This window comes from Artibeus jamaicensis, unplaced genomic scaffold (genome assembly GCF_021234435.1).
Source record: "Artibeus jamaicensis isolate MK-2021 breed Jamaican fruit bat unplaced genomic scaffold, CSHL_Jam_final contig_536, whole genome shotgun sequence".
Classification (NCBI taxonomy): domain Eukaryota; kingdom Metazoa; phylum Chordata; class Mammalia; order Chiroptera; family Phyllostomidae; genus Artibeus; species Artibeus jamaicensis.
In genome coordinates this window covers 924,416-1,068,594 of record NW_026521878.1, presented here as the reverse complement: position 1 = coordinate 1,068,594, position 144,179 = coordinate 924,416, and the positions used below count along the sequence as shown (strand labels likewise).

The 144,179-nt window shown below is 36.4% G+C and overlaps 2 pseudogenes; one reads left to right on the top strand and one right to left on the bottom strand.

Moving 5' to 3' along the window:
- Positions 1-75,943: 75,943 nt before the first annotated feature.
- Positions 75,944-76,467, top strand: LOC128628108 (60S ribosomal protein L18-like; annotated as a pseudogene).
- Positions 76,468-79,679: 3,212 nt separating this feature from the next.
- LOC119058999 (pumilio homolog 3-like) lies at positions 79,680-114,478 on the bottom strand (annotated as a pseudogene).
- Positions 114,479-144,179: the final 29,701 nt, after the last annotated feature.

Sequence of the window (144,179 nt, the reverse complement as noted above, 5' to 3'; positions counted from 1 at the left end):
ATGTTTAGGCCAAATGTGCACAGAACTTAAAATTCAATAATGTATCAGAATTTCTTGAGGATATTGACAAATAGTCAAATGTAGTAGTCAATATTCAAGTACAGTTCTAAAATTGGAAACAATGAAGAAATTCAGAAGAATATTAACATATATAAAATCATTGTCTAGAATCTGAAATATAACATAGCAATCATTGTCTAAATTAAATGTGGGTAATTTATCAAAATCACTTTAATGAAAAAGAAAAATTAACGTGAGAATATTAAAACATCTTCAAACACTGTATAGTGATGTTATGTCTAAGAAGGAAAATCACACTGAGTGGTGTAGATCAACTCTTAGCATGAACAACAACCAAACCCTTGCCACAGTTTCTAGTACTAAGTAACTATATGTGGTTGACTGCAGTATGAGAGATGGAGGAGTTATTAGGCACACCTAAGTTACTAACGGCCGCACCAAGGACAGCAAGATGACCATTGTCACTCATAGCCATTCACAGTGTCCAGTGATGCTTGTTACCCCCTCCAAGGGGGGAGTCCCACTGCATGGAGGATTGGCAAACAGTATAACAATGCCTACCACCAAGAGGAAGAGCAGCCCCAAGATATCAACTCCCTGCATGCTTCACAGGTTCACAGGTTCTGTAAAAGACACAAGTCACATAGGTACCGGATGGAACAACACTTTAGTCAAAAAACAGACAGAGCAAGATCAACTATTAGAGTGAACATCTCATGGGCAGAGAATTCCACCTCGCAGGCAATTCAGGAAGGTGGTCTCAATGAACCCATCTTGTGCTTCAGGCAAAGGACCACATCCACTCCCACCAGGGACAGCTCCACCAGTGAAGTTAGCCAGATGTCACATAACACACAGTTAGGCAGAACAAAATACACATCAGTTTTGGAAGGAGGAAAGGTATTCCCAAAGAAATATGCCCTTCAAAGACCATGAGAGCTCTTTATCTCCAAATAAGGAAATGTTCCGGATCCCAAGGCACACTCTGATGTAACTGTGTAAGGTAGCCAAGCTGTGCACGACTGTCTTATCCATATGCAGTCTCACACTCCTTTGTTTCTCTTTTTTAGTTTTTTTTGTATGTGTTACAGAATTATAGTATTATACTGTGAGCTCATTTCCAATAACTCAGGTGGTCATTGGGAGAACAAATAAAACACTGGCTACAAGAAACCTTGAAATTTTCAAAGCAGGTAGTAGTATTTAAATATAAGGTGTTCTTATGTGAGTCTAAATTTTAAGTTTGGCAATTTCTTGCTAATAGCATAAAATGTGTACAAAGTATGGTAGCAGAATTGAAACTACTCATCATTCACTAAAAGGTTTGTTTTCCTGATTCTTATACCACTAAAGACTTCTACCCCAATAGCTGCTTATGTGATGAAATAGCTGAAATGATGATTTCATTGATCATAAGCAGAGTCATTCTGAAATATGGGAAGATTTCCATGTGAAAACACAGAAATTAAAAAATATATATATTTAATATATATTTTTCTTCCCTGTATATTTTCTCTAAAAGTAGAAAATTGGCAAGGTAACTCACAGACTACAAAATAAAAACAAATGTTCTCCAAAGTTTGCCCAGCTCTATGTCTGATTTCAGTACATATACTTTAGACCTTTATTTTACTCTGAATCAGAGACATTACTTAATGATAATGCAACCCATAATAAACATTATTTACCAACTATAAAGTTTTTCTATGTTCCTCACCCCACTTATATTATCTCATCAACTTCTTACTTGAATCCCTCAAGGCTAGTATTACCACCTCTATCATACCAATAAAGAAAACCTTGGCTTTAAAAAAGTTAAGTGGTTTTTTTGAGTCACACCACAAATAAATGGTAGATTCTAAGACATCTTATAAGTCTCACTTCTATGTTCAAGTTCTTTCCAAAATAGTGCTGACTCAGAGGAACTGAATAAATAAAGTAGATTTGAGTACTCATAGCTATCTCTCCAAATACTGCTACATCATACCCTGACCAAAATTTCCTACTGGAAACAATATAAATGAAAAGTAAATTAGCATGTTTATTTGAGAGAAGCCAAAATCAGGCCCAAAACTCTGGTAAAAATAATATATACAAAGCAAATAAATAACTAGCATCAGTACTAGACTGAAGAGAAAACAAACAACAAATCTAGATGAGTAAAGAATTCTATTTGACAAGGAAATAGTATTTTAAAATGAAATAAAAACTTGCTTTTTGCAATCAGTGCAATCTGTAAAATGTGAAGATATTTACCAGTAAGTCAGTGCATGAATAACTGGCCAATAGCACTACTTAGAATGACAATAAAGGGGGCCACTTGCAACTTGTATTTTGAGATTCTGTAAAATACATTGGAAGAGGGAATTTCCAGTTACAAACAACTCTGTGTTTCTTTTTTAACTTTAATTTTTAGTTTTTTTTTGTTTGTTTGTTTTTAAAGAGAGAGAGGAAGGGAAAGAGAGGAGGAAATTTCTAATTGTTTCACTTACTTATTCATTCTTTGGTCAATTCTGGTATGTGTCCTGACTGGGGAATAGAATCTGCATCACTAGTGCAACAGGATGATGCTCCAACTAACTGAGCCACTCGGCTAGGGAAATGCTGTCTGACTTGTAAGGGTTCATTGCAATTCATGTTGAGGGAATACAGTCCAAATTCTCCTACCTGACCAAGTTGGAGTTATAGTCACTATAACTCAGTCACTCCAGGAAGAAAAAGAATATATAAGTATATAATTTTTCTTGTTTACGTGGTATGATGTCTTCCTAGTAAATGAGATGGCATTTTAACATAAATTACCTCTATATGACTTGTTACCAAGGCAAGCCACAGGAGTTCAGTTTTATACATTGAAGGATAAAATAGAGTGACAAAAAGAATAAACACTAATTTTGGCAGAAAAATACAGGTTTACCCACTAGGAAAAATAAGTATTACTTATATCTTGAAAAATTAAAACAAAATGATTATTTCTCAGAACAAACTCAAAATGAAACAAAATTTTATAATCTGGAGACTTGGGTTCATCTGCTGAAACCACCTCAAAAAGCTCTGTAACCTTGGACAGGACAAATAATCTCTCCAATTCTTATAGTCTTTAGTCTAACAGTGATACCTCAGTGGGCTTTTTCTTCTGACTTTTCTTTGCATTTCTTAGACTGAATAATTTCAATTAATCTATCATCAATTGTTTTGGGGGGTATATAATTTTATTGCATTTTTATTACCATTTATCCCCCTTATACTCTCTTCCACTTACATCTGTCATCAATTTTTTTGTTTTTCTGCCAGTTCACATCTGCTATTGTACCTTTCTAATGAAATATTCAATTCAATCAAGTCATATATTACAAATACAAAACTTCTATTATTTCGATTTTTTTACTTCTATGTCTTTATTAATATTCTCTATCTCAGAAAACATTTATTTTTTACTTCTTGTTTTTAGGCATGGTTTTCCTTTGAACACATTAATAATACCTGATTTCAACTATTTTTCTATAAGATCAACACCTTGGCTTCCTCAGAGACAGTTTCTATTGAATTTTTTTCTTTATAATGTCCATAGATTTTGGGGTTTTGTGTGTCTCATAATATTGATTAAAAATTAGATATTTAAAATGATATAATGTGGCAACTCTAGACATCAAATTCCCTTCTTTACCAGGTTTATTACTGTTGATACTATTATTTGTTTATTTAGCGACAATCCTGAATTAATTATTTAGAGTCCATATTCTGCCATATGTGGACACTAAAGCCTGTTTTTTCAGTTTGCTGTGGTCAGCTAACAACTAAACAAGGAATTTCTTAAAGGTGTTGAGTCATTGTTTCCCAGCCTTTGTTTAGGAAGTGTGTGTGTACATTCAATACTGTTAACAGTTTACAATTCTGCTTAACCCTCACTTCCTCTTGCGCAGACTTCAAGGTCTCCACAGATAAGAGAAAGAGGCCTTATCAAATCTTCCCCAAACATTTTCACAGCTCTTCTCATGTGTATGAGCTTTTTAGATTCCTAGGTACAGGTTGTAGCATTTCAAAATCCTCTATAAGCATCTCATTCCCATCTTCTCCTTTTATATTTTTTGATCTGCCCCTTGTTTGACACACTGTTCTTGCTACCACAGACAACTATGATGTTAAATTACTGTCACTGTTTTATTTTTGCTGTTATTATTGTTGTTGCTGCTATTGATATTTGAAAAATGCACCAGAGAAATGGCAGTTAATACTGAACCAGCTCCAAGTCAGATTACACAGAGATGAAGGCCATGAGTGGGAGTTTCATGGAGTTTACACACAGGTTAAGTGATGATCATTCTCTGGTATGCAGCTTTGGATGAGCTGTATTTATTGACACACAGTACATTTTCTTTAGTAAAAACTACTCAGAAAGTTACTTTTGGCAAAAAGGCAGACCTCTGAAAAAGCAATTTTTTAAAAATCCTTACCTGAGGATATTTTTTTAGAGAAAGAGGAAGAGGAGATGGGCAGGGGCAGGGGGAGAAAGAGAAAGAGAGAGAATCTGTTGCCTCCCAGATGGATAGAACCCCCAGTCTAGGCATGAGCCCCGACCGGGAACCAAATCAACAGCCTTTTAGTGTATGGAACAACACTGCAAACAGCTGAGCCACTTGGCCAGGGCCTAAAAAAAAAGTAAGTTTTGATAAATACTTGTTAGTATGCTTCCAAGAGTGTTTCCCTTTTCCTGGTGACATACAAACATATGAAGCAGAGGACATGCTGTTGAGTGCCGTCCGGAAGCTGAGGCATTGAGGTATTTACGCATCTTAATTTTTATTATTAGGTGACAGAAAAATGCGTTAAGGACTAGAATCACCATTAACAAAGAAATAGTAATGGCTCATGTTAGACATAAAAGGGGAGATATTTCATTCTTTATGAAGATGCAAAGTTTCCACTATATTGATTCAGACATGATCATAGAGTGTTCCTCTATCTTGTTAAATCATAATCGCGCAATGGCGTTTTCTATGTGTTGTTGAAATGACGTTAATTTACGTTTATTTGCAGACACATTGGCTTAGTGAACAACCTCTAGATGAAAAATGACAAAACTGTTTTCCTTGTCATAAGCTGGGAAAATAGTCTTTCTGATTGCACTGGATGCACACTTCTCAATGTTTCCCTTCTTTCTTCTCCACTGTTGAGAGTTTCTGCAATGATTTCCTCAAAGAAGTTAGTAATACTATTTTCTCTTTTAGTTTTCAGGGTCCTCTCTCAGGCTGGCCAAAATAGTCTTTGATACTATGTTTATTATAAGTCTTGCCATTTCTGTTTCTTTATTTTAATTAGAGAACTAGAAACAAGAAAAAAATCTTTTTAATTTTTCTTTCACTCTTTTCCCCACCAAATTGCTCCCCACTGTTTATTCCTTAAATTTTAAAGAAAGAATATTAAGTTTTTTCATCATGTTAAATAAGTAGAACTGCTAAAACAAAGAGGCTGTATTACTTTGATTGATAGCAAAGATATATAACTTTCCACTGTAAGACTTTGAATTTCATGGGGTAGAATGGAGAAAAAATTAACATTCAACCTCTAAACTTCTTTGGACTGAAAGTTTACCTTATGATCTTAATTTCAACAAAATGGAAATGTGTATAACATACCACTTCAGAGAAAATGAGGTTTAGTTATACAAAATCAGTAATAATTTAATCAATAACTCTTAGGAGAACAAATTTCCTTGAAAAATGTCTCCTTATACATGGAAAAATATTCTTCTATATTAGATTGATTTAATGTTGGGAGAGGGTAAGGAAGCTGTAATTATAGTGTTAATTTTCTTAAAGGTAAGGCCAGCTTTGTGTCCAGCTTAGTGGGTAAGAGCACATTTCTCTTACAAAAAAACTTACAAAAAATAGGATAGGGGATTCATAAGTTATACTTAGTGCCTGCTCTGTTTTTTAGTGGTGTGCAATGAGGTATTAATGCCCTGTAGTGTCGAGGAAATCTCCAATTATTTCACTCTTAAAAAGTGTAAATGATTCAGCATTTTTAGTTGTAGTCTATCATTTAATGAGCACATCTATGGGCAGACACAAAACTATGCACTTGACATATGTTATCTTATTCACTCACTGTTACATACTGGAGCAAGCTCTGAAATCCTATATCCCTGATGAACATAGATGCTAAAATCCTCAACAAAATATTAGCAAATCTAATACAGAAATACATTAAAAAGGTCATACAACATGATCAAGTGGGATTTATTCTAGAGATGCCAGGTTGGTACAGCATTCACAAATTATTAACTGTGATCCACCACATAAACAAAATGAAGGATTAAAAACCACATGGCCATATCAATAGATGCAGAAAAAGCATTTGATGAAATTTAGCATACAATTATAGTAAAAACTGTCAGCAAAGTGAAAATAGAGGGAACATACCTAAGTATAGTAAAGGCCATAAATAACAAACCCACTGCCAGCATCAAACTCAATAGATAAAAACTATTAGGGTTTCCCTTTAGATCCAGACCAAGATAGAGATATACACTTTCACCTCTCTTATTCCACATAATGCTGGAAGTCCTAGCCATAGCAATGAGACAATAACTAACTAACTAACTAACTAACTAAATAAATAAATAAATAAATAAATAAATAAATAAATAAATAAATAAAAGATATCCCAATTGTAAAAGAAGAAGGAAACTGTTTATTTGCAGATGACACAATACTGTAAGGGAGAACCCAAAAGATTACACAAAGAAAATACTTGAACTGATAAATTAGTTAAATAAAAAGCAGGACACACAACTAATATATAGAAATTAGGTACATTTTTATATGTCAATAATGAAATATCAAAAATGGATGTTAAGAAAAAAATCCTGTTCATAATTACTATAAAAAGAATAAAATACCTGATAATGGGGAAAAAGGATGAAGGGTTTACAGGGACAATTATAAAGAACACATGGACAATAACAAGGATGGGGGCGAAAACAGGGGAGGGAAGCGGGGAGGGTTGGGGTGGGGGAAGGGGTGGGAAAAAAGGCAGAAAACTGTACTTGAACAACAATAAAAAAAGTAAACTCAAAAAAATTATTCCAACCAAGTATGTAAAAGACCTGTATTCAGGAAATAATTGACACTGAAGAAGGAAATTGAAGAAGATACAAATAGGTAGAAACACATCCCCTGTTCATGCATAGGAAGAATTAATATAATCGAAATGTTCACTTTAGCCACTGTTAAAAACAGTATGAAATTTCCTCAGAAAACTAAAACTGCAAATGCCTTTTGATCCAGTGATCCCACTGTTGGGATTATATACTAAGAATCTTGAAACACCAATTCAAAAGAACCTTTGCACCCCAATGTCCATAAAAACATAATTTACAATAGCTAGGTGCTAGAAACAGCCTAAGTGCTCATGAGTAAATGAGTGGATCAAAAAAACTATAGTACTTTTACAAAATGGAGTACTATGCAGCAGAAAGAAAAAAGGAACACCTATACTTCATTATAGCATGGGTGGAACTGGAGAGTATTATGCTAAGTGAAATAAGCCAGGTTGTGAAAGACTTACCATATGATCTTACCTATAAGTGGAATCTAATCAACAAAACAAGTGAGAAAAATAGAACCAGAGACATGGAAATAAATAACAAACTGACAGTAACTGGAGGGGGGGGGGAAACAGATTACGGGGGAAAAATTGGAAGGGTCAAGTCAAGGAATTGGTATAAAGGAACAATGGACAAGGCCAAAGGGGCATGGGGAAAGATTGAATGTGGATGAGGGGTGTGCAGGGCAGGGGAGAGTAATAGGAAAATAATGGAGACAACTGTAACTGAAAAATAAATAAATAAATAAGTGAATAAATAAATGAATAAAATGTCCATGCTATCCAAAACGATCTATAGATTCAACACAATTCCTAACAAGATACTAATGACAGAACTATAGTAAATACTGCAAAAATTTATATGGAACTACACATGGCCCTCTATAGCAACAGCATTCCTATGAAAGAACAAAGTTGGAGGAAGCACCATACCTAATATCAAACAATGCTACAAGGCCATAATAATCAAAACAACCTGCCATGAAAACAGACACATAGATCAAGGGAACAGAACAGAGAGCCCAGAAATAAACCCACACCTTCATAGTTAATTAATATTCAACAGAGGAAGCAAACACATACAATGAGCTAATGGTAGTTTATTCAATAAATAGTGTTGAGAAATTGGACAGACGTGCAGAGAAATGAAACTAGAACACCTTCTTACTTCCTACACAAGGATAAATTCAAAATAAACTTAAATGTAAGACCCAAACCATAAAAATCCTAGAATAAACATAAGCAGTAAAATCTCAGACATTGCTTTTAGCAATACTTTATCAAATACATCTCCTCAGTCAAGGAAACATAAAGAATTAAAAAATGAGACTACGTCAAACTAATTTTTTTGCACAGCAAAGAAAACCATCAATAAAATAAAAGACAACCCACTGAATGGGAGAACACATTCACTGGTACATCTAATAATGGGTTTATATCCAAAATTTATAAAGAATTTATAAAACTCAACATTTAAAAAATCCAATTAAAAAAGTGGGCAAAAGAACTTAATAGTCACTTCTCCAAAGAGGATGTACAGATGGCAGAAGACATATGAAAGATGCTCAATAACACCAATCGCTAGAGAAATACAAATTAAAACCACAATGAGATACCACTTCATTCTGAAACTAATTAGAATGGCAATTATCAATGAATCAACAAGCAACAGTGCTGATAAGGATGTGAGGAAGAAAAATACTCTTGCACTGTTGGTGGAAATGCAGACTCAAGTAGCCACAGTGGAAAGCAGTATGGAGATTCCTCAAAAAATTAAAAATGGATCTACCTTTTGACCCAGCAATCCTACTTTTGGTAATATGTCTTAAGAAACCCAAAACACTGACTTGTAAGAACATAAGCACTCCTTTGTTCATCGCAGCATTATTTACAATTGCCAAGATGATGGAATCAACTGAACTGTCCATCAGTAGATGAATGAATAAAACAACTATGGGGCATTTACACAATGGAATACTACTGGGGTACAAAGAAAGAAAATTTTACCCTTCTTGACAACATGGATATACCTGAAGAACACTATGTGCTAGGTGAAATAAATCAGTCATAAATACACAAATAACATATGATTGCACTCGTGTGGAATCTAATGAATGAACTGAACTAACTAGCAACATAAAGACAGAGTCATGGATAGAGAGCAGGCTGACAGCCATAAGGGTGTTGGTTAAGGGGTGGAAGGATTGAGCAAAAAGGAAAATGGACTAATAGACATGAAAAACAGTGTGGTGATTGTAGGGGGAGTGTTATAATGGGGATAAATAGTAATAAAAAATAAAATAATAAAATAAAATAAATTAATCTATGGAAAGTTTGAGGCAGACTCCCGGTCAAGGTGGAGGCATAGGTAGACACACTGTGCTTCCTCCCACAAACAAAATTAGGGACAACAAAAATTTAGAAACAAAAAAACAACCAGAACTGACAGAAAATTGAACTGTATGGAAGTCTGATGACATTTTTCCAGACTTATAAAAGAGGTGGAGTCAGTGGCCAGCAGTCAGTCTCAGCTAGAAAAAGTGGTGGATGGTGGACCCAGGCACCCAGGCAGCGGTTGGAAGACCCCAGGCTCAGGGTGGCAACAGGCAGACCCAGTGAGGCACGCAAGGTAGCTGGCTGACTGTGGTCACACATTCAAGTGCAGATAAACCAGGCAGGTTTAAAAATGGTTAGTGACACAGACCGTGCAACCCAGGGCTGCAGTGATAGGAAATAAAGCCCAAAAGCACTGATTGAAAAAACTTCCAGGGGTTGAGGCACCAGGAGAGGTTCCCACCCTCACAGGAGAGTTTGTTGGAGAGACCCACAGGGTCCTAGAATGTACATAGGCCCACCCACCTGGTAACCAGCAACTAGAGGGCCCAATTTGCTTGTGGAAAGTGGCAGAAGGGACTGAAATTTAAGAGAAAGTGGAGCAAGCACCATTGTTCCCTCTCTGACCCCAATACCACATACAGCATTACAACCCAGCGAATTGGGTTGCCCTGCCCTGGTGAAAACCTAAAGCTCCACCCCTCACTACTTAACAGGCCCAACCAGACCAAAAAAAAATTTTTTTAATGGCTCAAATGGAAGAACAGATCAGCCCCAGAGTCAATACATCTAAGCAACAAAGAGATAGCCAACCTATCAGATGCACAGTTCAAAGAACTGGTGATCAGGATGCTCACAGAATTGGTTTTTTGGTCACAAATTGGATGAAAAAGTGAAGGCTACCCTAAGTGAAATGGAGCAAAATGCACAGGGAACCAATAGTAATGGAAACAAAACTGGGACTAAAATCAATGGAGTGGACCAGAAGGAAGAAAGAAACAACCTACCAGAAAAGAATGAAGAAACAAGAATTCAAAAAATGAGGAGAGCCTTAGGAACCTCCAGGACATCTTAAACCTTCCAACATCCAAATTATAGGGGTACCAGAGGGGAAGAGGAAGAGCAACAAGTGGAAAACTTATTTGAACAAATACTGAAGGCAAACTTCCCCAATCTGGCAAAAAAAATAGACTTCCAGGAAGTCCAGGAAACTCAGAGAGTCCCAAAGGAGATGGACCCAAGGAGCAACACACCAAGGCACATCATCATTACATTAGCCAAGGTTAAAATGAAGGATAGAATTCTAGAAGCAGCAAGAGATAAAGGGACAGTCACCTATAAAGGAGTTCCTGTGAGACTATCAGCTGATTTCTCAAAGATGCCTTACAGGGAAGAGGAGGCCAGAAAGAAGTATTCCAAGTCATGAAAGGCAAGGACCTATATCCAAGATTGTTGTATTTAGCAAAGCTTTAATTTAGAATGGAAGGGTAGATAAAGTGCTTCTCAGATAAGGTCAGGTTGAAAGAGTTCATCATCACCAAGCCCTTATTATATGAAATGTTTAAGTGACTTATCTAAGAAAAAGGAGATAAAAATATGAATAGTAAAAAGACAGCAAACTCACAGATATTAACCACACCTAAAACAAAAACAAATGAAGCAAACAACTAGAACAGAAACGGAACCACAGAAATGGAGATCACATGGAGGGTTAGCAACAGGGGAATGGGATGAAAAAAGAGGGGGAAAAGGTACAGAGAATAAGTAGCATAAACAGTAGATAGAAAATAGTCAGGGGGAGGGCAAGGGTAGTGTGGGAAATGTAGAAGCTAAAGAACTTATTACACGTGGACATGAACTAAAGGAGGAGAATGTGGGTGGGAGAAGGTGTGCAGGGTGGAGGGAAATGAAGGGGAGGAAATGGGACAACTATAATAGCATAATTGATAATATATATTTTTTTTTAAAAAGAAAGTTTGAGGTAGATATTCCAAACTTTTGATCTGGCAAATAAGAAAGCTATGGTTTTTTTTTTTTTGCTTTTTTAAAAATTTTTTATTTAATTATTTTTCAAGTACATTTTTTTGTCTTTTCTCCCATCCCAGCCCCCCACCCCGTCTCCCCACCTCCCTCCCATTCCCCCCCCCCAGTTCTCATCCCTGTGTCTTTCATACTTGTTCCTCAAAATCCCTCCCCATTTTTCCCCTTAAATTCCCTTCCCTCTCCCCTCTGGTCACTGCCTACTTGTTCTCTATTTCAGTGCCTTTGTTTTTATTCTGCTTGCTTGTTTGTTTTGTTGTTTAGCTTCCTGTTAAAGGTGAGATCATATGGTATTTGTCCTTCAATGCCTGGCCTATTTCACTCAGCATAATGCTTTCCAGTTCCATCCATGTTGTTGCAAAGGGTAGTAGCTCCTTCTTTCTCTCTGCTGCATAGAATTCCATTGTGTATATGTACCACAATTTTTGGATCCATTCATTTACTGATGGGCACCTAGGTTGCTTCCAACTCTTGGCTATTGTAAATTATGCTGCTATGAACATTGTGGTGCATAGGTTCTTTGAAATTGATGTTTTAGGATTCTTAGGATATAATCCGAGCAGTGGAATTGCTGGGTCAAAAGGCAGGTCGATTTTTATTTTTCTGAGAAAATTCCATACTGTTTTCCATAATGGTTGTACCAGTCTACAATCCCACCAACAGTGAACTAAGGTCCCCTTTTCCCCACAACCTCTCCAACATTTGTTGTTTGTTGCTTTGTTTATTGTAGCCATCCTGACTGGTGTAAAGTGGTATCTCATTGTGGTTTTAATTTGCATCTCTCTGATAGCTAATGATATTGAGCATCTCTTCATGTGTCTCTGGATATTCTGTATGTCCTCTTTGGAGAAGTGTCTGTTCAAGTCCTTTTCCCATTTTTTAATTGGGTTAGATGTCTTCCTAGAGAAAGCTATGTTTTAAATTGAGGTCTCAATACAAATTCCTTATAAATATTCTGGCAATTTCCATGAAGGCTATGTTATCCTTCTTCAATTATAGAAAGGACAAATAGTTCACATGGGCTATAGAAACAAAATGAGAGGTTCAGCCAATCTGGCTGACCTACCATCCAGGTTGTTTCTAGCTGGGGCTTGGAACACCAAGGATTCAAACTAGCCTATGGTCAAATGACCCAGAAATAGTCATGCAGGTCAAATTAGGTAAAAAAAATTTTGCTGATTGAAGGGGTAAAACAGGGCTCAGAAGTTGTACGTAAGGATGTAAGCCTCAAAGACAATGATGCAGTATAGCAACAGGTAAAAGCAGGAACAGAGAGAATCCAAGATTAAGTTCCACAGACTTCTCTGCAGAACAGTTATTTGGTCTCATTGTGTTGTGATGACATGGAAAAGTACAAAATTTTGCCCTGGCTTGTGTAGCTCAGTGGATCGAGCATGGGCCTATGAACCAAAAAGTCGCTGGTTCAATTTCCAGTCAGGGCACATGCCTGGGTTGCAGGCCAGGTCCCCAGTAGGGGGCATGTGAGAGGCAACCACACATGGATGTTTCTCTCCTGATGTTTCTTTCCATCTCTTTCTTCTTCCTTTCCCCTGTAAATAAATAAATAAATATATAGATAGATAGATGATAGGTAGATAGATAAATAGATAGATAAGATCTTTAAAAAAAGAAAGAACAAAATTTGGAAGAATACAATCTATAACTAAATGAACACTAAGAAAAATTGTATTCCAGATCAAATTGTTTGAATGAGCTTAGGTTATTATGCATTTCAATTTCTAATTCAAAATTAGCTTGCTTTTTGGAAAAGCTAGAGAGAAGAAATTTATAGATTCCTTTTGCAAAGGGGTCAGTAATTTTTGGACTAAGAAAATCTCTCTCCTTGCATCTAAATAATTTAAGACATTCTGATTTATTACTTTACTTAAATGACTGATCCACTTTGATGTAAGCATAAGGCTTATACCTGTGAATATTAAAATTTACTGAAACTTTTTAATAATGATAAATATTAAAACATGTAAAGCTTTAAAGCAGCCATCGTGGTAAGTCCAAATTTATATTCTCAGAAGGAAGCAGTGTATGATCTGAAGGATTTGTAAAGTTGGGAAGACTTGAAATGACAAGAACAGACATTTGGAAACTCACTTGATGCATACTAAATCATCAACTGTTTGAAAGTTAGCAACTTGTCTTTTCCAAATGCCCAGGTTAACATCCCATCATGTTCACATTAAGAAGAAAGGGAGGTGGTGTGACAATGAAGTGAAATGCACAAGGAGCAAAATTGATTCAGAAAAACACAATATTGAGATTATTCTGACCAGCAGAAAGTTCTGAAAATTATTTTACACATTACTTTCTTTCTCTTTTTTATTTTTATTTTTTATTGTTGTTCAAGTACAGCTGTCTCTATTTTCCCTCCAACACTCTTCCTTGACCCACCCACTGCCACCTGACACCCTCAATCTTAACCCCCTTTGGCTTTGTCCATGGGTCTTTTATACATGTTTTTAGTTATTTTTATACTAGTTTTTAGTTATTTTTTGTATCCAAGTGGTGTTAATAATTGAAATGAATATTTTTACTTAATAAACATTTATTTAATAAAAATGATTACTTGCTATGTTGTAGAATAGTCAAAAACAGTCCATATGAGATGATGTGTCTGGAGTAGAAAGAAAGGGAGAATATAAAATAAATAAAAATGGCTTTCCTATGTTGTCTGGAGAAAGTATACTCATCCAGCATGTGAATGACTTAAGAGCTCATGACTTGGTGCCTCCAGACCTCTTTAGTTCACCAATGTAACTGAAATTCTAAGCATTCATAGAGTAATACACTCAGAATTGGATATGTTTGATGACTTTAAAAGTCCATTATTCCACTTACTTCATCTTATTAATAAGAAAAAGACCTAGAAAAATTAAATAAATTTCATAGATCATATAGCTAATCTGTAGTACAATTTAGCTATCAATTAAATATTACCAACTCCTATTATTATATTCTGTAAGTATGTAGCAACAACAAAGTAGTTATTTGCTAATACAAGATGGGTTATACTCACTTTTTCTAAGCCTGGCTAATATTACTAATACTATTAGCTCCTGCTTGGCATTATTTCTTTTCTTACAATTAAATTTGATTTTGCCCTGGCTGGTGTAGCTCAGTGGATTGAGCTCGGGCTGTGAACCGGTCACTGGTTCAATTCCCAGTCAGGGCACACGCTTGGGTTGCAGGCCAGGTCCGCAGTGAGGGCCATGTGAAAGGCAACCGCACACTGATGTTTCTCTCCCTCCCTTTTCCTCTCTCTAAATAAATAAATAAAATATTTAAAATTTTTGATTTAACTTTGTGCTACCTATAACTCAAGATGTAACTGAAGTTCATGCTGGTTTACTAAATGTTCTACTAGGCATTCCCAGTTCTCCTGAACACTCTCTTTGGTGATGTCTTTCATTTGCTTTTGGCCAAGTATTGCCAGATAACATTACTTGAACTTCCAATTTTTCCAATTTTGGAAAAAAAGTCATTTCCCAGTTTTGTCTACTAGCCCTTATTTATTAAGCTCTGGCTTCAAAATAAAATTATAAAATACAAGCAGTTTAAGTCTAGGTTTATTAGTTCTTTATGGTCAAACACTAAACATGAAGAAATAAAGATCTAGAAATATGAAATTACTCTTTAATGTTGAGATTGGATTGAAAAGGAGAAAAAGTAGATGTAGAGAAAACCAAGTTGAAGATTTATCTATTTGCCAGTACATTTTAAATCAACAGATGATAAATCTGACAAATCAATACAAATTCTGAACTGATTAAAATTAAATGCAAATTGAACAAACTATGAGGAACACAAACAAAACTGTACTTTTGCTAGGGATGTCTTGCTAAGTACAAATGCACAACAATGCAACACGAAAAAAATTTCTAGATATGATCACCTTGTTAAAAACTTGACAAAATGCTTTAAATATTTTCACAAGCAACCTAAATGGGATCAATTTTTGACATATTTAAAGTGCAGAAATATCAGTATCCCTGGTCCACAGAAAACCTTATAAAACAATAAAATTAAACATCTGAGAGAAAAATAGTCAAAAATATAAATAATAAAGCCATTTAATAAAAATGGTATGTAAAAACATTTAGTCTCACATGTATTCAAAATGTATACCATATGCCAATATCTCACTGATTTAAATAAATTATCACTAATTGTGCAGCAAAATCTATTTAAAAAACCCTCCAAAATGTTTATATATTTTCATCCAGTAATTCTGTATTTATGAATTTTTCCTAAGGAAATAATCAGAGATGTGAATAAAGATTTTAAGACAGTGGTATTCATATTCATATTCTTAATCATTTATAAAAATATGAAAATAACTAAAAATGTATTGGTACATATCCACTAAATAAATGTTCATGAATGAAATTTTATGTATCATAATTTTGTTCTTGAGGAAAATACTTAATGATTTAGAAAACAGAGTGATAGAAAACTATACTTGAACAATGATTAAATAAAAAGAAATAAATAAAAAAGAATATATAGGATGACATAAGTGAAAAATACATACATAAAAATTTATAGAGAATATTATTTCAACTGTGTATATATGTATATACTGCAAGTGACTATATATTATACGTCTGTATACTTCTTCATGTTTCTTGAACCCACAGTCAGCATTATTTTAATTATGTGCAGTAATGATCATAAATTACATAAATTCTATTGTTAAAAATATTTATATTTTAACAAAGTTAAGCATTTATGTTACTTAAAACCCAAATGAATTTTGTAGATTAAGAGTATATTTTAAAAAATGGATGGTTTTGAAAGATAAATTCTTTTATTCTCCTTGAATTCCCAGTTTTAGATTCCATAAAGAACACTTCAATTTTTTTTCATGTAGGCAATAAAACACTTTATTTTGCTACAACTTTCTCTGGCTACATTTTACATTTCTCGATGGCTTGAATTTGAACTCATATTTACCATATGCTCATCACTTATTTATTTGCTAACTACTTCTTGAGTTATTTTGGTCAGTGGTTATTAACTCCATATGTTGTTGAGTTTTTTGAGGTGGTTACTAAGAGAACAGTTCTTTATTAAATATTAAGAGCAGTTTACTAGTTAACCACAAACACTCATTTTTCTCCCTAACCCACTCACTTACCCTCCACCCAGAGTAGGGATGATAAGTCGACAGACATACAAGACTGAGTCTCTGGATATTTTCAAGTGGTTAAATATGTGGAAATGATCCTTTAAAATACTATAATAGAACCTCACCTCTGAAAGGCAATTATCTATTAGATAAAATATAAAGGCTTCAAATTAAATATTTTCCTTACATATCATTTAGTAGCTATATAACTTTAAGTAACTTAATTAAACTTTCTAAGTCTCAATTGCCTCATCCATGAAGTATGGATAATATGGGCTGTTATGAAGGTTAAGTCGCATACAAGCTATAAAGCATCTAACATGGGTATCAGCTACATCACACCTCCATCATTTTAAATTCTTCAACCAGTCATACTTGTATACTTATAGAGACCAAATGGTCAGAACTGATGTGACTAACTGAAAATTTAATTTTAGGAATATTTGAGAACTTGATATTTAGATGAATTATGGATACCACTTTAAAAAAAAGAGGGAGGGGAGGAAGATTCTGGGGGGGGGGGGGGGGGGATAGTACTTGATACATTTATAGAAATTCCCAGTTGGTTGTAAAATTTTTATTATTTGTTTTTATGGACAAAAAAGTGAGCAATAAAAATGTGTGCTGATGGAAGACAATAGATAAACAGTTCTCTTAAGCAACTTTCACAAAATGTTGTCATATTCTGAAAGGGAAAAACTTACTTTCCTCTTGTCTCAGTGAATATGTCATATAAGTTTAGCTTAGCATTGGCATATTTTCTTATCTCTCCATGCCATTTTTCATCATGTGAACTCTGGTACAATATTGAGTCATCCTTTACATCACAAAGTACAAAATAGACCATATAAAATGCAGACAACCAAGAGAAAGCAGACCCAAAGTTTTTTATAGTGAGATTCATCTTTTTTACAGATTTCTGGAGAGCATGTTGTAAATTTTTTTTCAGTAACTAGCCGCTGGAGTCATATTTCCAAGTAGCATTTACTGAGAAAAAGAAAGTGCATTGCTGTGAGAATATACATGAATGATAACTATTCTGTTATTTCCACACAATAAAGTGTTTGCACTAGGAGGGCAATCAAATTGCTACTACATGAGGGGGTAACAGCTAGAAAGAGCATTACAACATCAGGCAGAATATCAGGGATGCCCTAATGTGTTTTCAGTGGAGGAAGTATGATAAGATCATACAAGAAGATAGCTAATTTGCCATGGCAATGGAAACTGTCAGTGGATGAGGAAATGAGAAGAAGGAGAATGATTTTAGGGTCAAATGAAGAAAGACTGTGGTGCATTCCAATATGATATGTTCACAGCAAAGAAACTTTATCCCTCTCAAGTTTCCGATGTAAGAGCTACATTTCAGAGACACACACAAACAAGAAAAATCTAGCTCGAATAAAATGTTAACTTTTCAAAACAGTGCCACAATGCATCTTACCATAGAGGAAGTTGCGAGACATTTCACATTTCAAAACATAGGTAGTTCACAGATTTACAGTAGGAGTAGTCTGTGGACTCAATAATCTATAAAGCAATCAGAGTATTCGGCTGCAGTCAGAACCACATTGATGAGGCCATTTGATGCAGTATTTATAATTCTCATTGGTACATTATCTGGCATATCTCCTGCCTACATAAACAGTAATATAAATTTACTATATAACTTGCTTTGCCTTTTTCCTATACTGCTTTACTGCCTAGCAAATATTAATTATTCTTGAAGACGTAATCCATGTGTTATCTCCTGCATGAAGACTTCCTTTGACACCTGGAAGATGAATTAATCACCTCCCATGCTTGCTTCTGTAACACCCACTGACTCAAGTCTCTGTCTCTTTCTCCCACAACACTGTAATTCTATAAGGACCAAGTGACCATATCCCTCCATATCAGTCCAGTGCTTTTGTTCTCTTTTACAAACACTGTGCTATGAATTAAAAGCTATTTGGTGTGCTGGTTGGTGTGTCTCCATGGACCAAGTGCTGGCCTGAGTACCAAAGGGTCACTGGTTCAATCTCCTGTTAGGGCACATGCCTGGGTTGTGGGCCAGGTCCCCGGTTGGAGGCGTATGAGAGACGGCTATACATTCATGTTTCTCTCTTTCTTTCTCCCTCCCTCCTCCTCTCTTTAAAAATAAAATAAATACAATATTTTTAAAAGCAATTTGGTAACTAAAATTATGTTTCAAATGGGTTATGAAATTAAACCCATTTGATTAACTGAGTAGAATTTAAAAAATCTGAGTCAGATAGACAGAGTTTCTCCAAGATGTACCCATGTCCTCGGCATCACCGTGACTTTCATTCTTTTTTTCTGGACAACCAGGGAGGGAGTTCTAACTCCTGATCTTGTGCAATTCCAAGACAGCCTGGGAAGCAAAGATAGAAAGGAGCAAAAGCTAGTGAAAGAGAAACCAGCCAAGTAGAAGGGAGGAGGATGATGAGAGTAAGCAAAAACACTTCAGGGAGAAATAAATCCAAAAAAGACTTTGATATTAGTTTAAGTAAATTTAAATAAAACACAGTTAGATCCTATTGAAATGTAGGAAACAAGCAAATTGAAATAAATAATTGTTTGTTTGTTTTATTTTTAAATAGAATGACACACAGTGTATTAGCTCTCATTGTTCTTTCAGGAAAAGACTTCAAAATGTTGTACGAACATAATGAATAATGGTTTACATCTTTTCTTCTTATTTCAAAGAACCAGGGTTTGTGGGCAGTCTATAAGATTTGGAGTCAAATGAGAATTTGATTTCTAGTTCTAGTAGCAAAATGACTTTAGGAAACTTATCTACCTTCTCAACTTAACTTAAAAAAATCTTCAACTTGAGAAGTTAATAGAATCTGTCTCCGGGAACTGTGTGAAAATCCAATGAGTTGTTATGGGAAAGCCTAGCACGGCGCTGCCATGTGCCTCAACATTTTCTGCCTTTATTGCTCCCTCTCTTCTGTTTTCTTCACTTCATCTGTTGAAATGTACATTTGTTTATTATTTACTTTACTAGTTTGATATCTGAATGTGGTCCAGAAAAATAAATAATAAAGTTTGTTGTCTGCTTAAGTTGATAGGCTAGATCTTAAAGTTTTCACAAATAAACTTATTTGTGTTACATAATAACAAATTTTTTGGTGGCTCATGAAGTGAAGTTGGACTGAGAGAGATTTCAGTAAATACGTCATGATTGATTTATTAATATGTATTGGTTTAAATGAAACTTTAAGCATATGAGGCATTTAGAATAAGTGATTATAGTTACTCTAGAACTCCTATGTTGTTGACTCTTTTTTAATTTATTTTATTTTAATTGTTCAAGTACAGTTTTCTGTCTTTTACTCCCCTCCCAGCCCACCCTCAGTGCTCCCCACCTCCCTCCCATTTCCACCCCGCCTTAGTTTTTGTCCATGTGTCCTTTATACTTGTTCCTGTAAACCCTTCTTCCCCCTTTCCTCTGAAATTCCCTCAAGCAAGCCCTTAGTAGCCACTTTGTTATGCCCATATGTCCTTCACACATTTTACTTGGAAGCCTCAAGTTTAGAGGAAGACTTTTAAAATTTTTCAGGACTAAACATATAATCTCAAGAGTGCCATTTCCAAGTTATCTACAAAAGCATTAGAACTCTTTCATTCTCCCATATTTGAAATACTGGTATCATCTTTATCTCTTTCCTCTCTTTTTCGCAGTTCTAATTCAATTTCACCTTTAAACCACTTTCTCTAATTCACCGTTTCTTTTCCAGTCAATAACAATTATTAGCTTCAGTCCTTAGAACTCTTTTTAAAAATATATTTAAAATAATTTCTTCATTCACATCACATGCCAAATATCTGACCATTTATTATATCTCAGATGCTCTTCTGGCTGTTGAGGAAACAACAAAGAATAAGGTAGACATGAGTCCTGCAGCCATGGAATTACACTAGAATGTAAAATTATGGTGGGAAAAGAAGGACATGAGATAATGACATGCTGATACATATAACAAAATAGGATAGAGACTATTGGAGGACAGAGAGAAGGTGGAGCTGTTGTATAGACAGAACAGGGAAAATATTTGAGCGGAGTTTTAAGCTGAGAGCTGAAGAGAATGGGCCAGGAGGAAATCACTAGGCTTAGTGAGATTGGAATTCAGTGCTTTATCCTTCTGGCTCTCTCTAACTGACGTAACCTCAGGCTGGCTGGATATCCCTGCTGCCCTTTATCTCTTTGTAGCTAATGGTGACAATTGTGCTGCTGCTAGTACCTCCAGATTCTTGGACTCTCTTGTGTGTTGCCCACTCCTCACCCACACTTTGGTAATTAGTCACTTTGTAAATACAATCTCCTCAGATTATTCTAATTTGAGTGTGCCATCTGTTTCCTGCTGGCTTCCTGGCTGCTACAGTAATTTGTACTAAAATGGTCTTAGGAAAGAGATCTTCAGTACCGGATTCTCGAATTGTGTCAGTCATAGTTGAGTAATACGGGATAATAATCTTGCTGGGTGAGAAAGGATGTGATGGGACATACGTGGGAAACAGGTAATCTGTGGTATATACTGGTGTTGTGATTACTGAAATTATTGCTGGTGGTGGCATGGATGAAATGCAGATGGAGAGTAGAGAACATAGCTGCAAACCCACATATGTATGAGCAAATGATTTATGAAAAAGATTGCACTGGAGAGCATGGAAAACATAATATTTTTAAATGATCATATGCTCACTCAATGCCCATAAGACAAAAAAATTAATATTGACTCCTAACTATATCATATACTAAAATTAATTCCAAGTATAGCATAAATCTAAATATTGAAAATAAAGCAATGAAATTTCTATAAGATAATTTATGATATATCTGTAAAACTTTGAGTTAGGAAACTATTTCTTCAAAAAGAAAAAATAATCAAGTATATGAAAAGATTCATAAATAGGACTACATTGAGATAAAAAGTGCTGCTCACTCATGGACACTATTAAGAGAGTGTAAATGTTAAGTATAGGGGTAAAATATTTGCAACATATGATTTTTTTGCCTAATAAATTAAAGACTCCCGTAAATCAGTAAGAAAATAAAATCAGAAAACCAAATAAAAGTAAGAAGCACAAACAGTCATCTCTAATTGACCAATAAACATATGATAAGAAACTATATCTTATTAATAACAGGTAAATGAAAATTAAAACCACAACAATATTCATTACTTACACATGAGAAAGGACTAAAATAACTAAAAAATATCGCTACATGCAAAAACAACCAATAGAAAAAGGAGAATTCCAAATTTGGGAAAGAATATAAGAATTAGAATCCTCATATACTGTTGGTAACAATGTAAATTGTTACAAACACCTAGTAGTATCTACTAAAGCTGGGTATATTTATGTTTTTTAAAAATTTAGCATCTGAAGTCTTAATCATGTACCCAACACAAATTTATTCATTTGTAAAATAAAGGACATACACGAGAATGTCTGTAGTGGTTTTATTTGGGATATCCCTGTTACATGTTGCATTGTGTCCCCCAAAAAGATATGTTGAAGTCCTAACTCAAAATCCTTCAGAATCACTTCTTTTGGAAATAGGATTGTTCAATATGTAGTTAAGATGAGTTAATTATGGAGTACAGTGGGTCCTTAACTCAATATGGCTGGTGTCTTTATAAGAAGAGACCACTGGGAGAAAATGGCATGTGACAATGGAAGCAGGAGTTAGAGTGATATATTTAACAAGCCAAAGAATATCAAGGATTGCTGGAAAAAAATCAGAAGATAAAAGGCAAGTAGGGTTTCTCCTCCACAGGTTTCAGAGGGAACATGGCCCTGCCAGCACCTTGGTTTCGGACTTCTTGACTCCAGAGTTGTGAGCAATAACTTACTCGTGTTTCAAGCCATTCAGTTTTTGATTCTTTGTAACAAAAGTCCTAGAAATCTAATAGAAGGCCTGAAGTAGAAACAATCCAAAATTTTTCATCAATACATAAGTGAATCATGTCAGATTATATAAAATGGAATACTACCCAACAACAGAACTGAAGTACTGCTACATGCAAAAACAACTATAACTTTGAGAGAAAGAAACCAAGAATGCATATATTATATGACTTCATTTATTTAAAATTAAAAAACAAACAGAATACATCTGTGATGTTAAATGTCAGGATAGTAATTATATTAGGAGATGAAAGAGTGTATAACAATTAAGAAAGGGCACAGAGTGATTTTTGATGTTTGTTTCTTAATCTGTGTGATGATTATATGCATGTGTTTTCTTTGAGATAATTCATTGTATATTTTATGCAATTGATTGTATTATAATTCAGTAATAGGTTGTTAAGCAAACTAAATAGTATATATGAAATGCCATTCACTAAAAATAGATAAAGCTTGACAAAAAGAGGAATGGATATAATTATCCAATTCTTGAGATTTTTTTCCCTTTTATTGTTCCAACTGATATTAAGCAAGTCACACTACTGAAGTAACTGAGAATAGTAACTTTGGGTCAGAAATAAAGTCTTTATTGGCTTCTTCATACCCAGATACTACAACAAACAATTCCTGCTCCTTGGTCTAAATGAAGTAATTGCTCCTCCACTCAGAGGTTATAGTTCTTTTGAAGTGTGGCTTAATATTCTGGGCTTTCCTCACCAAAGAAAAGCAGAGGTTACAACAGTTTGAATTTGAACTGTTGAAATTATTCACAAATTTGGTAAAGGTTATCTCTCAATAAAATAGCTTATAGACACAACTTAAAGAGCCTTGAAAGAGTAAAGAGGTTCTCTCAAAGATTGTGAATATGGGAGTGTTGAGCATGTGTGGCGGATCAGTTATTAAGTTATGGTTAAGAGAACAGAGTCCAGAGACAGTTTCTCTTGTGTGCAGATTCTTATTTCACCGCTCAGTATCTGTGTGGATTTAGGTAAACCACTTAATCTTTGACAGTATCTTAATATAAAAAATTTTCCTAAAAAATTATGACATGGGTAAAATTTTATCCCTATTTTACAAAGGGCAAACTGATCCTAAGGTAGCTTAAGTAAGGCTAATTAGTTCACATAGTAAACTGTGTTGACACAGTCGACATAGTAGAGATTTCATTTCAGAGCAATTTGAATATGACATGTGACCTTTCCAAATTGTTATGCTGAGTGCAATTCATATATTATCTCCTATGATACGATTCCCCTTGACAGTCCAAATTCTGTCATAGAGCCTGTCATGCTATTTTGTTATTTATCTGCGACTATTCATAGCAGATACCACAGACAGATATCAGTATCCCTCTGTGAACTCCAATAAACCAGAAGATCCTTCAGGGTAAAGATGTTTTATAGCTACAGCCCCAGTGTGCAACACTGTGCCTACACAGAATTATTTAAAAATAGATTTAAAAAATTGAGTGCTGGCTGATGTGGCTCAGTGGATCAAGCACCACCTGCAAATCAAAGGGTCACAGGTTTGATACCCAGTCAGGGAAAATGCCTGGGTTGTGGGCCAAGTCCCCATTAGGGAGTGCTAGAGAGGCAACCACACATTGATGTTTTCCTCCTCTTCTCCCTCCCTTCCCCTCTCTAAAAATAAAATAGGTCAAATTTTTAAAAAATAGATTAAAAATTGAGTATGCCTGGATGAATTATCAGATGTTTGAAAATCAAAATACAGTCTATGAATCTGAAACATGCAAAACTCTAGTCATTATGCTATATTTCTAGGAGGTATAGGGCCTAGTTCCTGAAAAAAATTTGGTTGTATGATTCTTTCTGTTTAAATCGATGACTCATTGGCAGAAATTATTGGCCAAAATTATCACAAATTTCTAAAAAGCCCCAGAAACAAAATAATCTATGGGATACAATATGATATACCACACATTTTTAAAATCTTTAAAATATGGTAAAAAGATGAAATGTATGCTTTCATGGGGTTGTGAAAAGAATTAAGGTTTCTGCCCTGGCTGGTATAGTTCAGTGGATTGAGCGCTGGCCTGAAAACCAGAAGATCGCAGTTTGATTCCCAGTCAGGGCACATGCCTAGGTTGCAGGCCAGTTCCCAGCTGGGGATTCACAAGAGGCAACCATACATTGGTATTTCTCTCCCTCTTTTCTTCCCTATTGCTCTAAAGATAAATAAATAAAACCTTAAAAAAATAATTAAGGCTTTTAATCTAGTCTGTTTATGAAGTAATTGAAGATACCTTTTTGATGTCAGTTGTGCTGAAATTATAAAGTATTTCAAATATGAGAAGAAGTGTTTGTATATATATTCAAAAGAAAATGAAGAGGCTGATTTTGGAATGCCATACAGTTCTGCATTTTTAATGATTTATAATTAATGCATTCATTTTCTTTTAAAATCTGTAATTCAGTTTCTTTATAACAAACTCCAATGTCCAGAATGATAAAAACAACTTTGATGATGTATTCCACCTTTTGGCTCTCATGACTACATTGCAGAACATCTCTCCAATTTTTCTGTAATGGAACATTTATCTCCATCAATAATGCAGTAGTCACTAAAACCATCCTAAAAGTTGAAAGACTTCAGTAACTCTAGTTTAATATGAACTTGTTCTCATTTAGAATTATATTGGATGAATCATTTAAATAGTTTCAGCCAGGCCCTGTACCAGACTTGTAGACTCAACAAAGGTATAATGACAATTACTGGTCCAAACACTTCTCAATCCACCCTCCCCTTGAATCAGTTTTAAATTATTTTTAACCAATCAGTTACTCAAATGAATTATAAATTTTATAAACTTAGTTCAGCAAATTATTAAGAAAATTGATTATCATTTACCATAGAATAATATATAATAATGTAGAATTACATTTATATTCAGAAAAATACTCCAGTTTTATTAGTGGTAGATACTCTGCTCCACATTAATAGTTGCAAATCCAGAGGTAAAACCAAGAAATCAAAGGTTTTTACTTAATTATATGATTTCTACTGAAATTTTCTATTGTTTCTCACAATGTTTTATTGTTACTAAAGTTTGGATACAAATGAAGATTGGGATCAAGCCAACTTAATTGATTTATATAAAGTATTTTGAAAATATCTAGGTATTTTAAGGGCTTCATTGACTGTGTGGGTTTATGTTTAGAATCAACAATAATGCTGCAAACTGTTATATAGTAATTTAAAAGGTTAAAAGAAAAACAAAAATCATCTCTACTTAAGTGTTTACTTAGTTGCTCAAACTTCTAAGATGATATTTATTAATCACTAAAAATAATTTTGAGAAAAATAAATTAAATCAGAAGATTTTTAATGTCACCTTAGTTATTACCATAAAAGCTAGAAAATCCCAAACAGTCCCTTTGAGGATAGAAGTATATATGTTCAAATCAAATATGCTGTTAATATTTAATAGGTAATAACAAAAAGACATAGCCAGCAAGAAATTTATAATTTTCAGTTTAATTAAGCAAAAGTTACTAGAGTCACTGCTGTAATTAAGAAATCCAGATGGCTCCAGATTTTAGGCATAAAATGTAATGTACTCTCACCTTGAGAAGTGTCATCTTGGGTAAGTTTTCTTTTTTCAAATCATCACAGATGTTGTCTAGTACAGAAAAACACCTGTGGAACACAACCAGTGACTTATGAAAATTCAATTTCTGTTAGAATATTCTATCAAGTCCCAGGCCACAATTTTAAATCCCAGGGGAATAATAGTTTCTGATCACCCAAGCATCTCAGGTTATTAACCCATGTTTAAAAATGCATTTCAACATTACAGAGTCTTGTCCCCTGACAGTTGTAACGATATTTCTACAAAAATAATGATCCATTTTCTTCTCACAGTGTTTTATAATATAAAACATATCTTATCATATTTTCCAGGATTTATGCTAGATACTACAACAATTTTTTGAATTGTGTAATGTCACAAAATGAAACCTGTAGACCCTAAATTGTGCTAATGTTCATAACTTATGTACCAAGTTATAAAACACTAGGAGGCCATAGTAATCAAAACAGCATGGTACTTACATAAAAACAGACACATAGATCAATGGAACAGAATAGAGGGCCCAGAAATAAACCCACACCTTTACAGTCAATTAATACTCCACAAAGGAATAAAGCACATACAATGAACTAAAGGTAGTTTATTCAATAAATTGTGTTAGAAAGACTGGACAGATAGATGCAAAAAAAAAACAAAGTGTACACTACACATAAGAATAAATGCAAACTGTATCAAAGACTTAAATGTTAGACATGAAACCATAAAAATCCTAGAAGACAACATCAGCAGCAAATTTTTAGACGTTGCTCATAGCAATTTTTTACTGGATATATCTCCCCAGGCAAGAGAAATAGGAAAACAAAAACAAGTGGGACTACAGCTAACTAAAAAGTTTTTTCACAGCAAAGAAAGTTATCAACACAATAGAAAGACAACTCACATTAGAGCAGTGTCTGTTCAGGTCCTTTGCCCAATTTTTAATTGGACCATTTGTCTTCCTAATGTGGAGTCACAAGAATGACATATTTTGGAGATCAAACCCTTGTCTGATGTATCATTGGCAAATATATTTTCCCATACAGTTGGTTACTTTTTCATTTTGCTGTTTTCTTCAGCCATACAGAAGCTTTTTAATTTGATGTAGTCTTATTTGTTTATTCTTTCCTTTATATCCATTGTTCTAGGGGACATATCAGTAAGAATATTGCTGCATGAAGTATCTGAGATTTTCTTGCCTATGTTATACTTTAGGACTTTTATGAGATACCATTTCACACTGCTCAGAAAGGCCACCATAAACAAATCAATAAGCAATGAGTCCTAGAAAAGGGAACCCTAGTATTCTGTTGGTGGGAATACAGACTTGTGCAGCCACTGTGGAAAACAGTATGAAATTTCTTCAGAAAACTAAAAATGGAACTGCCATTTGACCCAGCAATTCGAGTGCTGGGATTATACTCTAAGAACCCTGAAACACCAATGCAAAAGAACCTATGCACCACAATATTCATAGCAGCACAGTTTATAATAGCCATGTGCTGGAAATAGCCTAAGTGCCCAACCTAAGTGCCCATCAGTAAATGAGTGGATCAAAAACTGTGGTACATTTACACAATGGAATACTGCACAGCAGAAAGAAAGAAAGAACTCCTACCCTTCAAAACAGCTTGGGTGGGTATGGAGAGTATTATGCTAAGTAAAATAAGCCAGGCATTGAAAGACAAATACCCATAAGTGGAACCTAATCAACAAAATAAATGAGTAAAATAGAACCAAAGCCATGGAAATAAAAAACAAAAACAAACTGACAGTGATTAGAGCAGAAGGAGGAGGGGAATAATGGGAGTAAGAAGGAAACAGGGTCAAGTCAAGGAACTTGTATGGAGGACCCATGGACAAAGACAATGGAGGGTTGGGGGAGAGGATTGAGTATGGAAGATGGGGGGTTGGGTAAGGCAGGGTAGAGTAATGGCAGAAAAAATAGAGACAATTGTAATTGAACAACAATAACAAAATTTTAAGAAATGACAACCCACAGAATGGGAGAACATATTTGCTGATACATCTGGTAAAGCGTTAATATCCAAAATTTATAAAGTACTTACAACTCAACGCTAAAAAATTCCTATTACAAAAATGGTCAAAGGACCTGAATAGACACTTCTCCAAAGAGGGCACATACAGATGGCCATAGACATGTGAAAAGATGTTCAATATCACTAATCATCAGAGAAATGCAAATTAAAACCACCATGAGAAGTCATCTCACAGTTGTTAGAATGGCTATCATCAATAAATCAACAAACAAGTGCTGGTGAGGATGTGAAAAGGGAACCCTTTTGCCATGTCAGTGAAAATGCAGATTCATTCATCCACTGTGGAAAGCAGTATGAAAATATCTTAAAAATTTTTAAATGAATCTGCTTTTTGACCCACTGATCCCACTTCTGGGAATATATCTAAAGTAACCTAAAACACTAATTCAAAAGAATATAAGCACCTTATATTCATTGTAATATTATTTATAATAGCCAAGATATGGAAGCAGCCCAAGTGTCCATCAATATATGAGTAGATATAACAAGTATGGGACATTTACACAATGGAATTCTACTCAGGTATAGAAAAGAAGAAAAATGTTTTTCTTTGCAAGAGTATGGCTGCACCTAGAGAACATTATGTTAAGTGAAATAAGGCAGTCAGAGAAAGACAAATATCACATGCTTTCACTGGTATGTGGAATCTAATGGAAAAACTGAACTAAGAGGGGAAATGGGACAGTCTTAAATTGAGAGTAGGGTGACAGCTAGTGGAAGGATTGAAGTAAGAGGGTACAGGGATTGAGCAAAAAGGAAAAAGGATTCATGGCTATAGACAACAATATGAGAATTGCTATGGGGGAGGGAGATGTTAGGGGTTTAAGTGGGAAAAATACAATAAACATTAAATTAAAACACACGCACTAAGAGGAACCCTAACAAAATCACTTGTAGCTTTCCAGCTGATGGATTTATTGTTGCTGTAGTTGTTTTGATAGTTTTGTTTTGTCTTTGATGTAACCGTCAGTGATAATTATCAGGGTGCTAAAACTGTTCCCACTTTTTCACAAATACAACAGTTTTTCCAGAAATGAAACTCTGCCTTTGCTGTGTACTTCATCTCATTTTGAACTTCTGAATCTCTTGGCTTTGCCTACCCTTTTACCACCACCACATTTATCCTTAAACATGATGACAGAGCTCAGTTTTCCTGGTTTTCTGCCAACTGCTCCCAAGGACAGTTTGTACTTCTCCAGTGTTTCTGTCTGTAGGCTGCACCAGCTTCAGCTTCAGAGATCCCACCCCTGCAATGGTCTGTTAGCTTACTCCTTCTTGGTGGATGGTCAGGAAGGGGTCAGATCTTAGAAGGTGTCCTGATACACTTTTCCTGATCTTGAGTAGTTTTCAGTATGTTTTCCATCACAAAATATGAATTGAATTAATTATCTTTTGATACATATTTTTACATATTCAAATTATTATATAACTTTTTTGAAAAATTTCTTCTGAATGATATGTTTTATAGATTTAAAGCAATTGAATTTTTAAGATAAAAGTCACTAAAAAGACTAAATAGGCCAAGTTACATACTTACATGAATTGAGGAGAAATAAAAATATAAACCAAAAACAATCATCTGCTGATAATGGGAACCATCCTGTAGAAAGTAAATTTTAACAGAATAGCATGAAGAATAGAGCAATCAATTTAAGGTTTCAAGTTGTAGTCCTTCTTCTGCAAGGACATTAGTGATCAAATTAATTTATTATCTCTGAGAATTACTTTTTCTTATGTATAAAGTAAGGAACTGAAGTACAGTTGACCCTTGAACAATGCAGGGATAAAGACATCAACATTTAACACAGTAAAATGTCAGCATAGACTTTGACTCCCCCGAAAACTCAGTTACTAATAGCATACTGTTGCCTTACTGATAACTTAAACAGACAGTTAACATATATCTTGAATGTTACAGGTATTATACACAGTATTATTATAATAAACTAAGCTGGAAAAATATTAGGAAAATCATAAGAAAAAGAAAATAGCCCTGACCAGTGTGGCTCAGTTGGTTGGATATCATCCCACAAAGTAAAAGTCGCCAGTTTGATTCCTGGTCAACATTTTATAGATGAGCAATTGAACTTATTTGAGATTAAATGATTTTCTTATTATTCATATAATTTGTAATGAGAAAACCAGGATTAAAACCCTGCCAGGCTGACGCCAGAACTTTGCTGTCCAATAACTTTTATTGCTGCCATAGATAAAGCTTTGAGAACATTATGTACTCTTAATCTATATCAATCTCATATCATATACTTTGCCAACTAATTGAAATAAGACTGAAATCCACAACTAGGTTAAAGGATGTAGTTGCTAGGAACAGAATTAATCTCAGGAATGCTTACCTCTTGAGGACATGATGAGGGTGCTTTGTGCCCACTGTTTGCATTGCAAAGTGGCAAGCATTCAATAATTCACCACAGTCATAAATAAGCTCATGAAATATGTAGCAATGTTGATATATTTTCATGGGTTTTAAAAAACAAAAAAGCATACACTAATTTTCAAGATATCTTTTTCTGGCCCATGTTAGAATTTAATTTGTGTCTATGTAACATGTTGACTTCAATAAGACTATCTCCATATTATTTATTTCAATGAGCAAACAAACCATGCACTATTACAATTAGTGATTTTTTAAAGATAAATACATTTAATTATAATGATAGCACCCATCAGTAGATGAGTGGATAAAAAAGATATGGTACATTTACACATGGAATACCATGTGTCTATAAAAAAAAGGAGCTCTTAACCTTTGTGACAGCATGGATGGAACTAGAGATTATTGTGCTAAGTGAAATAAGGTGGATGAAGAACGAAACATATCATATGATCTCATGCATATGTGGAACCTAATGAATAACATTAACTGACAAACAAAATAAAACTAGAGGCATGAAGTTATGGAACAGACTGACAGATCTCAGATAGTAGGGGCATGGCAGGTACTGGAACAGATTAGCCAAAGAACATATATGCATATATGCACAGCCAATGGACACAGACAACAATGCGGTAAAGGCTGGGGGTTGGGGCCTAGGTGGGGAGGGGGAAAAGGGGGACATCTATAATAGTGTCAACATAAAAATACATAAAAATAAAATAATTATGATAACATTTTATGTAAGTCAATATACTAAAGACAAAATAATTTATATCATTTTATCTTTGCAAATCTATTATGAGGAAAACAAAATTATTAATCCTTGTTATCATTAGGGGTAAGAGCTTATAGAAATTTGAGAGTTGTACTCTCTGAGAGAGTACAACTTATCAGTGTCAGCCTATGAGTAGTCTAATCAAGACTTTCACTTGCTCTCTTAATTAGTGCTGTACTATTTCTGCCCATTATGCCAACTCTTGCAGCTTAGAACAATACACGGAAAGAACATTGGTAAAGATCTTATCTTAATGCCATTTTCTCAAGGGGTACCAAAGAGTGGCCTTCACATGTAAGTAATGTGCATGGCACCTCCTAGAATTTTTTCATAAAACAAGGTGAAATTGCATACACTTAAAAATTTTACCAGATATCTCATGTGTCTAAAAGTAGTATTCATTCAGTTAGTGCATTTGTAACTCATTAATAAATCAAATAATTTGTGTAAGAATCAGAATAAGTATCTCCAGTAACTATGAATTTATTATTACATGCAGTATTTGAGTTAGAGGCATTCTTATCTGATGGTTTTATTCCCATAAACATCCAGAAGAAAGAAATATAGCTAATGAGCAAATAAAAAATACCTTGTGGACACAGTTTGGTTAGAATTTTTTACATGTAGTCCTGGCTGGTGTGGTTCAGTGGAATGAGTGCCATCTTGCAAACCTAAGGGGTGCCAGTTTGATTCTCAGTCAGGGAACATGCCTATGTTTGGGCCAGGCCCCAGTAGAGGGCACAATAGAAGCAACCACTCATTGATGTTTCTCTCCCTTTCTTTCTCCCTCCATTCCCCTGTCTCTAAAAATAAATAAATAAAATCTTTTTAAAAATTAAGAAAAAAAAGAATTTTTCACATGTAATTGCAGACCACTTATATGCTTATAACTCTCCACCAGAAAAAAAAATCACAATAGGAAGGTGTAGACATTTACTACATTTGCTCCCTGAGAAACTGATCTAAGGCAGGAGCATATTTGATAGGAAGACCGTACTCAGGCCAACTCTGTGGGAGAGCCCCAGGAAAGGCAAGAGCCAAGACTGAAACAATTTACTGAGCCTTAAGCAAAAGATGCAGTGGTAGTTTTATGGATATTTATAGAAGGAAGACAAGGGTCCTTATAAAAAATCCTGTTCCTTCATCACAAATAAAGATCACACAATCCTGTGCCATATATTTTTTCCTCAAAATTGAGGTTCCAAGTGGGACTAGCCCACCTGAAAGCCGGGAGGCAGATAAGCATATTTTCAGTTCTTCCCTGTCTCATTTATTCTGTAATCACTTTCAGTCTCACCTGGACCTTTACATTGCCTGACAAAGCATCTGTTCTCAGGCCTATCCTCTTCTTTCTATCTCCTATGACATCTCCTTTTGTGAGTCTTTTTACTTTTTAATTCTCTAATATAATTGTCTTTGTTTTTATATTGAGTTTGCCAAAAAGTTTGGTTTTTTTCTGTAAGATGGCTCTAATAGTGCTTAGTTTTCTTTAACTTCATCCAAAATCTTTTTGTTGGATTGCATTGTAACTGCTGTCATATCGGTGTGCATTAAAAAAGACTTATCTAAATTGGTGAATTTTTGTGTAGCCATTTTAATATTGAAGATGGAAAAAATCTGCAACATTTTCAGTATTTTATGTTTATTTTAAGAAAGGTAAAATCACAACTGAAATACAAAAAAAGATTTGTGCAGTGTATAGAGAATGTGCTGTGACTGATTAAATGTGTCAAAAATGTTTTGTGAAATTTTATGCTGGAGAGGCCTCACTGGACGATGCTGCACAGTTGGGTGGACCAGTTGAAGTTGATAGTGATCAAATCGAGACATTAATTGAAAGCAATCAATGTTATACCACAAAGGAGATAGCCAACATACTCAAAATGGCCAAACCAATAGAGTTATTGGTGAAAATGAAAAATGTCTTTTATTTTACAGACAAAAAACATGTGGGCTTTTTGGCCAACCCAGACATTTTCACTAATGGTAGAGCTAGAAGGAGAGACACCATACCAAATCTTAGGACAAAAAGAAACTTCACTTTAGTACAGTGGACATTTTGATCTCAGTCACCAAAAATTAAAGCTACATTTGAAAAAGTCCATAAAAAACTCTGGGCTCAAGCTCATCAGATTTAATGGTGATTTGAAATAAAATATTTAAGAATTTATTCTAAAAAGTTATATGAAAACAACTAGCAGCTTATCTCATATGGAAAGAAAATAGATTTATGCTTCACTAGAGGGCAGATCTGAGGCCAACTTTGAAAGTCTGAAAGATTAGAAGGTGTCTGTCCAGGAAAGGTTGTCAGGGAGATTGGATGTACTCAGGCTCAGAGCTGAGTAACTCACTGAGCAGTTTGTGAAAGGATTTATGCTTTAAGAAGCCAGTTGTCTTGGATGATAACTTAAAATTATACCCTCTATCTGTATATTGGTGACTTTTAAATATATTTAATTAGTAAAGAACATATGCTTTTGGAAACTTGTTTTTACAAGTGCTTAAAAATGCATGCATCCATGTCTTTTGACTTATTAGATCTTCCTTGGATTTATACCATAATTTATATAATCACACAACAAATATTCGTGGAAGATATAAAGACAATACTCAGCAAGCATGAGTGAAGCGATACCTCTGCAGGCTTGTGACCAACAGAACAGGAGACCCTGACCCAAGACAGCAAACTTAATAGGAAGCATGGAGGGAGGTTCATGCTCCCAACGTGTGGCTGATAATGAAAAAAATAACCAGCCACTTAGAATAGGGAGAAGTATATGAGTACCAAGGACCCAGATCCTAATACTGTGAAGCCTTAGAAACATTTGAAAATATTATAAAGGCTGAAATTAACGCAAATTTGGCCATATCAGTTCAATATTTTGAAATAAGTCTAATATATCTATGGGTCTAGGCATGGTATAAAAATCCAGTACCCATAAAGTCACCAAAAGTCTAGAACAAAAATGAATAAATAATAAAGTTGTGACTTTTGATGACGAATGGAAGGTTTGTATTCCTCATAGCATGTTGGGTGTGGGGGTGTGGGGGTGTGGGGGTGTGAGGAGGCAAGCACTTTGTTGTGCCTGCCAGTGCTGATCATGACTTCTGGAAGTTTCTTATTTAAACATACCCTCAAATAAATCCCCCCTCTCCCACACTAAACCTTGGAAATTTTCTCTCTCTATGTGACAGCCAAAGCAAGTACTACAGTAAAAATCCATATGATGATTTTCAAACTGATAAGAAGAAAGGAACTTATTTCATCATATAGGTTTTTCTAAGCACTTGCAGTCTTTGAAGGGAAATTTTAGAAAAGCACCAAAAACTTATGTTGGCACCTCATTATCAAAATACTGAATTCTGCTTCCTTTTTCCTCAACACTCTCTTTTGTTGTCTCAGTCCATCAATTTATTCTTAGTCTTTGACAGCCAAACTTTAATTTAACTTGAATAGCCATAGAGGATAGGGTTTATTTTTTACTATACTAGCCTATTACTTACATACATGATGTTCTCTCAAAGAGCAGATGCCTTCCCTATATCTAGCAATTTGAACTTCAAGGAAAGTCTTTGTCTGGGACAGATCATTCACAAAAGGTCCCTTACCTTTCACATTTGCCAAAATGAAAGAAAGTGAGCTCAAACATCAAATATATAAGGTACATTTAAGTGGCTATCAAATCCTCCAAAAATGTATAACTATATGAAACATACACTTAAGAAGATGCAGATCAGTCTCAAAAAGAGAAAACCCATGTATGTATATCTAAATCAGCTCTCAAAATTTAACCCGCATGTTGCCTCCAGTATAAACACTAACACATATACACCTGTCCAGAAACACTATTTAAAAATGAAGGTAGATTAAATCCAAAAAGAAATACACACATTCACACACACTGACACCTTTATCTAAAGGTTAGCTTGCAACATAATTTCATTTTCAGGTGTATTCCCTCACGATTTTTCTAAGAACATTTTAGAACATCTTCACCAGATTTACTAATGTCATGTTAATAAACTGATGCAAGACTGTACTTATGTAAATTATGAAGTTGCTGAACCTAGAGTTAAAGTTTGGTACATTTCAAGGTTATGAAATCAATCATCCTGATATTAATAATTGCCACCTATATGCCCTTCACATTTGTGTTAGTTCATAGTCCTTCCACCTTGATGAGTCTTACAGGTGACTTTGTAAGCCTGGACATTTGTAGACTCTGTTAAACTATTTTTTCTATGTACTGGTTTCTAAGTTCAGGGTATTCTCTAAGGCAGTTATTTGTGGTTAAAAATCCCCAGATATGTAGATCATTGCAGTCGGGGAAAACTGAGGTTGGAGTGAGAAGAAAGAGGAGCTGCTCCTGAATAGGTTATAGATCCTTAAAATAAAGACAGTAGCAGCACAGCTTACCAAATAGGAGGCTGGAGACCAAGAATTTGAAGAGCAGAATCATAGAAAAGGGCTTGAGGTTCCAGACATCAACTCTACCTACTCAACTACTTAACAAGTATTGTTTGAGCACCCACAACTGATATGCTAGAGGCTTGAGGCTTGAGGCAAATTATCGTGTGTGTTCTGCCTCTGTCCTTGGAAAAATTCAAAAGGTAAAAATTAGTTTTCCCTGACAAGTTCTTTTGGAGAATTTAAGCTAATATTAATTAATGTGACATACAAAGTCAAGAAATATTTTCACCATTCTATATTAATCAAATCATAAATATAATTAACAACAAAAAAGACTACAACCCTGACTGGTGTGGTTCAGTAGATTGAGTGCCTGCCTATGAACCAAAGGGTCACAGTATGAATCCCAGTCAGGGCACATGCCTGGGTGGTGAGCCAGGTCCCCGATAGAAGGTGAATGAGAGGCAACCACATATTGATGTTTCTCTCCCTTTCTTTCTTCTCCCTTCCCCTTTCTAAAAATGAATAAATAAGATCTTTTTAAAAAGAATATAAGACTACAAATCACATAAAGAAAATTTTATACTATAAACATTTAAAAAATTATTAGTTTATCTGACCAAGAGGGAAAGAGTTCATATGATTACATATTTATTTGTATCAAGTACCATCTGGAATAATTTACCAGAGAGTTTCAATTAGCTGTATATCCTTCCATCTGCTTTTATTTTGAAGATTTTGTTCTACTTTATTCTAAAATCTATTTTATTCTAAAATCTCTACCAGCCTAGGCCCTTCCATTTCCTTTATATGAGTTTGAACTAAGGAACCATTTAGAAATTTAATATAAAACTTACTAAGTTGAGTACAACCCATTTTCATTTAAAAATAGAGAAAGATGTTGGTGACTAAAGAGCACACAACTTTTATCCCAGGTTCTCTGCCAGGAGCAATGTGTTGTAACAGGTTACACATTCACCAAAGACAGAAAAAGGTCTATGGTCATGGGCTCTCCTAGCCTTCCTGCCGTGATTTTTTTCCTGGTGCAGGGCCACATTGACAAATCAGAAAGCATTAAAGTTGAGAGAAAGTGACATTTTGGTGTGAAAGATGGAAGGCAAAGTAAGAACCAGCTGGCTGATTATGTGCTGAGGAAAGTCGACAAATGTGATATTGTTTAATTACTAAACTGCTGTCTCTGGCACCTTAATGGTTTTAAATATTTATTCTGATATTTGTTAGCTGCTTAACCTTAGGCATATCATTTAACTATATGCCCGAGTTTCCTAATCTGTGAAATGGGATTTATAAGGCCATCTTTGCCCTGGACAATGTGGCTCAGCTGGTTGCCATGTTGTCCTGTGACCAAAGGCTTACAGGTTGAATTCCAGTCTGAGCACATGGCTAGGCTGAGGCTTCTATTCCCTGTCTAGCTGTGCTAGATCCCTGGTCTGGGTGCATACAGTAGGCAACCGATTGATGTTTCTCTACATCGATGTTTCTCTCTCTCCCTTCCTCTGTCTCTAAAACAATAAAAAATTGTCCTCTTGTGAGGAAATAAATAAATAAATAAATAAATCTAATTTTATAGTTTTGATGTAAAGATTATATAATAAGTGCTTAAAAATTTGGTACATTGTTAGGTCTGTATTAATGCTATCAATTATTATTTTACCATATAAAGCTATTAAACATAAAAACATTTTCAAAGGTTCTGAGTATCATTTTACTGTGGCTCAGTAAAGTAACATATGCTCATAATAAAGGCCCTCAGTATCAAGAGAATATTAAACAATGGTTAGTATCCTTTATTTTATGTATTAGATGGATATATTGCCAATTATTTTTTAAAGACTTTATTTTTAGAGAGAGGGGAAGGGAAGCAGAGAGGTAGAGAAACATTGATGGGTGGTTACTCTCATGTGCCCCCAACTGGGGACCAGGTCTGCAACCTAGGCATGTGCCCTGACTGGGAATCAAACCTGTGACACTTTGGTTTGCAGGCCTACACTCAATCAATTGAGCTACACCAGCCCAGGCTTATTGACAATTATTTTAGAAACCATTTTAGACATAGTTTCTGAAAAGAAAAGTGCATGCCAGAAATATTAATTCATGAGATATAATGACTTCTTTAGCAAATAAAACCATAAAACAGAGTGTATTACCTAATGTTGCTATAATAAGCAGTGCTACACATGAAGATATAAATGAGAGAGAGATGGAACTATCATTACACTAAAATGAAAATTTACTGAGAATGTGCATATATTTGGACAGGATCTAACTGGGTAGCTTTAAGAAACAATGATCCTCAGTAAGGCTGAGGATACCTTGTGGACTCCATTCCTGAGGTTTTCAGCCATTTATTTGAAATCATTAAACATTTATTTGGCACCAGCTGTGAAGTAGCCTTGGTATGGGGTGCTAGCTCTATCAAGATAAATAACACATGTATTTTCTATTTAGGAACTGCCAAGCTGGTAGGGATGAAAGGCATAATAAATTATGATAGAGCATAATAATTACAAAAAAAGCAATTTATACCAAATACCTCTGTGACACACACACACACACACACACACACACACAAAGAGGGTAAATAATTCTTTTGAGGAAATAAGCAAACTTTGATAAAAAGATGTACTTGATTGAATAGTGTTTCCCCCAAATTCATGTCTATCTGGAACCTGTGAATATGGCCCTGTCGGAAAGTAGGGTCTCTGCAGATGTAAATTAAGATAATGTCATAATGGATTAGAGCAAGCTGTAAATATAGTCACTGGTTTTCATTAAAGTAAAAAACAAAGAGACCCAGTGGCACACATCCACAGGGAGAGAGGTATGCCACATGACACACACAGAGACTGGCATAGTGCTAGTCAAGGGACACAAGAAGCAACCAGAAACTGGGAGAAACAAGGAAGAATTCTCCACTAGAACCTCTAACAGGACTATGGACCTGCCAATGCCTTGTTTTGTACTTCTGGTGTCTGGAACTGTGAAATAAAATTTATCTTGTTTTAAGTAACCCAGTTTGTGTAATTTGTTAAAGACAGCCACAGGAAACTAATACATAAGGGCTTGACAGAGTAGAAAGAATCTGAGCTGTTTTCTGAAAACATTCTATGTAATTTTGTGTTTTGAATGATGTGAGAAAGGCCATTGCAGGAAAGGAAATAGGGCGTGCAAAGCAGGGAGGTTAAAGCAACAAGGCCTTTCTGAGGAACCGCACTGTCATGGCAGAGGGCAGAGTTCCAACATGTGGAAAGATAGTAAAGGTATTTGCTTCACACTCAGATCTTTACAATAAGCCAGGCTGCACTGAAATTTGCTTTAAGTTGCAGATAAAACACCAGTCTAGACAAAGATCTACCACCTGTATCAGGTAATTGTGCATAAGACTGTCTGTTCACCCGTATTAATCATATTGTTGTATTAAGTATGATTTTTGTTTTTGCTTTGCTTTTAACCAGAATTCCCCCTGGGTATCCAGCAACTCTGATTCCCAATCAGCTCTTGAATGACTTTAGAGCCTCCTTTCAAGATATTCTCCAGTTTACTGCCTTCCCAACTGGATTGTGAGCTATTACATCCATATTCACATGTATAATTAAAAGACTGGTATGTCACATATTCTAGTCCTACTTAGGGTCTAGAACTCCTGCCACCTAGGTCAAGTTCAGCCTAGAGGAGTATTAGGCAGGTAAAAAAGGGAGCTGTATGGGGTCAGGAAATATATGATGAGCTCTTATATTTTGAGACATCAAAACAATCATTATCATACAGGAACTGGTTTAAACAAAGCTAAATGACATTGAATTCTATAATCTAGCAGACCACACTCTTCAGAGAGAAATGAAATCCTCTAGGGGCTGCAGAAACAGAAGTTGTTAATGTCAGCACCATCTTCCCACTTTTAGTTCTCTTTATGTACCTTTTCCCTTCTTAGATAAGAAAAATAAACCTCGTGGGATCTTAAAAGTGGGAAAATGAATAATGGTGAGATTTTAGCATTTGGATTATGTAAATTATAGAGTCCTCTCAATTTATACTCTGGGAAAATTGGGAGGTTCTCTAGTTTGTAGCATGAGAAAAGACTCCATCCTGAGGACTTTTGTAACCCCTTGTGGGGGCAGGTTCTGAGCCATCACCCCAGAGGGGTCTTTCATGACGTGCAGTTGGCAAAGGTGTTCATGTAAGTCACTATGAGGAGTTCTGGTAAGCTCATTGCCTGCTAAGTTAATTTTATAGTTTCATGTTCAAAACAATCTGACTAAAATTTTCAGAAGAGGAATTGAACACCAAACAAGGCTTTAAAGTCTGCATTAAATGTTCTTCCTCAAAGCTTCTCCTGGGGTGTTTTTTGTTTGTTTGTTTTCACTTCTTTGAAAGCTTGATGAAATTTGGCAAACATATCCCTTCTTCTGGTATATATATTTTAAAAAGTAAAAATAAAAAATAGATAGAGGGTATTTGAAAGCACAAGCAATTAACAGAATTACTCTTTTCTCTCCAAGAAAAATAGTTTCTACTGTGAATGAAGCTATGGGCAGCCAGTAATTATCCTAGTACCAGCAAGAGCCAACAGATAATTGGCCTATTAACATTCAAAAAATGAAAAAAAGTTGAAGGATACCTTGTCAAATGTTCCACAGGCTTGCTTTTTGTTGTTGTTTATTTATTTGTTTGCTTTTTACTATTTGCATACTTGTTATCAATACATTTTATTTTAGAGGGATGACATTAAGAAGGAATGATTTATGAGAAAAATCATTTGATGGCCAATTACATCTGGCTTTTCAATCATCTAGTCTACCCACAGTATTTCTAATAATGATTAAGTTTCAAATTTTGCTCATAACAATTAGTTCACTATCATTACAGGTGAATGGAATATAATTAATTCTTTTCAAAAATAGTTATATCTGAGCCTGTGCTTTTTACTTCCTGTATTTGAAAATAACATTTCAGATGTCAATGGAAGGTCGAGGTGGAATAAAAAGCCAGAAAAAACATAACAAAGAATTCAAGTTAATCAGGAAAAAAAAATACTAAGTTCAAATATTGTGTTGCTTCTTTAGGTTAGAGGACCAGAGAGACAGACCTTCATGAGCCATCTTGCACCAACAGTGCTATACTCTCCCTCCATCTCTTCCATGCCTTCTTTGAAATGGTTGCCTGCTGCAGAAATTGGCTAGAGGTGCACTGGGGAATGGGGCACAGTAGAGATCAAATGTGGGAGAATGTAGAGAGGGAAAAAGACTACAGTAGAAAGAACTCAAATGGAGAGTGAGGACAGGCACATGTACAACTGTTTATACAATAGGATAACTGTTAAAAAGGTTATCCTGTTTTCAATCTGGTAAGGACACCAGAGGACATAAAATAATAATAAAAGCACTGGGGACACCTGGTGCCAAGGCCAACTCACTGTAGGAGATGAACTAACAACATCTAAGTGAATGACTATTTTTCTCTTGTTGTATCTCAAATGTTTTAACATTTAAACTGTCTAAATATCTGTGAGAAATAATTTTGATATTCTTAACACCTGAGAATAAGAAATATAAGAAAGAGCATGGGCTAAGAACAAATATAAAGACAGAAACTGAAAACCATAAAATAAATGAATGCAAATGATAAAGGCATATGAGAGGCCTTTTAATAAACTAAATATATTTTAAAAGCTTAGTGATGGGCAAAAACAAGTATGATTTAAAGATGTTGTAGCAATTGTGTAGTTTCGCTGAGCTAAATCAAATTTTAAACCAACCTATTAATTTAGGAAGCTGCAGGAGTCCTTTTTGCCCTGACTTTCACAGAAGTTCAACCTCTGGCCATTGTCTTTCCATCTAGCTGTAAAAATATCTATGAGCTTCTTTGTAGCCACCCTTGAGAGATACCCAGGAGCAGTTAGAGAATCTAGCTTTTCCTGGGAAGTAGAATGCATCCTTATGATTTCCCGACACAAGTGTTGTTCTTGCTCTCTCTCCACAAACCACCTTCTCAAACCTTTAGAAACTGCCTCTTTGGGTGGACATTTTTCCTACTTACCTCATTCCTTCCGGATCTTCTGTACTTAACATCTCATACAAACCTATCTAGTTTCTGTTGTAAACTCCAGTCTCCTTGTAAACATTTCTGTCCTGTTCCTGGACAAGTTAAGTCTTAGTACGATCTAGAAGAAAGAAAAAATATTTCCATTTCCTTTGGAAAGTTAGTGTAGCCTAGAAGGGAAAATAAATGTAAAATACAGAAATGAGAAAAATAAGAGATACAGAGGAAAACAGTTGTGTATTGGAAGGAAGAACTCTGGATACTGCTATTTTTTAATGAATTCTACTTTTTATTTTTAATATTACATTTTGAATCTAAAATGAAAACCAAATAACTGCATTCTTCCTTTCTCAATATTAACAAACATACAAAAACCAAAATATATTCTTCAGGAAAAAATATAACCTAGTTTTAGATTAGGAACAGATTTATTCAGATTAATTCATTTTTTATTTGCCTTAGGGGTGACTATATGGAGCCAAAAATCTTAGCAAAAAACAAAATATTAATTGTTCAGGAATTTTTATCTACATTATTAATTAAATCTTTTTAATTACTTATTTTAAGTAATATTAGTCAAATCTACTGATAGGAACCCCAAACCTGAGCTCATCATGCTAAAAGCTATCCAAACTTTTTGTAATTCTTTATTTTTTAATTGAATCTATATTGTATTTTTTCCATTGCTATTTTAACCCTTGTATCCCTCTGCCTCCCTAGCAATCACCACACTGTTGTGCATGTCCATGAGTCCTTTTCTCTTTGTGCTCATCCTTCCACTCCCCAACCTCCCCAGCTACTGCTGTCATCTGGCTCTCCATCTATGAGTTTGTCTCTGATTTGCTTGTTAGTTCTGGTTATTCATTAAATTCCACATTGGAGTGAAATCATGTGGTATTTGTCTTTTCTTGACTGGCTTATTTCACTTAGCATAATGTTCTCCAGTTCCATCCATACTGCTGCAAAAGGTAAAATTTTCTTCTTTTTTATGTCTGAGTAGAATTCCATTGTGTAAATATCCCATAGTTGTTTTATCCACTTATATATACTGATGGGCACTTGGGCTGCTTCCATATCTTGGTGATTGTAAATAATGCTGCAATGAACAGAGGGGTGCTTATGTTCTTGCTAATTATGTTTTGGGTTCCTTCAGATATATTCCCAGAAATAGGATTTCTGGGTCAAAAGGAATAAGCATTATTTTTAATTTTTTGAGGGATCTACATACTGCTTTCCATAGTAACTGAACCAATCTGCATTCCTACCAACATGGCAAAAGGATTACCCTTTTTCCTCAACCTCACCAGCACTTGTTCTTTGTACATTTATTGATGATAGTTGTGCTCACATTTGTGCAATGGTATCTCATTGTGGTTTTAATTAGCATTTTTCTAATGATCAGTGAACTGAGCATCTTTTCTTATGTCTATTTGCCATCTATATATCCTCTTTAGGGAAGTGTCTATTCAGGTTTTTTGCCCACTTTTCTTTAATTGGGCTTTTTTTGGTGTTTAGTTTTATAAGTACTTTAGAAATTTTGGATATTAATCAGGTATCTGACTTATTGGTGAATATGTTTCCCACTCTGTGGGTTGTCTTTTTTATTTTGTTGATGATTTCTTTTGCTGTACAAAAACTTTTTAATTTGATGTAGTCCCATTTGTTTTGCCTTTTTTCCTTTTGTTTCTTTTGCCTGAGGAGATATATCTGATAAAAAATTGCTACTAGCAATGTCCATAATTTTGCTTCTTATCTTTTCTTCTAGAATTTTTATAGTCTAATATTTAAGTCATTGATCCATTTAGAATTTATTCTTGTGTGTGGTGCAAGAAGATGGTCTAGTTTCATTTTTCTACACTCATCTGTCCAATTTTCCCAGTACCATTTATTGAATAAGCTACCTTTAGCCTATTGTATGTGCTTGCTTCCTCTGTAAAAAATTAATTGACTATATAGGTGTGTGTTTATTTCTGGTCTCTCTATTCTCTTCCATTGATTTATGTGTCTGTTTCTATGCTATCACCAGGCAATTTTGATCAGTATGACTTTGTAGTACGGTATGATATTAAATAGCATGATTCCTCCAACTTTATTCTTTCTCAGGATCACTGATGCTATGCAGGACCTTTTGTGGTTTCATATAAGTTTTTGAAATATTTGTTCCAGTTCTGTGAAATACATCGTTGAAATCATAAATCTTCATTTATGATGGCCATTCTGACTGGTATGAAGTGGTATTTCACTGTGGCTTTAATTTTTATCTCTCTGATGGCTAGTCATTCTAAACACCCTTTCATATGCCTTTGGGCCCTCTGCATATCCTCCTTGAAGAAGTGTTTGTTCATGTCTTTTGCCCATTTTTAATTGTTTTTTTGTCTTCCTGGAGTGGAGTCGTGTGAGTTTTTTTAATATATTTTGGAGATCAAACCCTTGTGCAAGGTATTATTGACAAATATATTCTCCCATGTGATTAGTTCATTTTTCATTTTCCTGATGTTTTCTTTAGCCATGTAGAAGCTTCTTATTTTGATAAGATCCTATTTGGTTTTTTTTCCTTTATGCCTCTTGCTCTAGGAGACATATCAGTGAAAATGTTGCAGTGTAGAATATCTGAGATCCCCTATCTATGTTTTTCTCTTGGGCTTTTATGATTTTGTGACTTATATTTAAGTATTTTATCAGTTTTTTTCTTGGGCTTTTATGGTTTTGTGACTTACATTATCTTGAGTTTATTTTTGTGTATGGTGTAAGTTGGTGGTTGAGTTTCATTTTTTCCCATGGAGCTGTACAGATCAACCAACATCATTTGTTGAAGAGGCTATTTTTCCTCCATTTTATACTCCTGTCCTCTTTTTTGAATATTAATTGACCATGGAGACATGAGTTCATTTTTAGGCTACCTATTCTGTTCCATTCATCTATACGTCCATTCTTTTGCCAGTACCAACTATTTTGTTTATAGTAGCCTTCTAATATAGTTTGTTGTCAGCTTTGTGACCCTTCCTACTTTGTTGTTCTTCCTCAAAATAGTTCTGATTAGTCAGGATCATTTACTGTCCCACATAGTGTTTTTAAATGTTTCTTCTATATCTGTGAAATATGTCACTGGTATTTAATAAGAATTGCACTGAATGTATAAATTATTTTGGGTATTATGGATATTTTGGTGATGTTAATTCATCCAATACATGTACATGGTATATGCTTCTATTTATTTCTGACTTCCTTAATTTTTTTCTTCAGTGTTGTGTAGTTTTCTGAGTACAGGCCTTTTTATCTCCTTGGGTAGGTTTATTTCTAGGTTCTTTCTTTTTCTTGATGCTATAGAAAATGAAATTTTTTTCTTAAGTTCTGTTTCTAATATTTCATTGTTGGTATACAAAAATGCTTTCAGTTACTGAATATTGATTTTGACATAAACAGTGTAATCATGTATGAACCCAACATAGGACTACCCAAAATATAAAAGAAAAGTCTTGGAGGACTTCAAGAAAGAGATAGAGAGCAGGATACTTATACAAGGAGATTTTAACACCCCTCTGTCAACAATGGATATAGCTTCCAAACATAATATCAGCAGGAATATTGTGGCATCAAACAATGCCCTAGATCAAATGGACTCAACTGATATATATACAGAACCAAAAGAAGAAAAATACACTCTTTTCAAATGCACATAGAACATTTTCAAAGATAGACCACATGATAGGACACAAAACAAGACTCAACAAATTTAAGAAAATTGAAATTATATCAAGCATTTTCTCAGACTATAAGGGCCTAAAACTAGAAATAAACCATAAGGAAAAAAACTCAAAAGCATTCAAATTCATGGAGATTAAGTAGCACATTATTAAAAAATAAATGGGTTCATAATAAGATCAAAGAAGAAATCAAAAAGTTTCCAGAAACAAATGAAAATGACCACAAAACTGTCCAAAACCTATGAGACACAATGAAGGTAGTCCTGACAGAGAAGTTCATAGCAATTCAGGCCTACCTTAAAAAGAGAGAAACATTTCAAAAAAAAAAAACAACCTAACCCCCCGCCCCATAAGAACAGGAGGAACAATAACAAACAAGTCCCAGGGTGAGCAGAAAGAAGGAAATAATCAAGATCAGACTGGAATTAAATGACATAGAGACTAAAAGAGCATTTCAAAGGATAAATAAATCTAGGAGCTGGTTATTTGAAAAGATAAACAAAATTGACAAGCCTTTAACTAGACTCATCAAGAAAAAAAAGGGGCACAAATAAACAAATTCAAAAATGAAAGAGGAGAGATTATAAGTGACACCACAGAAATTCAAAGGATTGTAAGAATTTACTAGGAATTACCATATGCCAAGAAATTTGAAAACCTGAGTAAAATAGACAAATTTCTAGAAAAACTATAATTTTCCAAAACTGAATGAAGAAGAAACAAAAAGCCTGAACATACCAATAACAGCTAGTGAAATTGAAACAGTAATCAGAAAACTCACAGCACATTAAAGCCCTGGACTAGATGGCTTCACAAGAGAATTATTCAAAACATTTAAGGATGAGCAAACCCCTGTATTTCTCAGACTATTCCAGAATGTCGAAGAAGAGAAAGACTACCAAATGCTTTTTATGAGGACAGCATCATCCTAATCCCACAATCAGATAAAGACATGATAAAGAAGGAAAACTTCAGGCCAATATCACTGATGAACATAGATGCTAAAATCCTCAACAAAATATTGGCAAATTGCATCCAACAATATATCCAAAAGATTATACACCATGACCAAGTGGGATTCATCCCAGGGATGCAAGGATGATTCAATATTCGCAAATCAGTAAATGTAATACATAAACAAAAGCAAAGACAAAAACCACATGATCATATCAATAGATGCGGGAAAAGCTTATGATAAGGTACAACACCCATTTATGATAAAAACACTCAGCAAAGTGAGAATAGAGGGAGCATTCCTTAATATAATGAAGGCCATATATGAGAAACCTGCAGCCAACATAATACCCAATGGGCAAAAAGTAAAAGCTTTCCCACTAAGATTAGGAACAAGACAAGGGTGTCCACTTTCACCACTTCTATTCAACATAGTATTGAAAGTTCTAGTCACAGTGATCAGACAAGAAAAAGAAATAAAAGGCATCCAAATTGGAAAGGAGAAAGTAGAACCATCATTGTTTGCAAATGACCTGATAGTGTACATAAAAATCCCTATAGACTCCACCAAAAACTACTGTACCTAATAAGTGACTTTGGCAAAACTATGAGATACAAAGTCAATATTCAGAAATGCAATTCTTTATTCCCTATGTCTCTACTAGTGGTGAAGCTAAAAAATGCAAATTACCTAAATGTGTTTGTTTTGGAAACAGCAGCCAAATTTTCATGGGATTGCAGAAGAGGGTATGAGCTGGATAATATATCATTCAACAGTTTTCTTAGGTTTCCAGGAATCCCAAAGGACAATAAGTGCTAGCAGGCAAAAATACCAAAACTCTACAACTGTTTTAGGGGATGGAATGTAGAAATAGTCTATTCCAGATATCCTTGGCTTTAATATAAGGCCAAGAAAAAAACATATCCCTTAATACACACTTCATGGAAGAATACTTATTTTTAGCAACTCTGGACAATATTCTATCAATATCCACAATGAATATTTTAGTTACTCAAGAAGTTCTAAACTAAATCATAATCTTTCTCAAATGCTCCTTTTTCATCTCTTTAAGTTCATTCTACCAAACCTAAATTCATGAGTAATGAGACAGGAGATCTAATAGTATTTTTCATGTCTTCATAGTAAAATCTGGGTATCTTTATTTCACAAATGATGTGTGTGTGTGTCTGTTTGTAGATATGACCATTGTGCTATTCACTGAGGGCCTGACATTTTATTTTTTTTAATAATGGCAGAATACAGTGTTCTTCTTAACAGATTACCCCTTCTACCTAGCTATCAAACTTTTATTTTACTTTTTATTAATCAAGACTACCACATAGATATAACTCTTCCAACATTTTTAAATGACTGTGTATGATAAATAATACAAGCTGAAGTTAAAATAATCATATTATTCTAAACAGTACACAATAATTGCTAGCAACTACTGTCCATATGTTGTCACTGAAATATCTATCACATACAAGTTAGATGTAGTATAATGCATATGCCAGGATAAAACCTTATGTTCACAGATTTTGAAAATATAATTTCTCACTTCAACAGAATAGAAACGAGACACCTATTTTCAGAGTGTAGATTATTCTGGAACACTGACAGGGTGACAGATATTGAAATAGGCCCCAATTTCAAAGTGACAGCCTAGGCTAAAGTGACACCTTAAAAGTCAGGACAAATCAGAGGGAGATACTGACAATTTCCCTACTTTTTTCCATTTTCATTATTTCTTTCAATATGTTTTGCATGGTATTGCCTTTCTGCACTATCCGCATGTTCTAAACCCAAAGTGTAATTAAATTATGCTTCAATTTTAAATTGCTTTTATTTCAGAAAGAAAATGACTCATTTTCTTTTTTTTTTTGCTTTCAGAGAAACAGATTGCTACAAATTAATCATATTAATGGCTAGCCATAATTGACCTCCTTTAATTTTCCAGATCAGTTTCACCATACTTGCATGAAATTTTTCTAATCTCAGAAAGTCTAGTGAAGTAGGCTCTGATTCCACATTTTATAAATGGGGAGCCTGTACTCACAGGTACTATGTGTTCTTGGCCATGGCCACACATCTGGGAAGTGATGGTGCCAGATGGTTATAGCAAATATAACCCAAATCTACCTGAAAGCAAAGCACATGATTTTCCTGGTATGATTTCTGCTATATATTTTCAATAAATATTAATATAATACCTCACCAATTACTATGTACATATAAGGATCCTTATTGAGTCTTAAATTATATAGACAAACAAAATCTTACCTTCAAAGAGCTTCATGAAGTGTTCTTATATCTTTAGCTTGCTCACTGTATGACTGAAATTTTTAAATGTGTTCATTTTTATATTTGTTTTTTTACATTTCATATAATAAGGGCTTGGTGATGATGAACTCCTTGAATTTGATCTTATCTGAGAAGCACCTTATCTGTCCTTCCATTCTAAATGAAAGTTTTGCTGGATAGAGCAATCTTGGTTGTAGGTCTTTGGATTTCATGACTTGGAATACCTCTTTCCAGCCCCTTCTTGCCTGGAAGGTCTCTTTTGAGAAATCTGCTGACAGTCTGATGGGAACTCCTTCGTAGGTGACTGTCCCCTTAGCTCTTGCTGCTTCTAGGATTCTCTCCTTCATTTTAATCTTGGCTAATGTAATTACGATGTGCCTTGGTGTGTTCCTTCTTGGGTCCAACTTCTTTGGGACTCTCTGAGCTTCCTAGATTTCCTGGAAGTCTATTGACTTTGCCAGATTGGGGAAATTCTCCTTTATTATTTGTTCAAATAAGTTTTCCACTGGTGGCTGTGCCTTTCCCCCTTCTGGTACCCCTAGAATTCGGATGTTGGAGCGTTTAAAGATGTCCTGGAGGTTCCTAAGACTCTCCTCATTTCTTTGAATTCTTGCTTCTTGACTCTTTTCTGTTTGGCCATTATTTGCTTTCTTCTGGTCCACTCCATTGATTTGAGTCCCAGTTTCCTTTTCATTGCTGTTGGTGTCCTGTGCAATTCCATTCATTTCAATTAGTTTCACCTTCATATATTTGTCTAATTTGTCGGTATAATCAACCAGTTCTGTGAGGATCCTGATCACCAATGTTTTAAACTGTGCATCTGTGAGTTTTGCTATTTCTTCATCGCTTAGATTTATAGGCTCTGGGGCTCTGAGATTCTCCTGTTCCATTCTTGGTCTGTTCTGGCCCTTTAAGTGTGAGAAGTGGAGCCTTGGACTCCCAGGTCGCTGGGTTGTGACGAGCGTATGGGGGGCGGGCCAGAGCGGGGAAGGCGACCCCCCCTGCCGCTTTCCTCACAGCTGGGTGCGGAGGAGCAGTGCCTTTGGTGGTTCACCTGGGCCGGGCCACGCAGAGCCACTGGGTAATTTAACCTTTTAAAATTTTGTATTGATGTTCAATTAAAGTCGTCCCCATTTTTCCTTCTACATATTAATAACCTTACTATTATTCTGAAACTAGTGAAATAACTTTAATCCAATCATTCCAACACATTTTGAATTTGGATATCTTTTTTAGCATCAAAAATATGTGGAGTCCCACTTTATTAATGAATATAATTTCTCATTTATGTATATTCTTTTTCATATTAATAAAGCCAAACTCCTACAGTAGAACGTTCTGTCCCAGGATATTATTTGTGGGCATATACCTTTCATTACTTTGTTCAATGTTGTGCTAATAATTACTTATGATCTTTTGATAACAAACTAATAACTTCAATTAAATTTTTTCAAATGTTATTTTCTTATGATGACCACATATTTATACACATGTGGATGCTTTCCTGCACTTATTCCAACACATTTACTATATTTATATACACACATAAATAAAATATATACAAATTTTAAAACTGTAATTGACATCAAAATCTAAATAAAGATATCAACCAAATAACAAAACCTGGAAATATTTCTAATTTCTGCCATTACAATAGCAACAGATTGTTAGAATAACAATAATAATACAAATTCTGTTTGGTCCACTTCCAATATTTTTTAACCCTCTCCAAAACATAAACAAGAGATATTCAGAAACTAGACCTGTGACTCACTGTGAAAAAGAATGTAAAATAATATTTTACAAAATCCAAGTTCACTCCTACAGCATTATAAATCAATTCTAAACAGATATTTCCTACAGTGAGTATTAATAGACTATGGAGAATTTCTCAATTTAGGAAAAGACCACCAAATCTATAAATAATGTTTCTAATTTTCCCCTTCAAAAAGGTATTTTCAGAAGGACTCAGAAGAAATAATTAGAAAATACAGGGTATGGAAAAAGTAGGTTTATTATTGTGAGTACACAAAATACAATTTATTCTTGTATTATTATTTATTGATTATTGTATTACTTTCCCTATGAACAACTGTAAACCTACTTTTGCCTCACTCTTTATATGATATATGCCCTCAAAGAGAATCAAGAGGATATAGCTTCCATGAAATAAGTTTTAATAGACATGAGAAAGGGAGAATCATAGAAAAAGAAGAAATTTAGAGACACAAAAGCCACAAAAATAATTTTAAAGAGACATTGGAAAAGCTAAATATTATAAAATTACCAAATAAATACATAAATAACAAAGCTGAAATTTTTATGCAACCAGTGAAATGACAGAGTTCAAACTATCAAAGAAGCATATTATATAAATGGAGAATTGATATTACAGTTCAGAGAAGTAAGTTTCAAAGTAATAAATGCTCATAAAGTCTTAGAAAAGACTAGTAAGAGGAATTCTCATCTAGCCATATTAAGGTAGAAATGTAAGATGTTTACACACACACACACACACACACACACAGTGACTTACTAACCTGAAGAAGAGAAATGAAGTTAATCTTAACCTTATCTGTGGTATATTACAAATGAATGTTAGATAGATATAGCTATCTAAAGAAAAATAATGCAATATATTTTAAGAGACAGGACTCAAAGAAACATTAGTTATTACAGAAAGATGAACAAAAAAACTCATGAATGTAAGTTCTCAAAATTAAACCAAATAATGAAATTTTAATACTATTTTGTGTTAAAAATAATAGAAATTATGAGAATTTAGTTGATATGAGAAATAATTAGAAAAATATAAAAAGTCAAAAAGCAAATAAATATACAAATTTTCTTCAGTAATTACTGTGGTCTAGATTTAATTGGTTCAGAATTTTAAATACCTTTATTAAAGAAGCCAATTGAATAAGACAAAAAATTTTAAATATTTCACTGTTTATGCTATTGAAGTTGTCCCAATTTTCCCCCTCCACCCAGCCTGCCTTCCTCTCTCCCAGTCAATCCCATACTGTTGTCCATGTCCATGGGTCATGTATATATGTTCTTTGATTAATACCTTCACTTTCTTTCAACCAATCTCCACCTCCCCTATTGCAGCTGTCAGTCTGTTCAATGTTTTTATGCCTACGATTCTATTTTCTCATTAGTTTATTTTGTTCATTAGGTTCCCCTTATAAATGAGATCATATGATATTTGTCTTAAACTAACTGGCTTATTTCACTCAGCAAAATAGTCTCTTGTTTGCACTATGCTGTTGCAAAAGGCAAGAATTCCTTCTTTTTTATTCCTATGTACTACTCCATTGTGTAAATGTGTCACCGATTTTTTATCCACTCACCTACTGATGGGCACTAAAGCTGTTTTCAAATCCTGGCTATTGTAAAAGATGCTGCTATGAGCATAGGGGTGCACACTTTCTTTTGCAGTGATGTTTTGGCATTTTTAGGCTATGATGCCAGAAATGGAATTGCCAGAAAGAAAATCAATTATATTTTTAATTTTTTTGAGGAAATTCTACATTGCTTTACACAGTGACTACACCAGTCTGCCTTCCGACCAACAAGGCACAAGTTCCCTTTCCTCCACATCCTTTCCAGCACTTGTTTCTTGATTTATTGATGGTAGCCATTTTGGCAAATGTGGAAAATATCTTGTTGTGGTTTTATTTTGCTTCTCTGGTTACTGGTGATTTGCACATTTGTTTGGATGTCTGTGGGCTATCTGTTTTTCCTCCTTGGGGAAGTGTCTATTTATGTCCTTTGCCCATTTTATACTTTTTGAAACTTTAAAAAAATACATTTTTTATATTTTTTCTATTATCATTTATTCCCCTTATACTCCCTCCCCCACCCAAATCACCACACCGTTTTCCATGTCCATGAGTCTTTTTTCTTTTTGCTCAATCCACTCCCATAGAGCTATCATCCTGCTTGCTATCTACAAATCTGTCTCTTTTTGCTTGTTAGTTCAGTTTGGTCATTCAGTTCCACATATGAGTGAAATCATATGATATCTGTCTTTCTTTTAATTGTATTGATTGTCTTCCTGGTGTTAAGTCATACAAATTCTTTGTATGTTTTGGAGATTAAACACCTAACCAATGTAATATTATTGGCAAATATGTTCTCTCATAGAGTGAATTTCCTTTTCATTTCGGTGATGGTGTCTTTAGTTGTGCAGAAGCTTTTCAATTTGATGTATTCCCATTTTTTTCCTTTGTTTCCATTGCCCTAGGGGATACATTCTCTAAAACCTTGCTATGTGAGACATCTGAAATTTTACTGCGTGTTTTCCTTTAGAATTTTTATTGTATCATACTATAAAATTTAATTCTTTTATCTGTTTTGAGTTTATTCTGGTGTATTATGTAAGTTGGTGGTCTAGTTTCATGTTTATGCAAATATCTATCCAGTTTTCCTAAAACCATTTAGTGAAAACACGGTCTTTAGTCCATTGTATGCTCTTGCCTCCTTTGTCAAATAATAATTAACCATAAATATATAATTTTATTTCTTGGCTACCTGTTCAGTTCCATTGATTTATGCATTTGTTCTTATGCCAGTACCAGACAGTTTTGATTATATGGTCGTACAGTGTAGTTTGTTATTGGGTATTGTGATCCTGCCAATTTTGTTCATCTTTCTCAAGATTGCTGAGGCTATTTACGTTTCTTTTAGGCTCCATATAAATTTTTTAAGTATTTGTTCTAGATTTGTGATATATGCCATTGGTATTTTAATAAGAATTTCATTGCATCCATAGATTGCTTTGGATAGTATGGACATTTTAGTGATGTTAATTCTTCTAATCCATGAACAGAGTATATACTTTCACTTATTTGCATTTTCCTCAATTTCTTTCTCAGTGTCCTATAGTTTTCTGAATTCAGATCTTTTACCTCCTTGGTTAAATTTATTACTAGGTACCTTATTTTAGTTGTTGTTGTTGTTGTTGAAATAGAAAATGGAATTGTTTTCTTAGTTTTGCTTTTTGATAGTTCATCATTGGTGTATATTAATTCCTGAGTACTGATTTTGTATCCCACAACTGGTGATTCATTTATTAGCTCTAGTAGTTTTTCAGTAGAGCCTAGAGTGTACAACATCAGATTGTCTGTGGATAATGAGAGTTTTACTTCCTCCTTTCCAGTTAGGATGCCTTTTATTTCTTCTTTTTGTCTGATTGCTGTGGCTAGGACTTTCAGTATTATGTTGAATAAGAGTGGTGAAAACAGACATCCCTGTTATGTTCCTAATCTTTTTGACCATTAAATAGGCTGTTGGATATAGATTTATCATACATAGCCTTTACTTTGTTGAGGTATACTTCCTCTATTCCCACACTGATAAGTGTTTTTATCACAAGTGGGTGCTGGATTTTACCAAATGCTTTTTTCTGCATCTATTGACATGATCATGTGATTATCTTTCATTTTGTTTGTATAATGTATTACATTTATTAATTTGTCAATATTATACCAACCTTTCATCCTCAGGATAAATCCCACTTGATCATAGTGTATGATATTTTTAAGGTATTGTTGGATCCAGTTTGCTAGTATTTTGTTGAGGATTTTATCATCTATGTTTATCAGAAATATTGGCCTATAATTTTCTTTCTTTGTTGTGTCTTTAACTGGTTTTGTAATTAGGATAATACTGACCTTGTTAAAAGAGATTAGAAGTCATCCTTCTTTAATTTTTTGGAATAGTTTGAGAAGGGTAAGTGTTAGCTCTTTGAATGACTGGTAAAATTTGCCTATGAAACCATCTGGTCCAGGATTTTGGTTTGTTAGAGGTTTTTTGATTATTGCTTCAATTTCATTAGTTGTTATCCGTCTACTCAGGTTTTCTGCCCCTCCTTGATTCAGTCTTGGGAGATTGTATGTTTCTAGAAATTTATCAATATTTCAAGGTTATATAATTTTTTGGTGTATTCTTGTTTATAATATTTTCTTACAATCCTTTATATTTCTGTGGTATCCCTTGTTACTTCTTTTTATTTCTTTTTTTTAAATTTTTTTATTGATTATGCTGTTACAGTTGTTCTATTCCACCTTTCATTCCCCTCCACCCTACCCTCCCAACCCCACCATTATCCCCTCTTTAGTTTATGACCATGTGTCTCAAGTCCTTTAGATTCTATATTTCCCATGCTATTCTTGCCCCCCCATCTATTTTCTATCTACTGTCTATGCTACTTATTTTCTGATTTTAGTTTTTGGATCCTCTCTATTTTTCTTGATGAGACTCATTAAGGGTTCTTAATTTTGGTTTTCTTTTCAAAGAACCAATTCCTATATTTGTTGATGTTTTGATTTTTTTATAGTCTCTATGTTTTTTATTTCTGCTCTGATCTTGATTACTTCCTTCTTTCTACTCTCCCTGCACTTTTATTGTTCTTTTCCAGTTCTTTTTGGTGTAGAGTTAGATTATTCATTTGAGAGTTTTCTATCTTTTTTTTACATAGGGCTGTACTGTTATGAATTTCCCTCTCAGGACTGCTTTTGCTGTGTCCCATAGGTTTTAGAGCATTGTGTGTTCATTATCATTTGTTTCTAGGTGCTTTCTCATTTCTTCCTTGATCCTATTAATAGCCCATTCATTATTTAATAACATGCTATTGTTTAGCCTCCATGTATTTGACTCTTTTTGATTTTTTTAAATTGAGGTTGATTTTTAATTTCATGCCATTTTGATCTGAGAAAATACTTAAGCATTTCTTTTTTTTATTGTTCAAGTACAATTGTCTCCATTTTTCCACTACCATTCTCCCCCACCCCACCCACCCCCACCTCTTACCCTCAATCCTTCCCCCTTTGGTTTTGTCCATGGGTCCATTATACGTGTTCCTTGATAACCCTTCCTTTTCTTTCCCTTGTTACTCCCTCCTGCTCCCCTCTGATTACTGTCAGCTTGCTCTTTATTTCAATATCTCTGGTTATATTTTGTTTGCTTGTTTGTTTTGTTGATTAGGTTCCTATTATAGATGAGATCATATGGTATTTGTCTTCCAATTTTCTTGAATTTAAGGATTTTGTGTCCTACCATGTGGTATATATTTGAGAGTTACCCATAACCACTTAAGAATAATGTGTATTCTGCTGCTTTGAAATGAAATGCTCTGCAAATACCGGTTAAAACCATTCAATCTTGTGTGTTGTTTAAGGTCACTACTTCATTGTTGATATTTTTGTCTGCAAGGTCTATCTATTGGTGTCAGTGGGATATTAAAAACTCCTGCAATGACTGTATTGCTACTGATTTCTTCCTTAAAGCCTTCCATGATTTTTCTTTATATATTTTGGGGCTTTTATAGTGAGTGCATATTTGTTAACAAGGGTTATGTCCTCTTTCTTAAAATTTTTTATCTTTTTATATTTTTTAAAGATTTTAATTTATTTATCTTTAGAGGGGAAGGAGAGAGGGAGAGAAACATCAATGTGTGGTTGCCTTTCATGCATCCCCTGCTGGGAACTGGCCTGCAGGGAACCTGCCTGCAACCCAGGCATGTACCCTGACTGGGAATTGAACGGTGATCCTCTGGTTCGAAGGCCTGTGCTCAATCCACTGAGCTACACCAGCCAGGGTGGGTTGTATCCTCTCGTTGTATTGATCCTTTTAGTCATGTTTTCTTATCCATTCAGCCATCCTATGTTTTGATTGGAACAGTTAATCTATTTACATTTAAGATTATTATTGATAGATACTTATTCATTGCCATGTTTTTCTTTGTACTTATATTCTTCCATCTCTCAATTTCTTCTTAAAGTAGTTTCTTTAACATCTCTTGCAATGCTGATTTGGTGGTAATGAACTCCTTAAAGTTTTTTTTTAATCTGAAAAGCTCATTATTTTACCTTCAATTTTAAATGGTAACCTTGCTAAGTAGAATTGTCTTGGTTTCAGGTCCTTGCTTTTTAGTATCCTGGATATTTTGTGCCAATCCCTCCTGTTCTGAAATGCTTCTATTGAGAAATCAGCTATCTGCCTTTTTGGAACTCCCTTACATGTAACTATTTTTCTTTTGTTGCCTTGGTTCACTCTTTGTTTTTAAACTTTGTCAGTTTAATTATGATGTGTCTTGGTGTGGTCTTTCTGGGTTTATCTTGATTGGGTCTATCTGTACTTCCTGAATGTATGTGACTTTTTCCTTCACCAGGTTAGGAAAGTTTTCTGTTATTATTTCTTCAAACATTTTTCTATCTCTTGCTCAATTTTTTCTCTTTCTGTTCTCTCTATGATACAGATATTGTTATATTTCATATTATCCCAAATCTCCCTTAATCTATCTTTTTTCTTTTTAAGTCATGTTTATTTATTTTTATTCTGGATTGGGTGGGTTTTTTTTCTACCTTGTCTTCTAAATCACTGTCTCAATCCTTTGTTTTATCTAGCCTGCTTTTAGTTGGTTCTCATGCATTCTTAACTTCAGATATTGGTTCTTCATTTCCAGCTGGTTCTTCTTCATGGTTTCTATGTCATTTTTCACGTTGATGTTGTTCCCACAAAATTCCTTGTAGTTCTCACCAAGTTCCTTGAGCATTCTTTTAAATATTACTTTGAATTTTATATATGATAAATTGCTTGCCTCAATTTAATTTAGATTTTTTATGGAGATTCCTTCTTCACTTTCATTTGAGGATTATTTCTTTTCCTACCAATTTTAGCTGTCTCTTCTTGTTTGTTTTTATGTATTAGATAGATCTGCTTTGACTCCAGGTCTTCATAGTATGGCCTTATGTGGTAGGAATCCTGTGGGACCCAGTGGTACAATATCCTGATCCGAATGCTTTAGCAATGTTCCTTGTATGGATTATGTGGTCTCTCCCATTGTCTGGATTGTTGTTGGCTCTTACATTAGTGTAATCTCTCTTCCAGTTGGCTGATTGAGAAGTTCTACCCTCACTACACCTTGTACTTGTTGCAAGGTCTAACAGAATACAGCAAAACAACACAAGAAACAAAACCAAAACAATTTTAAAAAACGGCAACATCAAACTCAATGACAAAGGAGCAAAGAATAATAAAAGTGGAAATAACATTGGCTGTTGTGGCTCAGTGGATTGAGTACTGGCTTGCGAACCAAAGGGTTGCTGGTTAGATTCCCACATCAGGGCACATGCCTGGGTTGTGGGCCAGGTCCCCAGAAAGGGGCGTGTGATAGGCAACCACACATCAATGTTTCTCTCCCTCTGTCTTCCTCCCTCTCTTCCCCTCTTTCTATAAATAATAAATAAATAAATAAGGAAAAAGAAATATAATAATAAAAGAAAAAATACAAGAAGCCCCCCAAAGAAAGTAAAATGGTTAGCAGAGAAAAGATGGAAGAGAAACAATAAGAGTAAGGTATAGAAAGAAGAAAATAACAGAAAAAGAATGATGGAAGAGGAAAGAGGGGGAAAATGGAGTACGAAAAAGAAAGAATAAAATGAGATATAAAAAAAATAGAGAAATAGAAGATAAAGAAAAATAATAACTAATTAAAAGGTTATGCAAAAGAAAAATAACAAAAATAATGAAAAAGAACAAAGTGAAATTCTTTTGAGCAGAGTTCAGTGCCTACTTGCTGGGTTCCTATTTTTGATGTGACTCTGATGTTGTTTGAAGCAGTACAAGCCAATGCCAGATGCTGTCAACATCTATTCCTTGGCAGCATATTCATAGCTACAACTGATGCACATCTACAATGTGATTGCCTGCTCTGCACTTGATTGTACACAGGATGAGCCATGCTGCACTTAAAGGCTCATTTCTTTCAGCACAAGGCTTAGGGGTGGGTTAACAAACATCCTGGTAAACTGCAGCCTCCACCTCCAAATGCCTATGCCTGCTAGACTTCTGTCAGCCTGATTCTCATCACTGACATGACTGTTTCTAAGGTGGTTTCAAACAGAAACTAGACCCTTGGGTCCCCTGATATATGCCTTTCAAACTTCAGGGAAGATGGTGGATGTGTTCCATGCCCCCCAAGTCACATATCTGAGTCTGTCCCAGATTATTTCCCTGAAGTCAGCAGGGTGGAACCCTGTATTAAGATAGAGTGTGGGGCCTCCAGAGCCCAGAGTTTGGTTCTGCCAGAAACCAGGATGGTGTTTCTATGGCTTTCCTGTGAGAGGAAAACACCAGACTGGTTGCCTGAAAAGTATACGAAATGGCCATGCCCTAAAGCCAGTCTCTGACACCCTCTGAGTCTGCCTACGTTGCCGTCTCCTCAGGAGGATTTAAGATGCAGGGTTGGGGTGGGGAAATGCAGGGTGGGGTGAGCAGTATTCCAGAGAGCAGGGAAGTGAGATTCCAGTGGGTGGGGCAACAGTATCCCACAGGGTGGGGTAATTAGTTTTCTCCTGGGAGAGGCTTGCTCTTCTCAAGAAAAATGTTTTTTGTAGTATTCAGGTATGTCTTGGCACAGGAATCCCAGCAGCCATTCCCCCACATTTTTCCCTAAAATCTTCCACTTCAGACTCTCCTCAGGTGACTCAAGTCTGTGCCACCCTCCATTGTCCAGAGCCCAAGGTGATAACTGCAAATAAAAAAACTATGCTCTGGGCCCTTAAAAAATAGTGTTTTTGACTCCAGTATGCTCTGTCTGTCTTTGGCAGACAAAACCCTGAGATCTTTCACCAGTGAATGTCACATGAGGTGTTGATCTGGGCACTCTGTGCTTGGAAGCTTGGTTTGGAATCCAGGCTTCACTCCTCTCAGAGGGTTGCTCCCATAACTATGCTATAACCTTGGCATGCCATCCATGGGATTGGGACCATCTCCTTCCATGTCCCTGTACTTCCTACCAGTCTTGTATGTTTCTGCTCATCCTCAGTTAAATGTCTATTCTTAAGGTAGTCTTCATTTTGTAATTTCAGGTGGCAGTTCTAATTTTTTTTAATTCCCAATTTGGTCCTGTGAGGAAGGGTAAGAAAGATTTCCCTACTCCTCCACCATCTTGCCACATGAAGACACGTTTTGAGAGAGAGAGGGATTCAGAGATCAGTGTAAATTAGCTTCTAAAATAACATTTAAAAGTTTGTCATGGTAGTATGTGTGTGGCAAAGGTTTGAACAATTTTAAAAGCTAAAAATACTGAGAAGGCTTGACATTCAGAACACATTATCTTTTTTCACCGGTAAATTTCCACTAAATCTCTAATAAACTTAGAGCAGGAGAACAAACAGTAGAATCTTTGTGAAATAACATAGAGATGAAGTAGTAGTCTGAATCTGAAGAGAACCTATATTCTTATGGATCCCTGGAGCTGAGGCAGCCCAATAGAGCGTTTGAGTGAGAAGACAGGGAGAGAGTTCATTCAAAGTCTGTCTGTTAAGTCGCTGCCTTAATTGTCTCCTCATACTACCTACAATTTCTAAACTTGTCCCTAAATATATATATATATTTTTAAATATATAATCTTTATTATATTTTCCCTGAACAGATACTTTCAAAAAGAGGACATACAGAGGGCCTAGAGACATATGAAAAAATGCTCAACAACACTAGCCATCAGAGAGATGCAAATTAAAACTACAATGAGATACCACAATGGCTATCATAACACATATCAACAAACAACAAGTGATAGCCAGGTTGTGGAGAAAAGGGGACCCTAGTACACTGTTGGTGGGAATGCAGACTGGTGCAGCCACTGTGGAAAACAGCATGGGATTTCCTCAAAAAACTAAAAATGGAACGGTGTTTAGACCCAGCAATTCTACTGCTGGGATGATACCCTAAGAATCCCAAAACACTAGTTCCAAAGAACCTATGCACCCCTATGATGACAGCAGTGTTATGTATAATTGCCAAGTGCTATTATACAACCTGAGTGCCCATCAGTAAACAAGTATTATAGAGTGTTGTGTATAATAGCCAAGTGCTGGAAACAACCTGAGTGCCCATCAGTAAACAAGTGGATCAAAAAACTGAGGTACATTTACACAACAAAATACTATGCAACAGAAAGAAAGAGGGAACTTCTATCTTTTATGCCAGCACAGATGGAATTGGAGAGTAGCACTGAAAGACAAATAGCATATGATCTTACCTATAATAGGAACCTAATGAACAAAACAAACTGAGGAGCAAAATAAAACCAGAGGCATGGAGACAAAGAACAGACCAACAGTGACCAAAGGAGATGTGGGAGGGGTATAAGGGTGAAAATAAGGGATGGGTGTAGTCAAGTAACATGTATAAATGACCCTTGGACATAGACAACAGCATGGGGATTGACTACAGGAGCAGGGGTGGGTGGGTCATGGGAGATCAACATAAAAAAAGTTGGGACAACTCTAATGGAACAACAACTAAAAAAATAAAAAGAAAAGAAAAATATATAAATGCTGTACTCCCAGCAAAAAAAAACCCTGAAAAAATAATGAATAAATATCAAACATGGTGAGCAAAAGAGCCTAAAAACAAAAGCAAGCAGATTGTTTGCTTCTATTTTCATAAATCTCAAAAACAGGCATATGATAGGATTGAAAGTCAGAATAGTGGTAATCCACTACTAGACAGCAGTCTCTGGAGAGAGTACTATGGTTGGGTGCTTCTGTGTTTTGGGGAGTACCCTATTTCTTTAACTGGGTTACTTGCTTATATAGGTATGCATACTTCCTTAATGTTCATTGATTCTTATAATTCATATGATGGCAGAATCACTTTTATCTGTGTGTGTTGTACTTCTATAGAGAATCTTTTTAAAAGACAAGTGTATTAACTAAAGGGACAAATTATGAAATATTTATGAACTACCATAAATGTTATTAGATTGTTAATAACCTAGAAATAAAACCACAAATTTTTGTTCAAACATATAAATGAAGATTTGAGGCGAAAAATATTTTTTTGGACATGGAGATTGACAGGTTCATCAAATCTGAGTGAAATATGGCATTTTCTTTCTTTGTATATCTTCACAAACCCCTTCCAGTTAGTTTGTGAAGATATATAAAGAAAATTAAAACAAAGACAATGGCTGAGACTCAGAGACAGGAACCATGACCTATTTTTACATGGTTTCTTAACATAAGGTAATAATCATCCTCACTGGAATGTTTTGTTTTTTTTCATCTAGTCTGAGTCTGATAGATTTGGGGCTACTGTTGTAGACTTAGTTGCTTATTCAGGATGCCCACAAACATTTGTGTCCTATCAGCTATTATGCGTTGAGTATATGTGTACCTTAAAATTTGTATGTTGAAACCATCCCACCCCTCACTTCCCATATGAGAGTATTAAGAGGTGAAGCTTTTTAGAGGTAATTAAGAGTATATAAGATCATGAGGTTGGAGCCCTCATGAATGAAATCAGTGCCTTTATGAGAATCACAAGAGAGCTTGCTTCCTTTTTTACCTCTCATCCTGGGGAAAAAAATGCCTCAAAAATTATTACACATATATTAAAAATAGATCTTCCTTTTGACCTAGCAATTCAACTTTTGTGAATACACCTGAAAAAATCCAAAGCACTAATCCAAAAGAACATAAACACCCCTATGTTCATTGCAGTGTTGTTTATAATCCCCAAGATTTGGATGCAGTTTAAATGTCCATCAGTAGATGAGTGGATGAAACAACTAAGGGACATTCGCACAATTCATGTTCTACTCAGCCATTAAAGAGTATAAACTTTCCCCTCCTTGCAACAGTATGGGTGGACCCGGAGAACATCATGCTAAGTAAAATAAGCCAATCAGAAAAACAAATACCATATAATTTCACTTGTATGTGGGATCTAATGAACGAACTGAACTATAACATAAAACAGAGACAGACTCACAGATGGAGAGCAGATGACAGTGAGGAAGGAGGAATTTAGGGAGTGGAAGGATTGAACAAAAAAGTCAAAGGACTCATGGACATGGACAACAGTGTGGCGATTGCTGAGGGGAGAGATGTATAAGGGGACTAAATGGTAATGGAAAAAATGCATTAAAGATTAAATTTTAAAAAGATTCTTATACAAATAAATTAAGCCTTCCAAATAAGTAATGAAGAAATAGCACATAGAATCATAATTCTTATTTTGAAACATTCTTCTTTGGACTCCATAATTCTCAGCCTCCATTAACATTACAAAGAACGGCTCAATAGTTTTAGTCAGTTTCTTTGTTTTACATAATAACAGATTGATTATAAGAAAGCTTTTCTTTGAAAAAAGAAAAGGATCCCCCATCTGGACAGCTAAGAAACAATACTTGAAGGATAATATTTGATCATAAAACAATGGACTTAAGGTTAAAGCCAATAACTCCCTGACACCAAAATTTAAACCATCATCAGGTAGAGTGTAAATTATCAGACCTGTTGTTTTCATCCTTTTCAATAGGAGTGAGCACCAAAGCTGCAGGGGTTTACAGGGCATGAAATAGTTTAAATAACAAAAGAAAGCCAATGGACTGGGTGTTATGACTATAAACAAACAACAAGGGTTGTTTTTCATTAATGAATTAAATTTACAGGTTTACTGAAGTATAGAATTTTCGAAGTATTCCTAAGCAGTTGTCTCTTAGCTGATAGCCATATAGCTCTTCTATAATGTGCGAACTACTTTATGTTCAAATACCTCCACTGATGAGGTCACATTCTTTACTGGGACATCATATTTTCTTTTTGGCAAGATTTAATTACAAAAAAAGTTATTTGAAATTTATAAACACCATTTTTAATCCCATAAGATTTAAACATTTACCTGATCTTTATATCTTTATTTTTCATTCTTCATTATTTTGATGTATTCATTATTGTATTTTTTATTTAGTTATTTTTCTAGTAGTTTTCTATTTCTCCCATCCCAGCCCACCCCGCCCCGTGCTCCCCAGTTGCTGTTTAATCCCCTATAATCAGCATACCGATTATAAGTAATCAGCAAACTGTCGTCCATGTCCATGAGTCCTTTTACCTTTTTGCACTATTGCTCTACCTCCTCTCCTGCCCCTCTCCCAATAACTGTGATCTGCTCTCCATCTATGAGTCTATCTCTGTTGTGCTTTATAGTTCAGTTTGTTCATTGTTGATTCCACATACAAGTGAAATCATATGGTATTTGTCTTTCTCTGACTGTCTTATTTCACTTAGCATGATGTTCTCTGGATCTATCCATACTGTTGCAAAGGGTAAAAGTTTATTCTTTTTTTATGGCCAAGTAGAATTCCATTGTGTGAATATCCCATAGTTGTTTCATCCACTCATCTGCTGAAGGATACTTGGGCTGATTCCATATCTTAGTGATTGTAAATAATGCTGTATTGAACATAAGGGTGCTTATAGCCTTTCCAATTAGTGTTTAGGGTTCCATTAGATACGTTTCCAGAATTGGAATCATTGGGTTAAAAGGCAGACTCATTTTTAATTTGGGGGGTATTGTTACAGAAACTAAACCCCTGCTCTAGAGGTTTTGTTCTATGGTTCATTTTTACCCACCACTGATAGGAATTGTGGCTCTCAATGCCAAACTTTGGTAAAAAAGAAAGAAACTATTCATTCAAAAGTTATACAAGTTTACAGTAATGGCGAATGTCACTGTTAAATCCCACTCTCTTTAGAAATGAAGATATACCCACAAACACACACAGAGTTCTGCCTCCCCTTGCCAAACCAGGCCAGTTAGGGGTTACGTATCCCAGGAAAAGAAATAGAAGTTTGGAGCTCATCTTGACTCCCAGTTCCTTCCAGTAATCTGTGCTCAGCTGGGCAAGTCTCCTGGGATCTGTTTCTTTGTGTTCCCATTTTGCCCACTTCTTTGTATTTTCTGCCTTAGCTGTTAAACTCACCAGTTATTAATCTAATCAAGCTGTGATTGGCACCACTGGGTGAGGCAGTAATCCTTCAGGTGGAGGTATTGCTTCCCCTTAGGCTGCCACTTGAAGAGGAGTGCTCTGCCTGAGATTTATGGCTCCTGTAGTATGGGGAATAACCCAACACAGGGATCCTAACTTCTGCTCCTTCAGTTTTCTCCTCAGAGCCACCAACCCCAGACTCTCCTGAAGCATCTCTAGTTCGTCTAGTGCATCTTTTGTCCTCCCTTTGCTGGAGCCCAGAGTAAGTAACTGCAATTGAAATTTTGTGCATTGGCCATTTAAGAGGCTCTCTGCCTCTCCAGCTGTGTCTTCTGGCAGACAGAACCCCTACTGTTTTTCATAGCTGGATATCATCTGGGTTCCTTTCTAGTTCTGGTGCTGCAGGCTAGGGAGCCCTGCTTGTGGTTTAGACCCCACACTTATTAGGGGCAACCCCTCGAACCTGTCATATCCCTCTGGAACTTCAGCTAAAACCCAGGGAATCCCAGCCAGCCCTTCTGTGCCTCCTCCACACTCCCTACCAGTTAGATTGTGATGAAGTGGTTTCTTCTGTCTGTTCATGGCTACAAGGCTTCTATGCACTTAGTGTTCAGTTGGTTATTCTAGATGATTTTCTCCAATTTAGTTGTAATTGCAGATTGGGCCTGGGAGGAGGTTGGTGCGGTAACTCCTCTGTGATCTTGAAAACTTACCATTTATCTCTTTGAATCACAAAAAGCAAAGATAGTACTTCTGTACAATTGCTCCCAAATATAATTTATGAAACAACACCCAAGGTGAACATTATTCTTATTTTATATTTAAGTACACTAAACCTGATAGAATTTCAAGAATGAATGCAAGATATTTAGATGTTTTCCCACTAAACATCTAAATATTTTCATATAGATGCTAGGGCTTAAAACTATTTGAATGATTAGATCAGTGCATTCTGTCATGCAAAAGATAAATTTAAACTTCTTTGATTTACCTTTGATCATTCTATCCTAGTTATATGAAAATCATGTGTTATATGCCAGGCACCATGGCAGTAGTGGGAATTTCCATGAAGACTCTGATATAGAGACAGAGAAGGATAAACACAATTGCTTGGATAAATATATAAGGTATTGTAGAGACATTTAAGAAAAAGGAGTTATGGAATGCAAATAATATGATGATGTTACCAATCTGGAGAGTGTGGGCCCTGATGGGGGAGGAACGTCTTGTTTAAGGGACCGTAAGTTTGTTGCCAAAGGAAAATGGTGGTTTTTGTCTGCCTGTTGTCACAAAAAGTCACATTTGTGAGGCAGGTATTGGTACAAAAAGGAAAGAGGAATTCAGGTGCTTGGGATCCTATTCATTTATAGTTTTTAGTGTGTTTAGAGCCCTGTCTACTCATATAGGACTCTATGAGTACTCAGTGTAAGAACCTTCCTGTGCTCCTATCCTGGCCAATGGGCAGAGACTGCTCTGGTGCCCTGAATGTTTTCCAGTACCAAGTTCACAGTGTTTGGAAAGGACAGATGAAGGCAGAGTGATTGATGTAGACTGCCTGAAAACACAAGGGCCTCATAGCATTGTTAATAAAGACAATCATCTTTAGAACAACAGGAATCCACTGAATTATTATTAGATTGTGATAGTGTTGTAAAGACAATGGTGTTTAGAACAAGAAAAATGTATTGAATTATTTGGGGGTTAGGTGACATGATTATATTTACATATGCAAAATATAATTATTGTTTCCAGAATGTTTTCATATTTTTTGTTTCATTTTGTTTTGCTGGGCTTGTACTCTAGGGGCATGGGTCAATTATTTGCAAATTAGCAAATCCTGCAGGTTATTCTGATGCCTGCTAACATTTGAAAACCATGGAAGGAAGATTTTATTTAGAACATTTGGTTCTCATTCCTGACTATACATTAAAATCATGTGAGACCTTGCTGAGCTCACTGAAAAAAATACTGCTGAACCATTTGAATTGGTCTGGGATGGAAAATGTACATTAATACATTTTAAAACTGATATTATTATACTTTATTTTTTAAACTTACAAAAATATTTTATTTATTTTTACAGAGAGGGGAAGGGAGGAGAAGGAGATGAAGAAAAAAATCAATGTGTGGTTGCCTCTTACATACCCCTTACTAGGGATCTGGCCCCAAACCCAGGCATATTTCCTGACTGGAAATTGAACTAGTGACACTTTGGTTCTCAGGCCAGCACTCAGTCTACTGAACCATGCCAGCTAGGGCTCAAAACTTTAAAATGAGTTTCCATAAATTACTGGGTTAGCCCATTAAGGAAATAACTTCTGATTGATCCTGAGACCAAATGATTATGGTAGGCTTGAGAGACAAAGAGGTAAGAAATTGTGGGAAATTCTTCTGTTTCCCACTGAAATTTTAATAATGCCAGGGCTATCAACAGAAGTAATACAGCCTTGGCAGTAGTCAAGAATATTCCTAATGGCCAATACTATTACAGAACTTGGCCTTTTGAGATTTTCTGCATTGGCACACAGGGAACCTTGAAGGGTGTGAAGGAAGAGAGTAATACTAGCAGATTCAGAGACAGCACAATGGAGTCTACCCACAAACGTGGACTAAAAACCAGGCTCTTTTCCCATTTTGATACCATAAATTTTGTGATGCCCATATAATGCACTAGGGAAAGAGAAACCCCAATCATATTTGAAATTAGATCCCCCATAAGATGAGTAGAGTAGTAATTCTTTCAGAGCAAAGCAACAAGATTATGTACCAAGCAATAAGAGTGCCTTACTCAATGTTGCTGATGAAAATAGTGATGCATCATCATTTTGTATGCGTAATCATTTTAGGCTTCATCAAAAGCCTGAAGATATTAAGTGATACCTTAAAATGGCTAAGGGACTGATGCCAGAGAGGCGAGTCCCTAGTGGAGACTTGATCCCTGGAGCCAAGAGGGTGCTTGGCTTCACAAAGGAAAGAATTCAAGATATGAGTCAGACAAGAGGTTAAAGTGGAAAAGCAGGTTTTATTGAGCAGAGAGGACAGTAAGAAAAGCTAATCCATAGACAGAATAGCAGATGCTTCTCATGAGAGAAGAGAGACCTCAATCATCTCTAGTGGTTGAGCTTATAGCTTACAATTTCTATGGAAAATTGCTGGTATGGGAAAATAAAGGGTGGAAAAACATCAGGGTTAAATTTAACCTTTACAAGGTATATTTTGTGGCCTTGCATTTTCATTTTATAGTATGAGTAAATGATAAGGTATAAGTGAGTAGCCATTAATCAATCTTCATGGGAGTTTTCTTTGAGACTCTTCTGGATTGGCTATCAACTCGAGTCAGCTGCATTCTGAGTCAGACAGCATGTAGCAGACCCCGACTTAGCTTTAACTTCAGTTAATACATGTAGTTCTCATGCCCCTCTCCTATATTAGAGCCATATGCTCAAACACATCATTATGAAAAAATAAATACAAAATATAATCACTTTTACATGCAAAAGACTAATATGTAATCACAGATTTAAATTAAAAATATTAGGAACTTTTGCACTTCAAGAAAACAAGTGATTTCAGGAAAAGAGATGGGACACTAGAAATATGAGCACAAAAACTAAACACAATTGATCTTTTAAAAGCTATAAATAATTTTTGTATTTTTAAAGGGGATAAAGCAAAACTCCATCTGACAATAGTAAGATACAGGGCAGGGTGTGAAGTCTCTCAATGAATAAACTACCAAGATCTTTAGCTAAAGTAGTATTAAATAATTGCGTAGCATTAGATTATATCTTAGATGAACAAGAGAATAAACATTCTCTTGACTACTAACTCTTCTTGTTGTGCTTATATCAATATATCTTCCCAGGTAGAAATCACTGCTCCCAAGATTTGTCAACAAGCTACATGGCAACAGACATTAGACCACCACACCCCTGTACTTGAAGGAATTGGTGAAGGAATCACAGACAGGTCTTCTGCTTTACTTTCATGGATACCAAATGAAATCAAATCTATTTTAGGAGGAATCCTAAAACTTGGGTTAATGATATTTCTTATTGTCTTTTTGATATATTTAATTAAAATAATTGCTCACTAACTTAACAAAATTGGGAAGGCAGTATCTAAACCCTTAGGAATGTCTTTATTTGATGCTAAGTGCTTTGCTTCTAATCGAGAGCTTTTTATTCCACAGCAAGTTAAAGGAAACTACTCTTTAAAAGGCAACGTAAAAATGGAACAATGATTGACAGTTGGGAGTTGCAACAGTAATTGAAAAACTATATTCTAGTCACGTAGTAATTATAGAATAGTTTGTACTAACAGACTCATAGAACAATCATGTATTAATTTTTTTCTTATGGGTGATTTGTGGATATCAGCAGTTGTAGTTCCTGCCTGACCAGTGAATAACCCTGACCACAAGAACTTGACAAACATCACGGATTCATACCAGAACCAGCAGAAATGCTGCCTGCACATCCTGGTCATGAACATCATCAGTAAAACTGTAGATAGAGCAATGGAACTACATGACGTCACATGTGGATGATAACAATGAGACCACCCCAGAGCAGAGCTGAAAAACTGCAAGTTACCAGAAATTCATCAGCCCTTCTCTTCCCTGGGTTCCCCCATGTAACATAGCCAGGATGACTAAGATGCTAATAAGGTTTTGGAGGCATGAGCCTGCACCCTTCTCCAGTTGTCGACTCCTGAATAAACCCTTTTCCTTCTCAACCAGAAACTGCCTCATGAGTTTGGCTTTCGTGGCAGTGGGCAGCTAGACCTGGGGGTCATAGTTCCAGTTTCATCTTGTCAGAGGAGAATAAATGTAACAATGGTCTTATTTGAGCAAACTTATTACATGTGCATCTTAAAAATAAGTGTAATCATGAAAACCAAAGAAATGTAACTAATAGCCTAGAAATCAGAAAAAAAGGGGAATAGAGAAAAATGTCTTAGAAAAACATATGGCAGAGAAAACATTTAAAGCAAACAAAACAGATGGTAAACAGGAGATATAAAATGAGTAGAAAATTTATTTCTGAAATTAGTAAACTTAGGATGTACATTAAATGTACATGGATTATCAATTTAGATAAAAATAACATAATGTAAAGTGACAAATTTATATTGCTTACCATATACTCATCTAAAGGGGAACCACCCAATACATAAGAAGAGAGGAAAAATTTATTAGCTAAATACCAATTACAAAAACAAAAGTTGGGGTAGCAATTTTAATAGAAAGAATGTAAATTAACTCAAAAGCACAAAAAAATAAGCAAGAATAAAAGCTCAAAAGGCAAAAAGGGTTAAAATAATTCAGAGAAAAATTTGTCAAGATAACATGAAAATTTTACTGATATCATATAAATAGTTCTCAACTATATACAATAATAGTATTTTAAGGAGAATTTTTAAATTCCATGATTATAGTAAAAGATTCTAAATATATTCTTGAAATAAGCATGTATGTACATCAAGATATAAAAGTCAGAATAAGAAGTGTTGAACTACAATGATCTGGCATGATATAAAACATAAAATCTTTTCAGAAATAAAGAATATATTTTATTCCATGTTTTTACAAGATTTCACTGAAATAAGTTTTTGCTAATATAAAAAATTCCCTCAAATATAATTGAAATATCTTTTTTTCTCTTTCTCTTTATTTGTTTTGAATGCATGTAGTATTTGAGAATTAATTCAACTTTACAGTTTATCTTTTAGACACCAGTATTTACTCAACTACAAGGATATTTCTCACTTAACATAAGCAATCTGTTCTAGATAAAAGTACTAACCAAGAGCCTGTTTGCCATTATGTTAAGTGAAGAAATTCATAATGTACTAGGAGTTACTCCAAATTCCCAAATCCTAAGCTTCCGATTCTGAAAATAGCACTAAAACACAGAAAATATGTGTGTGTGATCTCATTAAAAATACTTCTGTCTTTATTTTATAATTTTCTCTAAAATGTTTTGATGATTAAATTTAACACTTGGAATTTAGAGAAGACTGAATTTTTAAAAACACCTATAGGAAGATCAAAACAAATACTATGGCAGAGAACCTCTCATCAAAACAGATGCTATGATCCCTCTTAACACCAGTAACATTTAAGCAGGACCTCCCTTTACTGACATTCAATTCAAGACTCTTATAGGTGATTCAGATATTCTTTTTCCCATTGTACTTTTTAATAAATTTTATGGGTGACATTGACTAATAACATTATATAAGTTTTAAGTTTTCAATTCTAAAATGCATCAACTATATATTTCACTGTGTGCTTACCACCTATAGTCTAGTCTGCCTTCATTACCATGTATTTTATCCTTTTTACTCCCTTCAACCTCCCTCCCCTTTGCTTCCTCTTTGGTAGCCTTCATATTATTTGTCCCTATTAGTTTATTTATTTGTTTTCTTGGTTCATTTGTTGTTTTCCACTTTATGTATAACATCTGTGAAATTATATAATTCATCCTTTTCCATTTGACTTATCTTACTTAGCATTATGCTCTCAACATCCATCCTAGTTGTCACAAATGGCAGAATTTCGCCCTTCTTGTGGCTGAGTAGTATTCCATTATATATGTATGTATCAAACTTTCTTTGTTCAATTACCTATCCAAGGTCATTTAGGTTGTTTCAATGTCTTGGCAACAGTGAATAATACTGCAGTGAACATAGATATATATATATCTGTACAAATAGTTTCTAATTTTGGAGTTGATACGCAAAAGAGGGATTTCTGGGTAATATAGTAGATCTATTTATTTTTATTTATTTTTTGAAGAGTCTCCATATTGTTTTCCATAGTTTACATTCTCACAAGTAATGAATGAGGGTTCCCTTTTCTTTACATCCTCTCTAATATTTACCTTTTGTCTTATTATAGACATTCTAACAGGTGTGAGTAATATATTATTCTGATTTTTAAATTATATTTTATTAATTATGCTATTACAGTTGTCCCATTCCCCCCTTCATTTCCCTTCACCCTGCATACCCTCTCCCACCCACATTCCCCCCCCTTTAGTCCATGTCCATGTGGCTTAAGTTTTTTAGCTTTTACATTTCCCACACTGTTCTTGCCCTCCCCATCTATTTTCTGCCTGCCGTCTATGCTACTTCTTCTCAGTACCTTTCCCCTGTCTCCTCCTCCCACCCTCCTGTTGCTACCCCTCCATGTGATCTCCATTTCTGTGATTCTGTTACTATTCTAGTTGTTTCCTCAGTTTGTTTTTATTTTAGGTGTGGTTGTTAGTAATTGTGAGTTTGCTGTCCTTTCACTGTTTATCTTTTTTATCTTCTTTTTCTTAGATAAGTCCCTTTAACTTTTCATAAAGTAAGAGCTTGGTGATGATGAACTCCTTCAACTTGACCTTATCTAAGAAGGACTTTATCTGTCCTTCCATTCTAAATGAAAGCTTTGCTGAGTAGAACAATCTTGGATGTAGGTCCTTGCATTTCATGACTTGGAATACTTCTTTCTAGCCTGTTTTTGCCTGTAAAGTCTCTTTTGAGAAGTCAGCTGACAGTCTGATGGGAACTCCTTTGTAGGTAATTCTCTCCTTATCTCTTGCTGCTTCTAGGATTATCTCCTTCATTTTTATCTTGGCTAATGTAATTATGATGTGCCTTGGTTTGTTCTTCCTTGGGCCCAACTTCTTTGGAATTCTCTGAGCTTCCTGGACTTCCTGGAAGTCTATTTCCTTTGCTAGATTGGGGAAGTTCTCCTTCATTATTTGTTCAAATAAGTTTTCCACTTGTGGCTGTTCCTCTTCCCCTTCTGGTACCCCTATAATACAGTTGTTGGCGCATTTAAAGATGTCCTGGAGGTTCCTAAACTTCTCATTTTTTTAAATTCTTGTTTCTTCATTCCATTCTGGTTGAATGTTTCTTTCTTCCTTCTGGTCCATTCCATTGATTTGAGTCCCAATTTGCTTCCCATTACTATTGGTTCCCTTGGCATTTTCCTTCATTTCACTTAGTGTAGCCTTCCTATGTTCCTCTAATTTGTGACTACAATCAACCAGTTCTGTGAGCATCCTGATCACCAGTGTTTTGAACTGTGCATCTGATAGATTGGCTATTTCTTGGTTGCTTAGAAGTATTGGCTCTAGGGCTTTGTGCTGTTCTTCTTCTTGAGCCACAATGTTTTGGTCTGTTTGTGCCTGTTAGGTATGAGGGGCAGAGCCTTAGGTGTTCACCAGGGCAGGGCAACCCAGGTCGCTGGGTTGTGGTGCTATAGTGGGGGCGGAGTCTCAGAGGGAACAATGGCACTTTGCTCCACTCTCTGTTGCACCTCAGTCCCTTCTGCCACTTCCCCCAAGCAAACTGGGCCTTTCTGGTGCTGATTCTGTGTGGGTGGGCTTGTGTGCATTCTAGGACCCTATGGTTCTCTCCAAGAAACTCTCCTGTGAGGCTGATAGTCTCTCCCTGTGCCTCAACCCCCACAGGTACTTTCAATCAGTGTTTTGAGACTTTATTTCCCAGAACTAGGACCCTGGATTGTGCGATCTATCTCGCTCCCCAGTTATCTGTGTGCAAATGTGGGACCGCTGCCCTGTCAGCCAGCCACTTTGCACACAGTGCCCCACTTCTCAATCGCCATCTTGCTGGGTCTGCCCATTGCCATCCCACGTCCGGGGTCTGCCAGCTGCTGCCTGGGCACCCAGGGTTTGCCAGGTGCTGTCTTGCTAGCACCACTTACCAGTCTGGATGAATGTGTCTATTTTAACACCTTGGTTGTCAGACTTCCATACAGTTCAATTTTCTCTCAGTTTTAGTTGTTATTTTGTTTCTAAATTGTTGTTGTCCTTATTTTGATTGCTCAAGGAGGCACAGTGTATCTACCTATGCGTCCATCTTGGCTAGAAGTCTATATTATTGTGATTTTGATTTGCATTTCTTTTATAGGTAGTGAAGTTGAGCATCTTTTTGTGTATTTTTTTGGCCATTTGTATGTGTTCTTGGAAAAAGATTCTATTCTATTGTATTTAAATATTATTCCATTTTTCCAATTTCTTCATTCTATTAAAATGTGTTTAGAATATGAATCATAGCCCTGGCTGGTATAGCTCAGTGGATTAAGCAAAGGCTGTGAACCAAAGGGTCTCCAGTTCAATTCCCAGTGAGGCCACATGCCTGAGTTTTTGGCCAGGTCTGCAGTGGAGGCTAGATGAGAGGCAACCATGCATTGATGTTTCCCTCTCTTTCTCCCTACCTTCCCCTCTCTCTAAAAATAAATAATTTATAAAAATATGGAGCATAAGTATGCTTGTTTCCTTTATCAAGTAGATAAATTCTATAACATTCAGATATTAGCAACCAGAAATTATTCTATAGGTAAAAATTAAACAAATACTCTAAGTAATATGATTCTAATGCTTATAAGTATAGTACAACCTGGATCATACTGTATATAGTTACTTTAAAATATTTCAACATTAACTGCTCTTAATATTTTTTTTATTTTATGATTGCACAATCTATTAAGGAATTATTAGATATGCAGAACTTATATCCCACATTATTCTAATTTGGATAAATAGTTGTTACATCAGCCAAGTGTCTTGGTTCTAAAACTACCTTAAAATCACTATTGGGCCACTGGTGAAAAATATAAATTTTTAAAATTCATGTAAAGTTGACTTATAGGCCCACAAGACATTTTCTCTCTGTATATTTTCTCTGCATTTAAAATATATCTTGCCAAAGCATTGATATGGTCATTATATTTAAATGTGACAGACTAAACTTGCACATGTTCCTCTGCTCCCTTCATCAATTCCCAATAAAGGACAGTAGAGGGATTAAACAGGTAAGGGCATGAGGGTTAAGAAGAAGAGGATGGAAGGCAAATGAAAAATGTCAAAACAGTTTTAGAAAATAAAAATTGGGTGGGTAGCAGCAAATTTATGCTTTAGCTTTTATAATCAGTTAAGTGCCTGTGGCATGATTAACAGCTAATCTGTAGCTTTTCCTCTAACCTACGGATATGACCCTTAGATAAACTCTTCTGGAAAGATCAAGTACAGAAAGTATAAGGGTTTTGTGTCTCCAAGGTTAATGAAGGCTCTGATGAGTTTGCTTTGTAACAGACTAAGATCCTGTACCTGGTAATTAAGATTATTTATGAAGTAACATATTATTGACAAGTAACCTGAAATTGATAATTAGTTGTAATTAAGGAGTAATGTGCAATTGATGAGATGTAGTTTCACCAGGGAATGACAGCCATTCAGGTACCCCTGTGAGTGATAGATGACACCTCCAAATAATGCTTTCCTCAGCCTCATCTCACATGACTACTTGCATACAATGAGGAATGACTAGGATGTTTGGATTCTGCCCCTGCGAATCATGAGACATCTGCTAGCTATTCCTATCCACCATATTCTCCCTGTCCTACACTCTTTTTTAAACTTAGTAAATTTGGTATCAGATGAACTTCATTGTTTCTTCTGAATTTGGTTGTTAAGCTCACCCTAAAATCATTGTGATTTATCAAGCAAAGTTTATGTTAAAGACTAAAAGAAGCAAGGGGAGGTAGAGTGACTAACTTGTGTCATAGACCACCTGAAAGTAAAACAAATTGGAACACTGCATTTGGGAGTAATAAAAAAGGGAGGCTGGCCTGAAGAAATTTTAAGAACATGGATACCCATACTTAATGACTTTACTACTCTATGGCAGACAATTATCCTTTTCTTAGCCCTACAGAAGGCCTACAGGTTTAGTTTTTGGAGACAATGCATTTTCTCTATATAAAATGTCCTTCCCCAGGAATCCAAAAAGAAAGCAGAGACAGAGATATTTAAGAGGCCTTAGATGTTAGGAGAGTAGGAAAATAAAGAGAAGAATGAGGCACCATAGTGAAAATAAAGAATTTGTGTAAAAACCTACACTCAACTGTGTGTTCTATTTTTTCTTCTTACTTCCTGAAATGCAGATTTCAAGATTATCCTGAATATTGGAGAAATTATAAAGCACCTACACTTACTGACATTTAGAGTTTCCTCCCAAAACAAACACATCTCATGAGATTATCTCATGACCTGCCTAAGCATAAAGTTTCCAGTAGCTCTCATATTAGAAACTATTAATTTTTTCAGATGTCGAGAAAACAGGGATGGGTGCTAACAAGGGAAATAGAAGAAGGAAATCTTCAGGTTGATGGAGAGGAATATGCTGAGGTAAATGCTCTGCATCTGGGGTAGGGAAAAGTCAGCACCCATTGGAGGAGGAAAAGAGAAAAACCTAAGGAGGAAAGATTTCAAGAAAAAAATGTCTCTCTTTCTGGACTTTGTAGAGCAAGAGCTGCCATCATGGGAGTTGACATCTGCCACAGTAAAGCCTGAAGGTTTCTGTGCCAAAAGACAAAAGAGCTGGGATGTCTACCTAAGACTGTTTGTCAAGGTACACAGGTTTCTAGCATAACCTTCAACCAAGTAGGGAAAAAGGTTGTTCATGAGTTTCATCAACCAGTCACCTCTATACCTTCCCTGGATGATCTGGGAGATGAAGCTGCCTAGCCCAGAAGGAAAAACTGTTGTGGTTGTAGGGACTATAACCAATGCTGTGCATATTCATGTGGTGCCCAAACTGAAGGTGTGTGCACTTCTTGTGAGCAGAGCAGCTGTTCCCAAAACCACATGTTCCAAGCCACGGGCAAGATGCTTGCCTTCAACCAGTTGGCCCTGGACTCCCCCAAGGACTGTGGTGCTGTCCTGCTTTCTGGTCCAAAAATCGTGGAGAGGTGTTCAGGCATTTCAGCCAGGCCCCTAGAATCCCTCAAAGCTGCACCAAACCCTAATTACAATCCAAGAGCCAGAAGTTAAAGTGTGTGTGAGGCCAAGGGGCCAGCCACAGCTACAAAGACTAATTCCAGTTCCTACCTTCTTATTTAAAAGATTTAGATGCTAAAAAAAAGAAAAAATGGTGCAGATAATTTACTTGATGTACTCAGTGATATTAGGATGAATATTTTAGTTGACATCCAGGCATAAATTAGTCTAGAGATGTATATTTTACTGTTTGTGGAGGCGTAAATGGAGCTTAATCCTAATACTCTGTAGCATGAAGTGAATAAATAAAGTTATGACATTATTTGGAAATATAGAAGTAAATACAACACATGAAGCTAAACAGGTTAAAAAATGTTTGTTTCTAGGGGTAGGGCACAGAGATGAGAAAAGTAAGAAAAAGAATTACATTTTTACACTAGATACCATATAGTGTTATTCTTAAAAATATATTCACTTGATAAACTAATAAAATTAATAAATTTCTTAAAATGAATATTTTCTCTAATTATTTCTTTATGGATAACATTTTTTAACCATTTGCAGTAGATTTTATACCCTTTCCAGATCTGAGTCCAGTGTGTCCTTAGTGCTCTTAGGCCAGTTTTTAAGTAGTTTCCTTATGTGAAGTTCATTAGTAAGCAAACTGTTGGAAAAGATAAGTAGGAAGATGTGACCTCAGGTGGACCCACCAGCTAGACTCAGGCAATCAGAATCAGAGGCTCTTCATGCCCTCCCTGGTCCCTGGAATGCAAGTCCTGCTTATTCTTCCCATCCTGTTTCAAGGAGACAGTTTAAAGTAAGTGACATGTTACTGAGAACTTCTAGGCAGTGTAAGTGCCTGGACCCAGTGAAAGTCTCCATATAAACATTTAAAATTCTGACTGGAAGGTGCAGAGATCTCATTTTAAGGTCAACCAAGAGAAGCCTCATATGCAAAGTTCTCTTGCTTATTAAACCTACCACCTGCCACTCTGGAATAGTCTGCCTCTTTCATCCATTCATCCTTGCCCTTGGTGCACAGGGGCCAGTATCTGAACCAATGCACATCTCATAGGGTTGTTATGAGGATCTAATAAAATAATATATATAAAACATTGTGCAGAGCGCCTAGACACTCTCACTTTTGTTGTCACAGAGATTTTAGGATTTTTGAAGTAGTATGACTTCTAATATGGGATCTTATAAAATATACTGGTTTGTCCTTTGTTTTTATTTAAATATATAAGGTACACATTTTCTGTCAGTATAGCCAGTGCATTGTAAGATGTCTAACAGCATCCCTGAGTTTTACCCACTAGATGTCAGCAGCAAGAACTTCATCCCCCCAACTTTGGCAACCAACAACGTCTCCAAGATGTTACCAACATCCTCCAGGTGGAAAAAAATTGCTGCTTGTTGAGAAACACTGATATACATGTACCTCATTTCCCCCAATGTCTGTACTGTCTTTCCAAGGAGGTACTAAGATCTATTTAACTACTTGTTGATTGGCAAATATTTGATTTCTCAATCTTAATATTATATGAACCTGAATGAAGATTTTGGTTTAAAATTTATAACCAGAATGATGCAATAAAAATTATTGTGCACAAATGTTTGACTGTGTCTTAAGAGATATTCTGGTTTAAGGCAATAGGACAAACATAAATAACATTTTAAATTAAATTTTAAATTATAAAGTTTAGTGATTCAAAAAATATATATATATATCTTTTTTTTCCTCTGGCTGGTGTAGCTCAGTGGATTGAGTGCAGGCCTGTGAACCAAAGGATCATGGCTCGATTCCCAGTCAGGGCACATGACTGGGTTGCAGGCCAGTTCCCAGCAGGGGACGCTTGAGAGGCAACCATACATTGATATTTCTCTCCCTCTCTCCTTCTCTTCCCCTCTAAGATAAATAAATAATAATAATAAGTTATTAATATATATTTGAATATATTATGAGTATATTAGATATATATGAATATATTCATATATATTGTTTCAGCTTCCCTAAAATCATTAGAATTTCTTATACTATAAACTGATTTAAATAAAAATAAATTCTTTGCATTATTTCAGGTGTTTCTGAAGCTTAGCAGCACTTTACTTGGGAAGACACTGCTAATTTTCAAGAATCATAATTTAAACCATAAAAATCCTCTTGAGAACATTATTCTCCAAAACAAAGTTTGAAATGTATGTTTCTGGAACAGTACAAAACTGACAAATATCTCCCCTTTCAAAGATAAAGTTCCTTTACTGGGTAGAGTAATCTTGGATGTAGGTCCTTGCATTTCATGACTTGGATACTTCTTTCCAGCCCCTTCTTGCCTGGCAAGTCTCTTTTGAGAAATCAGCTGACAGTCTGATGGGGACTCCTTTGTAGGTCACTGTCCCCTTATCTCTTGCTGCTTCTAGAATTCTCTCCTTCATTTTAAACTTGGGTAATGTAATAATGATGTGCCTTGAAATGGAAGGGCAGATAAAAAGCTTCTCAGATAAGGTCAAGTTCAAGGAGTTCATCATCACCAAGCCCTTATTATATGAAATGTTAAAGGGACTTACCTAAGAAAAAAAGATTAAAAATATGTACAGTGAAAGGACAGCAAACTCACAGTTATTAACAACCACACCTAAAACAAAAGCAAACTAAGCAGACACCTAAAACAGGAGTGGAGCCACAGAAATGGAGATCACATGGAGAGTTAGCAGCAACAGGGGAGTGGAAGGAGAGTGGCGAGAAGGTATAGAGAATACATAGCATAGATGGTGAGGAGAAAATAGCGGAAGGGCAAGAGTAGTGTGGGAAATGTAGAAGCTAAAGAACTTACGACACTTGGACATGAACTAAAAGGGAGAAATGTGGGTGAGAGGGGGTGTGGGGGGTGGAGGGGAATGAAGGAGAGGGAATGGGACAACTGTAATGATATAATCAATGAAATATATTTTAAAAAGATAATGCTCCTATGTGACCATTACAACATATTTATTATTTTGGGGAGGTTCATGTATTAGTTTGGAAAACACAGCCTTCAGAATGCTATTACTTTTTTCTTCTGGGTAAATAGATGTGCAGATTGACTTTGTAAATTATTTTTAGAAAGCATTTTATAAACAATTTGTATACAAGGAAGAAACACATGCAGAGTTCACAAATTACCAGTGAAGTGGACCGCTAGCCCTCTTTTGCACACTGGGGAAATGGACCAGTGAACAAAATTATCCCATGTCCTAAATTGTGTCCAACCATGCAGAGAGTGTTCAAGTAATGTTGCTATTTGTTTGCTGTTTTTCCCCCAATGTGAAAATTATGCTTTTCAGTCAAGCTTTGACTTTGCGCAACCTCTTCATCAGAACTCTGGAAAAAGCTAGAAAGAATAAAGGCACCTTAATTTACACTAGGACTTCAGGTTCTTCATACCAAGGACTTCAGGTTCTTCATATCAGCGTGCTCTACAAGTGATTTTGCAAACAGCTTTCTCTTTCATTTTCTTCCATCTTTTTATCTTGCTCTATTAAACACTTCAGAATAAGATGTCCTGCAGGATGTTCTGCAATGTGAACCTCTCCATCCTTGTCACCCCAATGCAGTTATGCTGCTGCCCAGCTGGCAGTGACACTCGTGGTAATTTGACCACTCCAACAGCAACCACAACACACACACACTCAGACACCAACATAACTCAGACTTACCTAGCACCACATCTTGGATGTGTCCTTGTAGGTAACTTAACAAAGCTGAAGAGATAAATTCTAAGAGCTCTGGGGTCAGATCTCTGTAACTTTCTTACTCTGTGTGCTTCCGGCTCCTTTCGGCATAACTTCATTGATTTCTGATAAGAATATTGTGCAGGGTCTTTGGGAATGAATAGGAACAGCAGAATCTTCCCTCTATATTTGTCATTTAATATGTTAAGCAAGGAACTAATAATTTCTGATATGATTATCTACTTCACAAGTTTAGTATTATCAGTACAATCAAACTCTGCCAGTAAAACCAAGTGGGAGTATTAGCCATTAGCCACCTTTTCAACAAGTCTTCATTTTTTTGCAGCAGCAGCTTTTCTGTCTTTGGATGTGCCATGCCTTAGGTGGTGCATAACCACTCAAGTGTCATCATGTGTGTGCCAGGTGTATCACTGCTTCACGGACACCTTCAGTCACTTCTAATCTTAGCTTTGGGTGTGCATAACTTTAAAAAAAATCCAGGAATACTTTATGCACCAAAGAATTCTTAATCATAGCTTCCTTTTGGGCCATTATAGTTAGAATCTGTTTTATTTCAACAGTAAGCTCTATCTTCTCTGGTTATACCTCTAACACTTTGTCCAGAGTTCAGTGATCTGCTGACTTGAAAAGCTGAAATGTGTTCCTATAGAGCTCCTGTGTCAACATGTTCCTTTGCTCCTAAATGGTGTTGTCACTGTTTGCGTACCCCTGACAGCAGATAATTCCGCATGTTGGAGCATCTTCTATGTGTGGTCTTCAAAATTTGTATCTCTGCCAGCTGTGGCTTACTCCCATATGTAAGAAATTTCTTAACAATATTTCTGAAATATTAAGCTTTACTCAATTCAACAAAATTATCTCTCAGTTCTTCGAAAGCCTGTTTTCTCTATTCTTCATTGCCATATTGAATGTAACACTGGATCACACAAATTGAATCATGTGCAAATGCAGTAGTTTTAATTTTTCCTCAAATCAACTTCTGCAAATCACTCAGCAACTTCACTTTTTCTTTGTCATAGCCTTTTCTGGTTAAGATCTCTCAAATATACTTTGCCCTGGCATAGCTGGTTCTAGCACTGTATTGCATGTTTTGCTTCATTTCTTTATTCTTTTTGAAATCATCCCATTTGGGTTTCCTGGGTGCTGATTCATCACTTTTACAGTCTGGCTGAAATTTTCTCTCTTGCTGAGTTTATTTGCCTGCTAGAATTTGTTCTTTGGTATTTTATTCCCTTGCTGCTTATTCTTGAACTGCTTCACACCTTTTTTCCTGGTTTTGTGTCAATTTTCTGGAAGGTCTTAGATGTGATTTTAGGCACACATTCTTTTACAACTTTTCTTACTGATGTCTTTGAAGAACCAGAATCATTGTTTTTATGAAACCTATTTTTTTCTTATAATGTCTCTGTATATTTTTCTGTTGTGTTTCTTTTCTTTGATTTCCATCATAGAAACTTGCACATTTGTGGCCCAGTTAGCTCCTGGCTCCAGCTGCTGTTTCTGGTTTAAAATTAAATATTTAAGGTGATTTAATTGTAGGAACAATTAACTATGTATTACTATTATCAACTTGCTTGTTCTAGACCTAGTGTAATGCTCTAGAAAAGCACAATTAACAAACTTTAAAAAAAACAAATTGATACAAAGAAAGGAATACAATAATACAAGTGGAACAACATAAACAGTACAAAAAGAAAACACTGATGGAATCATTTCTTTTCTATTGCTTTGGAATTCAAAAATTACAGACTGTTCTTTCTTGTTAACAAATAGCTGTCCAAATGCACCAAAATTAAAACCAAATTTTGGTGTATTTGGACATAAAAACCAAATTAAAATGTTGATGAGATTGAGGAGGTACTGGTAGATGTCCCAATCCTGAATATTTTATGATCTGTCACCATTCACAACATGTCAGGGTTTACCTTCTTTGAAGCTCAGTCTTCAAAAACATGATAAAAGCATATAAACAAACCTCTGACACAACAGCAATGGTCAAGGGACACTTAACGCTTTAACAATCCATAAAGAAAACTATAGTTGGAGCCAGCTGTATATATATTTTTGTTCATTTGATTTTATTTTTTTTCTATTTGTGAACTGTGATTTACACATGTCTAAGTGCCTCCTTTCTATCCTCTCCACACAATCTTCATACAGTTTTCCATGACAGCCACATGGCCCACAATAGTCACCCCTTTGGAGAAGTGAAACAGCCTCTTAAAAACTTAATGTCTCATACAAGATTAATAATGTTTTATTTAATAAAATGCTTTTATTACAAAAATAAATTTTACTTTGCATAATCTTTGAGGACATATATCATAAAAATACAAAAATATACCACATTTTATTCCTGAGAGATTATCACTTTTCTTACCTCTTGGTATACCCTCCCAGACTCTTTCTGATGCTTAAATATGTATGTATTTTTTTACAATAATGAAATTATACTATACATGCTGTTGTATAACATGCTTTCTTCAGCTAATGCTCTTTACTTCTCCTTGTCAATGTATTTTTTCTTATATTACACTCAGTTCTGCAAACAAATTTCCTCAAATGCCACCAAAATGCCCTTTGCAACTGGTTTCTTCTATTTTCAAAATTTTTAAATATATTTTTAAAATTTTATTGATTATGCCATTACAGTTGTTCTATCTTCCCCTTCATTCCCCTCCACCTTGCACACCCCTCCCCCACCAACCCCCCTTTAGTTTATGACCACACGTCTCAAGTTCTTTAGATTCTATATTTCCCATACTATTCTTGCCCCCCCATCTATTTTGTATCTACTGTCTATGCTACTTATTTTCTGTACCTTCTCCCCCCTTCTCTTTCTCCCCCTCCCCTGTTGCTAACTCTCCATGAGATCTTCATTTCTATTGTTCCAGTTCTGATCTAGCTGTCCTCTTAGTTTGCTTTTGTTTTAGGTGTGGTTGTTAATAACTGTGAGTTTGCTGTCCTTTCACTGTTCATCCTTTTTATCTTCTTTTTCTTAGGTAAGTTCCTTTAACATTTCATATAATAAGGGCTTGGTGATGATGAACTCCTTTAACTTGACCTTATCTGGGAAACACTTAATCTGTCCTTCCATTCTAAATGAAAGCTTTGCTGGATAGAGTGATCTTGGTTGTAGGTCTTTGGATTTCATGACTTGGAATATCTCTTTCCAGCCCCTTCTTGCCTGTAAGGTGTCTTTTGAGAAATCTGCTGACAGTCTGATGGGAACTCCTTTGTAGGTGACTGTCCACTTATCTCTTGTTGCTTCTAGGATTCTCTCCTTCATTTTAATCTTGGCTGATGTAATTATGATGTGCCTTTGTGTGTTCCTTCTTGGGTCCAACTGCTTTGGGACTCTCTGAGTTCCTGGATTTCCTGGAAGTCTATTGCCTTTGCCAGATTGGGGAAGTTCTCCTTTATTATCTGTTCAAATAAGGTTTCCACTGGTGGCTGTTCCTCTTCCCCTTCTGGTACCCTTATAATTTGGATGTTGGAATGTTTAAAGATGTCCCAGAGGTTCCTAAGCCTCTCCTCATTTTTTTGAACTCTTGTTTCTTCATATTTTTGTGTTTGGTCATTTTTTATTCCTTCTGGTCTACTCCCTTGATTTGTGTCTCAGTTTCCTTTCTATCACTATTGCTTTTCTTGTGCATTTTTCTTCGTATCAATTAGTTTAGCCTTCATATATTCCTCTAATTTGTGACTAAAATCAACCAGTTCTGTGAGAATCCTGATCACCAGTGTTTTGAACTGTGCATCTGAAAGTTGGGCAATTTCTTGGTTGCTTAGAGTTATGGACCCTGGGGCTTGGAGTTCTTCTTGAGCCATGTTTTGGTCTATACGCGCCTGTTAAATATGAGGAGTGGAGCCTTAGATGTTCACCTAGGCTGGGGCCACCCTGGTTGCTGGGTTGAGACACATTCTATTTGATGTTCACGTTCCCTCAGCTCATCTTATCCTAACAAGTCACTTTTAATGGCATTCACTTGTTGAGAAGACCTGGCCTGATGTCCTACAGAATGTCATACATTCTCCACTTATGTGGTGCTTCCTTGGGGTGTCATTTAAGTTGTTTGGCTTTTAGCCCTGGCTGGTGTAGCTCAGTGGATTGAGCGCGGGCCTGGGAACCAAGCAACCACGGTTCGATTCCCAGTCAGGGCACATGCCTGGGTTGCAGGCCAGTTCCCCTCAGGGGACTCACAAGGGGCAATCATACATTGATATTTCTCTCCCTCTCTCTTTCCCTTCCCCTCTAAAGATAAATAAATAAAATCTTTAAAAAAAAAGTTGTTTGGCTTTTGTGGATCCTATACGTTAATATAAGTATTGTTACCCCAGCTTTTCTTTCATTTCCATTCTCATAAAATCTCTATTTCCATTTCTTTACTTTTAATTTGTGTTTATTGTTCATTCTGAGGTGGGTCTCTGGTAGACAGCATATAAATAGGTCTTCTTTTCTTATCCATTTAGTTACCATATGTCTTTTGATTGGAAAGCATTTAAGCCATTTACATTTAAAGTAATAATTTATATCTATATGTTTATTGCCATTGTATTCTTTATAACTGTGTTCTTCTATTTTCTTAATTCTTTTTCTACTTAAATAATACCTTATAACATTTCTTATAATACTTGTTCGGGGGTAATGAACTCCTTTAGCTTTCTCTTGTCTGGGAAGCTCTTTATTTCTCCTTCAATTTTAAGTGATAGCCTTGTTGGGTGAAATCATCTTGGTTGTAGTTCCTTGCTTTTTTATCACTTTGTATGTTTTATGTCAATACCTTCTGGCCTGAAATGTTTCTTTTAAAATATCAGCTCACAATCTTATGGAAGCTCCCTTGTAGGTAACCATCTCTCTCTTGCTACACTTTAGGTTCTCTCTTCATCTTAAACTTTTGGCATTTTAATTATGATGTCTCTTTGTGTGGGTCTCTTTGGGTTTATCTTGTTTGAGACTCTCTGTACTTCCTGAACTTGTATATAGTCTTCCTTCACCAAGTTAGAAAAGTTTTCAGACATTATTTTTTCAAATATGTTCTTGATCTTTTGTTACTCCTGTGATATAAATGTTGTTGTGCTTCATATTATCCCAAGTATTCCTTAAAATCTCATTTAATTTTTTTTTACTGCTCTAATTGGGTGTTTTATGCTACCTTGTCATCCAAATTGCTTATTTGATCCTCTGCTTCATTATTACTTGTAGTACATACTTCACTTCAGCTAATGAATTTGTCCTTTCTGCATGACTTTTTAATGGTTTTTATGTCCTTTCATTGTTTAAGTTCTAACTAAGTACTTTGAGCATCTTTATAACTACTTTTTTTGAGCTCTGTATATAGTAAATATCTTGCCTTTATTTCATTTAGATTTTTTTCTGGAGATTTCTCTTGTTCTTTAATTAGGGACTTGTTTGTTTGCCTTCCTATTTTGGCTGCCTCTTTGTGTTTATTTTTAAGTATTAAGTAGATCTGCTATGTCTCCTTGTCTTAGTAAAGTGGCCTTGTGTAGTAGGTGTCCTGCAGTATCCAGTTGTGCAATCTCCTTGGTCATCTAAGTAAATGCTCCAGGAATGTCCCTTGTGAGCGTTATATGAACCTTCCTGTTGTAATTATGTCTTGATTGCTATTACCTTATTTATGTGAGGGGTCAACTCTCAGGATGGCTAACTATGAGGATTGACCCTGACTACAGTGTGTAAGATGCTGTTCAGGTGCTGACTACACAAAGCAGAATTTGCCTTAGCAGGGTCTGGTGCCTACTGAGATCTCCCTTTGGATATGTCACTTATGAAGATTAATTTGATACTGCTCTAATGTTTGAAGCTACCAAATGGGTATGCTGGTTCTGAGACCTTTCAGGAGAAACTCATGCAAGTAAATAGCAGATGCTCCCTGTGACTGGCCCTGGGCAATCTCTTTGAAGCTACAAAACAATCCATAGTTTGTTCTTGCTGAGCTTGGATATGCATGGGAAGGACCAAGTTCTGCACCAAACCCAGCTTCCACCAGCACCAAGCCATGGGCTTATCAGCGACAGGGTCAAGGCACCCCAAGATCAGCCTCCACCTGCCTCCACTTGCCATCTGCCTGTGAGGCTCCATCAGTTAAAATGCCTCTGACAATACTCAACTTGCATGAGTTAAGTTCTCAGTGATTCACCCAGTAGCATCTAGTCGTGTTCACCAGATTTACAGGGGTTTAAACTTGATGCCAATGCTGGGTCTGAGGCCACTTAGCAAAAGTTGCAGGGTATACAAAGTCTTGCTGCCATCTTCCAGGTACCTGCAGACCTTTGTAGTGGGGCAGGGACTCAGAGAGTCAACATGGTGAAGCCAGAGAGTTTATCAGGCTGAAACAGACCAAGAATTGGTCCTGTGAACAGAGATTTGGGTGTGCAAGGATAAAATGTCTTCAATCATTCAGCCACACAACTTAGTCTCTCCTGCATTCTGCCAGACCAACTGTAGAGCCCAAGCTCAGCAGGGAGGGGTCAGGAGGTTGGGGACCCTGGGAGCCCAGAAGGTGGGATTACTAGATCTCCCATTGGGGGGGCTGCTGGTCAGACCCATGGGAAGGTGGCAAGAGTGATCTCTACCCTGAAACCACATAGATCAGTCACTGACACAGAGTCTACCCAAGCCTCTGCACCAAGGACCCAGGCTGCTGACTCCTCCACGGGGAATGGGTTCCATAGGCTTGGACAATAGGGCATCAAGAGGATGTGGTTACAGTATTCCCTCAGGCTGAAGCCATAAGGAGGGGAGTGTTTCACCCAAGAAAGTTGGAGTTAGTGTCTGCAGAGAAAAAAATGGGACAACTGTAATAGCATAATCAATAAAATATGCTTTTAAAAATTAGATCACTTGTCCTGTAGCATTTTCCATGGTCTGGTTCAATATTTGGCAACATTACATCATTTGAGGTGTTGATTTTTTTCTCTTAAGATGCCTAGAATATGAAAATTATAAAAATGATTGTGAGTTTATCAATTATTCTCAAATTAGCCTGCTATGATTTCTAGCAAGCATATGCTGGCAATTTTTGGTCTTTTGGATATCTTTTGCTTCTTTTGCTCACACTACTTCTCTTATCGAAGCTTAGACTAAGTAAATCTGATGTTTTCATAGAGACAGTGCCTTATCTTCCTAAATCTTGGATAATGAGGATACTTTGTCCTGTAGCCTTGTGGGAGATATCCATTGGTTTTAGTTTTGCTCTCCTGCTTGTTCTGTTTTTGTTGGTGGATTCAAGCAGAATAAAAATGTACATTGTCACTGCTAGTATCTTTCCTCTTTTTCTACATTAGCTTATAAAATTCCCTTGCATTGTCAGAATTAGCTGTCTCAGTCTCACTTTGTAACTTTCCACACATGGGATCAACCATTTTTCAAGAAAGCTAGAAAGATTTTTTTTCCTATGGTGGAGTCAGATGAAAATCAAACCTAGGTACTAGTGATCCTCATGTTGCTGGGGTATTTCTGCTTCTAGGCTAATTTAGTGGATAGAGGTAGAAGTTCTACTTTAAAAAAATATCACCTTATAGTAATATTTGATAGCAGTACAGTGATTTTGCTTATTTTTTCTTTGTATTTCTTTACCTTATGTTGAAAAACCTTGAGTATTAATATTATTAACATAATTATTTCTTTGACATATCAGACAACATGAATAAAATGGTTTAAAAATAAGCATAATAATACTACTAAAAATAAAACTTGAAAGAAAATCTTGAAGTATCGTGCTTCCTTTTATACTTTTATAACATTTTCCACTAAGGCAGTAGAATCAAAGTTTCATGTTATAAAGTCATTGAAAACAATGCTTCCTTTGTATAATTATGTCAGCAGTTTGAAACCAGTTTTTAGTAGAAGGCCATGGAGATACAAGACAGCATAGGATAGCTTCCCAGTTACCCTCTTAAGGGACATCCTCTGCTATTACTACAGTGGAACATAAATTTCTTTGAACTGTGACAACTTTCAGCATTATTTCTCTTAATTTTTTATCTTCTTCTCTCCACCAATTCTAGCATCAGTGTACTATCTCGACTTTTCCAGGGGTGTCCAACCTTCATAGGCTGCATGCAGCTCAGTTAGGCTGTAAATACGTCCCAACAAAAAATCATAAATTTACTTAAAACATTATGAGATTTTTTTATAATTACGTGTAATAATTTATTTAATGTGTGACCCAAGATAACTTTTCTTCTTTCAGTGTGACCAGCGATGCCAAAATGTTGTATACCTCTGATAGCCCTACCCTCAGTATTGCCTACTCAAGAAACAGCATCTCCTTCTGGCAAAGGTGTGTTTTTTGTTTCTCTAAATCCTGCTTTCTCCAAGTTCCCTTATCACTTCTGGATCATCCCCAATATACAGTATTTGCCATTTCATTACTAGCCCACTGCATTTTTGTGGTTTCCTGCTCCACTTTTATTAGTTTTGAGGAAAATTCCCCAAATTCCTACATCATTTGGTCCTGACTTCTGTAATTTCTCTCCACCCAGTACCAGTGAAAGTCTAAGTTGCATATCAGTGAAAGTGAACCTACACCCAGTATAAATGAAAGTATCAGTGAAAATAAATTACTTCACTCAGCAATATTTTCACCAATTTATTCCCTAGAGCAAAGGATATAAAGAAAAGAATAAACAAATGAGACTTCATCAAAATAAAAAGCTTCTGCATGGCTAAAGAAAACATCAGCAAAATGAAAAGGAAACCAACCACATGGGAAAATATCTTTGCCAGTGATACCTTGCACAAGGGTTTGATTTCCAAAATATATGCAGAACTCACATGACTCCACACCAGGAAGACAAACAATCCAACTACAAAATGGACAGAAGACCTTAACGGATACTCCTACAAGAAGGACATACGGAGGGCCCGGAGATACATGAAAGGATGCTCAGCATTACTAGCCATCAGAGAGGTGGAGACTAATACCACAGTGTGATACCACTTCAGACCAGTCAGAATGGCCATGATAAACAAATCAACAAACAAGTACTGGGGAGGTTGGGGAGAAAAGTGGACCCTAGTCCACTATTGGTGGGAATGCAGACTGGTGCAGCAACTGTGGAAAACACAATGGAATTTCCTCAAAAAACTGAAAAATGGAATAGAGTTTGGACCCAGCAATCCCACTGCTGGGATTATACCCTTAAAATCCTAAAACACCAATTCAAAAGAACCTATGCATCCCAATGTTCAGAACAGTGTTATTTACAATAGCCAAGTGCTGAATGTAGCCTAAATGCCTATCAATAAATGAGTGAACCAAAAACTATGGTTTTACATTTACACAATAGAAAACTAGGTAACATAAAGAAAGAAGGAGCTCCTACTCTTTATGACAGCATGGATGGAACTGGAGAGCATTATGCTAAGTGAAATAAGCCAAGTGGCAAAAGACAAATACCATATGATCTATCCCATAAGTAGAACCTAGTTAATAAAACAAGCAAGCAAGCAAAATAGAACCAGAGACATGGAAATAAATGACATACTGACAATTACCAGAGGGGAAGGAGGAAGCAGATAATGGGGCAAAGAAAGGAAAGGGACAAATCAAGGAACCTCTATAAAGAACCCATGGACAAAGACAACTGGTTTAAGGGAGGATTGAATGTGAGAGGTTGGGGTTGGTAGGGCAGGGAGAGTAATGAGGGAAAAATGGGAACAACTGTAATTGAACAACAATAAAAGGTGAAAGCTTCTAAAAATATCAATAATTGTCCTTTAAACATTTTTTTCAAAATACCTCTGAAATGCTGAAACATATGCCATCTTTATTATTATCATTACTGAGTCTCATATGTTCTTCCAATGATATATTCTTCTTACTGAATAAAACATGCTCTTTTAATTTAATGCTTTCAATATTTATATTTTTCTAAACTACAAGATATTTCTAGCCATGGCTAGTGTGGCTCAGTGATTGACTGTCAGTTAAGGCACATGCCTGGGTTGTGGGCCAGGTCCCCAGTAACAGGTATGTGAGAGGCAACCACATATTGATGTTTCTCTCCCTCTTTTTCTCTCTCCCTCCCCCTCTCTAAAATAAATAAATAAATAAAATCTTAAAAGAAAATACAGAAATTTCTGAATGTATTTGTAAAATCTCATAAGCTATATTATATGCATATAATTGAATTTATTTTTCGCATTTAAATAAAATTAAAATTTTGCCTAATTGCTACCCTCTTATCAGTTATTTATTTATTTAAAACTCACCAATGTATTTGGATACATCTTCCCACTTGAGTTTGTCACTTTTTTTAAATTTTTTTCAAAAATATTTAGATTTTTTAATTGATAAAGTAGTATTTCACTTTAAAGTATATATTCTTTATTCATGAGCTTTTCAACAAATTACATTTTTATATTACAAATACTTAAAACACAGGCACTTTATGCTATATTAAGTATAATTATTTTACCATTGAAAAACAAATCATGCATAAAATGTTCAATATTTTGAGGCCACAAAGCTAAATCAAGGGCCATCTATGAGAAGGCATAACTAGTCCCATTATTAGAGGATGCCGTGTGACCAGAGAACAGAGTAATAGCTTGGCAAGCAGGTGACAGTGATGACATTTCAAGATAAAGATCAATCTCAAATTGGCCTCCACAAAAGTAGCCAATATATGTTCTAACACATATCTGAAAATTCCCATTGAACTAACTGTTTCTGTTATAAACAGTGACAAATTTTCATTAGGAATGTATCTATAATACATGTTTGACACCCAAATGCAGAGTGAGGCAAACATAGGTTTATAGTTTTGTGTATACAAAACAGTTTATGCTTGTACTATTATTTTAAATTATCATATTGTTTTTCATACAAACAACTGTAAACCTACTTTTGCCCCACCATGTAATATAATTGCACGATATTTGAAAACATAAATAAGCCAAGATAAGTAAATAAAAATTGACACAACTTTACAAATCAGTAATAAACACTTGTTAACATTTTATACAAGGCATTTTGTATATGTGTGTAAATATTTATAAGTAGAGACTTAAGTTTTTTCCCCACAATATTATACAGTTTTTTTCACTTTATTTGCTGAAATATTTGTAAACTATATTTTAGTATATGAATAGTGTGGGCATAAATTAACCATTCCATTATAATTGAACAATCTCATTGTTTCTAGTATTTTTTATTGATTCCAGAGAGATAGAGAAAAACATCAGTCTGTTGCTCCACCCATTTATGCATTCACTGCTCAACTAATGTATGTGCCCCAACCAATTATCAAACCAGCAAGCTTAGTGTATGAGGGTGATGTTCTAACTAATTCAGCAACCTCGCCAGGTACATCGTTTCTAGCTTTTCACTCTTGTAACTACTTTGAATAACATATTAATAAAGGACGCTTTAAAAAATATACAGGGGTGAGCAAAAGTAGGCTTATAATTTTAATACCAATAAATAATATGATAATTAATACATAATAATGCAAGAATAAACTGTGTTTCAAATACTCACAGACAGGTTGCCCACCTCTGTGTATCGGATTATCTAATTGATGAGTGATATTGAGATATTGATGGGTTGGATATGTATGAACTTTTGAGACTCTGATAGGGGCTGCTAATTTTGTCTCCAGTTTGACTCTTTGTCATGCCTGCAGGCTGTACTTTGATGTAGCTCTTGCAGTAAAACCTGATTGAAGATGGACCTATGGGAAAGTTCTGTTAATAGAAAGTTGACATTCTTGCCATTGTTCCCTTTTGCTTTTAGCATTAGAATGTGAGAAAAAAAATGTCACAGGCCTGGAGTTGTAGCAACTACATACAGAAAATAAACAACAAGCAAGGAATGGCTGGATGTGTGTGCGCACAGAGCAAGTGTTGTGGGGGGAGGGAGGGAGACAGAGTGAGAGGATTCGTTATTATGAAGCTTCCATACTGCCCCCAGATCTTCCATCTTCGCTTTTCTCATTATGTGAGAAAATAAACACCTAAATTGTTTCAGTCACTACCACTTTAGCTTTGCTATGGACGATTTAATTCCTAATTTATATAATAGGCAACTGCCTTCACGAAAGGTACATTCCCACCAGCTGCATATTAAGTAGCCCGTTTCACTCTGCTCTAACTACCACTGGATATCTTGTTTCAACTCTTTAAAACATTTATATGTAAAAATAAGTTTTATTTAAATTTTTATTTCTTTGATTACTACAGAGATTACTTTTTTTTTCAGAGTTCAGCTTTTTATTGAATGTATTGCAAAAGAGGTTTAGTCAAAAATACCAAAGCCCATGTCATCATCAGACTCCTCAGATTCCTTTTTCTTTGGGGCAGCAGTGGTGGGGGCAGGACCTCCTGCTGGTGCACTGTCTGCTGCTGCGGGCAGGTCCACCAGCCCCTACATTGCCGGTGAGACTCCTGATATTGACATTGGCTAGAGCTCTTGCAAACAAGCCCGTCCAGAAAGGTTCAATATTTACACCACCCTGCTTTAATGAAGGCATTCATCTTATCTTTCCTCACTGTCACAGTCACCTCATCGTGGTGCAGGATAAGGGCCAAGCAGATGAAGGCGAGCTCTGAGACAGTGGTCGTGGTGTGAGCAAGTGCTAAGTGAGGGCTGCTGGGAGTGCTGCTGGTTGCTGGGTCAAGCGAGGACCCAACTGACCCAGGTCTCAGCTTCCCGGGAATGACTGAGGATCTTACCAGCAGCTGGGGGAGTCAGAGATTAAATTTTAAAGCATGATCATCGACCTTATGCATTTCTCCTCTTGAAAATTATGTGTCCCTTAGCCTATTTTTTCTACTGGGATATTTGCTTTACTTAATCTACACACTATCCAGTGTTGAGCTTCCATGTGTTGTATTTTCAATTTTATCATTTATGAATTATTGCAATTTTTCTTTGCAATTTTTATTTTTTGTGCTTATTTATTACATTTTTTGGTCGTTTTGGAGTCTGTCAGTGAGTTAGTGCATAGAAAAATCCTTGAAAACTTTCTGCCCCAAATCATACACTTACATTTATTTCTAGATTTGTTTTAATGTCACAGTATTTCATTTAAATCTTTAATTTAGCTGAAATCCATTTTCCCATAAGGAACATAGCCAACTTATATTTTTCTATGATGAATTACTTATCTCAATGTCATTTGTCAAATGATTTATTTTCCCATTTATCCTAAATCAATTTATGTGTTATTTTGTATTTCTTGATCAGCAAAATCACAATATTTTGGATGTCTATTATGTGCCAGAATTGGTACAAATAAAGTGATGAAACAAACAGCCTATCCAAAAGAAATTAACAGTTCATTTTGGAAATAGGCAAATAGTTTATCTCAGTAACATGTGACCAGGACTGACAAAGGGATCATCTCTGTGCACTCTGTCTCTTTTTCTTTCTAAACCTGCGTGGAGTTACCTGTGAAACAACCTTTCACACATTTTATTGTCTACATTACTTTCAGGACCTATGTATGTATAAATATAGTGCTGGGGCACACTGTATTTATGTGTGATGTTGTTGAATTATGGGGCTGTGCCCTCCACTGTGACTTGCTTCATGGGATTTCATCCTCTTGCTTTTGAATGTCACCCAACTCAGCCCAGGGTTTCAGAATGAGGGTGTCCTACTGCCCTGTGGAGCCCTCTACAGAATTCATCCGTATCCACTAGGTTAGCTAGGTCATCCTGCAGAAGTACCTTCCATGCAGAAACACCCACGTGAGATCACCAGCAGGAATTGCCTTGAGAGGAATGATCTTCTCAGAGGAGGAATGTAACCATGCCATCAAAAGTTCTTTGCAGGCTCAGATTTTCAAGCAAGACACAAAATCTGTCAGTGTCAGAAACCCAGCATGAACCAAGTCTGTGTGAAGCCACATCACAGTGCCACTGTTAGAGAATTCTCCTGCCCTTATTCTTTTACCAAAAAATGAGCAAATGTAAAAGTTTTCATACTATTGCTTTATTTCTTACTCCAATGGCCACACTGTTCCCTCTTATGATCAAGTGAAGTTAAAATTACATTTTAAAAGAAATTTCTGTGTTTGTTTTGTTTTATCTCCACTCCTGGAGCCAAGTGGGCTGTCACTTTCTGAGCTACAACTTGTGGATAGAGTAATGCTGTGACAGTTGCCCTTTGTAAAAAAGCATCGCAAGCAATGATCGCACGATCACAGGGTAAGCTGGGAAAATTTTTCATGTCAGCCTCAAAAACAAAAACTTAAAAATAAAAAGTATAAAATATTGACAGTCAGTTCTGAATCCCCAAATTCTCTGCCACAGTTTTTGGAGAAGTACATATTTCTCATAGCACATCACAATACAGTTTACCTGATATTTGGCCCTGAATGTCTAAAAGTTTACTATTTGTAAAAATTAATAAACAGAAACCTCATTTAAAATGGAGTAGGGAGCCTAGAAGAGAGAACCCTCATGCACTTGTCACTCAGGGCACACTCCTGACCCCAACAGGAAGAAGAGTTGTACCTTGCATCTGTGATAGAAAGCCTGCCTTAGCAGGAAGAAAAAAAGATTCCTCCTTGCCAAGTGGGAGCTGGCCATAATTCAGCCAATGAAGTCACTATACTTGAAAATTTTAGTTTCTTCCTAAGAACTCTTCATCTGTACCGGCCCCTGCAAGTCCATAAAAAAGTGTTTTTGTCCTTTGTTTCTCTGGACATGCTCATGGTTCATGACTAGGCTCCATGCTGTTCCTAAATAAACTTATTAAATGGAGAAATATATGCTATTTGTATGAGGTCAACAATTCTGATCAAGTCCAAGGCATTCTTCTCTGCTCTGATTGAGACATGCGGGGCCTCAAAATGCTCAAAACTGGAGGGAGAACAGAAATAATAAATCAAGAAGCACAGTAATATTTATTTTCCAATCATTCTGATCCATTTACACTTATATCCCTCAAAATGGAATTTCCTAACAGAGTAGCCCAGATTTCTACTAGTAGTACCAATTACTGGCTCTAACAAAGATGCACACACACATTTTTTTAGCATATGAGGGTCAATAATGACAAAAATCTTAGGCACCACTGCATTTGGGTAGGGTTGAGACTGACAAAAATACAGAAAATGAAGCAAGAGAAAGAGAAAGAGAGGGAGGGAGAGAGGGGTTTTTTTTGGTAGATTTGTTGAATAGTTAATATTTAGTTGTAATAGTAGACACTTTTCTAAAAAATTTATGAGGTAGACAGGATTTGATATTTTCTAATTGTGTGTGCATATCTATCATCACCTTTTGAAGCTAAAAAATACTGCAGAGTTAATTTATATCACAAAATCTAGAAGTTTGGTTGTGACCATTGGTCCTCCACCAGGGAAAAGTCATATCCTGCATGTTCTTCTGTAGTTCCACAGTTGTCCTTTACCCTTTCTCAGATTTATTTTCTGTATTTCTGCTTGGCCTTGTTTTTCAGTATTTTTTCATTGAATTTGTATCCCAGTGATACATAATTTTTCCATGACTACCACTACAATTTCCTATCACCAGCTAACAGTTTACTGAGTACTTACTGACCAGCAGCATAGCATTAAGCACTTAAAATTTATAACCTCACTCAGTCTTTCTAACATCAATGTGAAATAGCTATTGGTACTATCCAATGCCTCACATAAGAGTTGATCCTTATTAGATTCCTAAATATTTCTAGAATGAATCCTCATTTTACAGTAGAAGAAGATAGGGCTTAAGAACACTTTGTACCTTGCCTCAAATCAGGCAGCTAGTAATAACAGTAGTTATCAGAAACTTACTAAGTGTCAGGTAGTATTCCAAGTGCTTTTACAAATATTAGTTATTTTGTGTATTTTTGTTTTGTTTTGTTTTCTCATCATTCCATGAAGGAAAAAAAATGCTTCAGTGTTCTTAAAAGAATGGAATTAGGAATGTAGGGAAGGAAAACCTTTTCCTCTATCTTCCTGGGACTGATGACTTAGTCTGTGAAATAAACTGACAGCAGGCAGATTAACAGAAGAAAAGATATCTAAATTTACTTTTTAATGTTATGTGCACAGGTGCATCACAGGAAAAAGAGGGGTAAATACCTAAACATCAGTGAGATTTAAGAACTTATTAATCATCTTAATAGGGGAAAAGTAGGGAGAATACAGGCAACTTAGGAAAAATTAATAATTTTAGGAAAGATGGATGGGCCCTTAGAAGAAATTATGGGGTTGTGATAGTTGGTGACAGTTTGTCTGGGTGCCATATCAGCTTCCAACTTCCTCTCCTGTGGTGAGTCAGTCTTTCTGGAGGATTAAGTTCCTGAATAGGGGATTGATGACAGTTGATGTTTGTGGGGAGGTTCTGACTTTAGGGGGATAAAGAGCAGTCAGAGAAAGTCTCTGTCTACTTCATTAGAAAACTGAAGAATTTTCTAAATTCCCTCAAAACAAGATAATCAATATGCTAATGTGGTATATTTTGGGATGCTGTGTCCTCAACTCTTCTGGTACAAATGTGCAGAAATTTCAGAGCAACAATATATTCAATAAAAGCAAAACATAGTATAAACTACTTCATATCCTCACAATTTTCCACCAGGATATATTCAAGAAAAGGCTGTAAACTGCTCTCCAAGTTTGCTAGGGATTAAATTCCAGTATATGTTGGGCATTTAAAAACTGATATCTGTGTTACCTTATTTTCAAAGTGTCTTATCTTATGGCAAGACCTTGGACAAGATAAACCGAAACAAAAAAAAGAGAGATGATTGGGTACTTGGTGCTTCCTTATTAAGCACGAAAACATGGTGCAGAAAGCAATGCTGGAAGAAATTTTGAATAAGTAGAAATTCAGGTTAGTACTTGGAGCTGTCAGCTATTGTTATTGGACCTGCTTTTGTTCTAAGTAGAGCCATCCAGCTGCTCTGCACACGATTCTCACTGGCAAATTAGGGGAGAGGGTAGTCAAAGGTGGATCCTGGTTCACCCTGGAAGCAAAAGCCCTGCTTCTGCAGGGACTCCATCTCAGGGAGAGAGCAGAAAGCAGGTCCCAGATATTACTGACCTTCCCTGATAAAGCTGGAAGAGTGTCTCCCTGTAAGATAGCATCCTGGGCACAATGATTATTTTCACCAACTACTCTTTACGGTGATCAAAAATTCCACCACTGTGACTACAAATATATTCACAGAAATTACTTTTTCACTCAGTTTCCTCAAACATCTTGCATTAGTGTGATTAGAGACCTTGGCTTTCTGTGTTGGTGATTTTCTAAGCCTTACAATCTCATTATTTCATGGTTCTTGCAACCTAGAAAAAATATCTTGTATTAATTTAAACACTTATTTTAGAGTATTTAGACCTTACAGTAAGTTCTTGAGTAAGAAATTATAACTTCATGAAACAGAGTGAATTTGCTACAGCTGAATTTAAATAAGCATCCAATATAATATTGTTTCAAGGATGTTTGCATACATTAAAACAGTATATACCAATTTTTACATTTCCTTTTGGTCAAACATCATACAGAACAATTATATGTAAATACTGAATCCTTTCTTCTTAAGTGAGTTGCAAGAAAGAAGTCTTATACAAGTTATAATTAAAACGATTTTTTGTCCTATTTCTATTTAGTATACCTGTACCATTGGATGTCCTTAAACCTTTGAAACAAGGTAAGGAAAGGTATCTAGAAATTATATTTTACACTGTTTTTCTAGAATGAAAAAGTAAGGCTGTGTTTACATGTATTTGGTTATGCATTCTAGTATTTTACAGGTTAGGCCATATTCTCTCCAGAGAGAGGCTGCAAATTGTGGTGGAAACAACCCTGATTTCGCTTTGAGGTTGGAAAACTTAATGTGTTCAAGTTTGCATCTGCCACCGGATGACATCTGCAACTCCTATAGTCTTAATCAGACTACTTAACTCACCCAAAAAAACTAAGAACTGGTAATAATACATACTTCACATGGTTATTATTTTTTAAATGAGTAAAATAAAGTGTGGAAATATTCTTACATTTATTCAAGAAGCATTTACTGAGATATGTTATGCATCAATTACTAAGGATATACAGATAAATAAAATAGTAGTTTATAAAATTTAAAGCAATATACACATTATGTAGCTTCAGTGAAAGGTCTTAACACATTACTGACTGATATATAGTTTACTCCTCATATTTAATCCTAGCGTTTCAAAATAATCTTGATATATAATATACTGCACATATCAACTGTAACTAGAGCTGCAAAGGAGAATTGGGTCCCAAGAATGGCAGTTTCTTTTCTTTCAGTTCCTGTTTTTTGCTATCAACTGCAATCTAAAACTATTAAATAGAAAATTATAGAAATAAAAAATTCATAAATTGCTCACCATTCTGAGTACCTTAATGAAATATTGCACCACCTCTCTCTGTCCTGCCAGGGATGCAAATCATCCCTGTGTACAGAATATCCACACTGGAATGTACAGCACAAGATATTCTGAGAGAGAAAACACATTCACATAACTTTCAGTACATTAATTGTTCTATTTTGTGCTATTGTTCTATCTGTGCTATCAATTTCTCACTGTGCCTAATTTATAAATTAGACTTTATTGTATGCATGAATAGGAAAAATATATATGAGGTCTGTCCTGGATGTATCCAGTCATGTGCTATGAAAAATAGAGACATTTACTGAAGAGATATAAGATACAAGAAACATTGTACGCAGGACAATGATGCCTCAGTCCCCTTCAAAGTAAGCACCTTGGGGCCTCACACAGTTCTCTCAGTTGCCATACTCTGCTCTGTCCTATTTCCCTGAATCTCATCAATGGTTTGAAATCTCTTCCCTTTTTCAAAGGTGATGTTAGTTTTCAGACAAGCGAGAAGTTGCAGGGTACCAACTCTGGGCTATAGGAGGGCTGACTCACCTGGATGGTTTTATGTTTTGCCAAAAGACTCTGCACAAGATGTGATGCATGAGCGGGCACACTGTCGTGATGAAACTGCCAGTCACCAGTTGCCCATAGCTGCAGCCTTCTGAATCACCCAAATAGTTTCCACGAAGGAATGTCCAAGCTTAACACATAATTTGATGCAGATTTGTTGTTCTACTTGCTCAGTCATTTTGAATGTGACAGCCACACAGTACACAGGCTTACTCAATGGCATCTGCTGTCCCCACTGACTAATACAGTGACATCATTATTGTTCATGCATGCTCATTCCAGTCCACTCTTCTTGGCTGCTAGGTTCCATGGGTATAGCACAAACCATCCTTGTTATATAAACAATGGTTGGACTTTTTCTGTGCAGACCTTGTATACAGGCTTTGGTACTATCTGTGGTTCTAGGCAACCATTGGGGGTCTTATAACATATCTGTGGGCAAGGGGAGCTTGTTGTATTTGATTTGTAACAACCTTCACCCTCAACCAAGCACATGCCATCTCCCACATATACTTTTTTCTATTAATTTTCAACATAGAAAGTTCATTTCTGCTCTTGCTTTTCTTATTCTAAAGTGTAACTGTTTTGCTTATTCAAATGATAGTAATTGGGATGATGCTTCATTGTTTGCTTATTCTGGAATTAAACTGCACAACGACAGGAAGACAACAAATTATCATTGTTTGCAATGTTAGAAAACAATTTGATATTTACACAACAAAAGAGGAAACATCTCCAGTGCCTACAACAAAGTGTGGGAAATCAACCAATTTAAGAGTCTCAACTAACAAAACCATCATGACACATTTGTTGTGAAATTGTCTCTATATTTTTAACTAATGATGTTCTATTGATGCTTCTGAGTATCTAAGAAATGATTTCTCAAAATACATGGTGTGATGAGCATCAGGTAAGAACTACTAGGCATCTTTTTTTTAATTTATCATTTTCATATGGTAGTTGGAAAGGCTAAGCTCACCATGTGTTTCTCTTTTCAAAATCTGGGAGCTTTTCCTGCTGCCTCTTTAGCATTGTATTATATAATTATTACCTTAAAGTGAAGTGCTGTGTTAGGGTATGGCTTTAAGTGTCCTAGCACTCCCTGAGCAGGTTACAGAATTTGAAGAGTGGTGAAGAATGCTCGCATCTGCTAGAGAAAATCATTTAGCATGGTGGTTTAAACACAATTTTATTCAGACACAAATAGGTTTATGCTCTGCCATTTATTTACTATTTAAACTTTATTAATTTATTTAACTTTCTAAGCTTTAGTTTCCACAGTTATATAATGAAATAATGGCAAGCTTTACCTTAAGCAATTGATATTTAAAAGCGTACTGTATATAATGAACTTTTTACCATGTCTGATATTTAGTAATCCCTCAATAAATATAAATTGCTGTTTACCACAGTCAAGATTAAAAGTATGCTGGCAGGTTCTGTGACCTAAGAATAACAAAGTAATCAGATTTGGGAACACAGAGGAGTGTGTAGACACCCAGAAAAACAAAACAACAAAAAAGAAGCCACCCAACTATGAAAAAGAGAAGAAAAGGTAACACAGTTGTCTTATTGAATTGAATTCTAATAATCCTTTTTAAAAATTATGTAAACTATTTTAACAAAAAAATAATTGGAGAAACAGATAAATTAAATAATATACCCAAGACTGAATCACTGGTGAATTGCAAAGTTAGTATTTGACACTATGTGTATCTAATTTAAAGTTTTTTTCCCCACACAAACAAGTATTAAATATCAGGCATGCTCAAATTAAGCAGTAGCAGGTAATACATATTCAAGCCAAAGAGAAAAACCACGTGGGATCATGCCAGCAACTAGGTTGAATTTGAGAGAACTCACACGTCTATGATTCCCCAGTATAAATTCTTTCTCATAGGAGATCTTTGGTAAGTTCCCACCAGGGAAGGACATGAATGACTGGGTCTCAGATCATAAATGTGTATGTACAAGAGACCATGGATATCTGAGTGGCAGAGTCAAAGGCTGGCATTGACACAATACACCTAGGAAACTGTCAGTGACTCTTAGACTATCTCAACATCTATGAAAGCAATATAATTATAGTTATATAATTATAATTATATATATAACTATAATTAAAATTAAGTAATAATATTTATTGTAGTACTGTGCTTCTATGTCAGGCACTGTAAAAGTGCCTTTCTCATATTAAGTCTAACTTTTTATAATAACCCTGCAAGAATGATGTTGGTATTCCCAGTGATAGAACTAAGGCAATAAGGCTCTAAAAGACAGTATAATTTGCCCAAGTTTCCATGATTAAATAATGGTAGAAATATCATATTTTTTGGAAATTATTAAGGGTGCTTGGCTAGGAGGCAGGAAAAGTAAATTCTATTCATAACTGAGAATTAGTAAACTCTTCAGTAGATTATTTTATCTTTCAGCATGATGTGAAGAAAGAGCACTTGGCATTGTCAAAAGATACTGCCTTTAGTTTTGCTTCATGTTATAAAATGCAGCCTTGAACATATCATCCAATTAAACTATTTGACCCTCTGTATCCTCAGTTGTAAAATATGAGAATAATATTTTCCCTGTCTCTTTCACTAAGCAGTAATAAGACTGTAATGAAATCATGAATAAGCACTTCATAAATTCAAAGATAATATGCAAATGTGACATTATTTTTGCTAATCTCCCTGGAGCTACATTTGAATAGAATGAATTGATACATATGAAAATGCTATTCAATGGTAATAAAAAAATCAAGATCATTAAGGATAAGTGTAATCATTCCTGCAAGGTATATAGGTGTTTGAATATTTATACAGAAAGGTAATTATTGTGCTTTTTGTTCTCATTTTTATATGTTCCAAGAATTTTTTAACAATTATATTTATGATGGATGAACCCTATATTTTAACATAAAAAATAAGGAATATCTAGACAAGATGGTGGTGTAGTTAAAAATGTACTTGATGCCCATCAGTAAATGAATAGATCCAAAAACTATGGTAGATTTACACAATGGAATTCTATGCAGCAGAAAGAAAGAAGGAGCTACTACCCTTTGTAACAGCATGGATGGAACTGGAAAGCATTATGCTGAGTGAAATAAGCCAGATGGTGAAAAACAGATACCATATGATTTCACCTTTAATAGGAAAACAAGCCAGCGAAATTGAACCAAAGACGCTAAAATGAAAAACAGGCTGACAGGGACCAGAGGGGAGAGGGGAGGGAACTTCAGGGGAAAAGGGGATGGAACAAGTATACAGGAACAAGTATAAAGGACATATAGACAAAAACTAAGGGGGGTGGAAATGGGAGGGAGGGGGGAGGTTGGGGGTGGGCTAGGACGGGAGTAAAAGACAGAAAACTGTACTGGAACAACAATTAAAATAAATAAATTTTTAAAAAATGTACTTGAATCCTCCCATAACCAGAACAAAATTACAACTACACTACAAAACAACCATCACTCAAAATCATCTGAAATTGAGCTGAATGGAAGTCCTACACCAAGGGATTAAAAGAAGAAGCTGCACTGAGACTGGTAGGAGGGGCATAGATAAGGAAAGGGCTACTCCCACACTCATGTGCAGCAGTTTAAAACTAGATGGGGTAACTCCACTGCTGAGGCTGCCCCTGAGTGACGGCTCCCAGTCCCACACCAGGCCTCCCAGTTCAGGGTTACAGAGCCATGAAGCCATGTATCTCTAACATCTACCTGTAAAAGCCAGCAGAGATTGAGGTTGAGGAACATGGAAGGCTTCTGCAGTTCCAGGCATTCCTCTTAAAAGGCCCCCACACAGACTTACTCAGACTCACTTCCACTGAGCTCCAGCACTAGAGCAACAGCTTAACAGAACCCAGGACATATAGGAAGGAACTGAATTGCCTGGAATCAGGGTGAGAGCTGCCGGTCAGCTTTCTGCCAGACAAAATTTCTGGTGGAGGACATTGTTCCATTTTTGAGGTTTTCCCCCCACCAACAAAGCTCACAGACAGGTACCATATTTGAGTGTCCATCAGTCTGGCTCACACTGTTTGCCCGACCAGGGTGATTTTCTGAGACTCCCCTATCCAAATTTTGGGCCCATTCAAGCCATTTACAGTTGCTTTTTAATGCAAATGGATTCTCTTGCCTCATACTTCAGAATTTCCTAAAATCTCTCAGATAAGTAGCATCTGGCCTCTGTGTACCCCATACATCTTGATAAGTAGCCCCAGGCCTGGCAATAGCAGCAGTTGGCCTTGGTTTTGGATTTAGCTTCTTCTGGGTACCTTGAAGCCCAGCACAAGTAGCAGCCACCTTCATATCACTTTGTAGCTCATGCTGAGTGGCCCTGGGCAGGCCACAGGTGGTAGCTGACCTTGTACCTCCTGGGAGACCCCAGAGCCAGTGTACTTGTGGACAGTATCAGACCATACCAGATTATAGCCCTGCCACCTCCAGAAGTGACACACTCAAGGGATGAACTCAGGAAGCACCAAAACCCCACTGGAACAATGGTCAGCTCCTGCAAAGCAGCTTCTGCACTGCGGTTGCAACCAGCTCTCCCAGCCAATCAGCCTGGGGGTCAGTCTTTCCCAGTAATGCCGACAGCCATCAAGGCTGAACTACAACGGGCAATGCACACAGCCCGCACAGTGGCACAACTGAAGCACCTAGCTCAGGCGACTGGGGAGGCTGTGCCAGTGGGCTCTAGGGCAACTACTATGCAAGGCTACTCTACCAAGTTTGTTTCTATGTATTAGGTAAAAGCACTACCTAATATATAGAAACAAATGTAGGAAAGCAGCCAAAATGTGAAGACGAAGAAACAGGTCCCAAATGAAAGAACAAGAAAAATCCCCAGAAATAGAACTAAGTGAAATGGAAGTACATTACTAGAAAACGAGTTAAACAATGGTTATTATAAGGATACTCAAGGAACATAGTGAGAACTTCAACAGCATGAAATAGGACATAGAAACCATAAAGAAAAAAGTCAGAAATGAAGGTTACAATGATGGAAATGAAGAATAATTACAGGGAATCAACAGTAGAGTAAATGAAGCTGAGAATCAGATCAGCAATTTGAAGTGTAAGGAAGCAAAAAAAAAATCAGAACAGCAAAAAGAAAAAAAGAATTTGAAAAAATAAAGATAATGTCAGGAGCCTGTGGGACAACTTCAAGCACACCAACTCCACATGATGATGGGCTGCCAAAAGGAAAAGAGAGCAAGAAATTGAAAACTTGTTTGAAAAAAAATAATGACAAAAATCACCTCTAACCTGAAGAAGGAAATAGGCATACAAGTCCAGGAAGTGCACATAGTAAACAACAAGAACCCAAAGGGACCCTCACCAAGGCACATCATAATTAAAATGTAAAAGTTTAAAAAGATATACTTTATTTTATGATCTTGTCTTTTTTATGACAGTGAGGTTATAGCTCGCTGTGGCTTTGATTTGCATTTCCGTGATGATTAGCAATGCCCTGATTTTTTCATATACTTATTGGCTGTTTGTAAGACTCATTTGTAAAAATAGTCTATTTGGTTTTTCTTCCCATTTTTTTTACTTATTTATTTTTGTTTTTGTTTCTTATGGTTTTGGTGTTATGTCCAGATAATTATTGCCAAGACTAATATTAAAAAGGTTTTTTGTACGTTGTCTTCTAGGAGTTTCATGTTTTCAAGTATCACATTAAGTTTTTACTGCATTTGGAGTTAATTTTTGTGAATAGTAAAAGATATGGGTCTTGTTTCCTGATGTTACATGTGAATATCCACTTTTCCTAGCAAGACTTATTGAAGAGACTCTCTTATTTCCATAGAGTATATTTGGTTCCCTTATCAAATATGAGTTGACTGTATATATAAGGGTTTTATTTCTGGGCTCTTAATTCTGTTCCATTGGTCTATACATCTATTCTTATGTCAACACCACACTTTTCTTTTTTTTTTAATTTATTTATCTTTAGAGGGGAAGGGAAGGAGAGAAGGAGAGAAATATCAGTGTATGGTTGCCTCTTGTGAGTCCCCTGCTGGGAACTGGCCTGCAACCCAGGCATTTTCCCTGACTGGGAATCGAACCATGATCTTTTGGTTTGCAGGCCTGCGCTCAATCCACTGAGCTACACCAGCCAGGGCTTGCTTGCTTTTTTTTTTTTTGTTTTTTTTAATTAACACCACACTGTTTTGATTACAGCTTTGGAATACAGTTTGAAGTCAGGAGATGTGACACTTCCAGCTTTGTTATTTTTTTCTCAGAATATCTTTGGTTACTGAGAGTATTTGTTGGCTCCACACAAATTTTAAAAAATGTTTTATATTTCTGTAAAGAAAACGTTGATATTTTGATAGTGATTACTTAAAACTTGTGGATGACTGAGTATTATGGGGATTTTAACACTATTAATTCTGATTCACAAACATAGGATATCTTTCTGTTTTTTGTGTTTTCAATTTCTTTTTCAAAGTTTTATAGTTTGCTGTGTACAGATCTATCACCTCCTAGGTTAAATTTATTCATAGGTATTTTATCGTTTTTAATGTTATTGTAAATAGGATTATTTTCTTTACTTCTCTTCCAGATAATTCTTTGTTAGTGTGTAGAATTGTGACTGGTTTTTCTTGTTGATTTTTTGGTGGAGTATTTAGGGTTATCTATATTTAGGATCATATCATCTGTAAGTGAAACAGTTTTACTAATTTATTTCCTATTTGAATGCTGTTTACTTCTTTTGTTGCACTGTTTCTCTGCCTAGGACTTTCAGCCTATTTGAATAAGTCGTTAGTATAGGAATTCTTCTCTTGTTCTTGATCTTATAGTAAAAGCTTTCAAACTTTTACTGTTAAATATAATATTGGTTGTGCACTTGCCTTATATTATACTTATTTTGTTGAGGTATATTCATTCTATACCAAATTTATTGAGTGATTTTAATCATGAGAGAATATTGTGTTTGGTCAATTTTAAAGACATTTTTGCATAGACTAAAATGATTGTAGGGTTTTTTTGAGAGGTATTAATATAGTGTATCACATTAACTGATTTTTTATGTATTGAACCATCCTTGAATCCCCAGGGATAAATGTTATTTGATCATTAAAGATGATTCTTTTAATATATTGTTGAATTAAGTTTACTAATCATGTGTCGAGGATATTTTACATCTATATACATTAGGAAAATTAATCTGTAATTTTTTTATAAAGTCCTTTTCTAGCTTTGGTATCAAGGTTATGCTAGCTTTGTGAAATGAGTTTTTCAGTGTTCCCTCTTCTTTAATTTTTTGAATAGTTTGGGAAACATTGGCATTAATTGTTCTTTCAATGTTTGGTAGCATTCACCAGTGAAACCATCTAGACCTAAGCCCTTCTGCATTGGTAGATTTTATATTACTGATGTGATCTCCTTAATTCTTATTGGTCTATTAGATTTTTCATGTCTTCATGAGACAGCTTTGGTAAATTGTTTTTTTTTTAGGAATATATCTATTCTTCTCTTCTAGGTTTGGAGTTTGTTGATGTATAATTGCTCATAGTAATCTTTAATAATCCTTTGTATCTCTGTGCTTTCTGTTGTAATGTCTTTTATTAATGATTTTATTTTAATCTATCTTTTTTTTCTGAGTTGACTTAGCTAAATGTTTGTTAATTATGTTGATAGCATATGCTTGGGCGTTTGTTTCTTCTTTTTTTTTAATGTGTCCAGGCATTCGTTACCTTTCTATGGGAGAATTCAATCTATTTATATTTAGAGGAACCATTAATAGTAAGGACTTACTAATGCCAACTTACTTGTTTTCTGGTTGTTTTGCAGTTCCCTAGTTCTTTTATTCCTCTGTTGCAGTCTTCCTGTGTGAATGGATGATTTTCTGCAGCAGTATTATTTGATTCCCTTCTCTTATTTTTCCTCTATGTGTTGTAGGTTTTTTCTTTTCCATGAGGTTTACAAAAAACATTATAGATGATGATAGATGGATGATAGATAGATGGATAGATAGATAAGTCTATGTTATGCTAAAAATTTCTCTGCTCATAAACAAAAACTCTATTATGTTGCTCTCCTTTTATGTTACTGTTATCATCATTAACATTGTTATATTGTGTATCTATTACCAAATTATTGAAGTTACAATTACCTTAACGTTTTTGCCTTTTAACCTTTATACTGTAGTTAAATACTTAACACTACTATTTTAAAGGGTTAGGGCATTTTGAGTGTCACCATTTGCTTACCTTTACAATGTGTTGTATATTTTTATATGTAACTAGTCGACATCTTTTTGTTAATAATCAGGCTCCATTCAGAATTCCTTGGAAGACATTTAAAGGTAAACAATTTCCTTAGCTTTTGTTTTTTACTGTTATTTCTTTCTCATTTGAAATTTGACATCATTTATTTTTATTTTTTGCTTTTTTATTGTTGTGCAATTACAGATGTCCCCATTTAACTGCAATTACTCTCCTCCACCCTACCCACCTCCACATCCAACATTCAATCCACCCCCCCCACACACTGCTGTCTTTGTTTTGGGGTCTTTTATACTTGTTCCTTGATGACCCTTCCCCTTCTTTGCCCTGTTACCCCCATACCTTCTTCCCTCTGGTTACTGTCAGTTTGTTATTTATTTCCATATGTCTGATTCTACTTTGCTGGCTTGTTTGTTTTGTTGATTAGGTTCCACTTATAGGTGAAATCATATGGTACTGGTCTTTCAGCACCTGGCTTACTTCACTTAACAAAATGCTCTCCAGTTCCATCCATGCTGTTGCAAAGGGTGGGAGGTCCTTCCTTATTTGTGCTGTGTAGTATTCCATTATGTAAATAAACCATAGTTTTTTTCTATAATTTGGCTATTTTTAAATTGTGCTGCTATCAACATTGGTGTGTATAGGCTCTTTTGAGTTGGTGCTTCAGGATTCTTAGGGTATAATTTCAGCAGTGGAATTGCTGGGTCCAAACTTTATTCCTTTTTTTAGTTTTTTAAAGGAAATTCCATAGTGTTTTTCACAGTGACTGCACCAGGCTTCATTCCCACCAACAGTGCACTAGGTTTTCCTTTTCTCCACAACTTCTCTACCACCTGTTTGTTGATTTGTTTATGATGGCCAGTCTGATATGTGTAAAGTGGTATCACACTGTGGTATTAATTTGCATCCCTCTGATGGCTAGTGATGCTACGCATCCTTTCATATGTCTCTGGGCCCTCTGTATATCCTTGGGAAAGTATCTGTTCAGGTCCTTTGTCCATTTTTAATTACTTTTCTTTCTTGCTTTTGAGTCATGTGAGCTCTTTATATATTTTGGAAATCAAACCCTTGTCTGAGCAATAACTGGCAAATATGTTTTCCCTTGTGGTTGGTTCCCTTTTCATTTTGCTAATATTTTCACTAGCCATGCAGAAGTTTTTATTTGATGAGGTCCCATTTGTTTATCCTTTCCTTCATGTTTCTTGCTTAAGCAGACATATTGGTGAAAATATTGCTGCATGAAATATCTGCATGAAATAGTTTCCTGTCTGTGTTCTCCTATGGATCTTTTAAGTTGTCACAACTTATATTTAAGTCTTTTATCCATCTTGAGTTTATTTTTGTGTATGGTGTAAGTTGGTGATTGAGTTTTATTTTTATTTTTTGCATGTAGTTGTCTAGATTTCCCAATACCATTTATTGAAAAGGCTATTTTTACTTTATTTTATATTCCTGCACCCTTTGATGAATATAACTCACCATAGAGACATGAGTTTATTTCAGAGCTTGATATTCTGCTCCACTGACCTATGAATCCATTCTTATGCCAGTACCAGACTGTTTTGACTGCAGTGGCCTTATAATATAGTTTGACATCAGGTATTGTGACCCCTCCTACTTTGTTCTTCTTTCTCACAATAGTTGTGGCGATTCAGGATTATTTACAGTTCCATAAAAGTTTTTGAAATGTGTGTTCTATATCTGTGTAATATGTCACTGGTATTTTAATAGGGATTGCATTGAATCTATAAATTGCTTTGGGTATTATGGACATTTTGATGATGTTAATTCTTCCAACACAGTATATGCTTCCATTTGTTTGAGCCTTCTTGAATTTCTTTTTTGCAGTGTTGTGCACTTTTCTGAGTAGAGGTTTTATACCTCCTTGGTAACGTTTATTCCTAGGTACTTTATTTTTTTATATACTATAGCAAATGGGATTTTTTTTCCTGATTTCTGTTTCTGATATTTTGCTGTTGGTGTACAAAAATGCCTTCAATCTCTGAATATTGACTTTGTATCCTTCTGACTTGCCAAATTCACTTATTAGTCTGAGTAGTTTTTTGGTGAAACCTCTAGGCTTTATTATGTACACTATCATGTCATCTGCAAACAATGACAGTATTGCTTCCTCCTTCTCAATTTGATGACTTTTATTTCTTTTTCTTGGTTGATCACAGTGGCTACAACTTCCAATACTATGTTCAATATGAGTGGTGAGAGTGGACACTCTTGTTTTGTTCCTGATCTAGTGGGACAGCTTTTACTTTTTGTCCATTGAGTATAACGTTGGCTGTAGGTTTCTTGTATATGGCTTTTATATTGATGTATACTCCCTCTACCCCCACTTTGCTGAGTTTTTTTTTATCACAAATGGGTATTGTACCTTATCAAAAACTTTTTTGTCATCTATTGATATGATCATGTGATTTTTGTCTTTGCTTTTGTTTATATGATGCATTACATTTACTGATTTACGAATATTGAACCATCCTTGCATCCCTGGGATAGATCTCACTTGGTCATGGTGTATGATCTTTTTAATGTATTGCTGAATCTGGTTTGCCAATATTTTGTTGAGTATTTTAGTGTCTATGTTCATTCAGTGATATTGATCTATAGTTTTCTCTCTTTGTTTTGTCCTTATTTAGTTTTGGGATGAGGATGATGCTGACCTCATGAAAAGAGTTTGGAGGTCTTTCCTCTTCTTGGACTTTTTGGCATAGTCTGAGAAAGGTAGAAGTTGGCTCTTCCTTAAATGTTTTATACAATTTTCCTGTGAAACCATCCTGTCCAGGATTTTTGTGTGCTGGGAGTTTTCTGATGATTGCTTCAAGTTCACTAGCTGTTATCAGTCTGTTCATTCTTTCCACTTTTTCTTAATTCAGTTTTGAAAGATTATATTTTTTCTAGAAATTTATTAATTCCACCTAGGTTTTCAAATTTTTTGGTATATTGTTGTTCATAGTAATTTCCTATAATCCTTTGTATTTTTTGTGGTATCAGTTGTAATCTCTCCTTTCATTTCTGAGTTTATTTGGTTCTCTCCCTTTTTTCTTGATGAGTATGGTTAAAGGCTTATTAATATTGCTTATCTTTTCAAAGAACCAGCTCCTAGATTTATAGATGCTTTGAATTATTCTTTTAGTCTCTATGTCATTAAATTCTGCTCTGATATTGGTTATTTCCTTCCTTCTCCCTACCCTGTGCTTTGTTAGTTGTTCTTCCAGTTTTTGTAGATGTAGGGTTAGATTGTTTATTTGAAATATTTCCATCTTTAGCTTGCCTTCATTTCTGGGCAACTTTGTTGGGTAAAGTAATCTTAGTTGGCATGATTTTTTCTTTCAGCCCTCTGAATATATCATCCCATTTTCTTCTGGCCTAAAAGGTTTTGCTGATAGCCTTTGGAGATTCTCTTGTATAAGATTTGTTTCACTTGCTACTTAAAATTTTTTTTCTCTTTCTTATTGACTTTATTTCGTTTTTATTTTTTCAAGATTTTATTTATTTGTTTTTAGAGAAGGGTAGTGAGGGAGAAAGAGAGGAATAGAAACATTAGTGTGTGGTTGCCTTGCAGGCGCCCCCTGTTGGAAACTTGGCCCACATCCTAGGCATGTGCCCTAGACTGGGAATTGAACTGATGACACTGTTATTCATAGACCAGCATGCAGTCCACTGAGTCACACCAGCCAGGGCTGTCTTTGATTTTAGACAGTTTAATTATAATATAGAGATGATGATTTCAAATTGGGATTTTTGTGTGACATAGTAACTTCATTAATTAGGTTGTACAAATCTCTCCCGATGTTTGGGAATTTCTCAGTCATTTCTTTAAGGGAGCTTTCTACCCATTTCTCCCTCTCTTCTCCTTCTTAGACTCCAGTGATATAGACATCATTTTTCTTTTCTTTTTTTTTTTTACTTTTTAAAAATCAAAACATTTATTTCTTTTTTTTAAATTAATTTTATTTAGTTATTTTTCAAGTACAGTTTTTTGTCTATTTTTCCCATCCCAGCCTCCCCCCCCCCCTTGCTCCCCACCTCACTCCCATTTCCACCCCCCTTAGTTCTCGGCCCTGTGTCCTTCCTATTTATTACTCCAAATCCCTCCCCCTTTTTCCCCTTAACTTCCCTTCCTTCTCCCCTCTGGTCACTGTCCCCTTGTTCTCTATTTCAGTGTCTTTGTTTTTTTTTTCTTTTTTTCTGCTTGCTTGTTTGTTTTGTTGTTTAGCTTCCTGTTAAAGGTGAGATCATATGATATCTGTCTTTCAGCACCTGGCCTATTTCACTCAGCATAATGCTTTCCAGTTCCATTCATGTTGTTGCAAAAGGTAGTAGCTCCTTCTTTCTCTCTGCTGCATAGAATTCCATTGTATATATGAACCACAATTTTTTGATCCATTCATTTACTGATGGGCACCTAGGTTGCTTCCAACTCTTGGCTATTGTAAATTGTGCTGCTATGAACATTGTGGTGCATAGGTTCTTTGATATTGATGTTTTAGGATTCTTAGGATATAATCCCAGCAGTGGAATTGCTGGGTCAAAAGGCAGGTCGCTTTTTATTTTTCTGAGAAAATTCCATACTGTTTTCCATAATGGTTGTACCAGTCTGCAGTCCCACCAACAGTGGACTAAGGACCCCTTTTCCCCACACCCTCTCCAACATTTGTTGTTTGTTGCTTTATTTATGATAGCCATCCTGACTGGTGTAAAGTGGTATCTCATTATGGTTTTAATTTGCATCTCTCTGATAGCTAACGATATTGAGCATCTCTTCATGTGTCTCTGGATATTCTGTATGCTCTCCTTGGAGAAGTGTCTGTTCAAGTCCTTTTCCCATTTTTTAATTGGGTTGGGTGTCTTCTTAGAGTGGAGTCGTGTAAGTTCTTTGTATATTTTGGAGATTAAACCTTTGTCTGAGGTATCATTGGCAAATATGTTTTCCAATACAGTTGGTTGTCTTGCTAATTTAATACTGTTTTCTTTAGCCATGCAGAAGCTTTTTATTTTGATGAGATCCCATTTGTTTATTCTTTTCTTTATATTCCTTGCTCTAGGGGATATATCAGTAAAAAAGTTGCTGCATGAAATATCTGAGATTTTCTTGCCGATGTTCTCCTCTAGGACTTTAATGGTTTCACGACTTACATTTAAGTCTTTTATCCACCTTGAATTTATTTTGGTGTATGGTGTAAGTCTGTGCTCAAGTTCCATTTTTTTGCATGTAGCTATCCAGTTCTCCCAACACCATTTGTTGAAGAGGCTATCTTTACTCCATTTTATGTTACTGCCCCCTTTGTGGAATATTAATTGACTGTAGAGGGTTGGGTTGATTTCTGGGCTCTCTGTTCTGTTCCATTGCTCTATGTGCCTGTTTTTATGCCAGTACCAGGCTGTTTTGATTACAGTGGCCTTGTAATACAGTTTGATATCAGGTATTGTGATCCCTCCTACTTTGTTCTTCTTTCTCAAAAGAGCAGCTGCTATTCGGGCTCGTTTATGGTTCCATATAAATTTTCGAAGAATTTGTTCTATGTCTGTGAAATATGCCATTGGTGCTTTAATAGGTATTGCATTGAATGTGTATATTGCTCTGGGTAGTATGCACATTTTAATGATGTTAATTCTTCCAATCCATGAACAAGGTATATGTTTCCATTTGTTTGTGTCTTCCTTGATTTCTTTCTTCAGGGCTGTGTAGTTTTCTGCATACAGATTTTTTACCTCCTTAGTTAGGTTTATTCCCAGATCTTTTATTTTTCTTTTTGCTATATCAAATGGGATTTTTTTCTTGATTTCTGCTTCTGCTGATTCATTGTTAGTATACAAAAATGCCTTTGATTTCTGGATATTGACTTTGTAACCCGCTGTTTTGCCAAATTCATTAATCAGTTTGAGCAGTTTTTGGGTAGAGTCTATAGGATTTTCCATATACACTATCATGTCATCTGCAAGCAGTGACAGTTTTGCTTCCTCCTTTCCTGTTTGGATACCTTTTATTTCCTTTTCTTGCCTGATCGCTGTTGACATATTTTTTCTTAATGGTTTCCCATAAGTCTCATAAATACTTTCTTCATTCTTTTTTATTATCTTTAATTATTGCTCTTTGTTGGATAATTTTAATTAATCTTTCATATAACTCATTCATTCTTTCTTCTTTTTCAAGTTTGCTTTTGAAACTCCTTATAGAATTCTTCAGTTCAGTCATTGCATTCTTCATTTTGTTCTTATATTGTTTTTTCTGATGTTGTAAAATTGTTTTCTATGTGCTCTTATAGTTTTCTGATTTTGTTTAAAATAATTATTTTGAATTTTTATGAAGCAATTTCTGTATCTCCATTTCTTTGGGGTTAGTTATGTAAAGTTTGCTGTATTTCTTTAGAGGAATCATCTTTCCTTGATTCCTTTTCATCTCTGTAGTCTTCAATAGGTATCTGTGCAATTAGAGAAAATGTCACCTCTTCCAGACTTCACGGACTGACTTCAGTAAGGGAAGCCTTTCATCTGAAGAGAGTGGAGCATGTTGGGGCATGCTCTGACCACAAGTCTACTGATAGAGGGTACCATGTGTGAGGGGGATGTAATGTCTTTTCATCTCAAGCTGTTAGGGTCCATAACATTGACAATTATGTGGTTTTTAGCAAGCAATATAGAGGGTCTACAGTGGTTGCAAGGATTGTTGGGATCCTCAACAGCACTTTCAGGTCTAGTGGCTAGGAATCCCAGCAAACAGAGTTGGTGACCAGAGTCAGGGGATTATACACACTCAGCTGAAGATGCATATGTAGTGAGATGGGCTGGTTGCAAACACACATGAAGTAATGAGGGCCAGGGCAGGCAGCTAGTGTCAGGGCCAACTGCAGCTGCAGAGGCCCTGGCAGTCAGCTTGCTGTTCTGTGGCAGCACATTTCCTCCAAGTATGCACACTATAGTGGAGGAAGCTGTTGATGTGTATCGGGCTGGGAGTGTGTAAGTGCACAGTAGAAGAGAGTTTGCCTAGTTTGGTGTGGTGTCGCTAACCAATAACAAAAAGCAGGGCCTGATCTGTGCCCACAAACAACTGCAAGCAGCTCTAGTTGTTGGTGTGCTCTCCCATAGTTTCTCCCTGAGCATGTGCACTGCAGTGAAGACTGATGATGAGCATTAAGCTAATGAGATGCTTGAAGGGCTTACCCTGAGCACAGGCATGGCCGTCATGATCTACCACAGGTGTCTAGGCTGGTGTCTTGCACTTGCACAGCCACAGAGGCCTGAAAAAATTCTGCTGTACTCTTGTAGAGATACGGAGGGATTCAAGTGGCTGGCTTCTTACACTAGGATAGCCCCAGAGGCCTGGGATGACTGCTGGTGTGTTTTCTGGACTCCTGAGGGGGCAAGGTGGGAAGAAGGAATGGGGCATCTGACATCAGTGACTGCAAATACCTGTAGGGCAAAAGCTGATAAAATCTGCAGGGGGTTTTCAGTGGCTGCATGGGTGTTGGCTTAATCAGTGGTGAAATCTGCTGCGTTTGTCTGCAAAACAGGCAGGCTTTTTAACACAATCACTCCTGCTTCATGTGTGCTAATAATAGTTTCTGCTTTTCTCTCTTGTTCATATATATATATGTGTGTGTGGAATATATATATATTCCACTTTATTAGAGTGGATGGATGGAATGAATTTGAAAAGACTTTTCACACAGTGCCCTGAACAGGCTGAATAAGCAGATAATTATTCACCCTGTTCTGCTCTTTCTTTCCTGTGAGGGAAACTCCAGCTGAGAATATCCTTTTTGGTATTGAACAATGCTAGTTTGGAGGATGGGGTGATATAGGTGAAGATGTAGTTATCTTACTACTTTTCTTGTGCAATTATTCTCAGATTCTTTTGTTCTAATGTGTTGCTAAAATTTTTAAAGTGTACTCTGGATGTTTTCAAGGGCTGTTTTTGTTTGAAAGTAGCTATGCAATCATTGCTCTTCTTTTAAAGATTTCATTTATTTATTTTTAGAGAGACGGAAAAGGAAGGAGAAAGAGATAGGAACCTGAATGTGTGGTTGCCTCTCATGTACCCCTTACTGTGAACCTAGCCCACAACTCACACATGTGTCCTGAGTGGGATATGAACTTGTGACCCTTTTGTTCACAGGCTGACACTCAATCCACTGAGCCACAACAGCCAGGACAGATCAATCACTGAACTTTGCAGGGGATGAGGCTGAGTTTACTCATGTCATCATTTTGGTCTCCCTCAGCTTTTCTTATTCTAGTGAAACTGAAACCTCTTCTAATCTGTTTTCTTGTATAGTAGAATTTCACCTGGTGCATTTATATGTACAAACGTTAGCCTTTGCTCAAATTTCAAACCAAAATAAAGCTAGATTTAATGTTCAAAATAGTGCTAAAAGAATATAAACATTTCAGAAGAGTAATTCCTGACCAGAAACTTGACAAAAAGGCCTCTGCCTAAAGTAGATGATAATTATAATTACTTTTGTTCTCTGGTTAAGGTTGGTTATATGGCCTAGGGCAGAGAAGATTGTTATTTTAAACAAATTAAAGATTTGTGAAAATATTTCTACCCCTTTAACCAAAATGAAGTGTTTTATTGTCACCTATACCAGAAGCAAATAACAAAGCCTTAAGAGGAGACATACATATAAAATATGTTTTAAAGACATTGAAAAATTTCTGACCACACCCCCACATACAGTATCACAACCCAGTGACCTGGTCGGCCCCGCCCTGGTGACCACCTAAGGCTCCACCCCTCATACATAATAGGCGAGAACAGACCAAGACATGGCTCAAGAAGAACTCACAGCACCAGAGCCAATAACTCTAAGCGACCAAGAAATTGCCAACCTATCAGATGCACAGTTCAAAACACTGGTGATCAGGATGCTCACAGAACTGGTTGATTTTAGTCACAAATTAGAGAAACAAATGAAGTCTAAACTAAGTGAAATGAAGAAAAATGCACAGGAAACCAAGAGTGATGGAAAGGAAACTGGGACTCAAATCAATGGAGCTGACCAGAAGGAAGAAAAAAAGGACCAAACAGAAAAGGATGAAGAAACAAGAATTCAAAAAAATGAGGAGAGGCTTAGGAACCTCCAGGACATCTTTAAACGTTCCAACATCCAAATTATAGAGGTACCAGAAGGGGAAGAGAAAGAGCAAGTGGAAAACTTATTTGAATAAATAATAAAAGAGAACTTCCCCAACCTGGCAAAGGCAATAGACTTCCAGGAAATCCAGGAAGCACATAAAGTTCCAAAGCAGTTGGACCCAAGAAGGAAGACACCAAGGCCCGTCATCATTACATTATCCAAGGTTAAAATGAAGGAGAGAATCCTAGAAGCAACAAGAGACAAGGGGTCACCTACAAAGGAGTTCCCATCAGACTAACAGCTGATTTCTCAAAAGAGACCTTACAGGCAATAAGGGGCTGGAAAGAAGTATTTCAAGTCATGAAATCCAAAGACCTACAACCAAGATTGCTCTATCCAGCAAAGCTTTCATTTAGAATGGAAGGACAGATAAAGTGCTTCTCCGATAAGATCAAATTCAAGGAGTTTATCATCACAAATCCCTTATTATTTGAAATGTTAAAGGGACTTATCTAAGAAAAAGAAGATAAAAATATGAACAGTGAAAGGACAGCAAACTCAGTTATTAAGAACCACACCTAAAACAAAGGCAAACTAAGAGGACAGCTAGATCAGGAGTGGAACCATAGAAATGAAGATCACATGGAGGGTTAGCATCAGGGGAGTGGGAGGAGGAGAAGGGGGGAGAAGGTACATAAAATAAGTAGCATAGATGGTAGGTAGAAAATCGATAGAGGGGAGGGCAAGAATAGTATGAGAAATATAGAATCTAAAGAATTTGAGACATGTGGTCATAAACTAAAGAAGGGAATTGTGGGGGAGGGGGGTGCAGGGTGGAGGGGAATGAAGAAGGGAATAGAACAACTGTAATGGCATAATCAGTAAAATGTTTTATTAAAAAAAATAAAGACATTGAAAAACTATTATAAGATTGTTTGTTTGAAAACCCTTTCTTACAGTGACCAGAGGGGAAAGGGCAGGGATTTTCAGGGGAAAAGAGGAAGGGTTTACAGGAACAAGTATAAAGGACATATGGACGAAAACTAGGGGGGTGGAAATGAGAGGGAGATGGGGAGCACTGGGGGGGTAGACTGGGATGAGAGTAAAAGACAGAAAACTGTACTTGAACAACAATTAAAATAAACAATCAGTGTGTTGAGGCTTTATTTCCCAGTGCTAGGAACCTGGGTTGAGTGATCTGTCTCATGCCCCAGTTATCTGTGTGCAAATGTGGGGCCCCTGTCCAGTCAGCCAGCCACCTTTCTCACAGTGCCCCACTTCTCAATCGCCACCTTGCTGGGTCTGCCTGTTGCCACCCCATGCCCAGGGTCTGCCTGGTGCATCCTTGCACACCCAGGGAGCCTTGCACGCCTGGTGTCACCGCTTCCTGTGTGGAGACCCTTCTCAGCTGGGCTGCCCAACTCCACCCTTCCTACTGGTCTGGATGAATGTGTCTATTTTAACTCCTTGGTAGTCAAATTTCCATAGAGGCTTAGGAACCTTCAGGACATCTTTAAACGTTCTAACATCCAAATTATAGGGGTACAAGAAGGGGAAAAGGAAGAGCAACAAGTGGAAAAGTTATTTGAACAAATAATAAAGGGGAAATTCCCTAATCTGACAAAGAAAATAGACTTCCAGGAAGTCCAAGAAGCTCAGAGAATCCCAAAGAGGCTGTACCCAAAGAGAAACAAACCAAGGCACATCATAATTACATTAGCCAAGATTAAAATGAAGGAGAGAATCCTAGAAGCAACAAGAGATAAGGGGACAGTCATCTGCAAAGGAGTTCCCATCAGACTGTCAGCTGATTTCTCAAAAGACACCTTACAGGTAAGAAGGGGCTGGAAAGAAGTATTCCAAGTCATGAAAGACAAGGACCTACATCCAAGATTACTCTATCCAGCAAAGATTTCATTTAGAATGGAAGGACAGATAAAGTGCTTCTCAGATAAGGTCAAGTTCAAGAAGTTCATCATCACCAAGCCCTTATTATAGGAAATGTTAAAGGGACTTATCTAAGAAAAAGAAGATAAGAAAGGTGTATACTAAAATGACAGCAAACTCACAATTACTAACAACCACACCTAAAATAAAAACAAACTAAGGAAACAACTAGAACAGGAACAGAACCACAGAAATGGAGTTCACATGGAAGGTTAGCAATAGGGGAGTGGGGGGGGGGAGTACAGAGAATAAGTAGCATAGATGGCAGGCAGAAAATAGACAGGGGGAGGGCAAGAATACTATGGGAAATGTAAAAGACACATGGACATGAACTAAAGAGGGGAAGTGTTGGAGGGAGAGGGTGTGCAGGATAGAGAGGAATGTAGGGGGGAAATGGGACAACTGCATAACATAATCAATAAAATATATTTTTAAAATAATTAAACATTAAAAAAGAAAAAACTTTTTAAAAAAATGCATGTTAATTAAACACATTGAAATTGAGGTGTTTTATTACTTTCTTATTCAGTAAACATATAAGGATAGTTATTTATATCTACTTAAAATCACTTTTCATTTGACACCCATAAAATTGTAACTTTCTCTAGAAGGCAAAGAATTTTGTATCCACATCTCAGAAACTAATGACTATTATGTGTCTTATTCAACTGAGTGGTGGGTCAAATGGATCTTGTATGGTACCTTAAAAAAGATAGCTTTTTGCTTGATAATAAATAGCAGCTTCAAGGAAAAAAATATCATCACCAAATTTCTAACATCAGCTAATCCTTCTCAACTTATACTTTTTGTTTAGATTCTGAGAATGGATAAAATATTTTATACATGAATACTTTGAAAGTACAGTAATTAGAGACAGTAAGTAGTTAGATAAAAGATGATAGATGATTCATAGATTATTGATAAATGATAATTAAATGATTATTGATAGATAGATGGTAGGTAGAGAGAAAGATAGATAGCAGGTAATAAAAGTTAAATATTTTTAAGGAATTATCTTCCCCATAATACAGGGCTTGATTTTACTGACCCCAGGGGGCACAGACTTGGGGAAGCTTAGTGAAATATTTCATATGATTGAAGAGGACTACTATGGGAATTATTCATGAAAGAACCACACTTATCATAAAGAGGAAAAAAAACTGTTAGCAAATTAAAATTTGACATCACATTAAAATAATAATTACCATGAATACATTGTTTTCCATGAATAACGCAAGGTTACCTCATTGTTCTGTTTGATCGCAATTTGAGGGCGATATTATTAAAAATTCATATTTTGTAGATACACTAAATTAAATTCCCAGAAGTTAGGTCTTTCTCTCAAAGTCACACAGAGAGGACACGTAAATGACAGGATTCTGATGCATGTTTCACTAACTCCGAAGCCCGGAGTTTCTTTCCATTAAGTTGTATGATGGAACACTTGGGAGGGGGCCAAACCTCGGACAGTTGCAAGGTGGGGATAAAAAGTAGTGGAAACATTTGGGATTGTGCAAAGCAGTGTGAATGGCCTGGAATCATCTCAAAAGTTCAGAAATTTGAGCCTGTCTTTAAAAAACACCGATGTGAGTATATCAACTTGATTACAGAGTCAGTCCTGGGTTTGGATAATAATTGCAGCAAAACAAAAAATAACAACAAAAACAAAAGCTTGTTTTAGAGGTTTCTTTAATTAGTTGAGCATCAGGGAGAAAAATTGGCATTTATATCTGAATTTCCATCAGAAGCATTGAAAACACTTCTCCGTTTGTTAGTTATATGGTACCAGAGGTACTATAAAGGTATTAAATGTATGTTTTGGCTAAAAATAGTTACTACAGAAATTGTCTTTCCCTGAGACACAATTCAATTAATCACACTATATGTATTTTCTCAATATTGTTTCCTTTTATGGGGGAGAAAAATTAATTTTTCCTCTACCCTTCTGAGTTCCTGGATGAGACCTTCTATTAAATGCTGATTAACAAGAGAAAAACTAACAATTAACTTTTAACATGTATTCGTGAGGAAACCCAGACAACAGAATTTATTAAAAACTGTGTATTTATTCTTACATGTTTAAACTTCAGTCACCTTCAAAGTCCTCTCCATTTAATGCAATACACCTATTAAGACTTTTTTTCCACTGCTTAAAACAGTATTGAACTTGTGGATTTTGATGCCTTTTAAGTGCTTCTGCCATTTTTTTGTTTGTTTGTTTTACTTCTTCCACATTGACAAAATGTTTTCCTTTGAGGGTTTTTTTAAAATTTGGGGAAACAAAAATATACTCAAGGCCAGGTTGGGTGAATAGGAGAATGAGGTATGGGGGTCATGCCATTTTCGGTCAAAAACTGCTAAACACACAGCATGGTATTGGCAGCTGTGCTCAAACAGGAAATCACCCATTGTAAAATGGGCAAATGTGTTGAAAGAGTCTGCAGAAAAAATCACTGAAGCCAAACACCGTCTCTCACAACAACACCTGCTGATACATTGACACAGATGGGTTCCCAGAACACTCACCTGGTGGGGGAAGCCTGTACTACTAGGGGCCCAGCCTCCAGAAGATAATTTTGTTTTGGGGGGATCTCTCCTTATACCTAAAGTACACATGGGTGACACCCAGGGCAACTGAGTAACTTCCAAGATGCTCAGGCCACCACCTTAAATACCATTGTTAGCTAAAACAATAGGAAGATGTTGGGGCAGTAGAGGGTTGGCTATAATGGGCAGTTAACAGGAAACCTTGGTAAACAAGGATAAAGTTTGTTATGCAGGTTTAAGTCAATGCCTTCTCTGTTGATAAGATTTATGATTTAGTCACCTTTTCTTTCTGTTACAGAGACAGGGATAGACACTATTTTAAAGAAATAGTAAAACACTTCTATTTTAAAGAAAATAGAAATTTTCTTTAAAAATATAAAGTTTGTTACAAAGGATAACCTCTACCCATTTTTAGAACTTCTATATCTGATGTGGGAAGCTTTGGACAACCTCCGTTCACCCAAACCCAAGGCACCCTGGGAGAGTGATAAGGCCGTCTGGGAAAAGCAAACAGCAGGATAGTCATAAGGACTGGGGCTAGCACCCCCGCTGATAGAACTAATTTTCACATTTAGCCTTTGTACTCTGCTTCTGCTCCGTAGATAGAACTAATTACCGCATTCCACTTCTGTATCTCGCATTGCTACGTAGACAGGAAGATCCCGTAGGCTATATATTCCCCAAGAATCCTTTGTTCAGGGCTCAGAATTTGGAGACTGACTCCTATGAGTCTGTGCACATCAATAAACCTCGTACTCCAGAATCCCTCAGTGTCTGGTTGCTTCATTTTCCTGTAACATTTGGTTCCCTGACCGGGAAGCGACCTTACACAAATGCAGGTTGACTTGTCACCGACTGGATAAGCGGGGAGGCAGCCGGAGGTCCAACTGGGGAAGCGGGGGGTGCACGTGCCCTGAGATTTCTCAGGCCCCATCCAGTTGGGGCGACGGCCACTGGCCCGCACTCCAGGCAGGAAGCAAGGGTTTTGGACTATGACCTGACAGAAGGTTCCAGATCGGTAAGTGCCCCGAGAACCGGACCCAAGACCTTCCGGAGAGAGAATGATCACCTCTCAAACCAGGAGGAGGTCCTCACCCAGGGAGGGATTGTTTAAACTTGGAGTGCTTGAGAGTGAAAGTGTGAGTGACTGTGTTTGTGGCTCCACGGGCTGGTCCTGTGGAGCAAGAGTGGGCCCCAAACTGCGGTTCCTGTGTCAGATTATATGGCATAACAGTTGGCAGCTAACCCCGAATTCTGCTGGGGCAACCTTAGCCAAGACCGACTTCGTCCCGCGAAGGAGCAGGCCAGGCGGGCGAAATGAAACCCCCTTCCCTTTGTCTATGTCATTCTGGGAGAATCACCATGAGTGGGGGACCTTCCACTGTGTTAGACTGCATGCTGCAAAACTCTGACTGATTCCGAGGCCAGGAACTGAGCATAGATGATCAGTTACAGGTCTTTTACACCTCTGAGTAGCCAACATTTGGAGTAGGCTGGCCCCCTGAAGGAACACTGAACTTAGGTATAATTAGGGCAGTCCACCTCATAGTAACAGGCAAGCCAGGACACGCCAATCAGTATGTTTATATAGACCGCTGGCAGGAATTAGTGCAGGACATGCTGCCAGGGTGCAGGTCAGAAGCCCAAGACAGTGGGAAAGGCTGGCGGTAGGCGAAAAGTGGCGCCATCCAGTGTTTTAGTCGCTCGGTCAAGAGGAACATGCTGCCCCCCATTTTCAAAGGAGAGCCAGAGGAAGAGCCACCTATCAGTCTGCCTCCCCTATATGCTCTGGAAACCCTCAGCCAGACCCGGGGAAGCAAAGACCCTCGTTTGCAACCAAGATTCCGGCTCCTGCTGGTCTCTGGCGGCAGAGTAGAGACCCTGCTCAAAGGGGTCGGCCTCTCTAAAATATGCCCCAGTATAACAGAGCAGTGAGGCAGCAGGCAGTGACCCCCCCCCCACTGGAGGGACAGGAAATGGCCAAGGCCAATATGTCCCCCTGCACCTGGTCCTGCAAAACAGGTTGCCAAGGAGACAAGCGGGGCTGCCCCAGCCAAGCCCCGTGATTGAGCCAGGAGAGAGCTGTGAAGACCTCCTGGGCCTGTGCTGGCGGCCCTGGCAGTGGGTCCTTTAGGAAACCAGATACCTCCCGGGAGCAGGGAGCCACCAGATTGCCTAAGAAAAGGAAATAGAGACTGCAGGCCAGCAGGAGAAGTCCAAAGTGGGCTGTGGGAAAGGAGCCTCCAGACCCCAGACCCGTGTCCTAGTGGCCCGAGGACCGAAGATCCCATATATCAGGGACACCCCCCCAAGGATGACTTACCGCAGCTCCCTCCCCCATATCTCAGGCCTCTCCCTGCAGCGCCAGTGGCGCCGATAGGCCCAGACACACCGCTCCCATGTGTTCTATCCGCAGTGAATATTCCACCCCAGGATTTGCCTCAGCCAGATGCTGCACAACAGCCCTAGGAGCCCCAACTGCAGATGTCCAGAAAAAGGGGAAAGAAAGGCCATTTATGGTTGAGAGACCAGTGCGCCTACTACAGAGAGAAGGGGTACTAGAAAAGAGAGTGCCCCAAAAGGAAAGAAGAAAAGCCCACTGGCGGGCAACAAAGACCAGGGTTACAAGCACCTACAGTCCTCAGGTTAGCTGGCTTAGACCCAGACCAGACTGCCACAGGGCTTCAGAAACTCTCCCACTCCCCTAGGAGAGGCCCTGGCCAGAGATCTAAAATCATTTACCGAGAAGGAGACTGACTCAGTGTTATCAGTGTGTAGGTAACCTTCTTTCAGCCAAACCAACCCGAGACCAGTGTGGGAAGGCCCTTGCCAGCTGTTTGAACTGCTATCAAAGACAGGGTGCTGGGTGTCCATGAAGAAGGGGTGCAGGTTGGGGCAGGGTGGGCACACTGTGTGCTGACCCCAGAGCTCGGGAAAAGTGGAGCGCCCGAACCAGACTCTCAAGGAAGCTCTAACAAAGTTCCACCAGGAGACTGGACTGCCTTAGACTGACTTGCTGCCGCTGGCACTACTTAGAGTTAGGAATGCCCCTAACCCTTCAGGCTACACCCCGTATAAGTTAGTCTTTGGGAGACCTCCTCCCATCTTCAGAATAGACCATGGGGGACCCCAGAGAGTGGGAACTCCAGCGGTGACGCTGCCTTCTAGGGAGATGAGACCTACTACGGCCTCTCCTGCCCTGCCAGTGGGAGAAGTCCCCACCATAGATTCGCAGCCTCTGCAAGTAGGCTCTGCTCACCTGCCAAATCAGGGATTGGCAGAGGCTTCCTTGACTCCCAAAAACGAAGCCGCAGGGCCCCCACCTTCAGAGGTGGGCTGGACCTCTGGTGACTGCAGCCTCAGTAAACCACCCCAATGGGTGGAGGGTGGCTTTGTGGTGCCTCCACACCCACAGGTGGAAGGGGCCTTGGGGGCTTCTGGGGTTCCTGAAACTGCAGTCCTAGTATCTTCATGGGCAGGCAGAACCAGAGTTGGGGTACTGCTATTTTAGGTAAAATAGATAAGCCACGTGAGTGCCCCACCATGGAGGACAAAGCATTCATAGGTACCGCTATCTTGGAACTGGCTAAGGCTTCTTTTCAGATTACAAGCTGTATGCTGCTGCTGTGTGGACACTGCAGCAGTCAGGTTCTCTGTGTAAACTAGTTCTGATAGGAATGGCTCTGGTTTTGAAGGTCATGAACTGAGGTCCAAGAGTGACTGTATGATTTATAGGGTATTTGCAAGGTCTAAGCCTCAGAAAGGTGCAAATGTCCCTGTGAATCTAGGGACTTTTAGTAGAAGATACTTAAAGTGCTAGGGACTTTTAGCTGCCATATACTGAGTTGAAGCTCTGAGTTTAACTATAGTCCTTCCCAGGGTGGGAAAGGAACTGAAATTAAAAGAGAGTAATAATTAAATCTAGATGAGTATATATATATATATGATATGAAAGTTTTAAACCTAAAGGAAACCTCAACTACTTGTTTTCTGGTTTTGTGGGAAAAGAGCAAATTTCTCTGCCATTGGTTGTTTCTGATCAGAAACCCTGTGTACCTGAAGACCCAGAAGAGGTCACTGTAGCCAGTTGGAGAGGATGCCTTTGCCACCCAGGACCCAGGAAGGGTCATTTGGGGCTGATAAGTATTTCAGCATGAGGCAGAGCAGGTTTGAGAGACCGGGCCTGAGGAGCATGTCTCTGCCAGGCACCAAGTGGACGCATTGGTGCAAGAGAATGCCTCTACCTGTGTATTGTTTCAGAACTCTGTGTTTCAGGTTTTGCTCTGTATCTACTCTGAGAAAGGAAATTTAGGATTCCAGAAAAGTTTAAAACTTCATACTCTGTAAGAAAATGAACAATAGAAAGTATAAGATTTATAAATAAAGAAGTATATGAAAGGATGTAAAAGTTTTTTGGATGTTGCTGAAGGTCTGTGGAAAGCTGTGCAGATAGAAAAGGGTATGTAAAAGGCTGTAGAAGTTTGCAACAGTTTTGGAAAGGAATTATGTGGAGTTAGTAATGGAAAGTATAAGGCATGGAGATGCAATCTTAGTGAGTATCAGAAGGAAAAGGATTTTTCATCACGCTTTGTATTTTTTTTCTCCCTACCTGATCCCTCCAGAATTTAGCACTCTGAAGAAATGAATGATGACATAAGGTTTCTTTGCATAACACCAATAAGACCAGTCATTAATAGTAGTTTTGTTAACCAAGACTTTGACTAGAATGTCATGCCTGAACGAGGCATGTATGGGTTCTGGTCGTTACCAGAAAGCCCTGAGGAACTGGGATTGACCTGTGAAGTTAGCGAAAGCCCACAAGAAAAGCCTGGTACTTTGGTTGGTTGTGTGGTTCGTGCCAGTCTTTCCAGGGAAGGAACGAAGGTTGCTTTCCTGAAAGATTTTTAAAAAGGAACCTGTAGGCACAATAGAGGCTCAAGGATTTGAGTGAAACAACTGGTACAGGTGAAGCCAGATGGCAGATGTGTGGTTCTGCTTCTGTGCCCTGAGGGGCGGACTGAGAAGTCAATCTAAGAGTTCCCTGTGTGAGTTCCAGCAAAGCAGACTTAAGGATCAAAAGTGATCCAGGCTGCTCTTGGTGTGTTTATGCAAACAGTCAAAATCAAAAGCAAGACCCAAAGTAGTCCCTGTAATAACAGTGAGGGTGATCTTAAGGAGAAAAATTATAGTTCAAGGAAAATCACAATACTCAGCATTGGACATCAGAATGGTACAGCTAACTGTCTTAAAAGTTTGTTTTCATTAAAGCGTTGAAACCAGGTTTGTGATATCACTAAAGATGTACAATTTACAGGTGCAGAGGACCTTGCAATGAAATGTCTTCCCAAAAGACAGTCTCATAGGCGCAGAGACTAGTTTGGAGATTGTCGTGTAAATTAACCTGTGTTCTTCTACTTTTATAGGGCGTATGCCCATGACCTGCCTACACCTATAGATGATTAGTTACAATATAGGCTCACTTAAGGAGCCCATCTTCATCATCGCCCCCCTGAGACTCAACGGTTTGATTCAACTAAGTAGTTGAGTTGATAAAGGGTTAGAGCAGTCTGTAGGTTTCACATTAGAACTGATTTTCCCTTTTCTGTCTTGATAGCTTGGACAGAAAGGACTCAGAAATCTAAAAGGAGGGAAATCCTAATGTACTCCTCTCAGCCCAAGTGAAGTATAATAGGTCACAAGAGTCTGGGATAAGTGTAGCATGCCTTGTACACCTTCCTCTAGATAAGCCATTCTTTACTGAAGTGTTTGCCTTTGTCAATTAATGGTTATGATTTAATTGTGCTTCCAATTTCCTGCCTAATCTGTCACCTCCAGAATATGACCTGACCAGGATGCCAATGGTCCAGTAATGCCAGCCTTTGGACGCCAAGCCTGCAACTTCCTGGTGACAGCCAACTGACCAGGATCCTGTAAGGTCCTTCCCCTTGCAGGAAGGATTCTCTCCGTGCTGCAACCACCACCCCCTCTTTCAGGGTACCCCTGACCCAAGTGTAGGTAGGACAGCGTCCATTTCCAGCCGGAAGCAGTTATAAGATGAGACCTTTGTCCACCGTCCTGTATATAATTTCAGAAGGGAAAGGGGGGACCTGTATGTTCCTAGGAGAGGAATATCACCTCTATGTAAATCAGTCAAGGATCATAGCTAAGAAAGTTAAAGAAATCAGAGAGAATATAAACCATCGCACCAAAGAAACAGAAAGTTAAAATTAGAGAAATTGAGGAATAAATCCTCAAGCCTATTTCCAGTAGCTATTTCCCTTTCTAGGACCCCTAATTATTATCTTCTTAGGTTTAAGCTTCGGCCCCCATACCCTGTGGATCATAGTCCAGAACTTAGAAGCAGGGCAAGTTACCTGCAGGGCAACTGCCAGGATCCTGTCCCTCCAGTGATACCGTTATCAGATATTACAACAGCCCCCTGATGTACAAGAATAACCATAAAGTGATGCTAGAGCAGTCAACAGCACTGTCAAGCATCAAAAGGGGGTACTTATTTATTCCTCCAAGAAGAATATTGTTATGCTAAAACAAGCACTAGTGTTGGTTAGCATAAAAGGGGGGAATGATGTGGGAAGCTTTGGAAAACCTTTGTTCACCCAAACCCCAGGCACCCTGGGAGAGTGATGAGGCCGTCTGGGAAAAGCAAACAGCAGGATAGTCACAAGGACTGGGACTAGCACCCCCGCTGATAGAACTAATTTTCACATTTAGCCTCTGCTTCTGCCGCGTAGCTAGAAATCACTTCCGCATTCCACTTCTGTATCCCGCTTTGCTACATAGACAGGAAGACCTCGTAGACTGTATAAACCCCAAAAATCTTTTGTTCAAGGCTCAGAATTTGGAGGCTGACTTCTATGGGCCCATGCACGTTAATAAACTTCGTACTCCAGAATCCCTCAGTGTCTGGTTGCTTCATTTTCCTGTAACATATCAAATTCTTATGCCATAGGCATATTATGTGGTGGCATATTTTGCTACTCTTGACATTCCTCCCATTTCTCATAAAAAAAGGGTCACCTCTAAACTCAATTCCAAATGATCTTCGTGCCTAACATTTTAAATTCTGTTTTTCTCCAGAATTAATTTTTATATCTTATTTTCAAATCAACTTTCTTACTCGCTCCCCTTACAATTTAGCTTCTCTACTCAAAGACTTAAAAGATGTCCCCAGGTTCTTCATATTGATATGGGAAGCTTTGAAGAACCTTTGTTTACCCAAACCCCAAGCACCCTAGGAAGAGCGATAAGGCCATCTGGGAAAAGCAAACAGCAGGATAGTCACAAGGGCTAGGGCTAGCACCCCCACAGTTAGAACTAATTTCCGCATTTAGCCTTTGTACTCTGCTTCTGCCGCGTAGCTAGAAGTAACTTCCACATTCCACTTCTGTATCCTGCTTTGCTACATAGACAGGAAGACCCCGTAGACTATAAAAACCCCAAGAATCCTTTGTTCGGGGCTCAGAATTTGGAGGCTGACTCCTCTGGGCCCATGCACATTAATAAACCTCATACTCCAGAATCCCTCAGTGTCTGGTTGCTTCATTTTCCTGTAACAATATTAGGATTAAGTTACAATTTTCTACCAGATAGTTTTTGAAAATATATTTTATTTAGCTTTTTGTTGTTTCCTGCTAATGGTTTATCTCTTTACACTGCCATACTCTATAGCAGATTTCCTAATTTTCAAGGTGAACTATTTAGTGTGTTCAGGGCATCTTTGGTCTTTTAGCAACTCTTCACTATTGTCAGTTTGTATTGAGGAAAATTGATCTTTTACTTGGACTCAAACATGTTTTAAACGTGGTGGTATCTAAGTTACATCTTATGCTATCTTGTTTATATTTTGAATGTTTAAATATTTTTTGTAGTGCTAATACCAATTTAATTTTAATTGCTTTAAATAATGCTTAAAATGTGGGCTATACTTTTGCAACAATAGAGGTTATTTTTAAATTAAATTAAAAAATTATTAATTGCATATTGTGAGAAGACACAGAATAAAAACCCACCCAAATTCTTTATTCTTTTTTCAATCTCTTTGAACACACTGTTACAGAACAAGAGGTCCAAGGTGGGGAGCAATATCTAGCCCACCTAGAAATGCCAAAAACTGCTACAGAACAGGGGTCCTTCCCAAGGACAGAATACTAATATCTACTGGGCTCTTCTGTCCACCGCCAATTGGAAAGACATCTCTGGATGCCAGAGATTTGTGAAAAGGAAACAAAATGTTTATTTAATGCTATTTAGGCTTAATGCCTCCACTAAAATATCAAAGTCCTTTAGGGTATACACCTACACTCACACAGCACTCCCTTCTCCCACTGTCCCAACTCCGGGTACCGTAAATCAGGAAAAGAGCACATGTCTGTGTTTCAGGACATTGGCACCGTCAGCTGTGTCACCTTGCAGGCAGGATCTCTCTCTAGTTAATCCAAAGTACTGTGGCACACTCTCACGGTCCACTGGCAAGAGTTCTTTGTACCAAGTTTCAGTCAAAGTCTCTCCTGCTTTCCAGGCCACGTGGCCAAAGGGGGCACCCCAAAGCCGCGTGGGCCTCTTCTACCAAAGCTGCAGGAGTCCGCACTCCACCAAAAGCATGTGGCTTTCTTCTTCACCTGGGTACAGGGATCTCCGTTCTGGCAAAGCTGTGTGGTTTTCCCTTTTACCTGGGAAAGGGGATCTGCACTCTGTTGAAACCACATGGCTCTCTCTTCACCTGGCCAAGAGGGGACCCTTACTTTGCTGAAACCACGTGGCTCTCTCTTTCATCTGGCTGCAGGGGTGTGTCCTCTCGCCAAAACTGCATGGCTCTCTCCTACATGACTGCAGGGGTCCTCACTCTGCCCCAGACCACGTGCCCTCTCCTCACCTGGGCAGTTCTTCCCTCATATCCCAGAGCCAGTCATTTCTAAGATCTCACACTGGTGCTTCCACTCAGGAGCACAGCCCCTAGCTACATCCTGGTTAGAAGCTACTCCCTTCTTCCTGGCTCAAAACTTGGCCACAGCTATTTAACATATCTATGAAACCAGTTGAAGGTTATAGATACGCTAAATAGTCATTCCAGAGGTTAGCTGCAAAACTGTTGCTATGCAAAACAGCTCTCAATGGCCCTGGATCCATTTGTCCCTTCCCCCTGGAGGGAGGGTGAGGACATCTTATATGTCTCTCCAGTATTCCTATACACTTTGAATTCTGGACACCATTCCAAATCTTTTTTTGCCCCCCCCCCTTGGCTGCACCCTGTATCAACACTAGCTTTTTTCTTATCTTAATTTTCACTGATTATATTCAAATAAAATTATATTTTCTGTATTTTATGGTTCAAAATTATACCTGCACTTATGCTAAGAAAATGTGGCACTGGAAAAATTAACAAACATTCTGTGTTTTATCACAAATATAAAATATATTTGGTTGCTTAGTAATGTAAATGATTGTCAAATGTAAAAAAAATGAACATATTTTTAAAAGTATGAATTCTGATTTATTTAAAAATGAAATTGCAAAAAACAAAAGAGCTAAGCCATTAAATATATTTAGTAGTTAAAATAAGAAATTTTTCCAGGCCTGTTCTTTTAGAATTTGTAACAACATTTATCTAAACTATCATACCCTGCACCTCAGTACACTGTGCAAATGGACTAAGAGCAATCAACCTTACCTTATCCCAAAGATTTGGCCCTCATCTTAAAAGCTGCAATAAATTCTCACATTTCCACACACAGCTTATCATCAGTTTGCTGAATCAGCCTTCTGTACCATGCCAACTATCTTTCCAGAAATATGTACTCCCAAAGCAGTGTCTCCAGATATGTTGAATCAGCACACTGAAGAACAAGTGACACACAAAGATACCTTTAAATGTTGTGTCTGAGCCAGAGTCTGTCAATACAGATGAGTATTCAACCTGTAGGCAAAAGCTATAGCAAGAATTTTAATCTAATACTGGTCACATGCACATAAATAATTGCATTTGCAGTTTTTTACTTGATTAGAGAAATTATTATCTGTCTATAGGACAGAATATAAAACCTTGAAGTTGTTTTAATGAGTCTTCAAATTTGAGGCATTATTTTGATTACAAGATTTGACAAAGTGATTTATATTTTGTCCTACTTTAAATAATTCACTTTGTTATGCTACCATATTGTTAAAATATTTATTTTCATTTGTCATGTCTACTTCAGAAATACATGACTATTGATTGGTAAGGCAACCACTTATAGGAATTCAAAAATTAGATTATGTTCTAATCTAAACATAGATTAGATTCAAAGATCTAATCTATGAATCTAATCTATGATTCTGTCTGTGAGCTGTGCCTATTCGTTATTGCTATCACTATGAAATAGCAAGCTGAAAGGCTTGGTCATCAGATGTGTCCATCTTGTGCTTCGTTCAGTCCTCGTTTCCAAAATACTTACACAAAAACACACTTAATTCTTTTTTTTTAATTTTTTATTTGTTTATCTTTAGAGGGGAAGGGAAGGAGAGAGGAAGAGAAACATCAATGTATGGTTGCCTTCGTGCATCCCCTGCTGGGAACTGGCCTGCAGGGAACCCACCTGCAACCCAGGCATGTGCCCTGACTGGGAATCAAACTGCGATTGTCTGGTTCGAAGGCCCGCACTCAATCCACTGAGCTACAGCAGCCAGGGCTAAAACACACTTAATTCTTAATGGCTGAATTTTGGGGGCATTAGTATTTTGTTTTCATTATAGTATCTCTTCAAATTTTTCAGTGAATGTGCTTGAAGACTTAATAGTCCTTGAAACAAGCACTATGATGTACAATTTTCAAATTAAGTGGGCCAATAAAATAGTTTTTAAATAAATTTAAATAAGATAATACATTAAGTGAGGAATAGAAATTTTACTTAAAAATCAGTGCTGGTAGAAGATAGGTTGATTTATTCAAGGCTAAATAATTAGTTCTCATATATTAGTTTTACATAATTTATTCTATACTTCAACAAAATAATTTATCTATCCAATAGAATTTTATAATAATTCACAAAGATACAGAGGCATAATTCTCATGAATGCAAAGTACCTATTAAAGTTATATAAACACCTTACTTGAATAACATCAATTCATTGTTTTTATACTAAATAATCAAATTCTATTTACATAGTTATATTCACATCAAGTCTCTTTGATTTTGCTGTTCCCTCTAGTTTCATTTCGTGTATTTACAGGAAGCATTCTCTCAGAGATAATTTTGATAATGTAATCTGAGTAAATGGCATTTTTTCTAGTATCTTTCTGATATTTCATTGTTGGTGTACAAAAATGCCTTCAATTTCTGAATATTGCCTTTGCATCCTGCCATTTTGCCAAATTCACTGATTAGGTCAAGTACTTTTTTGGTGGAGCCTGAAGAGTTTTCTATGCATACTATCATGTCATCTGCAAACAATGACAGTTCTACTTTCTCCTTTTCAATTTGGATGCTATTTATTTCTTTTTCTTGTCTGATTGCTGTGGGTAGAACTTCCAATACTATGTTGAATAGAAGTGATAAAAACAAACATCCTCGTCTTGTTCTTCATCTTAGAGAAAAATATTTTAGTTTTTGCCTTTTGAGTGTGATGTTGGCTGTAGGTTTCTTACATATGGCCTCTATTATGAAGAATGCTCCTTCTCCCCCCACTTTGCTGAGTGTTTTTATCATAAATGAATGCTGTACTTTATCAAATGTTTTTTTCAGTATCTATTGATATGATCATGTGATTTTTGTTTTTCATTTTGTTTATGTGGTATATTACATTTATTATTTAAAAATATTTATACCATCCTTGCATCCTGGAATGAATCCGACTTGATCATGGTGTATGATGATTTTAATGTATTGCCAAATATGGTTTGCCAATATTTTACTGAGGATTTTAGTGTCTATGCTTATCAGGGATATTGGCCTGTAGTTTTCTCTTTGTTGTGTCTTTACCTGGTTTTTGAATTAGGATAATATTGGCATCATAAAAAGAGTTTAGGAGTCTTCTCTCTTCTTTCATTTTCTGGAATAGTTTAAGAAGGATACAAGTTAGCTCTTTCCTAAATGTTTTGTAAAATTCTCTTGTGAAACCATCCTGTTCAGAGCTTTTGTGTACTGGGAATTTTTTGACTACGGCTTCAACTTCACTAATTATTATTGTTCTATTCAGGCTTTCTAGTTATTTTTGATTCACATTTGGAAGATTATGTTTCTATAAATTTGTCCATTTCACCCAAATTAACAAATTTCTTGGCATATAGTTGTTCATAATAATTTCTCACAATACTTTGTATTTCTATGGTATTGTTGTAATTTGTCTTATTTTCTTTCTGATTTTGTTTATTTGGGTCCTCTCTCTTTATTTTTGTTGATGAGTTTAGTTAAAGGCTCTTCAATTTTGCTTATATTTTCAAGTAATCTGCTCCTGATTTTTTGATTCTTAGAATTGTTCTTTTAGTCTTTATGTCATTTAGTTTTGCTCTGATCTTTATTATGTCCTTCCTTCTATTTGCTCTGGGCTGTCTTTGTTGTTGTTCCTCTAGTTCTTGTAGACAAAGTGTTAGGTTGATTATTTGTATTTTTTCTGTCTTTTTTTTAGATACATTTGTATTGTTATGAACTTCCCTTCTCAGGACTGCTTTCACTGTTTCCCATAGGTTTTGGGCTGATGTGTATTTCTTTTAATTTTTTTTCTGAGACTTTCTGATTTCTCCCTTGATCTCATTGTTAACCTATTCATTATTTTTTTAGAAGATTTTTTAAAGATTTTATTTATTTATCTTTAGAGGGGAAGAGGGGAAGGAGAGAGGGAGAGAAACATCAATGTATGGTTGCCTTTCGTGCATCCCCTGCTGGGAACTGGCCTGTAGGGAACCGACCTGCAACCCGGGCATGTGCCCTGACTGGGAATCGAACCGCGACCGTGTGCTTCGCAGGCCCGCGTTTAATCCACTGAGCTACACCAGCCAGGGCCTATTCATTATTTAATAGCATATTATTCAGTCTCCATTAATTTGAATGTTATTTTATCTAATTTTGTTTCATTTAATTTTTAATTTTTTATTGTTTTAAGTACAGTTGTCTCCATCCTTCCCATACACCCCCATCCCAGGTATCCCCACCTCCCACCCCTGATCTCACCCCCTCTTGGTTTTGTACATGGTTTTGTACATGTGTCCTTTATACTCGTTCCTGAAAACCCTTCTCCCCTTTGCCCCCATTTTCCCTTCCCACTTCCCCTCTTGTAACTGTCAATTTGTTCTTAATTTTGTTGTTCCTGGTTATATTTTGCTTGCATATTTGTTTTGTTGATTAGGTTCCACTTAAATGTGAGATCATATGATATTTCTCTTTTACCTCCTGGCTTATTTCACTTAGCATAATGCTCTCCAGTTTTATCCATGCTGATGCTCCTTCTTTCTTTCTGCTATATAGTAGTCATGACACCATAAAAGTCCTAGAGAATTTGAATGTTTTTTAGCTTTTTTCTTGAGGTTGGTTTCTAGTTTAAAACCATTGTGATCTAAAACAATGCTTGTTGTAATTTTAATTTTCTTGAGTTTCTTGAGTCTTGTTTTGTGACATACCACATGGCCTATCTTTGAAAATGTTCCATATGCACTTGAAGAGAATGTATATTTTGCTTGTTTTGAGTGAAAACTTCTGTAATAACAATTAAGTCCATTTCATCTATAGTGTTGCTCAATGCAACAATACCCCTGTTGATTCTTTACTTGAAACATCTATCCATTTTTGACAGTGAGGTGTTAAAATGCCCTACTGTGAGTGTGTTGCTATGTATATCTTTTTTTAAGTCATCCAAGATTGTCCTTATATATTTTGATGCTCCTATGTTGGATGCATATATGTTTACAAGGGTTACAGCTTCATGGATTTTTTCCTTAAGTATTATAAAATGTCCTCCTTTGTCTCTTTCTGTTGCCTTTGTTTTGAAATCTATTTTATCTGATATAAGTATTGTTACCACAGTCTTTTTAAAGGCCCATTTGCTTGGAATATTTTTCTATCTCTTCACTTTCAGTCTGTGTAGATCTTTTATTCTGAGGTGGGTTTCTGGAGACAACAAATATGTGGGTCACATTTTTTATCTATTCAGCTACCCTACGTGTTTTGATTGGAGCTTTTAATACATTTACATTTAAAGTTATTATTGATAGGTACTTATTCATTCCCTTTGTTCCTTCTTTCTCTCTCTCTCTTTCCTCATATTCTTATAGCAGCCCCTTTAGCATCTCTTGCAATGCTGGTTTGGTGAAAATGTGTTCTTTTGGCCATTTTTTTTGTCTGGGAAACTCTTTATTTCTCCTTCTATTTTAAATGAGAGTCTTGTTGGGTAGAGTCATTGTTGTTGCAGTCCTTTGCTCTTCATGACTTGGAATATTTCTTGCCATTTCTTTCTTGCTTGTGGTGTTTCTGTTGAGTAATCAGCTGATAGCCTTATTTGGTTCCCTTGTATATTATTAGCAGTTTCTCCTTTGCTGCTTTTAATATTCTGTTTGTCTTTAGATTTTGCAATTTTTATTATGATGTGTCTTACAGTGGGCTTCTTTGGATTCATCTTGATTGGGACCCTCATTGCTTCCTGAACATGTCTGATTTTGTCTCTCATCGAGTTAGGGAAGTTTTCTGTCTCAAACTTTCTGTCTCATTACTTTTTCAAAGAGGTTTTCTATGCCTTGCTCCTTTTTATCTCCTTCTCGTACCCTATAATGTTGATATTATCACATTTCAAGTCCTGCAGATCCTTTAAACCCTTTTTATTCTTTTTGAGACTTTTTTGGTTTTGTTGTTCTGGGAGATTTTTTCTACCTTGTCTCTCAACTCATTGATTTAGTCCTCCACTTCATCTAACCTGCTTTTAATTCCTTCTACTGTGTTCTTTAATTCAGAAAGTGTATTTTTCATTTCATCCTGGCTCTTACTGATAGTTTTATATCCTTTTTAATGCTAATGTAGTTCATAGTAAGCTCCTTGTAGCTTTCCTGGTGTTCTTTGTAGTTCTCACTGAGTTCACTGGGCTTCCTTATAACCATTATTTTGAACTCAGTGTCTCATAGTTTACTTACCTCTATTTCATTATCACTCTTTCTTGAGAGATCAGTCTCCCTTTATTTTTTATTGGAGATTGATTCTTTGTCTCCCCATTTTAAGGAAGACTCTTCTTTTTTGTTTCTGTTTCTTAGATTGATCTGCATTAACCCCCTGTCTTTGTGGCATGAACTTCAATGGTAGGAGACCTATGGGATTCAGTGATGCCATCTCCTTGATCTCCTGAACTTGATGCTCTTAGGATGTCCTTCACACCATTTATGTTTGGCTCTCTGGTTATAATTGGGCTTTGATTGTTTTTGGTATGGACTTCCCTCTGGTGGGCTGACTGAGAGTCACTCCGCCTACCATGTCTTGTATGCTGTTGAGCAGGTGCACTTCTTTTTTCTTTCTGATGATGTCAGATGGTGTCCCAGTCTGGCCTTAAGCAGCCTGTTTGACACTACTAGGGATCTGCTGTCTGTGGCTGTATTCTTCAGTTGTTAATCTAGTCACTCCGTAATCAGCAGTGAGGCTTAACATCTCAGGGTGGGGCAGAGTAATTCCTGCAGGTGGGGCTCTTGCTTCCCCTCAGGTGGGTGCTACTTCAATAGTGGTGGTATGCCTGAGCAAGATGACTTCTATAGTATGGGAGATGACTCAGCACAGGGATTCTGGTGGCCCCACATTTCTCTCCCCAAAAGCACCAGCCCCAGTTTCTCCTGAAGCGTCTCTAGTCTTCTCTACCCTTCCTTTGCAGGAGCCCAGGGTGTGGCTGCAAATGAAAACGTATGCATTGGCCCTTTAAAAGGCTCTCTGCATCTCCAGCTCTCTCTCCCTGGCAGAAAAAAACCCTGCTTCTTTGTGCAGCTGGATGTTCTCTGAGTACTTTTTGTGCTCTGGTGCTATAGGCTGAGGAGCCCAGCTTGGGGTTTAGATCCCACACTTCTCAGGGGGATGCTTCCAGCCCCTAAAATATTCCTCATGCACTACAGCAGCCACTTGTGGGAGCCCAGCCAGGCCTCACATGTCTCCTTCACACTCTCTACCAATCATGTTGTGGTAAAGCTGTTTCTTCTGTCTGTCTATGGTTATAAGCTTCTGTGCCACTATTGTTCAGTTGTTTATTCCAGATGATTTCTCCCCAGTTTAGTTCTAATTCCAGATTTGTTCTGGGAGGATTTATCCTGTGAGCTTCTACTCACTCCTCTGCCATCTAGAATTTCCCAAAATAGGTACAGAAAAATCTTTTATTTAAATTCACCAATTTATTGTCTTACAAATTGTCTTACAATTTGTTTTGTTATATCTTCAGTTTATACTATATATGAATATATATATAATTAATTTTTCTTATTAACTGCTTTTTAATCTTATCTTTTCCATTATTATTTAACAGTTTATCCCCCTTATATCATCTCCCACCTCCACCCACCCTCTTCCATCCCTGCAATCACCACACTGGTATCTGTGTCCGTGAGTCCTTTTTCTTTTTGTTCAATCCCTTCACATCTTAACCATCCTCCATGTCTGTCAGCCAGCTCTCTCTCTCTATGAGTCTGTATCTATTTGGTTTCTTAGTTTAATTTGTTCATTAGATTTCACATGTGACTAAAATTATATGGTATTTGTCTTACTTGGACTGGCTCATCTCACTTAGCATACCTTTTCCATGTCCATCCATGCTATTGCAAAGTGTAAAATTTCCTTTTCTTCTGTTTAATGGCTGAGTAGTATTCCATCGTGTCAAATGCCCCATAGTTATTTTAGCCTCTCATGTACTGATAGACACTTGGGCTGCTTCCAAACCTTGGTGATGGTAAGTAACACAGCAATGAACATTGGAGTGTTTATATTCTTCTGAATCGGTGTTTTGGATTTCTTCAGATAAATTCCCAGAATTGTATAAACCACTTCTCTATAGTACTTTAATATAGTACTTTGTAAAAAAAACATAATCTCTTACATAACCATAATAAGGTTATTATCTCAAGAAATTTAGCATTGAAACATTGGTCTGTAGTTCATATTAATTTTATTTTTCAATTGTTTCAATAATGTCTTTAAAGCAGTTCTTTACTCCAGCACAGGTTCAATTGCAGAATACTGTATTGAATTTATTTGTTATATCTCAAACCCCACTTGTGAGTATGCTGTTTCCTTATGAGACCATGAATAATATATTTTATATAAAAACATGAAAAATGATGAATAAATATCCCCAGAAGTCCTCAAGTTATTAATATTACCTTTTTGAGCTACACCCTACTGCCTCAGAAGAGGCAATGTTCCCATTCATTCCATTTTCATTAAGTTTCTGCTCCATGCAGAGCCATGTATGTATTAAATCCAAAGAATGAGAATAAGTGAGAGAAAGATATGAAAGAAATGGAAAAGATAATCCTAAGAGTTCTACACTAAAAGGTATGAGGGATTTTCTTTTTCCCTCTGAAAACAAAATAATGAATATAACTAGAACTTAAAAACTTTAAATATTCTATTGGATGTAACTGACAAATACCTGAGCAGACTTCTGCTATTTCAAAAGCTTCCCTTGATGGCAGTAATCAATAATTAATCATGGAATATTTCTACTGAGTTCAGCCATGATTTCAGAATCTTCCACAAAACAATAAACTAAAAAGCCATTTTCAACTGATCAAAGCAGACACCCACAATAAAACAATTTTCCCATCTCTGATCTAAGAATAAGTAGTGTATTGTAAAAATCATTTGAATGTTCCAGGTATGAATGAGATGAAAAATACCAGCCAGGTCAGCCTGTAGAGTTTGCAAAAAAGTTACCCAAAGCAGAAATATACCAGAAAAAAATCAGAAGATATGAACAAAGCCTTTTTTACTCGAGTTCCAGATAGCTTTCACCTCTCATTTTTAGAGACAAGCTGTCAGAAAATTATTTTTATGCTTGGACACTGAAGCATGGAGAGGTATATTCATTACCCTTTAAAGAACATGGAAATGACCCAAATTTACTCACCAGACTTACTACAGAGTTACTAGAAGAGAGTCCCCAAATTATTTGCAAAATGACCATGTCAAAATGGTGATGTAAATAAAACAAACATTAACATCTTAAAAACATGAATCAGAATTCTAAGCCATTCATCTGAAACTCACAAAAGTCACTAAGTGGAAGCAGTCCCTAACAGTAATATTTGAGCTATAGTAAAGAATCTAAACCACCAATAAGTTTAATTTGAAAGTAAATAAAGTTGTTTTTGTTGTTGTTTGTCCCCCTCCCCATTTTCCTATGTAGGCAGATGTCACCAGATCAAAGGCTCTTAAACATTCCCGAGGAGGTGGCTAATCAACAGAAACAAACTCATAGAATCTTGGATTTCCCCAAGGGGTAGCATCCACACCATAAGGCTTATGTGAGTGAACATAAGGATAATATTTTCATAGGCTTTGCCTCAGGACACTCAAATGAAAATCACATTTCACTGTAGTAATTGCATTTGCAATAACAAAAAGAAAACTAATGTGACAGGTTGCACATGAAGCAATCTAGCTACCTATAATGTTATTGTCCTCGAGGTAGATCTAATTAGTGATTTAAATTTCTCACTTCTCGCTTAGTTGGAAACATACACACACAAATATGTATGTATGTATATATATTTCTCTGAATTAAAAATAAAAATGACATAAATAAGAAGGAAACTTTTTAAACAACAGCGTAGTCAATATCCCACTGAAAAGTGGTATAACTCTGACAATAGAAATGGTAGATAAATAGACTATTGAATCAAGGCCTTTACTTCTCTGTGATAGAGAACATACAGGGTGAGGCAAAAGTAAGCTTACATTTGTGAGTACACAACACACTAAGTCTATTTTTAATACCATTATTTATTAATTGTATTATTTTCCATATGAACAACTATAAACCTACTTTTGCTCCAGCCTATAGAGCAAATACGAGCCTTGCATAGGCTGGCCACAAGTACAAGCAATGGGGAGGAAGAGGCATACATACGATTTTAACTTAACACTTAAGTTGCATAAATTCTTTAGTCTCCCCCTCCTTGTTCAATCATTCATTTGGTAGATAAATTTCAGAAGGAAAATTTATGTTAGGACTTATCAGGTCCATTTGGAATAAATAATTTAGTCAATTGGATCTAGAGTCAGACTGCCTAGAGCACAAGTGGGCACACTTTTTCTGTAAAGGACCAGATCATAACTGCCTCTGACTTTTCAGGCCTTAAGGACTATATATTTATTAATAGTTAATTTTCATTGTATTTTCTCCAATACCATTTATCCCCCTTACACCCTCTTCCACATTCATCCACCTTTCTCTGCCCCCACATTCACCAGACTAGTGTCCATGCCCATGACATGGACATGTCATGTTATTTTTCTTTTTGCTTGATCTGTCCATCCCCAACACCCCCACTACCTGGGGAACATTATGCTAAGTGAAATATGCCAGTCAGAGAAAGACAAATACCATATGGTTTTACTTATATGTGGAATCGAAGGAACAAACTGAACTAACTAGAAAAATACAGACTCACAGCTTAAGTACTCTATTGTAACTACTCAACTCTGATGTCATAGACCTTATATAAATTAAAAGTTGTGGCTGTGTTCTAGTAAATCGTTATTTATGGACACCAAAATTTACATTTCATGTAATTTCTCCTATCACAAAGTATTATTCTCCTTCTGATTTTTTCTCACTCATTCAAAAAAAAACTATTCTTAACTCATACCTCTTACAAAAACAAATGGCAAGCCAGATTTGGCTGACAGGCTATAGTTATCGTTCTACAGGTAAATACGATCCCATTACCTGCCACTTCTATGATCTTAGTCACGCTACCTAATCTTTAAGTTTCCTTCATCTATGAAGGATAATCAACAAAAAAATTGATGCTAGCTAGCTTTTGGGTTATTTTTTGAGGATTCAAGATGTTAATACCTCCAAAGTACTAAATATTGCCTTTCATGTAGCAAGCATTCAATAAATTCAACCTGTTATCATTGCTAAAGTTACACATCAGTTTTTGTCTATGTGTTTTATCCCACTTGCTCCTATTAGTAGTTCATGAAAAAAATATCTCATTATAGCTTACTTTAAATTTAATTACATCAGCTTGTCTGGACCTTTAAAAAAATTGATGAATTATATTTTAATTATTTTGACTAACTTCAGACAGCTGCCATGAAAAAGAGAAGACAATATATAAAATAAAGTTAGATAAGAGTTAATATTAATACCTAATATGTCTCATGACTTTTATTAAGTAACTTTTATGTTAATATATAAGGTCTGTCCTGAAAAAGTCCAGCCATTGTTAATGTGACAAGAATGGTTTGTGTAACATTGTAATCTAGCAGCCAAGGAGAAAGGACTGGAATGAGCATGTATGAACAATGATGACATCACTGTACTAGTTAGCGGGGGAAGTGGATACCATTGAATTAGTATGTATACTGTGTGGCTGTCACATTTGAAATGACTGAGAGAGTAGATCAATGAATCTGCAACAAATTTCGCATTAAACTTGAACATTCCTCTGTGGGAATTATTCACATGATTCAGGAGGCCACAGCTATGGGCAACTGGTGATTGTCAGCTTCATTATGACAATGTACCTGCTCATGCATCACAACTCATGCAGAGTTTTTTAATGAAACATCCAATCACCCAGGTGACTTAGACCCCCTACGGCCCAGATTTGGCATCTTGTGACTTCTGACTTTTCTCAAACTAAAATCAACTTTGAAATAGAAGGGATTTCAAGCCATCAGTGAGACTGGTCTGAAAATAGGACCAATTTCAGGAAAATAGGACAGGACAGCTGATGGTGACTTGGAGAACTGGGTGAGGTCCCAAGGTGCATACTTTGAAGGGGACTGGGGAATCATTGTCCTGTGTATGTTCCTTGTACCTTGTATCTTCAATAAATGTCTCTATTTTTTATATTACATGGCTGGATACCTTCGAGACAGATATATAATGTGTGTGTCTCTATATCTATATATAATTTAGTGTTTTTGTCATATACTATCTCCCTCTTAAAATAAAGACTGAGACAGTAAATAGCTTGACAAATAGCACATAGCTAAACTAGTAACTGGCAAATTAAGACAAAAATGTGTTTAACCTCAGAGGCACAATTTTGCAGTTACTATTATGTGTTTGCTTATAAAACTACAACTTAAGTCATCCAATTTTATTGATTTACATATTTTCTACTTAAAATATTATATATGGCTTGAAGCACGTAGGCTACTAGCAAATGCTCTAGCTCATCATGCTTGTATGCTGAGTGAAATTTGGTGACGGTGCTTACAAGAGTTTCCTCACTTTCAGGCATGCTATATAACTGTTAACCAACTGGTGGTCCTATTCTGGATTCCATTGCAAATGTCGTATTTTCTGAGATATAGGTAACTTTAAGTGATCTTTCTTTGCAGGAAATGGCCAGTAATATACTGAATTGCTTGGAGATATGTATTTATAAGTCATGGAAAGGGAGTTAACATTTGTCCCATTACTAAATATATCTCAAAATACTAACGTACCTGTTAACTCTCAAATATGCTTTTTTTGAATTTTATTTTAATGGTATTTTTTCATTATCATTTATCCCTCTTATTCCTTCTTCCATCTCCACAGTTACCACACTAGTTGTTTGTGGCCATGATCTTTTGTTCCATCTCTCTACCTCCCACCATACCCCAATGCCACCAGAACAGTCAGCCCGCTATCTCTGAATCTGTCTCTATTATGCTTGTTAGTTCTGTTTGTTCATTGGATTCCACATGTGACTTTTTGAGCAATATTCATTTTGAGAATTTTCTTCCTGATGCAGGAATATGTGGAGGAGGTAAAAAGAGTTGTCACATATTTAGAAAATTGTAACTAATGACCCAAATCATGATATATTCTAATAGACCATAGCAAAGATGCCAAAATCAGTCTCTCTGTACATTTTCTGTGAGACACAATACTCAGTCTACATGTGAATTCATACAGCCTATATCATTAATATTATGAGTTTCAATCAATACAGTCATGATGACATTTGATCTCCTCCCAGTTTCCTAATATCCTTACCTTAAAAATGAGATAGTTTCCTCTTAGAGACAAAAACTGAATTTCAGCCACTAATGCTATGAAGCACAATGGAAAAAAATTGAAATTAGATCTTGATTCTTTTTGAGCTACAGTTTTCTCATCCATAAACTGACAATATTGCCTATCCCTATTTTCATTCTAGGGCTGAATGAAAGAAAACATGTAAAATAACCCCTCTTCTAGTTGACACTGGGAAGAGGCTAACATTGGTAGCTAACATTTTTATCCCTAAATAATAATCACTACCATGATTATACAATTACTCTTCTGGTGGAAATATACCAAATTTACTTTTTTTGTAATTTCCAAAAGGCCATGAATATTTTGATTATTTTTAGAAAGCTTTGTAGGAAGTTATATTTAAACTGGATTACTATTAAGAACCAGATTTCTGTGGTCTAAACACTCCCACCATGATGAATTTCATGTCACTGAATCTGAAATTTGCAAGGCATGAGCAATAGGATCTCATGGACTGGCTCTAAGTCAATTAAATGACAATTAATTATTGGAATGATGAATTCAATGTAAATAAACTCAGCAAATGATCAACTTATGAAGTAATAAATATGTCAAATAACCAATTCACAAGATGCCAAAATTGTTAAAAGCCAGTTTTCCAGAAGCTAGGTTGCAAAAAATAAAAAAGTGTCATATGATTAATTCCCAAGTGACCTTACTTACAAAACATATCACATACCTTAAAGAGGAAATAGGACAATTTCTGCAGCCATTGTGCCTTCAAAGACAGGCAAATTGAGGGGCAGGAAATAAAAACTTAAAAATATAAAAACAATAGGTACCAGCACATATGGAAAAACACATTTGAACATAAAATGTGCTGACTGGAATATGCAGCATGTGTGACCCTGACATCACACCAAACTAGACAAAGAAGTATATAACTAAGATGCTGAGTGGCGATGAATAATCAAACTTTGAGAAGAAATCCTAACCAACCTGGCAATCTACTCATTAGCTATTTACCAGTTTAATCAACAAGAAAATTAATTTTTCAATGAATTGGCTTTATTTATATTTATTCTTATTATATTTATGTGCTTTGCACCTAAAGACCCTGAAACAGAGACTATGAATAATAGCAAATTTAGTCATTAAGATCT